At 43.5% G+C, this 144,179-nt stretch overlaps 3 protein-coding genes across 4 annotated transcripts; 2 read left to right on the forward strand and 1 right to left on the reverse strand.

Annotated features, from left to right (window-relative positions):
• Window positions 1-271: 271 nt before the first annotated feature.
• Window positions 272-70,445, forward strand: LOC100380745 (AP-2 complex subunit beta). 2 transcript variants are annotated; one of them, XM_082960338.1, is made up of 22 exons: window positions 272-447; window positions 1,013-1,064; window positions 1,350-1,455; window positions 1,963-2,098; window positions 2,379-2,624; window positions 4,426-4,616; window positions 18,680-18,901; window positions 21,114-21,234; window positions 22,383-22,478; window positions 22,652-22,767; window positions 22,944-23,109; window positions 23,646-23,744; window positions 23,970-24,229; window positions 24,899-25,094; window positions 40,172-40,213; window positions 40,767-40,913; window positions 41,683-41,828; window positions 45,874-46,003; window positions 53,935-54,019; window positions 54,189-54,275; window positions 63,132-63,286; window positions 68,434-70,445. In XM_082960338.1, exons 2-22 carry the CDS (start codon window positions 1,028-1,030, stop codon window positions 68,506-68,508), a joined length of 2,859 nt encoding a protein of 952 aa, XP_082816464.1. In that variant the 5' UTR covers window positions 272-447; window positions 1,013-1,027; the 3' UTR covers window positions 68,509-70,445. The 2 variants fall into 2 exon arrangements, with proteins under 2 accessions (XP_082816464.1, XP_082816465.1); XM_082960339.1 differs by lacking the exon at window positions 40,172-40,213.
• A 4,512-nt stretch (window positions 70,446-74,957) lies between these two features.
• On the forward strand, window positions 74,958-92,748 carry LOC106567739 (ras-like protein family member 10B). The gene is made up of 4 exons (XM_014137403.3): window positions 74,958-75,107; window positions 76,505-76,899; window positions 82,538-82,662; window positions 91,873-92,748. The coding sequence occupies exons 2-4, from the start codon at window positions 76,678-76,680 to the stop codon at window positions 92,141-92,143; spliced, it is 618 nt and encodes a 205-aa protein (XP_013992878.1). The 5' UTR covers window positions 74,958-75,107; window positions 76,505-76,677; the 3' UTR covers window positions 92,144-92,748.
• A 39,430-nt stretch (window positions 92,749-132,178) lies between these two features.
• On the reverse strand, window positions 132,179-139,518 carry LOC100194641 (malate dehydrogenase 2-2, NAD (mitochondrial)). Its single transcript, NM_001139726.1, has 9 exons — window positions 139,391-139,518; window positions 137,900-138,068; window positions 137,715-137,798; window positions 137,499-137,608; window positions 136,990-137,115; window positions 136,657-136,734; window positions 134,507-134,606; window positions 133,469-133,620; window positions 132,179-132,678 (listed from the first exon to the last, which is right to left on the reverse strand). The coding sequence occupies exons 1-9, from the start codon at window positions 139,454-139,456 to the stop codon at window positions 132,547-132,549; spliced, it is 1,017 nt and encodes a 338-aa protein (NP_001133198.1). The 5' UTR covers window positions 139,457-139,518; the 3' UTR covers window positions 132,179-132,546.
• Window positions 139,519-144,179: the final 4,661 nt, after the last annotated feature.

Here is a 144,179-nt window from a genome sequence, read left to right on the forward strand (position 1 = left end):
AGTAGCTAAATGCTGTTTGAAAAAAACGTTGCTAAATCTAGCAACAAAATTGCTAAGTTGGCATCACTGCCTGCCTCTCTCTCACTGGACAGTTCCGGTCCCCAGCAACATGGGCATCCCTACAGTTGACACACAACTTTATCCACCGAAACTACACAGGCATAGCTAGTTATCGCCAATTATTTAATTAAAACGTCTGTGTGACCTACTCCGTGTCCCTCTGTAAACATAGTCCGGCTATTTCCGGTCGAAATGAACTGTTTTCCGGTGTTACGCCTTTCTGGCTCCGATACCCTTCACTCATTTTGTTTTTCCGGGAGTGCTCCATCTTTCCACGGCTAGCTATCGCTCTGCGGCAATCAAGGAGCAAAAACATCTTTCCAGATCTGGAATAGCTTCACTCACCCTAGCGACGCAGTTTCTTATTGAAATTACCTCTCAAAACAAGTTTGTACCTTTCAATTTGTAATGATGATTTGTTGTGGTTTTAACGTTAATGTTATCTAGCTAGCGCTAGTTAGCTGGAAGTACAGAGGCCTTACAATCATCCCTAGTCAGCTAACGTTAGCTAGCTTAGTAGGACAGATATTTTCCCTACTCCACGGGCCTGGGGTCACACCCAAGACAATAATTGCCTTGTAATTGGAAACACTTGGCTCTGTTGTGAGCTTTTAGCTAGCTAACTACATATGTAATAACAACTAGTCTGTTTACAAACCTCTTTTCCCAATGTAACGTTATTATAAAAGGAAGTAAACTGCCTTACAGACTAGCAAACTAGCTAACGTTAACTACCGACATTAGCCAGTGAAAGTGCTGCTGTTGTGACGTACAACTGATGTCTCGTAGTGGCATGGGATGCTGTTATAGTTCTGCTTAGCTTGTTCCCTTGCATTCAACTATATAAAACATATTTAGAAGCCAAGAGTAAAGATGTAGCTATAATTATTTGTATCATAGGCCAATGATGTGTCCTTTCTATCCTCTAATGCTGGATGTTTCCCTGTAACAGATTTGAAGAACAACAATGACTGACTCAAAATATTTTACAACAAATAAAAAAGGTGAGTCTTAAAACGTTTATTGGCATTGTCTTCTTCAATGACACATTGTCCCCTTGATCATAAGTGCATGCCTACCATTAGGAAAGTGCAACATAACTCTTAATGGAAATAGATTGGCTCCTACTCTCCTCACAGAAACAGGATGCATGAAATTACCACTAAGGCTGAACTGTTCATGCCAAAGCTGACAACTGAGCTGACGGTTCAACCAGTGTTGCTGAATGAGAGCATCATACTGTTGTCACACTGGACTCTTGCTAATGCTGCATCTGTGTCCTGTTACAGGGGAGATATTTGAGCTGAAGGCAGAGCTTAACAATGAGAAGAAAGAGAAGAGGAAGGAGGCGGTGAAGAAGGTCATTGCGGCTATGACTGTGGGCAAGGATGTCAGGTACCGTACAGCTGATTGCTTCCTGTGACACTTCTGTGTGTTGACCATTCATCCCTCTGACATTATCTAATGACCTTGGAATTGTTAGATTACTTGTTAGATATTGCTGCACTGTTGGAACTAGAAGCACAAACATTTCGCTTCACTCGCAATAACATCTGCTAACCATGTGTATGTGACCAATACGATTGATTTGATTTGACCTGCCTGCAGCTTCTGCTCTCCAAACACTTCTCAGCAATTATTTTTACTTTAATGTAAAAGGGATTGCCTACTTGTCTATAATTAGCAAGTTATGTATTATAATCTCTATTATTTACGTTATACTCCCTGATATGGCCTTAATGCACAACGTAAACAGCATTGTGGGTCAATTTCCGCAATAATTGAAGTGTTGAAGCGCGAAGCTAAACTTCTCTGTTTTGGTCCCATTGCTACCACGTTGTAACAGCGTGAAGTAAACCCGTGCACATGCGCAGTTATGACCTAAAATTGTCTGTCCTTTAGCTCTCTCTTCCCAGACGTGGTGAACTGCATGCAGACAGACAACCTGGAGCTGAAAAAGCTGGTCTACCTGTACCTGATGAACTATGCTAAGAGCCAGCCTGACATGGCCATCATGGCTGTCAACAGCTTTGTCAAGGCAAGGCCTTTTCTTTTTAAATATGTTTTTAAAGGTATTTTATGAGAGAGAGATATCAAAGGGTAGTAGGTTGGATTCAAACCTACGTTGGCACTAGACATGTGTGCCAGAGGCTGCAGCATTACCTACAGACCAGCCGGGAGGCAAGGCATTTTATTTGACATAAAAATACACATTTACATGGTTTTCCACTTACTTTGGCTGTTAACATATTACACAGCCTAGCCATTGCAATACTGCACTTCCCCAACCATAGATATCTCACCTCTCTCTCCCTCAGGACTGTGAGGACCCTAACCCCCTGATCCGGGCCCTGGCCGTGCGCACCATGGGCTGCATCCGCGTGGACAAGATCACAGAGTACCTGTGTGAGCCGCTGAGGAAGTGTCTAAAGGACGAGGACCCATACGTGAGGAAGACGGCAGCGGTGTGTGTGGCAAAGCTCCATGACATCAACGCCCAGATGGTGGAGGACCAGGGCTTCCTGGATTCCCTCAGGGACCTCATCGCCGACTCCAACCCCATGGTAGGATAGGCTGGCAGTAGGCCCCTAGGCACAGCCCAGACTATGTACACTACCGGTCAAAAGTTTGAGAACACTCAAGGGTTTTTCTTTATTTTGACTATTTTCTACGTTGTAGAGTAATAGTGAAGACATCAAAACTATGAAATCACACATATGGAATCATGTAGTAACCAAAAAAGTGTTAAACAAATCAAAATATATTTTATATTTGAGATTCTTCAAATAGCCACCCTTTGCCTTGATGACAGCTTTGTACACTCTTGGCATTCTCTCAACCAGCTTCACCTGGAATGCTTTTCCAACAGTCTTGAAGTAGTTCCAACATATGCTGAGCACTTTTTAGCTCCTTTTCCTTCACTCTGTGGTCCGACTCATCCCAAACCATCTCAATTTGGTTGAGGTCGGGGGATTGTGGAGGCCAGGTCATCTGATGCAGAACTCCATCACTCTCCTTCTTGTTAAAATAGCCCTTACACAGCCTGGAGGTGTGTTGGGTCATTGTCCTGTTGAAAAACAAATGATAGTCCCACTAAGCCCAAACCAAATGGGATGGCGTATCGCTGCAGAATGCTGTGGTAGCCATGCTGGTTAAGTGTGCCTTGAATTCTAAATAAATCACACAGTGTCACCAGCAAAGCACCCCCACACCATAACACCACCTCCATGCTTTACGGTGGGAAATACACATGTGGAGATCATCCGTTCACCCACACCGCGTCTCACAAAGGGACTGCGGTTGAAACCAAACATCTCCGATTTGGATTCCAGACCAAAGGACAAATTTCCACCTGTCTAATGTCCAGTGCTTGTGTTTCTTGGCCAAAGCAAGTCTCTTCTTATTAGTGTCCTTTTTAGTAGTGGTTTATTTGCTGCAATTCGACCATGAAGGCCTGATTCACGCAGTCTCCTCTGAACAGTTGATGTTGAGAAGTGTCTGTTACTTGAACTCTGTGAAGCATTTATTTGGGCTGCAATTTCTGAGGCTGGTAACTCCAATGAACTTATCTCTCTGCAGCAGAGGTAACTCTGGGTCTTCCATTCCTGTGTCGGTCCTCATGAGAGCCAGTTTCATCATAGCACTTGATGGTTTTTGTGACTGCACTTGAAGAAACGTTCAAGGTTCTTGAAATGTTCCATATCGACTTAACTTCATGTCTTAAAGTAATGACGGACTGTTGGTTCTCTTGCTTATTTGAGCTGTTCTTGTCATAATATGGACTTGGTCTTCTACCAAATAGGGCTATCTACTGTATTCCACCCCTACCTTGTCACAACACAACTGATTGGCTCAAACACATTAAGAAGGAAAGAAATTAACTTTTATGAAGGCACACCTGTTAATTAAAATGCGTTCCAGGTGACTACCTCATGAAGCTGGTTGAGAGAATGCCAAGAGTGTGCAAAGCTGTTTAAGGCAAATGGTGGCTATTTGAAGGATCTCAAATATAAAATATATTTTGATTTAACACTTTGGTTACTACATGATTCCATATGTGTTATTTCATAGTTTTGATGTCTTCACTATTATTCTACAATGTAGAAAATAGTAAAACATAAAGAAAAACCCTTGAATGAGTAGGTGTTCTAAAACTTTTAACTGGTAGTGTAGATGTCAGGTGAATTTCTCAGACTTTGTTTACTTTTCTTGTATACTTCGGGGGCCTGGGGTAATTTAAAAACAGCCTGTAAGGGTGTTGTTCCAGGACCTGTTTTAACAGTTTCTCATGATTGACCCTATTTCCCTGATGAAAGTCCATTGGCAGACAAGACAGACCACTGATCACTGTATCTGAACCTCCAGGTGGTGGCCAACGCGGTGGCAGCTCTGTCTGAGATCAGTGAGTCCCACCCCAACAGCAACCTGCTGGACCTCAACCCCCAGAACATCAACAAGCTTCTGACGGCCCTCAATGAGTGCACTGAGTGGGGCCAGATCTTCATCTTGGACTGCCTGTCCAACTACAACCCCAAAGATGAGCGCGAGGCCCAGAGGTACGCACACATCTTTTGTCGTCACCTCAAACAAAGTAGATTCATTGAGTTCTGTTATAATTCTGAAAACCTTTTTCCCGGTTTATATAGAAACTGCACTAAAACCTGATTTAGTTGTCAGAGTAACATATAATACTCATCTAAGTTTTTTTCTTGTGGGCCATATTTTGTATGTTAGTTTGCAAACTTCTAAATCTTGCTGCATGGTACTATGCTGCCCAAAAAGCTGTCTTGTGAAATTACATTTTCGTCTACTTTGTGCTTGCCATCCAAGAAATGTCTCATCTTGGACACACGAGTGACACATGCATACAAGGGAAACACACCGACATTGCTGTGCACCACTGTTTATTTACCCTCGCAGTGTATTTACATGTGGTTACAGAGTATCACGTCAATCATTCCAAATAGGTTATAGAAATGCACCAAATTTCATATATACATCCCAATATGTTTATACGCATACATACACTATATGACCAAATGTACAGTGGCTTGCGAAAGTATTGACCCCCTTGGCATTTTTCCTTTTTTGTTGCCTTACAACCTGGGATTAAAATACATTTTGGGGGGGTTTGTATCATTTGATTTACACAACATGCCTACCACTTTGAAGATGCTAAATATTTTTTGTGAAACAAACAAGAAATAAGACAAGAAAAACTGAACTTGAGCGTGCATAACTATTCACCCCACCAATGTCAATACCTTGTAGAGCCACCTTTTGCAGCAATTACAGCTGCAAGTCTCTTGGGGTATGTCTCTATAAGCTTGGCACATCTGGCCATTCTTGCCCATTCTTCAAGGCAAAACTGCTCCAGCTCCTTCAAGTTGGATGGGTTCTGCTGGTGTACAGCAATCTTCAAGTCATACCACAGATTCTCAATTGGATTGAGGTCTGGGCATTGACTAGGCCATTCCAAGACATTTAAATGTTTCCCTTTAAACCACTCGAGTGTTGCTTTAGCAGTATGCTTAGGGTCATTGTCCTGCTGGAAGGTGAACCTCCGTCCCAGTCTCAAATCTCTGGAAGACTGAAACAGATTTCCCTCAAGAATGTCCCTGTATTTAGCGCCATCTATCATTCCTTAAATTCTGACCAGTTTCAAAGTCCCTGCCGATGGGGGAAAACATCCCCACAGCATGATGCTGCCACCACCATGCTTCACTGTGGGGATGGTGTTCTCGGGGTGATGAGAGGTGTTGGGTTTACGCCAGACATAGTGTTTTCCTTGATGGCCAAAAAGCTAAATCTGAACAGAGTACCTTCTTCTTTTGGCGAACACCAAATGTGTTTGCTTCTTTTTTTCTTTAAGCGCTGGATTTTTTTCTGGCCACTCTCCCGTAAAGCCCGGTTCTGTGGAGTGTACGGGTTAAAGTGGTCTTATAGACAATTGCTCCAATCTCCGCTGTGGAGCTTTGCAGTTCCTTCAGGGTTATCTTTGGTCTCTTTGTTGCCTCTCTGAATAATGCCCTCCTTGCCTGGTCCGTGAGTTTTGGTGGGCAGCCCTCTCTTGGCAGGTTTATTGTGGTGCCATATTCTTTCCATTTTTTTAATAATGGATTTAATGGTGCTCCGTGGGATGTTCAAAGTTTGATATTTTTTTTAACCCAACCTTGATCTGTACTTCTCCACAACTTTGTCCCTGACCTGTTTGGAGAGCTCCTTGGTCTTCATGGTGCCGCTTGCTTGGTGGTGCCCCTTGCTTAGTGGTGTTGCACACTCTGGGGCCTTTCAGTGTCATGACTCGTGTTTTGTCCTTAATTTTATTTTAAATCAAATGACCACAGGTCATAAACCTGAAATAAAACAAACAAATAATGACAATATATTATTAAGATATAATATATAATATATTATTCAAGTAATATAATAATAATGTAAATAATAAATCAAATAAGCCTGCAACACCATCAAAGATGTGGCAGATCTGGTTTAAAACAGCACCGACTACATCACCCAGAATGCCCAGCGCCAGAGGAGCATGCGCACAGTGACTCTGCCGTCACAGGTTGTTATGGACGCTGTCACAGGACACAGAACCCATGCCACCACATGCCTCGTCCAAAGGATTTACACACGCACAAACGCAACAAAATGCGGCACTCCACCATGGATCACCGAAGCAAACCACCGCTATCGCCACCAGAAACCAGCAGAGTGCTCTGAACAATCAGCACAATTCAAATGGCTGATAATAATAGCCTAATGCTATATAGCATCTGGGTCGCTGAGCTACCGCACCCAGCGAGCTACAAGTTACTCCCGGCCAACTAACACTGACACAGTGAGGTAAACGTTCAGTGCACAAACATATAAGTGACTTAAACATTAACGCTAGACTGAGTAGTTCGCAGTTACATACCAACGGGCTGTGTGCTCCTGATGATTGTCTGCGGTCAAGTGATTACCAGGTGCTGTAGTTTAAGTCTCTAGTGAAGCTGCGCATGCGCACATAACGTAACATATCTGAGCATCTGAGAAACTTAAAGAAATCACTCGTTCCCCATTTAATTGAACACATCAGACGAATTTGCTCCTCTTTTATCTATATATATATATATATATATATATATATATGTATTATTTTATTTCTTTTCCTGAGTGAGCTAGAAGTCTCAACAACGTGTGTGTGTGTGTGTATATATACTGAGATCATGTCACAAATCATGTGACACTTAGATTGTACATAGGAGGACTTTATTGAACTAATTATGTGACTTCTGAAGGTAATTGGTTGCGCCAAATCTTATTTAGGGGCTTCATAGCAAAGGGGGTGAATACATATGCATCCACTACTTTTCCATTTTTTTTTTTTAGAATTCTTTAGATTATTATTATTTATTTTTTCATTTCTCTTCACCAATTTTGACTTTTGTGTATGTCCATTACATGAAATCCAAATTAAAATCAATTTAAATTACAGGTTGTAATGCAACAAAAAAGGGAAAACGCCAAGTGGGATGAATACTTTTGTGGACACCTGCTCGTCGAACATCTCATTCCAAAATCATGGGCATTAATTTGGAGTTGGTCCTGCCTTTGCTGTTATAACAGCCTCCACTCTTCTGGGAAGGCTTTCCACTAGATGTTGGAACATTGCTGCGGGGACTTGCTTCCATTCAGCAACGAGCATTAGTGATGTTGGGTGATTAGGCCAGACTCGCAGTTGGCGTTCAATTCATCCCCAAGGTGTTCGATGGGTTTGAGGTCAATGCTCTGTGCAGGCCAGTCAAGTTCTTCCACACCAATCTCGACAAACCATGTCTGTATGGACCTCACTTTGTGCACAGGAGTATTGTCATGTTGAAACAGGAAAGGGCCTTCCCCAAACTGTTGCCGCAAATTTGGAAGCACAGAATCTTCTACAATGTCACTGTATGCTGTAGCATTAAGATTTCCCTTCACTGGAACTAAGGGTCCTAGCCTGAACCATGAAAACAGACCCAGACCATTATTCCTCCTCCACCAAACTTTACAGTTGGCTCTATGTGTTCGGGCAGGTAGCGTTTTCTTGGCATCCGCCAAACCCAGATTCGTCCGTCGGACTGCCAGATGGTGAAGAGTGATTCATCACTCCAGAGAACGCATTTCCACTGCTCTAGAGTCCAATGGAGTCAAGCTTGACACCACTCCAGCCGACACTTGGCATTGCGCACAGTGATCTTAGGCTTGTGTGGGGATGCTCGGCCATGGAAACCCATTTCATGAAGCTCCCGACGAACAGTTCTTGTACTGACGTTGCTTCCAGAGTCAGTTTGGAACTTTGTAGTAAGTGTTGCAACCACAGACAGATGATTTTTACACGCTTCAGCACTTGATGGTTCCGTTCTGTGAGCTTTTCAAATGAGATCAAATTTTACATTTACATTTTATATTTTAGTCATTTAGCAGACGCTCTTATCCAGAGCGACTTACAGCATACATTTCATACATTTTTTTTCTTCTTTTTTTCCCCCATACTGGTCCCCCGTGGGAATCGAACCCACAACCCTGGCGTTGCAAACACCATGCTCTACCAACTGAGCCACACGGGACCTCCTCCATTTTATTGGTCACATACACATGGTTAGCAGATGTTAATGTGAGTGTAGTGAAATGCTTGTGCTTCTAGTTCCGACCATGCAGTAATATCTAACAAATAATCTCACAACAACTACCTTATACACACGTGTAAAGGAATGAATAAGAATATGTTCATATAAATATATGGATGAGCGATGGCCGAACGGCATAGGCAAGATGCAGTATATGGTATAGAGTACTCATCTCATATGTGTATACTGTAATGTAGGGTATGTAAACATTATATAAAGTGGCATTGTTTAAAGTGACTAGTGATACATTTATTACATCCAATTTAATTATTAAAGTGGCTAGAGATTTGAGTCAGTATGTTGGCAACAGCCACTCAATGTTAGTGATGGCTGTTTAACAGTCTGATGGCCTTGAGATAGAAGCTGTTTTTCAGTCTCGGTCCCAGCTTTGATACACCTGTACTGACCTCGCCTTCTGTATGATAGCGGGGTGAACAGGCAATGGCTCGGGTGGTTGTTGTCCTTGATGATCTTTTTGGCCTTCCTGTGACATCGGGTGGTGTAGGTGTCCTGGAGGGCAGGTAGTTTGCCCCCGGTGATGCGTTGTGCAGACCTCACTACCCTCTGGAGAGCCTTACGGTTGTGGGCGGAGCAGTTGCCGTACCAGGCAGTGATACAGCCCGACAGGATCCTCTCGATTGTGCATCTGTAAAAGTTTGAGTGTTTTTGGTGACAAGCCAAATTTCTTCAGCCTCCTGAGGTTGAAGAGGCGCTGTTGCGCCTTCTTCACCACGCTGTCTGTGTGGGTGGACCATTTCAGTTTGTCCGTGATGTGTACGCCGAGGAACTTAAAACTTTCCACCTTCTCCACTACTGTCCCGTTGATGTGGATAGGGGGGTGCTCCCTCTGCTGTTTCCTGAAGTCCACGATCATCTCCTTTGTTTTGTTGACGTTGAGTGTGAGGTTGTTTTCCTGACATCACACTCCGTGGGCCCTCACCTCCTCCCTGTAGGGCTTCGTCTTTGTCTTCGTCCTCCTCCAAGAGGCGGAGGACATGATAACAGAATTAGCAGAGGTCCTGCTTTTCTGAACAGTATGGTCTTGAGTTGTCCCTTAAAGGAGGACAGAGACTTTGCAGCCCTATTAGTGTCTGGAAGTGCGTTCCGGGGCCGCGCAACTGAAAGCCCTGTCACCGATAGTTTTTAGTTTGCTGCGGGGCTGCCGAAGGGAGACGAACCTGGAGGAGTGAAGGGTGCGTGTGGGGCAGGAGAGTAAAACGAGGTCAGACCGGTACTTGGGTCCAGAGTTGTGGATAGCTTGGTAGGATTGAACCAGGATTTTGTAGTCGATACGTGGGCATATTCGGAGCCAGTGGAGGTTGAACAGCACTGGAGTGAGGTGCTTGTGGGAGGAGGTGTGGGTGAGGACACGTGCATCACAGTTCTGGAGATATTGTTGCCTGATTAGGCACTTGGCATATGCGCCACCAAAAAGGCCATTACAATAGTCCAGACGGGATGAAATAAAGGTGCTCCAGTTTGTGATGGCATAGGTCGTAACCTGTCAATGTTCTGTTGATGGAAAAATTTGACTTTGGTCATACTGTTGATGTGGGCCTCAAACGAGAGGTGACTGTCAAATATCACACCCAGGTTGTGAACCTCACTGGAGGGGGGGACCTTGACACCAGCAATATTGAGGCTGTAGCTGCTGATGTTTATAATTGTGCCTGTGCCAGTCAGGACGTCCCCACTCTTTTTGCAGTTTAACTTTGGGAAACTTCACTGCATCCACGCTTTGATGTCCTGCAGGCTGCTGACCAGGAGTGCAGTGGCATTGTCAGTGTTTGTGGAGACGTACAGCTGAGTGGCGTTAGCATAAAAGTGAAACCCCAGTCCGTGTTTCCTCAAGATCTTTCCCAGTGGCAGCATGCCGATACAAATCAGTAGTGGCCCCAGGACCGAGTCTTGAGGGACCCCTGTCAGACCACAACTGTGTCTGCCCTACTAGGACAGATGGCTACAAACTGGTAGCGATCAGTGAGATAGTCCCAGACAGTGTCTGACAGGCCCAGGAGCTTCTCCATGCGATCCAGTAGGATGGCATGGCTGACCGTGTAATGCTGCACTGAGGTCCAGCAGTATGAGGATGCTGGCAGCACCAGAGTCAGCATTCATGAGGTCGTCATTGGTGACTTTTTTTATCAGGGCAGTCTTGGCACTGTGTCTAGCTCTGAAACCTGACTGGAAGGGCTCAAGTAGGTTAGTTATGTATCTCTTTTTTCCAAGATGGCGTAGCAGTTCAGACGTCCTCTACCCTCCTCTTGTCGTGTCCCGTGTATATATATATTTACATATTTTTTTTCTTCACTTATCTTTTTATATATATATATATATATATATATATATATATTTTTTAATTCTAAAAACTCAACCTCAAAGCACTCTCCTGCAACCCGCCTCACCAATTTAAAAAAGAAAGTATTATTTACCTCATCTGAATTCCACAACAGAAGCTAGCAAGTGTTTAGCCATTTTCACTGGCTAACGTTGAAGTTCAGCTAGCCACGGTTAGCTGTCCTCAGCTATCCATTAGCTCGAAAAGCTATCGCCAGTTTTTGTACAGCGCGACTCAGACCAGAGCATACCGGACCTATTCTCTCTCCTTTCCCCGATTTCTACCGCAGGCTCTGGACATTTACACCTGGATCTTGCAGCTAACTAGCTGCTACCTGAGTGACTATTGGCAACGTCGGTCACGGAATTAACACACATTATTACGGAGCTAGCCAGCTAGCCAGCTGAAGAGTTCCGTCAGCCACTCCTGGGCTATTCCTGAGCTAGCCAGCTGAAGTGTCTCCTGGGCTACAACTCACCTATCCTGACCCGTTTTACTGCCGATGCGGAGCCCCATCGGGTCTTCACGACTGGACCACCGACGTTATCTGCCCGAGGGAGTTATCCAACTGGCCCCTCCGTCGCGACGTAACCTGATCGCCCATCTGCGGCCCGCTAATCGTTAGCTGTCTTTTCGGCTGCGATCTGAATAGGTCTATCGGACACTTTTCTTGGGCCACTATAACTAACTATTTTGCCAACTTGGACTGGTCCCCCCTTCCACACGGAACCCCACTAACCCACAGACGGAAACGCACGAGGTGGCTAAAAACAGACCTCCCTCCCATCTTCCACCAGCTTGCTACCTATGGCCCGGCTAGCTGTCTGAATCTCACTGGACCCTTTGATCACTCGGCTAAGCATGCCTCTCCTTAATGTCAATATGCCTTCTCCATTGCTGTTCTGGTTAGTGTTTATTGGCTTATTTCACTGTAGAGCCTCTAGCCCTGCTCATTATACCTTATCCAACCTCTCAGTTCCTCCACCCACACATGCTATGACATCTTCTGGTTTCAATGATGTTTCTAGAGACAATATCTCTCTCATAATCACTAAATGCCTAGGTTTACCTCCTCTGTACTCACATCCCACCATACCTTTGTCTGTACATTATACCTTGAAGCTATTTTATCGCCCCCAGAAACCTGCTCCTTTTTCTCTCTATTCTGGACGTCACAGACGACCAATTCTTATAGCTTTTAGCCGTACCCTCATACTTATTCTTCTCTGCTCCTCTGGGGATGTAGAGGTGAATCCAGGCCCTGCAGTGCCTGGCTCCACTCCTACTCCCCAGGCGCTCTCTTTTGATGACTTCTGTAACCGTAATAACCTTGGTTTCATGCATGTTAACATTAGAAGCCTCCTCCCTAAGTTTGTTTTATTCACTGCTTTAGCACACTCTGCCAACCCGGATGTCCTAGCTGTGTCTGAATCTTGGCTTAGGAAGTCCACCAAAAACTCTGAAATCTTCATCCCTAACTACAACGTTTTCAGACAAGATAGAACGACCAAAGGGGGCGGTGTTGCAATCTACTGCAGAGATAGCCTGCAGAGTTCTGTCCTGCTATCCAGGTCTGTACCCAAACAATTTGAACTTCTACTTTTAAAAATCCACCTCTCCAAAAACAAGTCTCTCACCGTTGCCGCCTGCTATAGACCCCCCTCGGCCCCTAGTTGTGCTCTGGACACCATATGTGAACTGATTGCCCCCCATCTATCTTCAGAGCTCGTGCTACTAGGTGACCTAAACTGGGACATGCTTAACACCCCAGCCATCCTACAATCCAAGCTTGATGCCCTCAATCTCACACAAATTATTAATGAACCCACCAGGTACAACCCCAAAGCCGCAAACACTGGCACCCTCATAGATATCATCCTAACCAACGTGCCCTCTAAATACACCTCTGCTGTTTTCAACCAAGATCTCAGCGATCACTGCCTCATTGCCTGCACCCGTAATGGGTCAGCGGTCAAACGACCTCCACTCATCACTGTCAAACGCTCCCTGAAACATTTCAACGAGCAAGCCTTTCTATTTGACCTGGCCCTGGTATCCTGGAAGGATATTGACCTCATCCCGTCAGTACAGGATGCCTGGTTATTTTTTTTAAATGCCTTCCTCTCCATCTTAAATAAGCATGCCCCTTTCAAGAAATTTAGAACCAGGAACAGATATACCCCTTGGTTCTCCCCAGACCTGACTGCCCTTAACCAACACAAAAATATCCTGTGGCGTTCTGCATTAGCATCGAACTGCCCCCGCGATATGCAACTTTTTAGGGAAGTTAGAAACCAATACACACAGGCAGTTAGAAACGCCAAGGCTAGCTTTTTCAAGCAGAAATTCGCTTCGTGCAACTCCAACTCTAAAAAGTTCTGGGACATTGTAAAGTCCATGGAGAATAAGAACACCTCCTCCCAACTGCCCACTGCACTGAGGATAGGAAACTCTGTCACCACCGATAAGCCCACTATAATTGAGAATTTCAATAAGCATTTTTCTACGGCTGGCCATGCTTTCCACCTAACTACCCCTACTGCATTCAACAGCACTGCACCCCCCACAGCTACTCGCCCAAGCCTCCCCCATTTCTCCTTCTCCCAAATCCATTCAGCTGATGTTCTGAAAGAGCTGCAAAATCTGGACCCCTACAAATCAGCTGGGCTTGACAATCTGGACCCTTTCTTTCTAAAATTATCTGCCGAAATTATTGCAACCCCTATTACTAGCCTGTTCAACCTCTCTTTCGTGTCGTCTGAGATTCCCATAGATTGGAAAGCAGCTGCTGTCATCCCCCTCTTCAAAGGAGGTGACACTCTTGACCCAAATTGCTACAGACCTATATCCATCCTACCCTGCCTTTCTAAGGTCTTCGAAAGCCAAGTCAACAAACAGATTACGACCATTTCGAATCCCACCGCACCCTCTCCGCTATGCAATCTGGTTTCAGAGCTGGTCATGGGTGCACCTCAGCCACGCTCAAGGTCCTAAACGACATCGTAACCGCCATCGATAAGAAACAATACTGTGCTGCCGTATTCATTGACCTGGCCAAAGCTTTTGACTCTGTTAATCACCACATCCTCATCGGCAGACTCAGTAGCCTTGGTTTCTCAAACGATTGCGTCGCCTGGTTCACCAACTACTTCTCTGACAGAGTTCAGTGTGTCAAATCGGAGGGCCTACTGTCTGGACCTCTGGCAGTCTCTATGGGGGTACCACAGGGTTCAATTCTTGGGCCAACTCTTTTCTCTGTATACATAAATGATGTCGCTCTTGCTGCTGGTGAATCTCTGATCCACCTCTACGCAGACGACACCATTCTGTACACTTCTGGCCCTTCTTTGGACACTGTGTTAACAACCCTCCAGACGAGCTTCAATGCCATTCAACTCTCCTTCCGTGGTCTCCAACTGCTCCTAAACACAAGTAAAACTAAATGCATGCTCTTCAACCGATCGCTGCCTGCACCTGCCCGCCTGTCCAGCATCACTTCTCTGGACGGTTCTAACTTAGAATTTGTGGACAACTACAAATACCTAGGTGTCTGGTTAGACTGTAAACTCTCCTTCCAGACTCACATCAATCATCTCCAATCCAAAGTGAAATCTCGAATTGGCTTCCTATTTCGCAACAAAGCATCCTTCACTCATGCTGCCAAACATACCCTCGTAAAACTGACCATCCTACCAATCCTCGACTTCGGCGATGTCATTTACAAAATAGCTTCCAATACCCTACTCAACAAGCTGGATGCAGTCTATCACAGTGCCATCCGTTTTGTCACCAAAGCCCCATATACTACCCACCACTGCGACCTGTACGCTCTCGTTGGCTGGCCTTCGCTTCATAATCGTCGCCAAACACATTGGCTCCAGGTCATCTACAAGACCCTGCTAGGTAAAGTCCCCCCTTATCTCCGCTCACTGGTCACCATAGCAGCACCCACCTGTAGCACGCGCTCCAGCAGGTATATCTCTCTGGTCACCCCTAAAGCCAACTCCTCCTTTGGTCGTCTCTCCTTCCAGTTCTCTGCTGCCAATGACTGGAACGAACTACAAAAATCTCTGAAACTGGAAACACTTATCTCCCTCACTAGCTTTAAGCACCAGCTGTCAGAGCAGCTCACAGATCACTGCACCTGTACATAGCCCATCTATAATTTAGCCCAAACTACTACCTCTTCCCCTACTGTATTTATTTATTTTATTTATTTTGCTCCTTTGCACCATATTATTTATATTTTATCTCTGAACTTTCTTCAAACTACAAATCTACCATTCCAGTGTTTTTCTTGCTATACTTTATTTATTTTGCCACCATGGCATTTTTTTGCCTTTACCTCCCTTATCTCACATCATTTGCTCACATTGTATATAGTCTTATTTTTTAATTTTTTTTCTTCTACTGCATCATTGATTGTATGTTGTTTTACTCCATGTGTAACTCTGTGTTTTTGTATGTTGTCGAACTGCTTTGCTTTATCTTGGCCAGGTCGCAATTGTAAATGAGAACTTGTTCTCAACTTGCCTACCTGGTTAAATAAAGGTGAAATAAATAAAATAAATAAAGGTTGTGAGTGGCCAGATGGTTTTTGAGTTAGAAACAGTATATCTGAGGAGCTTGGAAATAGGCCTTTAGTTCTTGAGGTTGTCAGGGTCAGATCCAGGCTTTTTAAGTACTGGTCTGACTGTGGCCAGTTTGAGCTGAGGAGGGACACATCCAGTGATGAGGTACTTGATCATTTCTGTGAAGAAATGCTCCAGAGCAGGTAAGCAGGTGGGGAGCAAGTGGTGGGCCTCATTGTCCTAACTAGCTTGGTTACATCAGCTGCAGTGACTGTGGTGAAGGTGGAGAACCTTGACTCAGGGAGCGTAGGACTGGATAGCTTAACTACTGGGGCTGGAGAGGACAGTATGGTGTTATTGATGTTTTCAATTTTGCTTTGGAAGATGCACAGGTATTGATTGCACCTTGGGGAGGCTGGGGTAGCAGAATTCACTATAGGTTGGAGGAGCTTGCTCACAGTAGAAAACAGGGCGTTACCAATGCCGTTGCTGATCAGTTAGGACCAGTAGGATGCCCGAGGTGCATTTAAGGCCTGTTTGTATTCTTGCTGATCTTGCTCATACGTCTACGCATGTACAGTTAGACCCAGTTTTCTTATACTGTTGCTCTAGACGACGGCCAGTTGCTTTCAAAGAGCGTTGCTCTGCTCCTCAGTGTACCAGGGAGAAGATTTGGAGAAAGACACCATTCGGGTTTCCGAAGGATCAACTTTATCCATTATGGAGGCCAATGCAGTGTTGTGTTGAGCCACTAGTCAGTAACTTGCATGTAGGAGATGGATTCAGTAAGCTGGCCAGTGTTTGTTTTTAGACTCCTGAACTGAATGGAGCGTTTCTTTGGCCGAGTGGGTAGAGGAATAGCTAGGGTGAAGATGATGAGTTTATGATCGGACATCCCTGACACGTTTCCTTCCAATTTGGCGAATTCCACGCCTGTAGTACAGACCAGGTCTAGTGCATGGCCTTTGTTGTGGCTGGCAAAGTCCACGTGCTGTTGGAGTCCAAAGATGTCCAGGACATCAGCCAGGCCGGTAGAGAGTCTGCAGTCGACATGTATGTTGAAATGACCAAGCACTAGCATAGCAGGGCACAAGGGGCTCAGGAGTGTTAGTAGCTCAGATAGTTCCGCAAGAAAGTCAGAGTTGAGCTTAGGAGGTCGATAAATCAGCACAGCCAGTACTGATACAGAGCCAGTGCTCTTGAAAGCCATGCATTCAAAACATGAGACAGCTGGTACTGGAGTAGACTTCACAGTGCCGTCAGTCCTGCAGATTACATCCAATCCGCCACCATGTCCAGATGTGTGAGAACAGTCCAGGTAGGTGTAGCCAGATGGAGTGCATTGTTTGAGGGATATGTACTCATTGGGCTGATGCCAAGTCTTAGTGAGGCAGAGAAAGTATAGACCTCTATCAGTGATGTCATTCAGTAGTAACCCTTTGTTGTTTATGGATCTTGCATTTAAAAGGCCCAGTTGAATAACTTTGGAAGTTGCTGAATATTTCTGATTCAAAAGAGAGACTTTTAGATTTCTTCAAAACAATCAAACTTTATTATTAATTATTGCAATAACGGAGTGGTCAACGACCACCCTTAAGTGATTGCTGAGAGCCCAACGAGCAGATTTGGGTTACAGCTCTTTATAGCAAAGTACATCCTCCTGAATGTTCATGACAAACCACAGATGTATAGAATTATACAAAGGTACATTGTGATATCAAGCAACAGACAGCAAGATTTACATGGTGCCAAATGTCTGTCTCTAGGTCATTTACTACATGTTTATACAGAAATACTAATGCAACATAGGACACTAGGTCCTTCCCTCAAATTATGAAGACAAGTGTTTATCTGCAATGCGGGAGAAATAAACTGGAAGGAGGGTTTGCCTAGCACTGGCAGACAGGCCAACATTTCACACAGACACTAATCATGGAATGGAATGCAGTCTAGGTTTTATCACCAAGGCATTGTAAATCGTTAAGCCTCAGAGGCTCCTCTCAGAAGAACAGACAAACTGTGAAAGTACTAATACAAGAATACATTCTAATATAAAGTAATGTGAATAACATAATGTTGTAATTTCCACCACAGGATTCCATATTGCATAAGGCTGTTCTTTATCTCCCTGCACAGGGTTATTTTAACATGTCAAAAACTTCTGAGGAATCTTTGGGTGTAGTGAGTGATAGTTTCTGCCATTTCTGTATCTTTTGGTCCAGCCTTTGATCCAATAAATGGGAGATGAGATGAGGATCTTGGAGGATCTGAGCTGGTATTTGAATCCAAACAATTAGCTGTTTGGTTGGAGAAGTAGTCAAATATGTTAACTAATTTAATGCTGTTGAGGGGGAAAAAATACACTACTTGAGTAGCTATATAAAAAAATAAGTTGAGAAAAACAATGCACAAACACCGAAAACAAATTATTAAGGATAAGTTTGCAGGAGTGAACTACCAAGGTAATTCAGTATAGCATTGAGATCGATACAGGTAATTGCCAAAATAAAGGAACCACCAACATATATTGTCTTTATAGGGCATTGGGCCACCACAGCTTCAATGTGCCTTGGCATAGATTCTACAGGTGTCTGGAACTCTATTGAAGGGTTGCGACACCGTTCTTCCATGTGAAATTCCATCATTTGGTGTTTTGTTGATGGTGGTAGAAAACACTGTCTCAGGCTCCGCTCCAGAATCTCCCATAAGTGTTCAATTGGGTTGAGATCTGGTGACACACACACGCACACACTTTAAACCCCCCCATTCTCCTTTGAGACCCATCTTTCAAAGTCACTGAGTTCTCTTCTAGCCATGGTAGCCTAAATAAAAAATATCTGAGCTATTTGTTATGTACCAATTAGTTATGTCCTTTAAAGGGAGTTGTGATAAATCTCCACAATAAGTCCTGTGTACTAAATCTCTACCAGACGTTTATTGCATCTAAAGTAAACTGCTGCGTTTGTGCACTAAAATCACTTATGGTGTTGTCAACTTTTAAATCCTTTGTAATATAGATTGCACTAATAAATCCACCTGTTCTCTTTCTTTTCCAGCATCTGCGAGCGGGTCACTCCCCGTCTCTCCCATGCCAACTCGGCGGTGGTGCTGTCGGCCGTTAAGGTGCTGATGAAGTTCCTGGAGCTTCTGCCCAAGGAGTCGGACTACTACAACACACTGCTGAAGAAGCTGTCCCCACCGCTGGTCACCCTGCTCTCTGGGGAGCCAGAGGTCCAGTATGTGGCCCTCAGGAACATCAACCTCATCGTCCAGAAAAGGTCAGTGGGAAATTTACACTCAACATTAATGCAAGGTTATTGCTAGCCTCCAAGGGATCAGGGCTGGAACAGAGCAATCCATCAAAATGTGTTTAGTTCATCACTTTCTAAATGAATCCTCAGTGATGTGGAATGTTTGGTGTTGGATAAGGCCCAGTGAAGTAAAAAATATGATTTTTCTGTGTTTTATATACACAGTGCAAGTTTTCAGACCCCATTGACTTTTTCCACATTTTGTTAGGTTGCAGCCTTATTGTAAAATGAATTAAATTGTTTTTTTTCTCTTCTCATCAATCAAATTTTTATTCCAAACTCATAGTGTGGTAATATTTGTATTTATTTATTTAACCTTTATTTAACTAGGCAAGTCAGTTAAGAACAAATTGGCCCAGTGTCATCCGGGTTAGGTTTTGGCTGGGGTAGGCCGTCATTGTAAATAAGAATTTGTTCTTAACTGATTTGCATAGTTAACTTCTCAGGGCTACGTGGGACACTAGCATCCCACCTGCGGGACACAGCCAGTGAAATATCAGGGCGGCAAATTAAAAAACAACAAAATGTCATAATTCAACTTTCTCAAACATACGACTATTTTACACCATTTTAAAGATACACTTCTCCTTGATGTAACCACATTGTCCAATTTCAAAAAGGCTTTACAGCGAAAGCAAAACATTAGATTATGTTAGGAGAGTACATAGACAAAAATAATCACACAGCCATTTTCCAAGCAAGGACATGTGTCAATAAAACCCAAAACACAGCGAAATGAAGCACTAACCTTTGACGATCTTCATCAGATGACACTCCTAGGACATTATTTTACACAATACATGTATGTTTTGTTCGATAAAGTTCATATTTATATCCAAAAACAGCATTTTACATTGGCGCGTGATATTCAGAAAATGTATTCCCACCAAAACGTCCAGTGAATGTGCACATCAATTTACAAAAATACTCATCGTAAACATTGACAAAATACATAACAATTATTTTAAGAATTATAGATAGACTACTCCTTTATGCAACCGCTGTGTCAGATTTTAAAATAGCTTTACGGAGAAAGCACATTTTTCAATATTCTGAGTACATAGCTCAGCCATCACGGCGAGCTATTCAGACACCCGCCAAATTCGGGGTAACCTAAACTCAGAATTAGTATTAGAAATATTTTATTACCTTTGCTGATCTTCGTCAGAATGCACTCCCAGGACTGCTACTTCAACAACAAATGTTGTTTTTGTTCCAAATAATCCATATTTATGTCCAAATACCTCCGATTTAATTTCTTCAGAAGGGGTTTCACCATAGTAGTTTTGAGTGCAGTGGGAAAAGTGCCTGTGAACAGGGAGTGGTTAACAATAGCTGGCACTTCAGATATGCAATTAAAAACAGTTTTGAAAAAGGTGGTGGGGATAGGATCTAGAAGGCTTGTGTTATCACTTTCCTGAGCATGTTGGTGTCAACAATGGAAAATAAATCCATAGTGCCTTTGCGTGGTATGCTAAGGCACATATCATCAAACTTCTCATCAGGTCTTGCTTAACCCAGCCTAGTGTTTGTTATCTTGTCTCTGAAATATGCCGCAAACTCATCACGTTTGGAAAGTTCACATAGGTTTGCGGGGGTAGGATTTATCAGGCCATCAATGGTGGAGAAGAGCACTCTTGAATTATTCTGATTATTAGTGATCAATTTAGAAAAATGAGCCCGTCTGGCATTTCTAATTGCCTTGTTATATATGCTAAGTTGCTCTCTCAGAACATCATAATGGACCTGCAACTTTGACTTAATAGACCAATAACCAAGTTAGTTCCAAACTTCTCTGCCAATAACAGCAAGTTATTGGTTTTCCCCTCCCACTCAGACCACTCCCAGACAGTCCTAGCAAAATTCTTGCTTGCTCTATGCTAAGAAGCACTTTGTATAGCTTTTTTTACAAATGTATTTAAGGCAGTCACAGTAAGTTACTTAATTTTTTACAGAGAAATTATTTGATGTTGAGATAAAAGCGGCTGCATTGGACCATTTTATGTCTTGGCACCATGTTTTCGTTTTGTGTCCTCCTCACTTCCTAGCCACTAGATGACAGCATTTCTCTTCCTATGTACCTTTCCCATCTCTCAGCTCTGTGGGTTCAGATCAGGACTCTTATAGATAGACATATAGTTGTTCTGTTCCCATTATAAATGTCATCTCTATTATTTAGGCCTGAGATCCTGAAGCAGGAGATCAAGGTGTTCTTTGTCAAGTACAACGACCCCATCTACGTCAAATTGGAGAAACTGGATATCATGATTCGCCTGGCCTCCCAGGCCAACATAGCCCAGGTACTGCTCATGGAACCCCATACCTCAGTGAATGGAAGTCTATATTAGGGTGTTCATTTCTTATGATTTGCTGTACATCATTTTATACTTAGTCACTCTACACAGAAAACCATCTTTGGGGAAGATAGCTCCGTACTGTATATGTTTTGTTTGTTTTTCATACTGTATCCGTTTGACTTATAATAATGTTATTGGCCCACAAAAATATACAGTTTTGTTAACATAAGAACATGGCCCTTAGAAAACAACAGGGGCTAGCCCAGATTTGCATTCATCTGTTCAGCTGCACCAAAACACTGAGTATACCAAACATTAGGTACACCTTCCTAATATTAAGTCCCCCCGTCCCCGTCTGGGCATGGACTCTACAAGGTGTCAAAAGCGTTTCAAAGAGATGCTGGCCCATGTTGACTCCAATGCTTCCCACAGTTCTGTCAAGTTGGCTGGATGTCCTTTGGGTGGTGGACCATTCTTGATACACCCAGGAAACCGTTAAGCGTGTAAAACCCAGCAGAGCTGCAGTTGTTGACACAAACCGGTGCGCCTGGCACCTACTACCATACACTGTTTAAAGGCACTTACATTTTTTTGTCTTGCCCATTCACCCTCTGAATGGCACAAATATACAGTCCATGTCTCACTTGTCTCAAGGCTTAAAAATCCTTATTTAACCTGTCTCCTCCATTTACACTGAAGTGGATTTAACAAGTGACATCAATAAGGGATCATAGCTTTCACCTCGATTCACCTGGTCAGTCTATGTCATGGAAAGAGAAGGTGTTCTTAACGTTTTATACTTAGTGTATATTGAAGACTTATTTCGACAGACTTATTTCGACAGACATGTTCACATCCCAATGCGTCACTCCTAATCAGTCTTAGCTGGTACTCTGACAGGCATGCTGTCAGATGATGCCTTAATGAACACACATTTTGGACAGTGGATGTGCTTCCTTCCTTTGCTGTTAAAAGACGAGCTTTGCCTTGGGTAGTTTAGCCTTGGATGCATGCATAATTCACCAACCTTAACCATGTCTCCTCAAATCATTCTCTTACAATGTCAATACGCTTGCTTGTCCTCCCACTGTGACTGTGTGTGTAAATGTGTGTGTCATGTTTTTCACTCATATGCCCTGCTCTCTCCCCAGGTGTTGGCTGAGCTGAAGGAGTACGCCACCGAGGTGGATGTTGACTTTGTGCGTAAGGCAGTGAGAGCCATCGGACGCTGTGCCATCAAAGTAGAGGTAGGAATCTGAGACCCCATCATAGATGGACACAGCGAGGGTCTCTGATCAGATTTGATAGCTGTTCCATAAAAGTGCCATCCAATCCTATGAAGTTGTTTGAAGGAGTTTAAACGAGGTACTTTGGCCACTTTGGGTCAGTGTTGACTTTGTTCCTGTTGTCTCTCTGTTAGCAATCTGCTGAGCGCTGTGTGAGCACCCTGCTGGACCTCATCCAGACCAAAGTCAACTATGTGGTGCAGGAGGCCATCGTGGTCATCAGGGACATCTTCCGCAAATACCCCAACAAGTAGGTGTCCTTTTCCCTCCATCCCCGATAATTATCAATGAAGATGGAGATTTATTTTCCTCAATAGGACCTATACCGCCACTGTCTGTGTATATACATGACCTGTGTATAGCCCAAGGCCCAGACAGACACTAGTATATTCCCTGACCCTTTGTGTTCTCTCTCTATCTCCTCAGGTATGAGAGCATCATCGCCACGCTGTGTGAGAACCTGGACTCTCTGGATGAGCCGGATGCTCGCGCTGCCATGATCTGGATTGTGGGCGAGTACGCTGAGAGGATCGACAACGCTGACGAGTTGCTGGAGAGCTTCCTGGAGGGCTTCCACGACGAGAGCACCCAGGTCAGTTGTCCCAGAGCAGAGCACCCAGGTCAGTTGTCCCAGAGCAGAGCACCCAGGTCAGTTGTCCCAGAGCAGAGCACCCAGGTCAGTTGTCCCAGAGCAGAGCACCCAGGTCAGTTGTCCCAGAGCAGAGCACCCAGGTCAGTTGTCCCAGAGCAGAGCACCCAGGTCAGTTGTCCCAGAGCAGAGCACCCAGGTCAGTTGAGGTCTGCAATTTATAATCTAATTCTACCCCGCAAGACCATTAATATAAATCTGAAAAGATTGGATCAATGTTTCACCTTGTTGGTTTCATTTGACAACCTTAATGTCAGATGGCCTCGTTGTTGCCTTTGGGACTATTACGCCCTGCTTGGAAATGAAACTAGGGCAAATATTGAATTGAATATGGTAAGAGCTCCACCTTGCCCTCATCTGTAATTTCTGCTATATTGTTTTCATTAAAGCCATCCTTTCAGATCTACACGTGCCTTGTGGCTAGGAGTTGATTTGGCCATTCAGACCATTCACAGTCTTTGGGGTGTGTTGTGTTTCAGGTCCAGCTCACTCTTCTGACGGCCATCGTCAAACTATTCCTGAAGAAACCCTCTGAGACTCAGGAGCTGGTGCAGCAGGTCCTTAGTCTGGCCACACAGGTGACATTCTCACACACACACACACACACACACACACACACACACACACACACACACACACACACACACACACACACACACACACACACACACACACACACAGAGAGAGACACACAAACAGACACACACACCAATATATCTCCCTCTTTTGCTTCAAACTGTCTCAAACTTCAACTCAACGCTGTCTATTCACCACTGTGATTCCTTCCCCTTGTGTCCTCCTAGGACTCCGACAACCCTGACCTACGTGACAGGGGTTACATCTACTGGCGCCTGCTGTCCACCGATCCGGTGACTGCCAAGGAGGTGGTCTTGTCTGAGAAGCCCCTGATCTCGGAGGAGACGGACCTGATTGAGCCCACCCTGCTGGATGAACTCATCTGCCACATTGGCTCCCTGGCCTCCGTCTACCACAAGCCCCCCAACGCCTTCGTGGAGGGTAGCCACGGCATCCACCGCAAGCACCTGCCCATCCAGCACGGCAGGTAAGACACAGTTATGAGGAAGTTACTCGGTTACCTAAGTCCCAGGAAGACAGACACTCACCTAACCCCCAAATAAAGCTTCCCTCCCACTCTAGCACAACACAAAGGCTTTCATTGCTTACACACAAATACCAACATCTGTTCTCCCATAGTGGGTGTGGCAATGGGGCTGTCTCCGACCTAAATTTAGAGGCCCTCCTCTTGGATGCAGATACATAATGTTTCTGTTTTAAAGCCAATTTCCTGCAATTCTTCACGTTTTGCCATGGGGCGGAGAGAAAATTAGTTTAAAGCTAGTTTCCTACAATTCTACACATTTCGACGTAGGGCCGAGAGAACATTTATGCCGTCTTCTTATGCTTTCTGAGTGACTCAAACATAACAAAATCAACGGGGGCCCCATGCTATGACATTTTTTACATTTTAGATTCTCCCTGACGGTCTAGTTTTTATTTTGGTGATTGTTAGTTCTAAAAAAATCTTATTAAAGCATGTATATCTCCAGTATATTTTCTCCTATACTTTATATCTGGTTTGAGTCGTTCCCCGGGGGTGTGTATCATATTTCTGGGGGTGGCGGCAACTATTTAGAAGTGCTGCTAAATGAATATAGGGGAAACACTGACATGCATGCATCTCTCTGTGTCCTCCTCTCTTCCCACCTCTCAGCATTGATACAGGCGAGAGCCCGGTGAGCGCAGGGCCAGCGGCCCCCATTGAACAGGCCCAGTCAGTCATCCCCTCCCAGGGAGACCTGCTGGGAGACCTGCTCAACCTGGACCTGGGTCCCCCCGTCAACGTGCCCCAGCAGTCCTCCATGCAGATGGGCGCCGTCGACCTGCTGGGCGGAGGCCTCGACAGCCTGGTGAGTGACGGACACTCACACACAATTGCAAACAACTTCATCCCAAGGATGAACCAAACTTGTGGAGGTCTACAAACAAATTCTGAGGTCTTGGCTGATTTCCTTTGATTTTCCCATGATGTCAAGCAAAGAGGCACTGAGTTTGAAGGTAGGCCTTGAATACATCCACAGGTACACCTCCAATTCACTCAAATTATGTAAATTAGCGTATCAGAAGCTTTAAAGCATTTTCTGGAATTTTCCAAGCTGTTTAAAGGCACAGTCAACTTAGTGTATGTAAACTTCTGGCCCACTGGAATTGTGATACAGTGAGTTATAAGTGAAATAATCTGTCTGTAAACAATTGTTGGAAAAATTACTTGTCATGCACAAAGTAGATGTCCTAACCGACTTGCCAAAACTATAGTTTGTTCACAAGAAATTTGTGGAGTGGTTGAAAAATGTGTTTAATGACTCCAACCTAAGTGTATGTAAACTTCCGACTTCAACTGTATGTTCACTCAGGTTCCCTTTATCTAATATTAGGTTTTAGTTGAAGATCTGATAACATTCAGTATAAAAAATATGCAAAAGTAGAAGAAATTAGAAAGAGGGTAAATATTTTTTCACAGCACTGTATGACTGATTTAGTATCTTCATGTATGGTGCAAGGGAACTCTGATTAGCTTTTTGACAAAGTATCTGCTAAATTTGGAAGCTAAGTTTATTACATTGTCAGGATAGCTATGTTATCATCATATCCACATTAAACATATTGGCTTATCGATTCAGCTCTTGTCATACTGTATGCATCAACAGTTCAAATAGTGTACGCACATTCTGGCTGACACATCAAGGGTGATGTATGCTGGGCTGCGGCAACAGAGAGACACTCTGTCTGTCAGTGAGAAGCCTGCCTCCCTGTCCCTGATTTCATCTGCCAGACACTAGTACAAAGAGGCATGCAGGCCAGGGATGTCACGATGTGGCTTCACTCTGAAATCTCAATACAGAAGAGACACGAGGCGGAGGCTTGGCATGCCATGGTGGCTCTGGCACACACACAGGACCCCGAAGTTTGATCCTAATGGTGGACGGTGGATACTGATAGCGTCTTATCAGGTTGTTTGCTGCTAATATTATTGCACTGTCAAGATTGTTTTAGTCTTCATGCAGATGAGTTGTTTTGTTTGACAAGACGGTGCATACTAATTAACATTTCAGTTTTGCATCTAAAACGTCCTAGTTAGCTAGCTCTACACAGCACATTTGAATCTCTAGTGTAACAATGTGATAATGAAGGCTCATTTGCTCATAGGTCTTGTTGTTTTGTGGCTGCTCATCTGGATAACCATTATAGTCCGTGCTTAGCACGTGAAATGAGCAGCAGCTTTATCTTATGTTATCTTATGTTTTAGGGAGACTTTCTCCTCTTGACAGACAGTAATAATAACTTTTTAATGATACAGTGCATTCGGAAAGTATTCAGACCCCTTGACTTTTTCCACATTACAGTACTATTCTAAAATTTATTAAATCATAATCATCCCCCTCCTCAATCTGCACACAATACCCAGTAATGGCAAAGCAAAAACAGTTTTTTTGACATTTTTGCAAATTTCTTAAAATGAAAAATGGAAACATCACATTTCCATAAGTTTGCAGATCCTTTACTTAGTACTTTGTTGAAGTACCTTTGGCAGCGATTACAGCCTCGAGTCTTCTTGGGTATGACGCTACAAGCTTGGCACACCTGTATTTGGGAAGTTTCTCCCATTCTTCTCTGCAGATCATTTTAAGCTCTGTCAGGTTGGATGGGGAGCGTGTCTGCATAGCTATTTTCAGGTCTTTCCAGCGATTTTCTATCAGGTTCAAGTCCGGGCCCTGGCTGGGCCACTCAAGGACATTCAGATACTTATCCCGGAGCCGCTCCTGCGTTGTCTTGGCTGTGTGCTTAGGGTTGTTGTCCTGTTGGAAGGTGAACCTTCGCCCCAGTCTGAGGTCCTAAGCACTCTGGAGCAGGTTTTCATCAAGGATCTCTCTGTACTTTGCACCATTTGTCATTCTCTCAATCCTGACTAGTCTCCCAGTCCCTGCTGTTGAAAAACATCCCCACAGCATGATGCTGCCACCACTGTGCTTCACCGTAGGGATGGTGCCATGTTTCCTCCAGACGTGACACTTGGCATTCCGGCCAAAGAGTTCAATCTTGGTTTCATCACACCAGAGAATCTTGTTTCTCATGGTCTGAAATTCCTTTAACCTGTTTAGGATAGGGGGCAGTATTGACACGGCTGGATAAAAAACGTACCCGATTTAATCTGGTTACCACTCCTACCCAGTAACTAGAATATGCATATACTTATTACATATGGATAGAAAACACCCTAAAGTTTCTAAAACTGTTTGAATGGTGTCTGTGAGTATAACAGAACTCATTTGGCAGGCAAAAACCTGACAAGGTTTCAGGCAGGAAGTGGCCTGTCTGACAAGGTGTCGTTCTTCTTGTCTCTGTTTATTGAAGAGTGAGGATCTTAGCTGTCCCGTGACACTTCCTACGGCTGCCATAGGGTCTCAGAAGGCGGCAAAAAGCTGAATCGTGGCTTTGCAGGCTCTGGCTGAAACAAAGTAGCGCGTTTGGGTAGTGGCTGGTTACAGTACTGTGAGACTCAGGCGCGTGCCCTCGTCGACCGAAAGCTTTGTTTACTTTCCTCAGTTTAGCTAAATGGACATTCCTGGTCGGAATATTATCGCTTTTTTACGAGAAAAATGGCATTAAAATGGATTTTAAACAGCGGTTGACATGCCTCGAAGTACGGTAATGGAATATTTAGATTTTTTTTGTCACGAATTGCGCGCCCCTGATTGCGCGACCCTGATTTACCATTTCGGATAGTTTCTAGAACGCACGAACAAAACGCCGCTATTCGGATATAACGATGGATTATTTTGGACCAAACCAACATTTGTTATTGAAGTAGCAGTCCTGGGAGTGCATTCTGACGAAGACAACAAAAGGTAATCAAACTTTTATAATAGTAAATATGATTATGGTGACTGCTAAACTTGCCGGGTGTCTAAATAGCTAGCCCGTGATGCCTGGGCTATGTACTTAGAATATTGCAAAATGTGCTTTCACCAAAAAGCTATTTTAAAATCGGACATATCGAGTGCATAGAGGAGGTCTGTATCTATAATTCTTAAAATAATTGTTATGCTTTTTGTGAACGTTTATCGTGAGTAATTTAGTAAAATGTTAGCGAATTCCTCCGGAAGTTTGCGGGGGGTATGCTAGTTCTGAACGTCACATGCTAATGTAAAAAGCTGTTTTTTGATATAAATATGAACTTGATTGAACAAAACATGCATGTATTGTATAACATAATGTCCTAGGGTTGTCATCTGATGAAGATCATCAAAGGTTAGTACTGCATTTAGCTGTCTTCTGGGTTTATGTGACATTATATGCTAGCTTGAAAAATGGGTGTCTGATTATTTCTGGCTGGGTACTCTGCTGACATAATCTAATGTTTTGCTTTCGTTGTAAAGCCTTTTTGAAATCGGACAGTGTGGTTAGATTAACGAGAGTCTTGTCTTTAAATAGCTGTAAAATAGTCATATGTTTGAGAAATTGAAGTAATAGGATTTTTAAGGTTTTGAAAATCGCGCCACAGGCTTCAAGTGGCTGTTACGTAGGTGGGACGAATTCGTCCCGCCTAGCCCATAGAGGTTAAGTGCCTTTTGGCAAACTCCAAGCGGGCTGTCATGTGCCTTTTACTGAGGAGTGGCTTCCGTCTGGCCACTCTACCATAAAGGCCTGATTAGTGGAGTGTTGTCGAGATGGTTGTCTTGGATCGTTCTCACATCTTCACAGAGGGACTCTAGAGCTCTGTCAGTGACCATCGGGTTCTTGGTCACCTCCCTGACCAAGGCCCTTCTCCCCCGATTGCTCAGTTTGGCCGGGCGGCCAGCTCTAGGAAGAGTCTTGTTAGTTCCAAACTTCTTCCATTTAAGAATGATGGCGGCCACTGTGTTCTTGGGGACCTTCAATGCTGCAGACATTTTTTGGTATTCTTCCCCAGATCTGTGCCTCGACACAATCCTGTCTCGGAGCTCTACGGACAATTCCTTAGATCTCATGGTTGGTTTTTGCTCTGACATGCACTGTCAGCACCACTATAAGGTCCCACGACCTTATATAGACAGGTTTGTGCCTTTCCAAATCATGTCCAATCAGTTGAATTTACCACAGGTGGACTCCAATCAAGTTGTAGAAACATCTCAAGGATGATTAATGGAAACAGGATACACCTGAGCTCAATTGAGTCTCATAGCAAAGTGTCTGAATACTTGTGTAAATAAGGTATTTCTGTTTTTTATTTTTAACACATTTGCAAACATAATAAACCTATTTCCGCTTTGTCATTATGGGGTATTGTGTGTAGATTGATGAGGAAAAAATGTAATTCAATCAATTTTAGAATAAGGCTGTACCGTAACAAAATGTGGAAAAAGGGAAGTGGTGTGAAGACTTTCTGAATATGCTGTATTAGCTGGTGATTGTGTTCTCAACTCTAGCCTGAAGGGACAGCCACAGCTGTTGTTCTACTATACTGATAGTGTTGTAGCTTGTAGTGTTGTAGGCACCATATGTGGTTAATAATAATAAGTCATAGAGTAAATGGACTACATCTTCAAGTAAATGGAGAGCTTGTGTGGAAGCACTTCATCTATTAGTTCATCCAACCCACCTTAGCCTATAATTAAATGTTCTGCTCTGCTTTAGTGAAGTGAACACTTGGGAGGCAGACTATCGTATAGTCATCAACCAATAATAATAATCATTGTATCTTACCACTATATCCTTTCTGCTAAGCAAGTCGCCTCGTCAGTGAGATGGGAGAGGAGAGCACCAGGGGCTAACTGGGTCCTGTACATGCCTGCTGCTGTTTACCATTCCACTACCTTACTAGTCCAGACACTATGCCACAGGAGAAGGAGGGTTGAGTTGGGAAGTCCCTGCCCCAGATGTTAATTTGATTTAATTTGTTAGGTGACATTTTCAAGAGACTACACCTTCGACTGAGTTAAAATGAAGTGTAATCTCAACCATGAGAGATCATATTGCCCTAGATACACCACCTCATTCCATAGCTTTTTCCAATGAACAGCACATTTGTCAATTGGTATTCTCCAGGCCAGGGCTTCTGAGGTTGGGGCGGGGAGTTCAGTGTAGCGAATTAGGGGTTGTGTCTTGTCGGCCGTGTAGAGCGTGGCCTCCTTGTGATAAGTGTTATTCCGACTGTCTCGATGTGCTCCTCGTCCCTTTTTGGTTGGCGCTCCCAGATTATAAAATGCTTTAATCAAATCTTAATTAGGCGGTCATTAAAACTACAGTGACTCCAATCCAAGTCGGAGAGTCCAATCGAGGACATCTTACCGTTGTGCTGCTACACAGAATGTTTAAACAGATCTGCTGAGTAATTACAGTGGGGAGTGAAAGCTACTTTCTTACCAATTATGATCAGCCATTCTGCAGGCCTACTTACTCTAAGCCCATTCGACCAATTAAAGGAATCGATATGGGTTTTAATGAAAGGCAAAGAGCCGTGAACTGAAACAGCCCTCAGTCGGTAGTAACAGTTTAGCACTGATAAATTCTAAGGGTACCCTGACCTTCTCGCAGTCTGGGTTCAAATACTACTGATATTGTGGCTCCTCCAGATTGAACACAGAGAGCAATGCTAGTTTTATTTGCTATATATTACTAAAATAAAAAGCAGGCCTAAGCTTAATGTTGGGAGACCAAGATTTAACGTTGTTATAGCCTTTGATGATAATGGAATATGACATTTGAGTGCGGAGTCTGTCTGCACTGAATTCTCCTCTGGGCTTGTTCCTCAAAATATACCATTTGTAAATCACCATCAAGAGATTATGTGGAAATACTCATCCAGAAATTGTATTGCAATGTAAAATTAGTAGTCTTTCATTTAGACTCTAATCGTTTTCCCTGTGTATTTACTAACCGGTTGTCATCCACCTTCAGAAACTGGGAGAGTGAGTAAGATGCCGATATTCTGAAGTAATTGGATATAGGATCCCACTGCTGGGCACTTCTGGGGAATGGAAGGCTGCCCTCGTTGGGGAAGTAGAATGGTATCAGGGAACTGCCTAGGCTTCTGTTCACACCTGAACCCAGGAGGACTTCGTTAGTGAGAGACTCGAGAGTCATCATGGCTTTAGATATTTCTACTTGGACCCTTGTAAAGGGCTATAAAGTGTGACCAATTTGGTATTTATTTTGACACCAGGAGTTTTATTTTGGGAGCAGATAACTGTTCTAATGAAAAGGCTTCTGATTGCCCTAGAGAAAAAGGTGAGTCAATAGCATCATGGTTGCACCATTACTACAGCGAAAACGGCTTGCTTCTAGCGCAACCAAGTCAAAAGATCTGACCCATTATTACCGGAGCAACATTTGTATCTTCCTATAGGGGATCACCGGACCGCATTTTACATTCATAAATCATGTCGTGGGCAGTTTTAAAACTGCTCAGTGGTGTAAAGTACTAAAGTAAAAGTACTTGAAAGTACTACTTAAGTAGTTTTTTGGGGTATCTGTACTTTACTATTTATATTTTTTCCAACTTTTACTTATACTCCACTACATTCCTAAACAAAATAATGTACTTTCTACTCCTTACATTTTCCCTGACACCCAAAAGTACTACTTACATTTTGAATGCTTAGCTGTCTAATTCACGCACTTATCAAGAGAACATCCCCGGTCTTCCCTACTGCCTCTGATCTGGCAGACTCACTAAACACAAATGCTTCGTTTGTAATTGACGTCTGAGTGTTGAAGTGTGCCCCTGGCTATCCGTTAATTAAAAAATCGAGAACATTGTGCGATCTGGTTTGCTTCTATGGGCTAGGTGGGATGTGACCGTCCCACCTGCTGGACACACTATTCAACAGCCAGTGAAATAGCTTGGCGCAAAATACAAAACAGCAAAAATCTCAATTTCATTTTCTCAAACAATCAACTATTTTACACCATTTTAAAGATAAACTTCTCGTTAATCTAACCACATTGTCCGAAAGCATAAAATTAGATTATGTTAGGACATAAACTCCACAAGAAAAACCACACAGCCATTTTCCAAGCAAGGACATGCATCACAAAAACCAAAAATACAGCTAACATATTCACTAACCTTTGATGATCTTCATCAGATGGCACTCATAGGACTTCATGTTACACAATACATGTATGTTTTGCTCGATAAAGTTCATATTTATATCCAAAAACCCCATTTTACATTGGCGCGTGATGTTCAGAAAATGTATTCCCACCAAAACTTCCTGTGAATGTGCACATCAATTTACAAAAATACTCATAAACGTTAATAAAATTTACAACAGTTATTGAAAGAATTATAGATATACTTCTTCTTAATGCAACCGCTGTGTCAGATTTTAAAATAGCTTTACGGAGAAAGCACATTTTTCAATATTCTGAGTACATAGCTCAACCATCAAAGCAAGCTATACAGATACCCGCCAAGTTCTGGGGTCAACTAAACTCAGAATTAGTATTATAAATATTCTCTTACCTTTGTTGATCTTAGTCAGAATGCACTACTAGGACTCCTACTTCCACAAGAAATGTTATTTTTGTTGGAAATACTCCATATTTATGTCCAAATACCTCCGTTTTGTTCGTGCGTTCAGATCACTATCCAAAGGCATAACACGCAAGCGTATATCCAGACACGAAAAGTCAAATCGTTCCATTACCGTTCGTAGAAACATGTCAAACGTTGTTTACAATCAATCCTTATGGTATTTTTAACATAAAACGTTGATAATATTCCAACCGGACAATAGCGTATTCATTCAAGAAGAAAAAGGAGGGGCGCGCGCGCTGGCGGGCTCGCGCATCACCAAGTCCTTTGTCCTCAGGCAGTCCACTCATTGACTGAGCCCCTATTTTCTGCCCAGTAACAGGAGAAGGATGAAACACGTTTCTAAAGGCTGTTGACAGCCAATGGAAGCCTTAGAAAGTGCAACATGACCCCACAGACACTGTAGTTTCGGTACGGATTCAAAAGAACTACAATTCTCAGATTTCCCACTTCCTGGTTGGATTTTTCTCAGGTTTTTGCCTGCCATATGAGTTCTGTTATACTCACAGACATCATTTAAACAGTTTTAGAAACTTCAGAGTGTTTTCTATCCAAATCTACTAATAATATGCAAATATTTGACTCTGGGCCCGAGTATTAGGCAGTTTACTCTGGGCACGCTTTTAATCCGAAAATGAAAATACTGCCCCCTATACCTTAAGTTAATATAAGGAATTTGAAATTATTTATACTTTTACTTTTGATACTGAAGTATATTTTAGCGATTACATTTACTTTTGATACTTAAGTACATTTAAAACCAAATACTTTTAGACTTTTACTCAAGTAGTATTTTACTGAGTGACTTTTACTTGAGTAATTTTCTTTTAAGGTATCTTTACATTTACTCAAATATGACAATTGGGTACTTTTTCCACTACAGAAACTGCTTGGGCGTCATTAACCATTTGTTTACATTTGTTCGGTAATGTTACATCATTGGCTAGCTAGCTAACTTTACCAGTATATCCAAACATTTGAGGGCACATAAAGAAAATAATAGCTTCTTCGGGAGATCAATGATCATAGCATAGCAATGAAGGAATGACAGCTCGCTTGCACGTCATCATATATTTCACATTTTTAAAGCGATGGTGTACAATTTTCAGTGTAATGCACCAGATAACTAGCCTGTTCATCCTCATGTCATTCCGTATTACAGCTTTCTGGGCCACTGTAAAAGGAGCTCAGCCAGTTGATTTAACATATAAGCTGCTTCACAGGACATTGCCTTTGTCCACCGTCTTAACAGTGTTAATGAAGTGTAAACTACTCAATTCACACCATCCAAGCAAGGGTTGGGATTATGCCAGGTAAAGCACCCTGCCTTTTAAGTGTACTTGCCCAATGTCCATAGAAATAGAATCGCATTGATTCTAGTTCTATGTCCCATACCTTGGAACATGCTCCCAGACACCCTGCAGAGAGACAGTGTTGCTGGAGGTTTGAGGCTGCATCACCAGATCAGATAGACAATGACCTGCTGTCATCAGAAGGGCAAAATCTGTGAATGATTAATGCAATAGAAAGGGCTGAGTCAGCGCCCCAAAACTGAATATTAAAGCTGACCTTCTAGATGAGGAGGCCGAGCCAAGTTAACCTGACCAAGCTGTCAAAGCTCTGTGTGCTAGCCATTTTTCAATGCAAATAGACTGGGTTCTTCTCTTAAACCTGCCAATAGCAGACCGCTCTAAAACTGAATGACATATTGGGTCAGGCTTTATTTCTCATTGGTCATAGTCATTCACTCATCTATATGGATGGAATTTTGAACACTCGCTGAAATTGCGAAGGACTCTACGTCCGTCTCCCAATAAAAATATAATGTGACCGTTAACTGCCCCATTAAGGTTTTATTATTGAAGAGCCTGAAACTTCCCTCTCCAGCAGTATGTAAATGAGCTGTCCTGTTTATATTTTGCATTCCTGAAAGGCCCTTGTATCATCAGTATAAAACTTTGGCAGTATTTCCAGACACTTCCCTCCCACTTTAAGACTTCTCCAACTTTGTGACTTGCATCTCTTGCCGCTGGTCAAAAGCTGGTACTTCAACCCTGTGTAAATATCAAGAATATTCATATGCTTGAAGAAGAAAAATGTTCCGCTAGCGGAACACCGCTCCAATATCCAATGATAGGGCGTGGCGCGAAATACAAATACCTCAAAAATGCTATAACTTCAATTTCTCAAACATATGACTATTTTACACCATTTTAAAGACAAGACTCTCGTTAATCTAACCACACTGTCCAATTTCGAAATATGCCATTACCGTACTTAGAAGCATGGCAAACGCTGTTTAAAATAAATTTTTATGCTATTTTTCTCGTAAAATAGAGCTAATATTCCAACTGGACAACGTTGTATTCATTCAAAGAGGGAAAGAAAAAAAATGGTGAGGTCTCGTGAACGCGCATCTCCAGTCTCACTGTCCCCAGGCAGACCACTTACAAACTCTGCTCCTGTTATCTGCCCAGAGACAGGAGACGCGTCATTCCGCTTTCTGAAGGCTTTAGAGAGCCAATGGAAGCCTTAGAAAGTGTCACGTAACAGCACAGATACTGTAATTTCGATAGAGATGCAACAGAAGGACTACAAATTGTCAGACAGGCCACTTCCTGCTTGTAATTTTCTCAGGTTTTTGCCTGCCATATGAGTTCTGTTATACTCACAGACACCATTCAAACAGTTTTAGAAACTTCAGTGTTTTCTATCCAAATCTACTAATAATATGCATATTCTCGTTTCTGGGCAAGAGTAGTAACCAGTTTAAATCGGGTACGTTTTTTTATCCGGCCGTGAAAATACTGCCCCCTATCCCAGACAGGTTAATAACTTCTTTGGAATAGGTGGGACATTAGCGTCCCACCTGGCCAACATCCGGTGAAATTGCAGAGCGCAAAATTCAAGTTAAATTACTATAAATATTAAACTTTCATGAAATCACAAGTGCAATACATCAAAATATAGCTTAGCTTGTTGTTAATCCAGCCAAGGTGTCAGATTTCAAAAAGGCTTTACGGCGAAAGCAAACCATGCGATTATCTGAGGACCGCGTCCAGCACACAAATGCATAACAGATCATTTTCAACCAGGGAGTTGCGACACGAAAGTCAGAAATAGCCATATAATATATGCCTTACCTTTGAAGATCTTCTTCTGTTGGGACTCCAAAATGTCCCAGAAACATCACAAATGGTCCTTTTGTTCGATAATGTCCTTTTTTATGTCCCAAAAATGTCCATTTATTTGGCGCGTTTAATTCAGAAATACAACGGTTTCAACTCGCCCAACATGCCTACAAAGTATCTAAGTTACATGTAAACTTGGTCCAAACATTTCAAACAACGTTCCTAATCCTTCCTCAGGTATCCTACAACGTAAATAATCGATAAAATTTAAGACGGGATAATCTGTTTTCAATACCGACGAAAAATACCACGCAGTGCGCTCCTGTGTACGCGCAATAAAATACTTCAGCCCTTCACAGTGACACGAACAATTTACAGCCGTACTTCTTCATTCCTCAAAAGAAAAACATCAACCAATTTCTAAAGACTATTGACATCTAGTGGAAGCCATAGGAACTGCAACCAGGGCCCATATAAATCAGGATTCCCAATGAAAATTAGTGGAAAACACAATGAGCTCCAAAAATGTTTGCCCTGGATGGATTGTGCTCGGGGTTTCGCCTGCCAAATCAGTTCTGTTATACTCACAGACATTATTCTAACAGTTTTAGAAACTTCAGTGTTTTCTATCCAAATCTACTAATTACATGCATATCCTAGCTTCTGGGCCTGAGAAACAGGCAGTTTACTTTGGGCACGCTTTTCATCTGGATGGGAAAATACCGCCCCTATCCCAAAGAATCTCTTAACATAACACTGTGAAAAGGCCACAGCATTCAGCCATTTTGTTCTGAGTGGCTCACCTTCAAAATAAACCACATCATCAAGGGAGGGCGGAACACAATGCACTTTTGTGCAAGCTCGCAAAACTAGGTATATCTTGTGGTAAACACTATCGAACAGTTCTATCAAAGTTTGTCAAACCTAAGCATTATTGACCTGTGGTACATGAGTGGCACAGCGGTCTAAGGCACCGCACCACTTCTGCAAGAGGCGGCACTACAGTCCCTCGTTCGAATCCAGGCTGAATCACATCCGGCCGTGATTGGGGGTCCCATAGGGCGGCTCACAATTGGCCCAGGGTCGTCTGGGATAGGTCGTCATTGTAAATAAGAATTTGTTCTTAACCTCCCTGGGCAAGGCGGGACGCTTGCATCCCACCTAGTCAACAGCCAGTGGAATCGTGTGGCGCAAAATACAAATACCTCATAAATGCTACAACTTCAATTTCTCAAACATATGACTATTTTACACCATTTTAAAGACAAGACTCTCGTTAATCTAACCACACTGTCCAATTTCAAAAAGGCTTTACAGCGAAAGCAAAACATTAGATTATGTCAGGAGAGTACCCTGCCAAAAATAATCACACAGCCATTTTCAAAGCATGCATATATGTCACAAAAACCAAAACCACAGCTAAATGCAGCACTAACCTTTTGATGATCTTCATCAGATGACACTCCTAGGACATTATGTTATACAATACTTGCATGTTTTGTTCAATCAAGTTCATATTTATATCAAAAACCAGCTTTTTACATTAGCATGTTTTGTTCAGAACTAGCATACTTCCGGTGAATTTACTAAATTACTCACGATAAACGTTTACAAAAAACATTACAATTATTTTAAGAATTATAGATACAGAAATCCTTTATGCAATCGCGGTGTCAGATTTTAAAATAGCATTTCGGCGAAAGCACATTTTGCAATATTCTGAGTAGATAGCCTGGCCATCACGGCTAGCTAATTTGACACCCACCAAGTTTGGCCCTCACCAAACTCAGATTTACTATAAGAAAAATGTGATTACCTTTGCTGTTCTTCGTCAGAATGCACTCCCAGGACTTCTACTTCAACAACAAATGTTGTTTTGGTTCGAAATAATCCATAGTTATATTGAAATAGCTCTGTTTTGTTCATGCGTTCAGGTAACTATCCGAAGGGTGACGCCCGGGCGCATTTCGTGACAAAAAATGTCAAAATATTCCATTAGCGTACTTCGACGCATGTCAAACGCTGTTTAAAATAAATGTTTATGCTATTTTTCTCGTAAAATAGCGATAATATTCCAACCGGGCGACTTTGTATTCGTTCAAAGACTAAAAGAACAAAATGAAGAATTCCCCAGGCAGGCCAGTAAGAAACAGAGCTGCTGTACTTAGCCCAGAGACTGCAGAGCTCTCATTCCACTTTCTGGTGCCTTCTGAGAGCCAATGGAAGCCTTAGAAAATGTCACGTTACAGCAGAGATAACCTAGAAAAGGACAACAAATTGTCAGACAGGGCACTTCCTGCATGAAATCTTCTCAGGTTTTGGCCTGCCATATGAGTTCTGTTATACTCACAGACACCATTCAAACAGTTTTAGAAACTTTAGAGTGTTTTCTATCCAAATCTACTAATTATATGCATATTTTAGTTTCTGGGCAGGAGTAGTAACCAGATTAAATCAGGTACGTTTTTTATCCGGCCGTGCAAATACTGCCCCCTAGCCCTAATAGGTTACTGACTTGCCTAGTTTTAAATTAAGGTAAAATAAAAAAATAAATGTTGGGTTCAAACATTAAGACAGCTAATTGATTACACTTCATTACAATGATAGATATACAGTGCCTTCAGAAAGTATTCAAACCTCTTGACTTTTTCCACATTTTGTTGTTTTAGATCCTGAATAAAAAATGTATTACATTTATTTTTTTGTCACCGTCCTACACACAATTGCCCATAATGTCAAAGTGGTATTAGGTTTTACATTTTTTATTACAAATTCATTACAAATGAAAGGCTGAAATGTCTTGAGTCAGTAAGTATTCAACCCCTTTGTTAATCCTAAATAAGTTCAGGAGTAAAAATGTGTTTAACAAGTCACATAATAAGTTGCATGGACTCTGTGTGCAATAATGGTGTATAATAATAATAATGTAACATGATTTTTGAATGAGTACCTTATCTCTCTACCCTGTGCGATACATTCACCTTTCAGCAGGACAATAACCTAAAACACAAGGCCAAATATACACTGGAGTTGCTTACCAAGACGACATTGAAAGTTTGCAAAAATGACTGTTTCATAATGATCAACAATCAACTTGACAGAACTTGAAGAATTTAAAAAAGAATAATGGGCAAATATTGTACAATCCAAGTGTGCCAAGCTCTTAGAGACTTACCCGGAAAGATTCAGCTGTAATCGCTGCCAAAGGTGATTCTAACATGTATTGACTCGGGTGTGAATAGTTATGTAAATTAGATATTTCTGTTTTAAATTTTCGATAGATTAGCAAAAAATCCTGAAAACATGTTTTCACTTTGTTATTGTGGGGTATTGTGTATAGATGGTTGAGTGGAAAAAAAATGTAATTCATTTTGAATTCAGGTTGTAACACAACACAATGTGGAATAAGGGTATGAATACTTTCTGAAGGCACTGTATGTTTGAAAGTAAGAGAATTTGATACATTTAAATTCCCCAAGGTCAAATATCCTCAAGATGTCTTGAACATTGCTTCTAACGTTGCTTGCGCCAATGCTTTTCTATCTGCCTTTTAACAGCCAAATACGAGCGTGTGATTTGTGCCTTGCTGGGTCTTAGGCTATAAAATAGTTTTATGTTATTCCAGTCTCACTAAGTGGCTGTCAAGGTGACTTCGCACTTCTCACAGTCACAATGCATTTAACTAAGAGTGCCAGGTCTCAAAGGAAGTTTTGTCCTGAATATCACAATGGTTATCATTACATACATAATTACATTTTTTCATCCAGCCTCTGAGATGGATATTTTGCATCTCAAATACAAAATGCTTTTAGAGATTCTAATGAGGATGCGTCTTTGAATCTTTTGTGTAGACCTAGACTTGATTTCTTTAATTACTTTATCTTCCCCTTACACCCCTGTAAAAATTCAACTGGAGAGATGAAAGGAGCCCAATACATTTAAAGCTATTATAGTATCATTTTTGTGAATTCTCAAATAGGTGTATCGAATGAATTTCGCAATGAGCTATTCTTCCATCTCAATGTTTGTTTTGGCAAGGTTTTCTGGTCTCCTGACTGACTGACGCTTCTTCCTGGTAACCATTTCACTGTCAAATTGACTATCTTCATAATAACCTTTGCCATTTTCTAGGCAGTATATGGGTTGTATTGCTTTTGGGGGGGTTGGGGATGGGTTGCTATTGCTAAGTACCTCTGTCTCTCTAACTCTCTCTCTCTGTCTATCTGTTGTTTGGATGCGGGTGCTGGATATGGGTCCTCTCTTCTCTCACCTGTAGTTGGGGGGAGACCTGGGAGGAGGTGTTGGGGGAAGTCCAGCAGTAAGTGAGCCCTTCCGTTTCTCCATCTGCCTGCCCCCATCTGCATGCTGCATGCTCTTAGAGGTTCCAGCTGGGGTCAAAACTTCACTGCCACACAGTTCAAAGCTGGACAAACTATTTTTTTCCCCGCACACTCACGCCTCACCTTTTGACCTTGCTTGCCACTGATGGGGAAAAAATATCACGTATTCCAGTGGAGGATTGCTCAAATTGCGAAATCATAGGCTGAAATTCTGACTGAAGATATACTAACTAGTTTCGACCTATGCAAATCAGAGCATTAGAGAATGTATTTCTCGTGTCAGGATTTCAGCTTTAGTGAATGTACGAAATCACATTTGTCGATCATGACATTGTCTTTAAAAATAAATCATTAGAAGGTGCCACCATTGTTATTTGAAACCCACTCTGAGCACTTGTCAACAAAAATGAGTTTGGAACCTGTCTCTTCATCGAAGGTTGCTAGAGAACCGTCGATGATGTACATTCTGGATTCATAGTTGTGCTGATGTCCTGTATGATGTTTTTGTGTGTGCATGTGTGTGTGACTCAGGTGGGACAGAACTTTATCCCCTCGTCAGTTCCCAACACATTCGCCCCATCGCCCACTCCTGCAGTGCTCAGCAGTGGCCTCAACGACCTGTTTGAGCTCTCCACAGGCATGGCCATCACCACAGGAGGCTATGTCACCCCAAAGTCTGTGAGTACCCACAGCTCGATGCTTATGTTGATGTTCAATGCTAATGCTATCCAGAGCTTAATGTTAATGTTAGCACTGTGTTGGGATAAAGTCGATGTTCATTGCTGAGTTAGCACACCAGCAAGGGCAGAGAATAAAGCTCAGATAATGCTAACTCATTAGGACCTAGCAAGCAGTGAAATGCATAATGAAAGGGGAAAGGGGGATAGCTAGTCAGTTGTACAACTGAATGCCTTCAACTGAAATGTGTCTTCCGCATTTAACCCAAACCCTCTGAATCAGAACCTTGAGCCCTGCAGCAAAGTCATTCTTCATGTCGGACAGTGCATAAATATAGTTATGACATTGTTTGGCAGGGGCGGAAGGAGGGGTGTGTTAAGTCCATGTTGGCATCAACAGGCTCCACCCTAGATTCCTGTTCAAAATGGTTAATTTAGATGTATCATACAGTTGAGTCATGCAGAAGAGGCTCACAAAGTCCTGTGTGCTGTTGATTGGTACGTGTTGCTATGTAGCAGCAGGACATAGCATCCTGTCCTAGGCATCCATCTTAATTTACAGGTTCCATTCTCCATCTCCCTTTGTGTCTGACTCAATCAAATGAGTGGGCTACACAGCACAGACACGTAGTTCAGCACTTGTTGTGCAAATCCTGTATGACTCAGGTTGCCATTTTCAAATTACCTTGTGTGCTCTCTCTGCTCCCAGGTATTGGTGAAGTAGTTTGCATGTTCATATTTCTTTATTTACTGTCTATCTCTTCCCCCAGATATGGCTGCCTGCAGTGAAAGCTAAAGGGCTAGAGATCTCGGGCACATTCTCCCGCCGACAGGGCCAAATGTACATGGACATGACCTTCACCAACAAGGCCCTGCAGCACATGACTGACTTTGCTATCCAGTTCAACAAGAACAGGTGAGAGAGGGTGCAACTGGTATCAAATCCTATATACCATCTCTTGCTATTGTGCCCTTAGTCACAGTGCGGTCTAAGAGGTTGACACAGTGTCTCAGGGTCTTACAATAACTCATCTGTACCAGCATTCAAGGTCCTCTGTGGCCTCACTGTAAAACACTTCTCTCTGCCTTTTGTTCACACCAACCTTGTATTTAGTTGCTCATCGCGACTCTCCATTCACTATAATCATGGCCATTCACTAAACACATTGTTAATAGATAATAGGTTAGTTCTCAGAAACTATCCACTGAGTGAAAGGGATATGGCTATTTATTGTCATGTACTTCACAAAAATGGTACAATGAGTGTAAATGTGAGTCTTAGTCCCTGGGCATACATGGAAAGGTATGTACAGTTGAAGTCTGAAGTTTACATACACTTAGGTTGGAGTCATTAAAACTCGTTTTTCAACCACTCCACAAATGTCTTGTTAACAAACTACAGTTTTGGCAAGTTTGTGCATGACACAAGTAATTTTTCCAACAATTGTTTACAGACAGATTATTTCACTTATAATTCACTGTATCACAATTCCAGTGGTTCAGAGGTTAACATACAGTAAATTGACTGTGCCTTTAACCTCTCTAGGGTAGGTGGCACCAAATCGTCCCACCTACGCAACAGCCAGTCTAATCCCGTGGCGCGATATTCAAATACCTTAAAAATGCTATTACTTCAATTTCTCAAACATATAACTATTTTACACCATTTTAAAGACAAGACTCTCCTTTATCTAACCACACTGTCCGATTTCAAAAAGGCTTTACAACGAAAGCAAAACATTAGATTATGTCAGCAGAGTACCCAGCCAGAAATAATCAGACACCCATTTTTCAAGCTAGCATATAATGTCACATAAACCCAAACCACAGCTAAATGCAGCACTAACCTTTGATGATCTTCATCAGATGACAACCCTAGGACATTATGTTATACAATACATGCATGTTTTGTTCAATCAAGTTCAAAGGCGATAATGTGTTTCAGCCTGGGGCTGGAATGACGACATTCAGCTTTTTCCTGGGCGCTGAGAGCCTATGGGAGCCGTGGGAAGTGTCACGTTACCGCAGAGATCCTTTGTTTTGGAAAGAGATGTCAAAGAAAGCCAATAAATGGTCAGACAGGCCACTTCCTGTAAAGGAATCTCTCAGGTTTTTGCCTGCCATATGAGTTCTGTTATACTCACAGACACCATTCAAACAGTTTTAGAAACTTTAGAGTGTTTTCTATCCATATCTAATAAGTATATGCATATTCTAGTTACTGGGTAGGCGTAGTAACCAGATTAAATCGGGTACGTTTTTTATCCGGCGGTGTAAATACTGCCCCCTAGCCCTAAGAGGTTAAACAGCTTGGAAAATTCCAGAAATGATGTCATGTCTTTAGAAGCTTCTGATAGGCTAATTGACATCATTTGAGTCAATTGGAGGTGTTCCTGTGCCTACCTTCAAACTTTGTGTGACATCAGAAAAAAAAATTGTAGATCTCCAGAAGTCTTGTTCATCCTTGGGAGCAATTTCCAAATGCCTGAAGGTACCACGTTCATCTGTACAAACGATAGTACGCAAGTACAAACACCATGGGACCACGCAGCTGTCATACCGATCAGGAATGAGACGCGTTCTGTCTCCTAGAGATGAACATACTTTGGTGCGAAAAGTGCAAATCAATCCCAGAACAACAGCAAAGGACCTTGTGAAGATGCTGGAGGAAACAGGTACAAAAGTATCTATACCCACAGTGAAACGAGTCCTATCGACATAACCTGAAAGGCTGCTCAGCAAGGAAGACGCCACTGCTCCAAAACCGCCATTAAAAAAAACACTACTTTGCAACTGCACATGAGGACAATGATCGTACTTTTTGGAGAAATGTCCTCTGGTTTGATGAAACAAAAATAGAACTGTTTGGCCATAATGACCATCGTTATGTTTGGAGGAAAAAGGGGGAGGCTTGCAAGCCAAAGAACACCATCCCAACCGTGAAGCATGGGAGTGGCAGCATCATGTTGTGGGGGTGCTTTGCTGCGGAAGGGACTCGTGCACTTCACAAAATAGATTGCTATTTGAGGAAGGAAAATGATGTGGATATATTGAAGCAACATCTCAAGACATCAGCCAGGAAGTTAAAGCTTGGTCGCAAATGGGTCTTCCAAATGGACAATGACCCCAAGCATACTGCCAATGTTGTGGCAAAATGGCTTAAGGACTACAAAGTTAAGGTATTGGAGTGGCCATCACAAAGCACTGACCTCAATCCCATAGAAAATATGTGGGCAGAACTGAAAAAGTGTGTGCGAGCAAGGCCTACAATCCTGACTCAGTTACACCAGCTCAGTTTAGGAGGAATGGGCCAAAATTCACCCAACTTAATTGTGGGAAGCTTGTGGAAGGCTACCTGAAATGTTTGACCCAAGTTAAACAATTTAAAGACAATGCTACCAAATACTAATTGAGTGTATGTAAACTTCTGACCCACTGGGAATGTGATGAAAGAAATAAAAGCTGAAATAAATCATTCTCTCTACTATTATTCTGACATTTCACATTCTTAAAATAAAGTGGTGACCCTAACTGACCTAAGACAGGGAATTTTTACTAGGATTAAATGTCAGGAATTGTGAACCTGAGTTTAATTGTATTTGGCTAAGGTGTATGTAAACTTCCGACTTCAACTGTATGTTATGTGCACTCGACTCCTTATGTTGGTACAGTATGGGAGCATACTGTATGATAACTAAACACGACCACTACTCTGGAATACAAGGAATTGTGAAGAACAGACTTATACACTGTATATACAAAAGTATGTGGACACCCCTTCAAATTAGTCGATTCAGCTATTTCAGCCACACCCATTGTTGACAAGGCCATGCAATCTCCATAGACAACGATTGGCAGTAGAATGGCTTTACTGAAGAGCTCAGTAACTTTCAACGTGGCACCGTCATAGGATGTGCTACTATTCCAACAAGTCAGTTCGTCAAATTTCTGCCCTGCTAGCGCTGCTCCGGTCAAGTGTAAGTGCTGTTATTGTGAAATCAAAAAGTGAAAGTGGTAGGTCACACAAGCTCACAGAATGGGACCGCTGAAGCACTTAGCACGTAGTAAGTCATCTGTTCTCTGTTGCAACACTCACTACTGAGTTCCAAACTGCCTCTGGAAGCAACATCAGCACAAGGAACTGTTCGTCAGGAGCAAGATGAAATGTGTTTCCATGGCCTCACACAAGCCTAAGATCACAATGCCAATCGTCGGCTGGAGTTGTGTAAAGCTCGCCGCCTTTGGACTTTAGAGCAGTGCAAATGCATTCTCTGGAGTGATGAATCATGCTTCACCATCTGGCAGTCCCACGGATGAATCTGGGTTTGGCTGATGCCAGGAGAATGCTACCTGCCCCAATACATAGTGCCAACTGTAAAGTTTGGTGGAGGAGGAATAATGGTCTGGGGCTGTTTGTCATGGTTCGGGCTAGGCCCCTTAGCTCCAACGAAGGGTAATCTTATTTCTACAGCATACAATGGCATTCTAGATGATTCTGTGCTTCCAACTTTGTGGCAACAGTTTGGGGAAGGCCCTTTCCTGTTTCAACATGACAATACTCCTGTGCACAAAGTGAGGTCCATCTAGAAATGGTTTGTCGAGATCGGTGTAGAAGAACTTGACTGGCCTGCACAGTGCCCTGACCTCAACCCCATCGAACACCTTTGAATCTTAACGCCGACTGCAGGCCTAATCGCCCAACATCAGTGCCGACCTCACTAATGCTCTTGTGGCTGAATGGAAGCAAGTCCTTGCAGCAATATTCTAACATCTAGTGGAAAGCATTCCCAGAAGAGTGGAGGCTGTTATAGCAGCAAAGGGGGGACCAACTCCATATTAATGCCCATGATTTTGGAATGAGATGTTCAACGAGCAGATGTTCATACTTTTTCTCATGTGGTGTATTTAGCTCCAGTCACCTGAAGCACTTAAGACCCTGTTATGCAATTTATGTTGTCTAGTTTCGGAGTGATCCCCACCACCCCTCTGCCCATCCACACTCCACTGATGCCCAGCCAGAGTATCGAAGTTTCCCTGCCTCTCAACACCATTGGGCCAGTCATGAAGATGGACCCACTGAACAACCTACAGGTAAACTCCTACATGTATTTTCTGGTTAAGTAAAGCATGCTAGGCAACAGCAGCCTACCTGGTCTACAAAAGATATCATGATTAAACACTCTCAGGGATATTTCTGCCATTTTAATCCTTGGGTTGGGCAGCCAAAGCTTTTTTCGGATTACCGAAGTCCAAACCGTGTACATTTATTTCAATACATTTTCTGGATTGGAAAAACACTTTCAGTGTAAACTTAAACCAGATGTAAAGTAAGTAGAAAAGATAATGGGCCTACAGTGCCTTCAGAAAGTATTCACAGCCCTTGACTTATTCCACATTTTGTTGTTACAGCCTGAATTCAAAATGGATTACATTTTTTTGTCACCCATTTACACACAATACCCCATAATGACAAAGTGAAAACATGTTTCTATATTTTTTAGCAAATGTATTTATATAAGGATTTACACCCCTGAGTCAATACTTTGTAGAAGCACCCTTGGCAGTGATACCAGCTGTGAGTCTTTCTGTGTAAGTCTCTAAGAGTTTTCCACACCTGGATTGTGCAACATTTGCCCATTATTCTTTTCAAATGTCTTCAAGCTTTGTCAAGTTGGTTGTTGATAATTGCTAGACAACCATTTTCAAGTCTTTCCATATATTTTCAAGTAGCTTAAAGTTAAAACTGTAACTCTGCCACTCTGGAACATTCACTGTTTTCTTGGTAAGCAACTCCAGTGTTTTAGGTCATTGTCCTGCTGAAAGGTGAATTCATCTCCCAGTGTCTGGTGGAAAGCAGACTGAACCAAATTTTCCTCTAGGATTTTGCTTGTGCTTAGCTCTATTCCGTAAAAAAATGTATCTTGAAAAACTCCCCAGTCCTTAACGATTACAAGCATACCCAAAACATGATGCAGCCACCGCTATGCTTGAAAATATGGAGAGTGTTACTCCGTAATGTGTTGTGTTGGATTTGCCCCAAACATAACACTTTGTACTCGGGACAAAAAGCGAATTGCTTTGCCACATTTTCTTGCAGTATTATATTACTAATTTCACCAATGAACCAATGATTGACAAGTACGAAAGGAACGAACCCTAACACGTGTCAATACTGATAGGATTGAAAGAAAGGCTGTGCTGCTCTCGGATCAGCTTTCTCAATTCAAATCTTACCTTAACATTATAATTATTTCACAATACTGACGACGGATCAGCTCCTAGAGATATATTACCACTTACGGATGCAAATATTGAGGCATCTTATTCTAACGCTTACCCAATAAATCAGATTGTGGCACGTTAGGCTACACATCATGAAATATATTGAGACAAATTACATATGCCTACAGTATAGAAGTAGTGAATTAGAACTACATTTATTGAACATGAAATGTATTTCAATATGATTTGATATAGGCCTATATAGCCTACAGTGTTTATATTTTAATGCAGTCATCTGAGTTTTCATTTAAAGCATATTTTTATAGGTAGCTAGCTTGTTTGTATCAATTGCAAAGACATTTGTATTTGCATTTGTATTTATTGTGAATCCCCAGCAGCTACTCTTCCAGGAGTCCAGCAAAATTAAGGCAGTTTATACAATTTTAAAAACAGTACAATACATTCACAGATTACACAACACACTGTGTGCCCTCAGGCCCCTACTCCATCACTACCGCATATCTACAGTACTAAATCCATGTGTATGTATAGTGCGTATGTTATCGTGTGTGTGTGTGTGTATGCATGTGTCTGTGACAATGTTTGTGTTGCTTCACAGTCCCCACTGTTCCATAAGGTGTTTTTTAATCTGTTTTTTTTTTGTATCTAATTTTACTGCTTGCGTCAGTTACTTGATGTGGAATAGAGTTCCATGTACTCATGGCTCTATGTAGTACTGTGTCCATCCCATAGTCTGTTCTGGACTTGGGGACTGTGAAGAGACCTCTTGTGGCATGTCTTGTGGGTTATGCAGTGGTGTCCGAGCTGTGTGCCAGTAGTTTAAACAGACAGCTCGGTGCATTCAACATGTTAATACCTCTCATAAATAAAAGTAGTGATGATGTCAATCTGTCCTCCACTTTCAGCCAGGAGAGATTGACATTAATATTAGCTCTCTGTGTACATCCAAGGGCCAGCCGTGCTGCCCTGTTCTGAGCCAATTGCAATTTTCCTAAGTCCTTTTTTGTGGCACCTGACCACACGACTGAACAGTAATCAAGGTGTGACAAAACTAGGGCCTGTAGGACCTGCCTTGTTGATAGTGTTGTTAATAACCTCTTACATCTACATGTTCGGAACACCGCTCCAATATCCAATGATAGGGCGTGGTGCGAATTACAAATTCCTCAAAAATCCCAAAACTTCCATTTTTCAAACATATTACTATTTTACACCATTTTAAAGACAAGACTCTCCTTTATCTAACCAGTTTGTCTGATTTAAAAAAAGGCTTTACAACGAAAGCAAAACATTAGATTATGTCAGGAGAGTACCCAGCCAGAAATAATCACACACCCATTTTTCAAGCTAGCATATAATGTCACAAAAACCAAAACCACAGCTAAATGCAGCACTAACCTTTGATGATCTTCATCAGATGACACTCCTAGGACATTATGTTATACAATACATGCATGTTTTGTTCAATCAAGTTTATATTTATATAAAAAAACAGCTTTTTACATTAGCATGTGACGTTCAGAACTAGCATACCCACCGAACACTTCCGGTGAATTTACTAAATTACTCACGATAAACGTTCACAAAAAACATAACAATTATTTAAAGAATTATAGATACAGAACTCCTTTATGCAATCGCGGTGTCCGATTTTAAAATAGCTTTTCGGTGAAAGCACATTTTGCAATATTCTGAGTAGATAGCTAGCCTGTGATGGCCGGGCTATTTTGACACCCACCAAGTTTGGCACTCACCAAACTCAGATTTACTATAAGAAAAATTGGATTACCTTTGCTGTTCTTCGTCAGAATTCACTCCCAGGACTTCTACTTCCACGCCAATGTTGTTTTTGTTCCAAATAATCCATAGTTATATCCAAATAGCGGCGTTTTGTTCTTGCGTTCAAGACACTATCCGAAGGGTGACGCGCCGGCGCGTATCGTGACAAAAAATGTCAAAATATTCCATTACCGTACTTCGAAGCATGTCAAACGCTGTTTAAAATAAATTTGTATGCAATTTTTCTCGGAAAATAGCGATAATATTCCGACCGGGAGACGTCGTTTTCGTTCAAAGACTGAAAATGTAAAATGGACTCTTCACGCGTGCGCCCGTTTCATTGTTCTCAGATCGACCACTATCCAAATGCGCTACTGTTTTTCGCCCAGGGACTGCAGAGTCATCATTCCCCGTTCTGGCGCCTTCTGAGAGCCTATGGGAGCCTTAGAAAGTGTCACGTTACAGCAGAGATCCTCTGTTTTCGATAAAGATGCCCTAGAAGGCCAAGAAATGGTCAGAGAGGGCACTTCCTGTATGCAATCGTCTCAGGTTTTGGCCTGCCATATAAGTTCTGTTATACTCACAGACACCATTCAAACAGTTTTAGAAACTTTATGGTGTTTTCTATCCAAATCAAACAATTATATGCATATTCTAGTTTCTGGGCAGGAGTAATAACCAGATTAAATCGGGTACGTTTTTTTATCCGGCCGTGAAAATACTGCCCCCTATCCTAAACAGGTTAAGAAGGCAGAGCATCGCTTTATTATAGATAGACTTCTCCCCATCATAGCTACTACTCCCTCAATGTTTTGACCATGACAGTTTACAATCTAGGCTTACTCCAAGCAGTTTAGCAATCTCAACTTGCTCAATTTCCACATTATTTATTACAAGATTTAGTTGAGGTTTAGGGTTTAGTGAGTGTTTTGTTCCAAACAATGCTTTTCATTTTAGAAATATTTAGTGCTAACTTGTTCCTTGCCACCCACTCTGAAACTAACTGCAGCTCTTTGTTGAGTGTTGCAGTCATTTCAGTTGCTGTAGTAGCTGACGTGTATAGTGTTGAGTCATCCTCATACATAGACACTCTGGCTTAACTTAAAGTCAGTGGCTTGTCATTAGTAAAATGTTAAAAAGCAAGGGGCCTAAACAGCTACCCTGGGGAATTCCTGATTCTAACGGGATTATATTTGAGAGGCTTCCATTAAAGAACACCCTCTGTGTTCTGTTAGACAAGTAACTCTTTATCCACATTATAACAGGGGGTGTAAAGCCATAACACATACGTTTTTCCAGCAGCAGATCATGATCGATAATGTCAAAAGCTGCACTGAAGTCTAACAAGACAGCCCCCACAATAATTTTATCATCAATTTCTCTCAGCCAGTCATCAGTCATTTTTGTAAGTGATGTGCTTGTTGAGTGTCCTTCCCTATAAGCATGCTGAAATTCTGTTGTTAATTTTACTGTGGAATAGCATTGGATCTGGTCAAACACCATTTTTTCCAGAAGTTTACTAAAGGTTGGTAACAGGCTGATTGGTTGGCTATTTGTGTCAGTAAAGGGGGCTTTAATATTCTTGGGTAGCGGAATGACTTTAGCTTCCCTCCAGGCCTGAGGGAACACACTTTCTAGTAGGCTTACATTTAAGATGTGGCAATATCGTCTGTTTGGATACTCTTGGCATTCTCTCAACCAGCTTCATGAGGTAGTCACCTGGAATACATGTCATTTAACAGGTGTGTCTTGTTAAAAGTTAATTTGTGGAATTTCTTTCCTTTATGAGTTTGAGCCAATCAGTTGTGTTGTGACAAGGTAGGGGTGGTATACAGAAGATATCCCTATTTGGTAAAAGACCAAGTCCATATTATGGCAAGAACAGCTCAAATAAGCAAAGGGAAACGCAGTCCATCATTACTTTAAGTCATGAAGGTCAGTCAATTCAGAAAATTTCAAGAACTTTGAAACTTTCTTCAAGTACAGTCGCAAAAACCATCAATCGTTATGATGAAACTGGCTCTCTTGAGGCAGAGAGCCAGTTTGACCAAGAAGGAGAGTGATGGAGTGCTGCATCAAATGACCTGGCCTCCACAATCACCTGACGTCAACCCAATTGAGATGGTTTGGGATGAGTTGGACCGCAGAGTGAAGGAAAAGCAGTCAACAAGTGCTCAGCATATATGGGAACTCCGTCAAGACTGTTGGAAAAGCATTCCAGGTAATGCTGGTTGAGAGAATGCCAAGAGTGTGCAAAGCTGTCAAGGGAAATGGTGGCTACTTTGAAGAATCTAAAATATATTTTGATTTGTTTAACACTTTTTTGGTTACTACATGATTCCATATGTGTTTTTTTATTTATAGTTTTGATGTCTTCACTATTATTCTACAATGTAGAAAATAGTAAAAATAAAGAAAGTCTTGAATGAGTGGCACTGTAGTTTTTTCCCTCCTGGAACAACGTACGGTGTGCAAACTCCTCTTCCAAGCCCGAGACCTATTACAATGGAAAACAAAAAAACAAGATATATGCATTTTATAATATAAATTAATTTCAAACTTCAAGATATCCTCAATGTATGTCATTTGTTTATATGCTTTTGAGCCTGTCTTTTTTACGGCCTCGTTGAAGCGTATGTAAAACTAGAGAAAGCAGCATTCTAAATGCTGTTTATGAAACTATAATCTACAGAATTGGGTGCTTCTGTCTTGCGTCCAAATAGATTTCAATTCTTGCCTCTCTGAATCAATATTTGTTGATGCTGAGATTCTGATGGAAGGGGTTAGGTCTAACCGAGAGATGAGCTGGAGGGTTCGGTCTTCAGCCCACACATGGCTGTCAAGTCGAGGACAGTAAAGCGTGTTAGTAGTTTGAGCCCACAGTGTTGGATCTAATGTGCTCCACCACCACAGGACAGCCACCAACTGGACAATGGACTCCAGCTTTCAGTGCCCCCGCACAAACTCTCATTTCATAAGCTCACATTTTTATGGAGGTAAGGCAATTCACTGGAATAGCTTTCTGTAAATCCAGTCTCAGAAATTGAATACATAGCCCTTTTTTAAAGCTCTGTATATTCTTTGGTAATATGCATAAGAGCACATAGGCCTATATAATGGCAATAAATAACAGCTACTCAGCTATCCTGGAAAGCAGCCCATCCATCAGCAGACTTTATTAGTTCCAGTCATCTCATTTTCACTGTTCAGTGGCTGAGAGAGATGGCACTGGAAACTATTCAGCCAAAATAACACTACTTTACAGGGCTCTCCAGCTGAGACGGCTACTTTCTTTGTGCCTATATCCCAGGCTAGCCTCCATCCTATAATGATTCCTCCTTTTCTGTTCTTGCCTTCCCGGCATGGGTATTGTGTGTGCGCGGGAAAATATCTGTCTGTCTGAAGGCCCGGTGGTAAGCAGACCACCTTTAGCGTGTTTGAGCTCACCACACCACAGCTGTTCATCTGGGTTGGATCCACTCACTGCTCAAATGAACACTGCTCATATAGTATCTACTTACTCATAAATGCAGAATGACATTCAATAGTGAATATTCAACCGCTTGTGTCCGTTTATTCAGAAGACTTGCTCATGGGGCTCCCGAGTGGCGCAGCATCTCAGTGCTAGAGGCGTCACTACAGACCCTGGTTCGCTTTCAGGCTGTATCACAACCGGCTGTGATTGGGAGTCCGTAAGGCGGTGCACAATTGGCATAGCGTCGTCTGTGTTAGGGTTCGGCCGGTAGGCCGTCATTGGAAATAAGAATTTGTTCTTAACTGACTTGCCTAGTTAAATAAAAAAAATGTTTGGCGCCTGTAGTGACACATTTTGTTAATCACATTTGTCCTTAGGCCATTCTATAAGAAAACAGCAGATTGAGTAATTGATAATAATGACTATAAATATCTACCAATCCCACCATTCAGCAGCTTCTATTCCTAGCTGCTGGAAGGGACACTACTGACCCTGATTCACCTAAGTGTTCATTCTAATAATTACCTCAGAGACCCTAAGTTGTAATGAAGACTTCTAAGTACTAACAAAGATAATAGTTATTGGCAGCTTTGGTACTTAATCACAACACAGCCTAGGGATATTTACCATGTGATTCCGACACCTCTCCCACACTCCCCATTGTGATGCGTCTTGTGTGTTGATATACTTTATTGGTATGTCTATGACTCCGATCATGTGACACTAAACAAATCAAAAGGCCTCTGTAATGAGCTTGGGTGTTTTATCATGGGGATTTTTTGAAGCCCAGACAGGACGTCAGTTTGGTTCAGATGTGTAGGTGGAGACGATTGTCCTTTTGTGGATTAATAGATTTTCTGACAGGGCTCTAATTCCATGTTGTGTCACGATGCGAGTTGCGTCGTGAGCTAATGAGGGAAAGTTTTTCCACGGAATCGACAACTCCGTCATACTAGATGAGGTTTGTGTGTTTTTGTATTTATGTCTCTCTGTGTGCGTGTCCTCGGTGCTTAGCATTGCGCAACTTTCACACAGTGTTCCTGTCAAGTACAGGTGAGGCCGGGCCAGGGTCTGGTCTTCTGATAATGTCTATTTGTGAACAGAGTAAGGACAGGACTGCCTGCCGGAGGGTCACTCCATGAAGCCAGAAATATTAATAAAGTTCAGAGAGAGAGCTCAGAGTGCCCATGAGGGCTGTATACTGCATTAGTTGCAGAGTCCAACAGACCACACACTCAGCTTTAAGCCCTCGCCACCCACACTCACAAATAAACACCGCTCCAGTCTCACTTCTGTCTAGCCATGACAGACACTGCATGGACATTTTCAAGAGCACTTTTTCTTATTTAGAGCAATTCTATATTTACAGTTGTCTGCCTCATCTTTCTCATGCTCCTAAGTGCTCAGAAGTGTTTGAGGACTTATTTGAATTCTATATGTCTAAATCAGCCACCTCTAGTGCATGGCACTAAGGCACTGACTGATGTCATATTAACTTTGTGTTGATATTGTCTTTTGTCCACAGGTGGCTGTGAAGAACAACATTGACGTTTTCTACTTCAGCGGGCTTATCCCACTCAACATTTTCTTTGTGGAGGATGGTAAAATGGGTACGTGTGTCTGGAAGCAACACTCAATATCCAGCTCATTACCATAGCAGTAGAGTCATTATCACCAAAGAGTTTGAAGAGTTTATTTTATACCAAAACGAGGACCTTTGTAGCTCCCTGCTCAGTTCAGGTGTCATTCTCATTTCCCCCCCTTCTTCACCTGCCTCAGAGCGACAGGTGTTCCTGGCAACCTGGAAAGACATCCCCAATGAGAACGAGCTGCAGTACCAGATCAAGGAGTGCCACTTAAACGCAGGTAGGCTTCTTTACCTCTATGGATGAAAGCTATATGTACCTTTGAACACTAACTTATGTTTTATGCACCATGTGAAAAAAAAAAAAAACATTTCTGACCATGATATGTACTCTAAGGGCTGTCGCTATTTTTATCTGTGGGTTTTCCTCCTTCTACTGCTCAATGGTATAAAAGCACTAATACAGATCTAGAATGAAAATGTACACTGTTTGTGTTGGAGAGGGTCATCTTTCACCCTCCTAACCCTGACTGTACTGAAACCCAGCCAATCGAGAAACACAAGGCTTTCAAGCAGTACAGCTCAAATGTCCATCATCGGAGCTGTTCACGCTATGCTTTAAAAATATAACCTTGCGTGATTCAGTCTTAAAGCGTGAGGACATGACAGCCGATCCACAATTCTGCTAATATTTATGGATGAAATACACACCACATAGTCATCTACAGTAACCAGGCACAAACACAAATGATAAAAAGGCAATTGAGTCTCATCAACAATCTAGCTTCCTGTATTCCTCTATCTTTTTTATGTCAGAGGACCTTTGTTAGGTGATGTTGAAATTGCAGCTTAGTGTGGTTTTGAACACTTCATTGTGTTTAAGTTACCAAGAGTACAATGGGATAAGATCTTTGTCCTTTTTTTTTTTTTACTGCTTCGAGCACAAGTGAAGGACGGTGTCACTTCGAGTTGGCATTGTTTCCTATCGATTGAGTGCTGGTGATTCAGTGGAAGGAGATGTAATTTGATGAGGAGAAAGCATGCAGAGAAGGATGAAATGCATGAAGAGCGCTCTGTGCATCTGTCTAGCTGTCAAAAGTTCAACTTATTTCAACATTTGACGCATGTAAAATGGACAAATGACATCCATTAACCTATGAGGCCAATAGAAAAACCTTTTGCTCATGATATGCTCAGTCAGTTTTGGAAAGATATGACATCTCTGGGTGTGCTTGTGTTTGGTGACTTGTTGGTGTTTTTGTCATCCTAAAATATGATTTGGTAATATATCAGGCCTATTGTCCTCACAGAGCTCATGTCTGAATCACACTTACTACTACCCTCTCCTTTCACAGATCTAACACGTTGAGCCAACTACAGGGCAGATAGGGGGCCGTCCTTGTTTTGGGAAAGTTATATTGGAGGGAAGGAGCTTTAGTTATTGTTTAGTCTATATGCAGGGTTTAATTTACCAACCTGGACGGTGGTACCGCAGTTGACCTTTTGAAACCATCAAACCACAGTCATCAAATCCTTTCCTCACTTGTGTTCACCAGACTGAAGCCAGTTAAGCACTGGGAGCTGAGGGCATTGGTTTAAAAGAGATGCTACAGATTAACTGGAGAACTAGATAACATGAATGGGGGTTTAAAGTGGTAACATTTAAATGGTGGAATTGGCCTTTTCCTCTAACCCTCTGGCTTTGTTGCAGTGACACAACATCACAGCCTTAGGTTCCAGCGTTACACACCTGCCTGCAATTCATGTGCAGATGTCTTCCCACACACACCTACAGGAACACACGTGCACACAGACAGTACAGATTCATACACACGACACTGTCATAGTCCATGTGGAGTCAAACGACATTAGGACGGCTAGCTCAGGAACTGCTGAAAATGTGATTTTAAAGAACTGATTTTAGCTCTGGAAGATTCCAAAAAGCGGTACCATCGCTGGGCCACGGCTGTGAAAGATTCATCAGGCTACTGGCATTACACACCTGGCTAAAAGACTACTGTAGCTCTGTTGGCATACATTGTATAGATAACTTTTACACCTTTTGGAAACAGAGGATGCTCTACATGATTGACGGAGTCCATCCAAATCTTCTTTGCTCCTGAACCCTGTCCACGCATTTCAAGGCTGTGTTGAGACAATGATTTATCAGGGACTCAGAAAATCCCTACCATTGTCGCTGAGTTGTGATAGTGCTGCTGCAAATGTACAGTACCAGTCAAAAGTTCGGACATACAGTTGAAGTCGGAAGTTTACATACACCTTAGCCAAATACATTTAAACTCAGTTTTTCATAATTCCTGACATTTAATCCTAGTAAAAATTCCCTGTCTTAGGTCAGTTAGGATCACCATTTTATTTTAAGAATGTGAAATGTCAGAATAATAGTAGAGAGAATGATTTATTTTATATTTTATTTATTTCACTTTCCCAGTGGGTCAGTCATTTACATACACTCAATTAGTATTTGGTAGAATTGCCTTTAAATTGTTTAAGTTGAGTCAAAAGTTTTGGGTAGCCTTCCACAAGCGTCCCACAATAAGTTGGGTGAATTTTTGACCATTCCTCCTGACAGAGCTGGTGTAACTGAGTCAGGTTTGTAGGCCTCCTTGCTCGCACATGCTTTTTCAGTTCTGCTCATAAATTTTCTATAGAATTGAGGTCCGTGCGTTGTGCCACGCCAATACCTTGACGTTGTTGTCTTTAAGACGTTTTGCCACAACTTTGGAAGTATTTATTTCATCAGACCAGAGGACATTTCTCCTAAATGTACGATCTTTGTCTCCATGTGCAGTTGCAAACCGTAGTCTGGCTTTTTTATGGCGGTTTGGAGCAGTCGATATAGGACTCGTTTTACTGTGGTTATAGATACTTTTGTACCTGTTTCCTCCAGCATCTTCACAAGGTCCTTTGCTGCTGTTCTGGGATTGATTTGCGCTTTTCGCACCAAAGTACATTCATCTCTAGGAGACAGAATGCGTCTCCTTCCTGTGCGGTATGACGGCTGCGTGGTCCCATGGTGTTTATACTTGCGTACTATTGTTTGTACAGATGAACGTGGTACCTTCAGGTGTTTAGAAATTGCACCCAAGGATGAACCAGACTTGTGGAGGTCTACACATTTTTTTCTGAGGTCTTGGCTGATTTCCTTTGATTTTCCCATGATGTCAAGCAAAGAGGCACTGAGTTTGAAGGTAGTCCTTGAAATACATCCACAGGTACCCCTCCAATTGACTCAAATGATGTCAATTAGCCTATCAGAAGCTTCTAAAGTCATGACATAATTTTCTGGAATTTTCCAAGCTGTTTAAAGGCACACTCAACTTAGTGCATGTAAACATCTGACCCACTGGAATTGTGATACAGTGAATTATAAGTGAAATAATCATTTTTTTATTTTTTATTATTATTTAAATTATTATTATTTTATTTTTTTTACCAGGTAGGCCAGTTGAGAACAAGTTCTCATTTACAAATGCGACCTGGCCATGATAAAGCAAAGCAGTGTGATAAAAAACAATAACACAGAGTTACACGTGGGATAAACAAACCGTCAATAGCACTATAGAAAAGTCTATATACAGTGTGTGCAAATGGAGTAAGGAGGTAAGGCAATAAATAGGCCAAAGTAGCGAAGTAATTACAATTTAGCAAATTAATACTGGAGTGATAGATGTGAAATAAAATAAATAAAAAATCTGTCTGTAAACATTTGTTGGAAAAATTACTTGTGTCATGCACAAAATAGAAGTCCTAACCGACTTTCCAAAACTATAGTTTGTTAACAAGAGATTTGTGGAGTGGTTGAAAAACAAGTTTTAATGACTCCAACCTAGGTGTATTTAAACTTCTGACTTCAACTTTACCTACTCATTCAAGGGTTTTTCTTTATTTTCACTATTTTCTACATTGTAAAATAATAGTGAAGACATTAAAAATATGAAATAACACATATGGAATCATAGTAAACAAAAAAGTGTTAAACAAATCAAAATATATTTTAGGTTCTTCAAAGTAGCCACCCATTGCCTTGATGACAGCGTTGCACACTCTTGGACTTCTCTCAACCAGCTTCTGCTTTTCCAACAGTCTTGAAGGAGTTCCAACATATGCAGTCCTACTCATCCCAAAACCATCTCAATTGGGTTGAGGTTGGATGATTGTGGAGGCCAGGTCATCTGATGCAGCACTCCTTCACTCTTCTTCTTGGTCAAATAGCCCTTACACAGCCTGGAGTTGTGTTGGGTCATTGTCCTGTTGAAAAACAAAATGCTTCACGGTGGGAACAAAATATATTTTAGATTCTTCAAAGTAGCCACCATTTGCCTTGACAGCTTTGCACACTCTTGGCATTCTCTCAATCAGCTTTACCTGGAATGCTTTTCCAACAGTCTTGACGGAGTTCCCATATATGCTGAGCACTTGTTGGCTGCTTTTCCTTCACTCAGCGGTCCAACTCATCCCAAACCATCTCAATTGGATTGATGCCGGGTGATTGTGGAGGCCAGGTCATTTGATGCAGCACTCCATCACTCTCCTTCTTGGTCAAATAGCCCTTACACAGCCTGGAGGTGTGTTGGGTCATTGTCCTGTTGAAAAACAAATGATAGTCCCACTAAGCGCAAACCAGATGGTATGGCTTATCACTGCAGAATGCTGTGGTAGCCATGCTGGTTAAGTGTACCTTGAAATCTAAATAAATCACACAGTGTCACCAAAAAAGCAGACCCACACCATCACACCTCCTCCTCCATTCTTCACGGTGGGAACCACACATGTGGAGATCATCTGTTCACCTACTCTGCGTCTCACAAAGACACGGTGGTTGGAACCAAAAATCTCAAATCTGGACTCACCAGACCAAAGAACAGATTTCCACTGATCTAATGTCCATTGCTCGTGTTTCTTGGCCCAAGCAAGTCTCTTCTTCTTATTGGTGTCCTTTAGTAGTGGTTTCTTTGTAGCAATTCTACCATGAAGGCCTGATTCACGCAGTCTCTTCTGAACAGTTGATGTTAAGATGTGTCTTTTACTTGAACTCAGTGAAGCATTTATTTGGGCTGCAATCTGAGGTGCAGTAAACTCTAATAAACGTATCCTCTGCAGCAGAGTTAACTCTGGGTCTTTCTTTCCTGTGGCGGCCTCATGAGAGACAATTTCATCATAGTGCTTGATGATTTTTGCGACTGCACTTGAAGAAACTTTCAAAGATCTTGAAGTAATGATGGACTATTGTTTCTCTTTGCTTATTTGAGCTGTTCTTGCCATAATATGGACTTGGTCTTTTCCCAAATAGGGCTATCTTCTGTATACCAGCCCTACCTTGTCACCACACAACTGATTGGCTCAAACGCATTAAGAAGGAAAGAAATTCCACAAATTAATTTTTAAGAAGGCACACCTGTTAATTGAAATGCATTTCAGGTGACTACCTCATGAAAGTGGTTGAGAGAATGTCAAGAGTGTGCAAAGCTGTTTTCAAGGCAAATGGTGGCTACTTTGAAGAATCTCAAATATAAAATATTTTGTTATTTGTTTGCTTGCTACATGATTCCATATGTGTGATTTCATAGTTTTGATGTCTTCACTATTATTCTACAATGTAGAAAATAGTAAAAAAAATTATAATATTTAAAACACCCCTGAATGAGTACGTGTCCAAACTTTTGACTGGTACTATATATATATAAATATATATATATATATATATATATATATATATATATATATATATATATATTTATATATTTATATATATATTTATATATATATATATATATATATATATATATATATATAAATATATATATATATATATATATATATATATAAATATATATATAAATAAATAAATAAATAAATAAATAAATAATCTGGTTAAAGATTTACGTTTGACGTCTGTTCATGTACTCAATTACTCATGCCCATCCCTATGAAGCTCCGGGCCAAACTCCCACACTGTTTTGGGCTCTAGCAGCGTGAAGCAGATACTGTGTGGGAGTGAAGACTTGCATCTCGCTCATCGCAATAGCTGCGGTGCTGCTCAAGGCAACGTAATTTCGCTGAATCTACTTTTAATTGAAAATTGTGAGTTTGTTGATTTTAGATGCTTTTTTCATTTATTAGGCTTTTTTCCTCTGTTCAGTGTCTGTTCTTTTGTCCATCTTAATCTTTTATTTTTATTGGCCAGTCTGAGACATGGCTTTTTCTTTGCAACTCTGCCTAGAAGACCAGCATCCTCGAGTCGCCTCTTCACTGTTAATGTTGAGACTGGTGTTTTGCGGGTACTATTTAATGAAGCTGCCAGTTGAGGACTTGTGAGGCATTTGTTTCTCAAACTAGAGACACTAATGTACTTGTCCTCTTGCTCAGTTCTGCACCGGGGCCTCCCACTCCTCTTTCTATTCTGGCTAGAGCCAGTTTGTGCTGTTCTGAGAAGGGAGTAGTACACAGCGTTGTATGAGATCTTCAGTTTCTTGGCAATTTCTCACATGGAATAGCCTTAATTTTTCAGAACAAGAATAAACTGATGAGTTTCAGAAGAAAGTTCTTTGTTTCTGGCCATTTTGAGCCTGTAATCGAACCCACAAATGCTGATGCTCCAGATACTCAACTAGTCTAAAGAACGCCAGTTTTATTGCTTCTTTAATCAGCACAACCATTTTCAGCTGTGCTAACATAATTGCAAAAGGGTTTTCTAATGATCAATTAGCCTTTTCAAATTATAAACTTGAATAACTAACACAACGTGCCATTGGAACACAGGAGTGATGGTTGCCGATAATTAATGGGCCTCTGTACACCTATGTAGATATTCCATTAAAAATCAGCAGTTTCCAGCTACAATAGCCATTTACAACATTGACAACGTCTACACTGTATTTCTGATCAATTTTATGTTGTTTAATGGACAAAAAATATGCTTTTCTTTCAAAAACAAGGACATTTCTAAGTGACCCTAAACTTTTGAACGGTAGTGTACATTTTTGGAAGATGATATCTCTGGAAGATGTGTATTTATGATAATGAAAATGTATTTTCTTTTGCTGCCTACATTTTCCCTCAGTCAAATATGGAGATTCTTATTATGTTACCACCTCTGTTTTTAGATGCTTTCTTTGTAGCGTGACAAGCAATACTCCAGTAGCCTAATTTAAAACAAGGCTCTTTCGACAGCCACAGTAGAGCCATGAGTCATGCAAGCGAGAATAATAGCATAGCAAATACAAAATGTTTGCCACCAAGTAGGCAACATACTAGCTAGCTAATTAAGGTAATCTTTCAACATATTAAATGGTCTTGAATCCTACTTTTCATTTAATGGATATAACATTTTCCCAGTAATCAATGTTTGTTTCCCTTGTTCATCTGAGGACATAGAATGTCATTGTGATAAAGTGGTTGGATGGTTTCAAAGGCTGTTATTAAAACACAACTGACATCCTTTCTGCCCTGAAAAAGACAAAACGACAATTCACTTTTTGCCCTGAAAATTACAAGGCACCGATTGGCCACACAAAAATACAAACACCACTTAAGTTGCGTCTCACATTCAAACAAAGTAGGGTAACAAAAAGCAGCCATTTGCCATCTATGACTGACAAGTGTTGCTCAAAGGTAAATGGTTAGAGCAGTATGGAGTTGGGAGCCTTGACCACTAGAAGCTTCCCTGCAGACTGTAACATAATAGAGACTAGTCATACAGGAAGCTGTTCCACTGCGCTTTCGGAGCGATGAAATTAATTCCCCCACTGTCACTTGTCCTGCTTCTTTCTTTTTTTGACACTTCTCCTTCTCTCCATCTACCACCTACCTTTCAGGACTCCTTTCAAGGCATTTCGCCTCCCCCCTCTTTCCCTGAAGGAGACTTCACACAACCTCTTTAATGATAACCCACACCATGCCTGGTTGCCCCAGACAACAGAGTGACTGAGGGCTGAGGGCAGTGGTACTGACGAGTGCTCAGGGCAGGACCTACAATGGGACATGGGCCTCAGGGTCAGAGTTTATGGTAGTGGTAGTTTGTCTATTGACCTATGGTTTTAAGCCCGTTAGACATAGTGTCTATAGTGACATCCCCACCTCTAGATGTGAGATCTGGAAGTTGTAGTAGCTACTCCCTGTAGTGACAGTCCACATAAGAGTGCAGCTTACAGGCTAGGTTACATCCATGACGTTCAATGTATTGCTTCAACGTTCACAGCACTGTTAGAAGTTACCCTAGCTCTGTTCCTCTTCCTCAAAGTCTGACTTGGATCAGGATACATTTTTTTTCACTTAGAGGCACAAAGGAGGGACTAAGCTCCAGCAGTTGTTTCAAGAAGCTAATGTAGATATATATTATCTGAGCTGCTCCCCACTGCCAGTAGTTAGCCAGGCTCACATAGAAACCATTAGAGTTGCCTTAAGGGTACAGATTGACTGGGACAGAGGAATAGGCAGCTGATGTAGGTCATGGAAATGGAATGATTTATCAGGCCATGTGTGTAGTCTAATATGACTCAGAAAGCAGCTAATGGCCTAGTTGTTGGTTTTTCACATACTGTTATTATGAATTTTGTCTTACATGAAATCAATCTCCTTCTCTCTTGTTGTATTGAGTACCTCAGTCCTTTTTTTATATGACGCTGCAAATCAACAATGGAAACTGTAGAAACCACTGCATATATAGCCCAATACCTATTAATAAAGCAAAAACCTCATGTTCCTAGACTAGAGAATGCAGTTCCCAAAAATGAAGCTACTACTGTACAATACAATGCCTTAGTCTATAGATAACTCCCCTCTCAGATGTGTATGTCTGAATGAGTACTGTCAGTAAAAAAAATATTAATTACAACTGCTGAACTGCACTACAATGGAGAATGCACTTATCCAATGTGCACTTATCAGTAGTCGACCGTAGAATAGCCTACAGCCCATGAGGCTGAGCTTTGCCTGTGTAGCGCTGATCTCCACATAAAGTTGTGTTGAAAAATTCCTGAAATCTTCCCAAAATTCCCATTTTAAGTATTCCCTCGCAGCCTATTCCCGCATGACTCCAGAAATCCTGAAAAAACTGAGAATTTATATCCACACTTCTAGTATATACCTTACTCATATGTAATGTGACCTTGCAGACACTGTGTCGGGGAAGCTGCAGAACGACAACATTTACACCATTGCCAAGAGGAACGTGGAGGGCCAGGACATGCTCTACCAGTCACTCAAGCTCACCAATGGCATCTGGATCCTGGCTGAGCTCCGCATCCAACCCGGCAACCCCAACTACACGGTAAAACACCCGCCTAACCTCAACTCTCCTAATTCTGAACTCAGAAGTCACTCATTGTTTTTGTCAGTAGAAGTCTGAAGTGCCAAGCAGAAGGCTCTTTATATTTCCACCCTACCCTCACTAGAGTACCAGGCAAATAAACACTTTTGTGTTTTGTAAACACTGTAGTCATTGCATGACCTTCATGAGTAGACTTAGTCTTTAATGGAATGTTTGAACCCAGGAAATAATTGATAGCCCTTCTCACTGAGACAGCACCTTCGCTACACTCCCCTATAATGAAGTGCATGTTACATCCAGGAAGTGGTACCTAGAGATGGTTTATGGAAGTAATACAAGTTATCAACCTTCTTTGTTTTATACACACCCAGCTATATCCTGTTCCCTTATCATATGTTTGAAGGAACCTGTTCATCATTGAGGACTCATTGGGAATGACATGTCCTCTGGCAGAGTAATGGGTGACATCGGCAGCAGACCTGCTGCTTGGTTAACTTTTGCTCCTCTAGATTGGCCATGAACAAGGTCAAAAGACCCATATAGCACTGCAAAATAGCTCCTAAATACAGGCATGGTCAGGTCTAGGTCTGTTGCATTGACCGTATTACCGCCATACTGGCGGTCACGAGTCATGAAGGCAGTAAAATTCCAGGTCACCATTTAGTCACAGTAAAAGTCTGAAGGGAAATTGCTATTTAGGATATGTAAAGACAAGATTAAAGCAAGAATAGTCTGATGGGTGACAATATTAGCCTATAACTTGTGAATTATATATTATCACTTGTGAATGATGCCCAGCATTAGAAACAATGCCAATACTGATTAATCGGCCACATTTTTTTTTTTTTTTTTGTCTTTCTTTTTTATATATATATATATTTTATATATATATATATATATATATATATATATATATATATATATATGAGAGAGAGAGAGAGAGAGAGAGAGAGAGAGAGAGAGAGAGAGAGAGAGAGAGAGAGAGAGAGAGAGAGAGAGAGAGAGAGAGAGAGAGAGAGAGAGAGAGAGAGAGAGAGAGAGAGAGAGAGAGAGAGAGAGAGAGAGAGAGAGAGAGAGAGAGAGAGAGAGAGAGAGAGAGAGAGAGAGAGAGAGAGAGAGAGAGAGAGAGAGAGAGAGATCGATCTATATATGACAATTACAACAATACTGAATGAACGCTTTTTTATTTTAACTTAATATAATACATCAATCAAATCAATTGTGTATGTTGACCTGTTTAAAGGTCTTACTCATGTCGGCTACGGAGAGCGTGATCACATAGTCGTCCGGAACAGCTGATACTTCATACTATAAAATAATGCCATAGAATTCTAAGCAAATCTTGTCTGCTGAATGAACTAGTGTAGCCCACAGCCATAGCCAGATCAGGACCTAACATAAGGACAACTCAGTATGCTATTCTGTTCTTCGGAAATAGACTATATTTTCTTCATATCATGCTTCTTTAGACCCGTCTAAAATAAATAATGGCTTGTGTTAGCCCATCAAAGCCGTTGAGAACAAACACTTATCCTATGACATCAGGGGCAGTGGAAGACTGTTAATATAAAGTGAGCTATGGGGATGGCTATGGCTATTGTTTTTTGTGTGTGCTCCATAGACAATGCCCAGGGGTTATTTCATTTGACCCTTGCACAATAACTGTGGTAGTACAGTTCAGGTAACAACAGTTCATATCAACCTTTCAAAATGGTCAAGGGCAGCTGTGTAGGGGCCAATTTATTGGCAGAAGCATCTCAGACAAATACCTTTTGGGCAACATCATGGCCTGTCATGGAACAGGTAGAACATATGGACCAGGCCATAATAACAGGAGAGTGTACAGTTTATTAGGTACACCCATCTATTACCGGGTTGGAACCCCCTTTGCCTCCAGAACAGCCTGAATTCATTGGGGCATGGAAACGTTGCTCAGTTGGTATCAAGGGACCTAACATGTGTCAAGACAACATTCCCCACACCATTACACCACTGCCACCAGCCTGTACTGTTGACACCAGGCAGGAAGGGGCCATGGTTTAATGCTTCTTACGCCAAAACCTGATGCTACAGGAACAGGGATTCGTCGGACCAGGCAATGTTTTTCCACTCCTCAATTGTCCAATGTTGGTGATTGCGTGCCCACTTGAACCATATCTTGTTGTTTTTAGCTAATAGGAGTGGAACTTGGTGTGGTCGTCTGCTGCAATAGCCCATCCGTGACAAGAACTGACAAGATGTGCGTTCCGAGATGCTGTTCTGCACACCAATGTTGTACTGCGCCGTTATTGGCTATTTTTGGCCCACCTGATAGCTCGCATAATTAATGCCATTCTCCTTCGATCTCTCATCAACAAACTAATTTCACCCACAGGACTGCCCCCTACTGCATGTTTTTTGTTTGTCGCACCCATTCTCGGTAAACCCTAGACACTGTTGTGCGTGAAAAGCCCAGGAGGCCGGCCGTTTCTGAGATACTGGAACCGGCGCGCCTGGCACCGACGATCATACTACGTTCAAGTTCACTTAGGTCACTCGTTTTGCCCATTCCTAACGTTCAATCGAACAGTAACTGAATGCCTCGATGCCTGTCTGCCTGCTTTATATAGCAAGCCACGTCCACATGACCACTGTCTGTTGGCGTGAACCCTTTTCGTGAAAAAGGGATGGTGTATCTAATAAACTGGTCACTGAGTCGACATGCTAGTACGCATTAATGTTGTAGAGTTTTTAAAGCGGTAGTATGGATGTACCCCCGCACATTGACTCGGTACCGGTACCCCCTGTATATAGCCTCATTATTCTTATTGTTTTATTTTTTTTTTTACTTATTTAGTAAATATTTTCTAAACGCTTTTTCTTGAACTGCTTTGTTGGTTAAGGGCTAAAATGTGATTTGATAGAAAGTGAGACTTAAAAAAAACATCTGTGGAAGACAAAAAAAAGAAGTAAGTAGTGGCGTTGAGATTTTTTAATTAGTCTGAGACCTAATTAGGCCACTGGGTCGTTCCATTTGATTTCAATCACTTTTGACCACTACCATTTTGATTTGAAAGAAGCTTTCCATACATATTTGCCCATGGTAGAAGTGGTCAGAAAGTTACTTTTTGGACCTGAATTACAAAACATTTAGAAGATACAGGTGCTCATAGTTGACCCATTTTGCAAACCCCACCCTACCATGAGACATCCATTTCTTCATCGCTGGAAAATATAAACAGTTGAATTTGATATCATTTTAAAAGCTTACAAACACGGTTGTCAAATGATTTGATAATTTGTCTTTTTTTTTTACGTCAATGATCTAAAAATGCATAAACTCAGATTTTTTTGGGGACATTTTTGCATACAGTATGTAATAGCTCAGGCCCTATTTTACATGTTAGGGTTGGACGGTATCCAAATTTCCATACCTTCATACCGTTCCTGTACAATACCAGTATATGCTATTACTGGCAGTGCACACAAGGGACGCTATTTCTTTCTATTTCTATTTATTTCCAAACTGTATTTTTATTTTTAAACAAGGTATGCTAACAAAATACTAGGGAATTCCCATAGCAGACGCTAACTAAATGCTAAAAAGAGCAAGCGAACATAAACTAAATGCAAGGGCAGATAACCCAGCTCATAAAGTTATACAACTTCTACAAATCTCAAAAGGCTACTCACACTTGATCCAGAAGGGGATTGGTTGCCTCTGTTGTAACCAAGAAGCTATTATTAAAACATGGACAGAATATGGCACCACAACAAACCTGCCAAAAAAAAGAGGGCCGCCCACCAAAACTCACGGACCAGGCAAGGAGGGCATTAATCAGAGAGGCAAAAAAGAGACCAAAGATAACCCTGAAGGAGCTGCAAAGCTCCACAGCGGAGATTGAAGTATCTATCCATAGGACCACTTTAAGCCATATACTCCACAGAGCTGGGCTTTACAGAAGAGTGGCCAGAAAAAAGACACTGCTTAAAGAAAAAATAAGCAAACATGTTTGGTGTTCGCCAAAAGGCATGTGGGAGACTCCCCAAACATATGGAAGAAGGTACTCTGGTCAGATGAGACTAAAATGGAGCTTTTTGGCCATCAAGGAAAACGCTGTCTGGCGCAAACCCAACACCTTTCATCACCCTGAGAACACCACAGTGAAGCATGGTGGTGGCAGCATCATGCCGTGGGGGATGTTTTTCATCAGCAGGGACTGGGAAACTGGTCAGAATTGAAGGAATGATGGATGACGCTAAATACAGGTAAATTCTTGAGGGAAACCTGTGAACGGAGGTTCACCTTCCAGCAGGACAATGACCCTAAGCATACTGCTAAAGCAACACTCGAGTGGTTTAAGGGGAAACATTTAAATGTCTTGGAATGGCCTAGTCAAAACCCAGACCTCAGTCCAATTGAGAACCTGTGTTATGACTTAAAGATTGCTGTACACCAGCGGAACCCATCCAACTTGAAGGCGCTGGAGCAGTTTTGCCTTGAAGAATGGGCAAAAATCCCAGTGGCTAGATGTGCCAAGCTTATAGAGACATACCCCAAGAGACTTGCAGCTGTAATTGTTGCAAAAGGTGGCTATACAAAGTATTGACTTTGGTGGGGTGAATAGTTATGCACGCTCAAGTTCTGTTTTTCTTGTCTTATTTCTTATTTTGCTTCGTGTTATGTTATTTCTTATTTTGCATTGTGTAAATCAAATGATACAAACCCCCAAAAATCAATTTTAATTCCAGGTTGTAAGGCAACAAAATAGGAAAAATGCCAAGGGTGGTGAATACTTTCGCAAGCCACTGTATAGTGTATGTATAGAATGTTTTGTTCAAATCAAAAGGGGTGGGTCAAAAAGTGATTGAAATCAAATGGAACGACCCCACTGTGAATAGAAACTGATCAATGCTGTTGTTAAATCCGGTCGAAGGAAAATGTATAATACTGAGATGGATGAATTGAATATAATATGCTTTGTAGGGATACTCAATAACGCTATCATATATTATGGTCTTCACAATAATTGTTAGAATCAAAAGAGTGGCGAAAAGCAATTCAACTGTTGTGCAGTAGAGAAGGTGAAATGTACTCAGACTTATTGAGCTGTAATGTAACCTATAGTTATACCTGAATCAATAGTTTTTCCTATCCTCTCTTCCAGCTGTCCTTGAAGTGCCGGGCTCCTGAGGTGACCCAGTATGTCTACCAGGTGTACGACTCAGTCCTGAAGAACTGAACCTTCCGTCCGTCCACTCACCACCCTCCACTCCACACCTCGCCCCAAGAACAAACAGCAGCTGTTAGCGTTATAGTCATGTATTATTCCTTTCCCTCATTCCTCTCCACCATCTTTACCTCCATGGGAGAATGCGACATCCCCAGTCCATCCTAAACTAAATGTCTTAATGTCGTAAAACGTGGTTGAAGGTGAAGCTCTCCAAAAAGAAGAAGAAATCTTTCATATTCACTAAGCCATTGGTCCCACCTCTTTGTACTGTATTGCCAATATTGGAAAGTGTAATATCATATGTTTTGTCTATTTTTTATGCTTGTTCTGCTTCCGTGGTACTTTTCCTACTGTCCCAACCGTTCCACAAGAGATACTCGATTTGGTGCCATCTTCCAGGCCTTACTGGGGCGGACGTTTCCAGTTGAACCAGTTGCTACAGTATGTCTCCATGATGCAACAAGTACCATTCTGGGCCAAGATGGCAGTAGTGAGAGGCAAGCGCAGGAACAGGGAACATGAAATTGTCAGGCTGCCATGATTTTAATGCATTAGTGGACGTCATTCTCTACTCATTTTAGTAACCACTATGCTGACCACTATTTATGATGGCTATTATTACTTGTTTGCTCCAGTCTGTGCCATTGTTCTTTTTTATTGATACTTGCAGGCAGCTGATAATTTCAAGCTTCTCAATGCTTTTCTGATTGCTCGACCTGCAGCAGCCATCAAACACAGTTATATTCATTCCTAGATGTCCAATAATTCATGCCCCTTTGCTGATTTTGTGTTGCAGTATTAATTATTATGCCAATTGTGAGTGTGGCATGAGTTGTCCATTCTGTTATACTGTAATCATCTTATGTTGATTCCAATGAGATATTATGCGTTATTCTTTATATGTAAGATTGTTATTGATATTCCATTTGCAGCTGTTCCTCCAAACAAAACTAAACCCTAAACCTTGGGTCAAACCCAAAGCCAGGGTCAATATCAGTTGCTATTTTCATAGTAGATAACAACCCCATACTGTCATCAATTACATGCCTAGTGTACGTGTTTGTGGTGTTCTGCAGTTAAAATCACCTCCCTGGCATTGCTTTATCCTAAACATGGAGGCTATGTAGTGCTTGCAGGCCACCTAATGACCAGGGTCCCCCCTCTATGATTATACTGTGCAGTGATGTGGTGTAGTTTGTAGACCTAAAGTTCTGTACGACTAATGAAAGATGATTATTATATTACTACCTTGTAACCCAGAATTAGTGTGCTTGTATTCCATAACAGAAAAACGTTGGCGCTATATTCCAGTTATGTACCAAGTCCTCGTGGAAGTTGTATTAATAAATGTATACAAACTGATGTGATTTTAATATGCCATATCTCTATGACTAACCATGCTTGCTAGACCTCTGGTAGTTGAGCTCAAACATTGCTAATCATTTTATTAATTATTTTATTGAAGCCAATGTAAAGTGCAGTCTGAAGGGTACCAATTGTGTTTGTGACTTCAGCTTTCTAATTTTATTGTTGCCACATGCTGATGTGCCTGTAAACCTGCATGGAAGCGGTGTCCATTGTTCCCCCAAAAATCTTTGCTGTCTGTTTTCCTCATTCTCAAAACAACACTTGGCTACAGGGGATGGTCTTATCTTTGCCCAGAATTTGACTGCATGTATCCCAAGCAAGATGTTATGAAGGTGTATTTGGGTGTAACTTTCCCATCCAGAACTTGTTTGAGAAAAAAGATTTAATGTACTTATAAGCCCAGCAACCAGGAATAGGCCTACAGAACGGCTGTAGTAAGAAGTAATATGAAAACTGAAATGTCCATTTTTTTTTTTGCTTCTTCTCCTCAAGCTAACCTATTGATACTGCATCACTCCTCGTCATCAAGGTGGCACTGTATCTTCTATTATTTCAATAAAATGTCCGGTATAAACGTATGCGGTGCCTGATGTTTAACTCATTTGTTCACAATCCATAATCAGACCAGAGGTAATATGACCAGTGTGTGACGCACAGCCAAAGGCCAGCCACAGCAGTGTGTAGTCCACAGATGCTCAGAATACAGAGTGACTCGCTCAGAATCAAAGCTTATTTCCCTTGAGATGCTACTGATGTTTTAGGTGTTTTTTCCTTTGGAGGGTAGGCATTTTCACACTGACAAGGTCAGTCTGAATCAGCATGTTGGTTTTGTTACAGTTGTGTGTCTGGGAGAAATGCAAGCACAATGGAAGTTACACAGTCTAGAGACCAGCGATATCAGTGTTGGAAAAAGGGTTTCACACTGGACTGCCAACTCTTTACATGATCTGCATTGTGGGGATCGGGAAGAAGTCTGACTTAAACTAAAGGAATTAGCAGAGCTATAGGCCTAGAGAATCTAGCTCTGATAATTAGTTGCTCTATTTATCTTCACAATATACAATATACAGTATCTCACAAAAGTGAGTACACCTCTCACATTTTTGTAAATATTTGAGTATATCTTTTCATGTGACAACACTGAAGAAATGACACTTTGCTACAATGTAAAGTAGTGAGTGTACAGCTTGTATAACAGTGTAAATTTGCTGTCCCCTCAAAATAACTCAACACACAGCCATTAATGTCTAACCCGCTGACAACAACAGTGAGTACACCCCTAAGTGAAAATGTCAATTGTTAGAGTGGTCACTTGACTATCTTGTCAATATAATAGACGATCTTTGGTTCACATTAACTGGCTGGCTACATCACATGAAATTGCACCTGCGTGCGCACTGCGTAATGTGGTGTGGAGTCGACTCCTTACCCGTGGACTCGGAATCGACTCCTAAGGTTCAGTATTTCTGCAACTGAGGAAACTATTTTCCGTAGTCTACTTGGAGACCACAAACTGTCGCATCTTTCACAGCAAATAAAGAGCGAGCTAGCGAGGGATAGAGAGAGAGAGATGGGAGGAGCACAGCAAGGCATGTCGGCCACCAGACAGGCACTCAGAACTGTGCATCGGTAATCAAAATATATAGGCTATAGGCTATCGCAATTTATTGGCTTGCAATGTCTAGCGCCAGTTCACTAAAGTAGGGGCTATCAGTGAGTAGGCTGAGCTATTCAACACAACAGACCGAAGCCCAAACACACACAAGCGTTTTTCATAGCGAAGAGAAAGAGGAGCAGGAGAGGGAGAGAGAGGATCGGGGCAGGCAGAGAGACAGTCAACCGTGCGCATAGGCAATATATTGGTCATCTGTATCTAGCAATGCCTCGTACATTCACCAAAAGTATATTAAAGTATATATTAGGTTATCAATGAGTATGGCTAAGCTCTTCTTCATAGTGCCAGTGAATTGACCTTGAACATCGCCAAATGCATCAGTTTAATTAGGCCTAAATGTGCATTGTCAAAGTATTGCCTATAGCTTATTTAATGGGTGGCTGTTGATGGCCTAGGTCAGAACTCTCCTACCCTGTTCCCAGAGAGCTACCTTCCTGTAGGTTCTCTCTTCAACCCCAGTTGTAACTAACCTGATTCAGTTTATCAACCAGCTAATTGTTGAATCAGATACGCTAGATTAGGGTTGGAGTGAAAACCTACATGATGGTTGATCTCCGCGAACAGGGTGGGAGAGCCCTGTCCTAGGCAATAGATCATCCCCACTAAACTTTTTGGAAATGGCAAATTCACTTTCTCATCCATAAACACAGTCAAGTTCAGCAGCTCAAATCAGCAGGATGAGGGGCATTGTTATTAGGAATGACGTCTAACATGGATGGATCGCTAAAATAATGATTAAGATCACTCTTCATCCATTTAACTATTATGGGGAGACCTAAGCATTTGGCAGCCAAGCACGAGTTATCAGTGTAGCCTATTATTCTGTATACCTCTGGCCCTTATTTGGACACTGTGTTAACTAACCTCCAGACGAGCTTCAATGCCATACAACTCTCCTTGCGTGGCCTCCAACTGCTCTTAAATACAAGTAAAACTAAATGCATGCTCTTCAACCGATCGCTGCCCACATCTGCCCGCCCATCCAGCATCACCACTCTGGACGGTTCTGACTTAGAATATGTTGACAACTACAAATACCTAGGTGTCTGGTTAGACTGTAAACTCTCCTTCCAGACTCACATGAAATATCTCCAATCCAAAATTACATCTAGAATCGGCTTCCTATTTCGCAACAAAACATCCTTCTCTCATGCTGCCAAACACACCCTCGTAAAACTGACCATCCTACTGATCCTCGACTTCGGCGATGTCATTTACAAAATAGCCTCCAACACTCTACTCAACAAAATTGGATGCAGTCTATCACAGTGCCATCCGTTTTGTCACCAACGTCCCATATACTACCCACCACTGCGACCTGTATGATCTCGTTGGCTGGCCCTCGCTTCACACTAGTCGCCAAACCCACTGGCTCCAGGTCATCTACAAGTCTCTGCTAGGTAAAGCCCAGCCTTATCTCAGCACACTGGTCACCATAGCAACACTTACCCGTAGCACATGCTCCAGCAGGTATATTTTACTGGTCACTCCCAAAGCCAATTCTTCCTTTGGCCGCCTTTCCTTCCAGTTCTCTGCTGCCAATGACTGGAACGAACTGCAAAAATCTCTTAAGCTGGAGACTTACCTCCCTCACTAGCTTTAAGCACCAGCTGTCAGAGCAGCTCACAGATCACTGCACCTGTACTTAGCTCATCTGTAAATAGACCATCCAATCTACCTCATCCCCATACTGTATTTATTTATTTATCTTGCTCCTTTGCACCCCAGTATCTCAACTTGCACATTCATCTTCTGCACATCTACCATTCCAGTGTTTAATTGCTATATTGTAATTACTTCGCCACCATGGCCTATTTATTGCCTTACCTCTCTTATCCTACCTCATTTGCTCATACTGTATTTAGATTTTTCTACTGTATTATTGATTGTATGTTTGTTTATTCCATGTGTAACTCTGTGTTGTTGTATGTGTCGAACTGCTTTGCTTATTCTTGGCCAGGTCGCAGTTGCAAATGAGAACTTGTTCTCAACTAGCCTACCTGGTTAAATAAAGGTGAAATGAAAAAAATATCACCTAGACATTACGTTGAAATATCTTCAGGCCTACAAAAACCTCCAGGCTTCCGTAATTTAAAAAAATAATTACAGGGGGCAGTTTGGAAAAACGAATCCTGTTTCAATCGTCTCTGGAATAATGAACATGCTTGATAATAGTTAGGCTACAAAACCCTAATACCCGTCCGAATAGGGCTAAAACATGGCAAAGAATAGGGTTATCAGCGTAGAGTGCACGGCATCATCCCATGGAATATGTCAAGGCTGCACACAGCCGAAATATCACTGAAATATTATAGTACCTACACATCACCTTCTATATTCAAACAAAGTAGACATTTTATAGACAAATGGGCAGCATCATGCGCATGTCAGCCCTCTAGAACGTAAATGTAGTCTTCCTAGTCGGACTGCAATAATGAGGTGGAGTGTATGTGTGCGCGCATCCGTTTTAGGAATCGAGCAAGAGTCGACTCATATGACTCCCACCACAGGAGTCTGAGTCGAGCAAGAGTCGACTTTTTTCGACTCCAAAATCCAGGAGTTGTGCACCACTAAGTAAAAGATTGTGAAAGGTGACTTGGGCCAGACAGGTATGTGGCACGTGGTTACTTAGCAACAATGTCAAAATATACTGTTGCTAAGAAACAGCCTCCTTACTGCCCATCGGGTTCACATGTTTCTCAACACACTTGAGTCAATACTAAGTTAGTCTAGTGGTTAGAGCGTTGGGCCAGTAACCATAAAGCTTGCTAGATCGAATCCCTGAGCTGACAAGGTAAAAATCTGTCGTTCTGCCCCTGGACAAGACAGTTAACGCACTGTTCCTAGGCGGTCATTGTAAATAAGAATTTGTTCTTAACTGACTTGCCTAGTTAAATAAAAAAAAAATACTTTAGATCAAAGACCTAGGCTATTCAGATGGAAAATCAATGCATGTCGGCAACTTCTGATGTAAGAACACCAGGCACTGTGTAGAAACCACATGGATATTTTTAATAGTCAAAAAGCAAAGCGCGCTGGTTTAGGTGCGTCGCACGCACAGGGTCACTAAAAATTCCTCAAAACTCCCAAGTGTTCTGGAAATGTTAACAAGAGATAGGACTATAACTCAAATTTCAGTTAGCCGACCTTTATCTGACACATCTCTGGCAGTGGCAACCCTTTTCATTCTCGTGCGGACCGACCTTTCCCTAAAAGGCTAGATTATCCACTACATGTCGGCTGTCGGTTGTTAACACCTCATCTGACTATTAAGCTACAGCAGACGTGATGTGATAGCCCTACATTAGCCTATACACTTTAAGGTCTCACCCCTTTTTGCTGCCTGCAATATCTGACAGGCGTTTAGACCGCGTGCCGCCTCTCCACTATCGAGAGAGGAGGTTTTATCTTTAGGACTCTTCACTGTATCCACCTGAGCCACTTATCTTTCAGTGGGAAGCCAACGAATGAGGTTATACACACATCAGCATCACCGCAGGTGTATCCGCAGCAGCACTTTGGAATCTACACATTTCACCGCATCGGCACCATACTTGTGCGCACGGTAAGATTGTAGTAGCCTATAATTTCTAATCATTTTTACGGATATGGAGTTGTTTAGAGATGCAGCTAAGGTGGTCTATTTAGATACATTTTATCCTTAATTTTTACAGATCTACTTCCTTTTATTCTCACAAAGTTGGGATGTAATTATGATGCCTAAATGTATTTTTGCATTTCATGAAAACCTATTAGCTAACCATAAAGCCTATCAAAAGATGGTGTCAACATGTTTTTGTTTTTTAATTTGTGATTGTGCTATTTTGCCTGATCAAATAGCATACCAGGCTACTGGAATTCTTTCACCCAATATTTATTCATTTTGTGCATTTAGTTTCTACGTTGGTGAGTATGTCTTTGCGCAGTTACTCATGTCGGTTCCGTGTAGTTTTTGGATGATAGTGTTATTAGATATGAGTCTACTAATTCGGGTAGGCCTATATATTTGGGTTCTGATGGTGTAAGACAGTTGAACTAAGCTCGTGAGGCATACAGTATACTAAGTGTTATTCTTCAAGAATCAATGCTTATATATCATTAATAAAAAAATCTTAGAATGGATGTAGCAACTGCAGATTCTCCATTTAATTTGTTGGAATTGTTTGGATGGTGATTGTTGTCTTCTAAAGAATTAAGTTAATGATGATGGTGCAGCTTCAGATATAGTATTGGTGGGAATTGTATGAAGCATTGAGAGATTATTGTAGTTGTGTTAGTTTCCTAAATTATTCATTCAACGTTTTTTCAAGTGGTAATGATGTGATGCTTTATTAATACTGCATCTGTCCTTAATAGGATCAGTGCATGTAGCTGTTCTAAAATAAATCTTAGTCTCTTAACACTCTACTGGCTCCAAAACTACAAGGGAGAGTTGTAGCATCTCCAATAAACCACCTGGAAGACAATACACTGATTTAAGTGTCAAAATAAATATTTTGTCGCATTTCATTCGAGTTTACAGTTTAGTCAATCTCATTTAGACTGCACAGTGACGTCTTTGGTTTTCATTGAATATCTTATTTAATCTTCCCAGAGTGTCCTTGTGTATAGGATTTCTATTTTTAGTTGGTTGCTTAGCAGCATAGTGCTTTTGTTTCCCTTTTGTAGATGAATGAAAGGCATGCAGTGGTAAAAATAATGCACTTTCCAAAATAACCTCTACTTTCATGTACAAGTACAGAGTGATCCAGGAAATGGCAGAGCGATTTCTGCATAGTGCATCTTTAAGCTCCAAATAACCCATACCTGTTTGGTGTGTTCCCCTTTTCTGTCTTCCTCCTACTCTCTCTCTCTCCAATCTCGCTCTTCCAATCTCTTCAATCCTGCTACCTCCCCCTCGCTCTCTTTACCTCTCACTCCCCAATTCCCTTTTCTACCCTCTCTCCTCCCCCGATCCTCTAGTGTGATAGGGGGTGTTGGTGGCCTATGAATGGGGCTGAGCGTGCCCCCCACCACCACACCTGCCTCTGCACCCGTGGGGACTATGCATTGCACAACCCTGAATGCACTAGCCGGTGGTTTGCGAGAACAGGGAAGGGGGCGGAACGTCGGCAGGGGGTCAAGGGGGGTGCAGCATGCCCCCTCCCTTCCGCATCGCTGTGCTGGGGGCGCAGGGCGTGGGCAAGACTGCCATCGTGCAGCGCTTCCTCCACGATGACTACAGCGAGGCGCCTGTCCAGGGAACCAGCCGTGCCCGCCAGGTCCACCTGTCGGCTGCCGTGCTCAATGGCCACGTGCACAACTTGCAGATCACCGACTATCCTGCAATCACCAGCTTCCCCTGCAGCTCACTGCAGGTACTGTCCCATTGAAGCACAATAGTGATGGGAACTGATGTGTTTGCCAGGTTAGACATTGTAGCAAGGTGAAAGGTCCAGTTTAATGTCAAGACATGAGGAGATGAGGAGAGGAAGCCACTGTCAGTGGGTTCATCTTAATAGAGTGGTTTCCTTCTGCTTTGATGCTATCTGTGCCCTGCTATCTAAATGTATCTACATTTGCATAACATACACACACACACATAGATCTGACAGGGGTAGATAAGAGGACAACCTGCTCTCTGTATTCACCTGGAATGTCATTTCTCCTCAAGTTTAAATACACTATATATACAACAGTATGTGGACACCTCTTTCAATTAGTGGATTCGGCTATTTCAGCCACACCCGTTGCTGACATGTGTATAAAATCAAGCACACAGCCATGCAATCTCCATAGACAAACATTGGCAGTAGAATGGCCTTACTGAAGAGCTCAGTGACTTTCAATGTGGCACGGTCATAGGATGCCACCTTTCCAACAAGTCAGTTCGTCAAATTTCTGCCCTGCTAGAGCTGCCCCGGTCAACTGTAAGTGCTGTTATTGTGAAGTGGAAATGTCTAGGCGCAACAGCGGCTCAGCCGCGAAGTGATAGGCCACAAAAGCTCACAGAATGGGACGGCCAAGTGCTGAAGCATGTAGCCCATAAAAATCACCTGTCCTTGGTTGCAACACTTACTACCGAGTTCCAATCTACCTCTGGAAGCAACGTCAGCACAATAACTGTTTGTTCAGAGCTTCATGAAATTAGTTTCCATGGCCAAACAGCCTTACATAAGCCTAAGATCACCATGCACAATGCCACGCCTCGGCTGGAGTGGTGTAAAGCTTTCCGCCATTGGACTCTGGAGCAGTGGAAAGGTGTTCTCTGGAGTGATGAATCACACTTCACCATCTGGCAGTCCCACGGATGAATCTGGTTGTTTGGTGACACCCTGTACACAGAGGTTGGGCAAAAAACCAACCCTGGATGTCTCTCATCCTCAGATGGCGAAGAGGTACTACTGAGATAATGGATGCCATCAACCCCAGCACTCGGAGGCATGTCTTGAACGTGACCGAGCGCCTCCTGTTGAACAAGGAGAGGCACTATCAGAAGGGCGTGATGCAGTCCTCCGAGGGTGTTCGAGAGAGAATCCATCATTATGCCTTGGTACTATCTCTGTTGGCAACAAAAGCTCCTTTTCTGATAGATCTTGAACCATACGTCGTGTTTGGTACCACTTGCAAAGTAGGTAATCATCTGTATAGGACTCTCAGCCCCTTGATTCTCAGTGGTGTGAATGTTGCCTCTGCACACTTTCTGAACGTTCAGGGAGCTAGCACAAGCCCAAATGGTATTCATAGACTGTGCCTTCAAAACAAAACCTTAATATCCTCCTGTCCTGCAGGTCGACTGAGGTGAACCAGTCACCTCGTTGAAAAGACAGAGACAGCATGTTGAATGTAAGCATACGCAACGTTGTCAGATAGCTGTTTAACACCCATTGGTCCAGAATTGAGGCAAACCATTTCCATTTTTTGTGAACAAGGAAGTACCGGGTGTAGAAGCCAAGGCGGCTCTCTGCCGCTTGTATAGCCCGATCGTTTCTTTGCATAATTAAGGGGAGATTTTCTGCTTTAGTATGTGTGCCGAATCGCCAGTCGCTGCTAAGTCCAAAATTCTGCTTGAACTTGTGCCGGGGGGAGAGCCGTGGCATGGTGGGCACTCGGGGGTAGAGTAGATTCCCTCCGTCTTCCTTGAGAGTGAACGCATTAGAATGGGTTGCGGCACAAAGGGAAGGGTTCTACCCGACATTCTGTGCTCTGCCCGAGAGGTGGCAGGCCAGAACTTGGGGTGAACTGTTGGCTGCCCCTCTCTGCATCAAGGGGCATACCCCTAGGTCCGGCACCCCTTCTTCCCTGTAGGGGAATCAAATAGGCGGGACCTCGATGTGGCTGCAGAAAAGGACTGTTTTCCCCATCGGCGGTGCCTGTTTGGGAATCCGAACTGTGGGGTCGGTGCATGCTGTGTCGCTGGAAGCCTCCTGCGGAAAGCCCTGGTGCCAGCGAATTGGTCTGGGTTAGGCTTGCTGATAGCTAGGAGATTATGCATCTCTAGCATCAAATCGGCCTGATAAACCAGCAGTATGGATGTAACATTCAACTCCCATATAGGACGTACGGCAGACATGTAAACCTTTTGGTAGATGGACATGGAGAAGTGTTCCGTCTTACCAGAGAGAAGTGCCTGTAGTGACAAGGAACTGTGTTTGAGGTGGTTGGCCAGTGATGGCTTGCCGAGGCCCAGCTCCTCCATGTCCTTGACATTCATGCTGGCAAAAAGTCTGGTTTGGACCTTGTCGGTCGAGGGTTTGTCCCAAGCGTTTGGCTTCCGCCATGCAAGCTGGGATAGCTGGGAGGAGTTGCTTGCTTGGGGCGGTGCGAGAGGGGAGTTTCCGTCCATCGTACCAGTCCATCTCTGCGCTGCCACTCTCCATGGGTTCGGGCCACTGAGTCTGGTCGCTGCCTGTTTGCAGACATCAAGGAGCGAATATCTATCATCCGCCATCGATGCCCTGCTAAGGGTGAAATAGGGACTAGAGGTAACAGCTTGCACCTCCTCGTGCTCTTCTTCCTCTGCTGCTTAGAGGAGGTCGGTCATGCCCTCGCCATCGCCGTGGGTCTGTGAAGTAGTCTCCCTGCTTGAAGGCAGTGTGTGAGATGAGCCACATAGGGCTGCTCAGCACACTCTCCGGCAGCAAAAAAACTGCCTGAGAGTGTTAGCGGCAAAAAAAAAACTATGGATGCATGACTGGGGATTATTGAACACTGCTTCTGCGTGTTCGAGACCTAGGCAGAAGACACACAGGGGTGAGTGTCCTTGCCAGATATGGTTGCTCCGTATGGGCACGGTTGTGCTGGGGCAGGGGCCGGGTCCTTGCTCGGTACCCATTGGGCTGAGCTAGCAGGTTCCATGGCTCCAAAAAACGTCTATCAAAGGGAAACGTAGAACAAAGGGAAACGTAACTCACGTTCGCCACTTGGGCTAGTAGCATAGCTAATTACCATAGTGCTAACCAGATAACCTAATTCTTTAAAGGGATACTTCAGGATTTTGTCACTAAAGCCCTTGATCTACTTCCCCAGACTCAGATGAACTTGTGGATTCCATGTTTATGTCTCTGCATCCAGTATAAAGGAAGTTAGCGATAGTTTCACACACCAATGCCAACTAGTGTTAGCGTAATGATTGGAAATCTACAGGAACAGCTAGCATTCCCACAAGCTTCCAGTTATTGCGCTAATGATAGTTAGCAACTTGCTTTAAACTGCACACAGACATACATTTTTTGATCCACGAGTTCATCTGACTCTGTGGAAGTAGATAAAATCATTGCCAAAATTACAAAGTATTCCTTTTACAATGTGAATGTAGCTAGCTTTCGCCTCGTGTTAGCCAAAGAAAGCTAGCTCTATGTTGATCTTGAGACGAATAAAACATGTCTCTCATTCGGTAAGCAGAGAGCGAGCTAGTAATTCTACCCTTCCAGGTAAAAAAGCTAGTCGGTAGGCTAGCTATCCAGGTTAGCTAAGCCCTGCAGCTAAGTTAGCCAAGTCTCAGCAACTAGCTGTGTGATGCTACAGTAGCTACCTAAGGAGACAAAGGAAGAAAAATCAACAAAGCTAATGGTTACCCGAAGTGAAAACTTTCCTTTCTGTAAAGTCACCCAACACAGAAGAGGAGAGCTAGCTAGAGTATAACTCTTCTGTGAGGAGAGAATGATCAGAGGGCGGGCGAGTGGCTCTTTAGTATTAGGGGAGGAGCTCCCTCATTTGCCACTTGACCTGTTTGGGTCAGACAGATGTGTATGATTGGTTCTTCCAGCTACTTAGAGTTTCTGGTGAATCCCACTGTGAGATATTGAAACAAATAATTCAAAGAGAACCACTGTTTGGGGTAAAACTTCAATCACTTCACATTTCACACTACTGATAATTTATACAACCTGGTCTCAGAGCATTTTGCATTATTCTGTATGTAAATCTGATACACTCCATTTACAGTGAACAAAAATATAAACGTAGTACATCCAACAAGCCTCACAATTGCAGACCACGTGTAACTACGCCATCCAGGTCCTCCACGTCCGGCTTCTTCACCTGCGGGATCGTCTGAGACTAGCCACCCAGACAGATGATGAAACTGTGGATTTTCACGACCAAAGAATCTCTGCACAAACTGACTGCAGTTTGACATCGTAACCGACTTCAGTGGGCAAATACTCACCTTCAATGGCCACTGGTATGCTGGCGAAGTGTGCTCTTCACCGATGAATCCCGGTTTCAACTGTACCGGGCAGATGGCAGACAGCGTGTATGGAGTCGTGTGGGCGAGCAAACAGAGTGCCCGTTGTTGGCGGTGGGGTTATGGTATGGGCAGACATAAGCTACGGACAATGAACACAATTGCATTTTATCGATGGCAATTTGAATGCCCAGATATACCGTGATGAGATCCTGAGGCACACTGTCGTGCCATTCATCCACCATCACCACCTCATATTTCAGCATGATAATGCACGGCCCCATGTCACAATGATCTGTACACAATTCCTGAAAGCGTAAAATGCCTCAGTTCTTCCATAGCCTGCATACTCACTAGACATGTCACCCATTGAGCATGTTTGGGATGCTCTGGATTGACATGTATGATGTCGTGTTCCAGTTCCCGCCAATATCCAGCAACTTTGCACAGCCATTGATGAGGAGTGGGACAACATTCCACAGGCCACAATCAACAGCCTGATCAACACACACACACAGCTAACATTAGCAAGCTAGCTAACGTTAGTCACATAGCTATAATTTGTAACATCTCATATGTTTAGCACATTTGTTACAGATTGTATGTTTTGCAAATTCGTCAAATTCGTAACTTATAACACATTTTGAAAATGTGTAACTTATTGTATGTTTTGCAATTTCGTAACATATAATATGAATTGTAATTCGTAAACATATCATACAAAATGGAGTGTCTTGGATTTACGTACAGAATAATACGATATGCTCTGAGACCAGGTTGATTTATATAGTAATCAGTGTTTCATTTGCACTGTGGAGGTGCTTTAGGTGTTTTTGAAAACCTATCCAAGGCAAGCCCTAACTTGCAAACAATATTTCTCACAGCGAGGAGCCAATTATAAAGCAGAAATTAAATTACAAAAAGTTTGAATTCAATAAGAGAGCAGATTGTGTTCTGGTCATATTGATCAGACAGTAAGCTATGTTGCAAGTCATTTAAACAAATGAACTAGACTAATATCGTTCTCAAAAGCTGTGTGTGTGTGTGCGTGCATGAGTGTGTACAGAATAGGTGAAAACTATTGGTCTCCATGCATCTATTTAAAATAAAATTCTCTGCCAAATTAAACATTTATAAAACAGTGCTATCAGAGTTTTACCGGACAAAAGGAAGGTTCATTTGTGTTGCTTCTTAATGAGAGATCTCCCTATGTCTTCTCTCCTCCCTCCTGTCTCCTTTCCTCCCCTTTCTATTCTTGCTAAAATGTTATTTTAGCAATTTTTCTTCTCCTTTCTTCACTTTTCTATCTTCTTCCCTCCCTCCTCCAGGAGTGGACAGACACCTGCTGCAGAGGAATCCGCAGCGCTCACGTCTACATCCTGGTCTATGACATCTGCTGCTTCGACAGCTTCGAATACGTCAAGACTATGCGCCAGCAGATCCTAGAGACCAGGTGAGGACACGGCCTGCATGACAAATAGGGACCAGCTCCAGCTGGCACCGGTTCTTTGAACAGACGTAATTACGGCTCGCTATGCAATCAGGAGCCCCCACCGCCACACGCACAGAGAACATTTGTTTAACATTTGGACTGAAATCAACATGAGTGGCTCAGACTGCCATGGTCAAGTGTCTTCATAATCACTTTGGTTTCTCTTCACAATTCCTCTATTGTCTTTCCGTTCTTTTGTGTGTTCTTTTGAATTCGGTATCCTATGGATGTTGCTGGAAGCGAATGGCAGTGTGGAGTGGTGTGATGAAAACAGTTTTAACAACACCCACTCTACAGACACTCACAATATACACTAGACACTCAGCAGACATTCACTCACTTGTTACAACAATAGTCTTTCACAGTGGTTATCTTACCATAATAAAATAAGTTGAGTCACAGTCTGAAAGAACCATTTTATTTCACCTTTATTTAACCAGGTAGGCTAGTTGAGAACAAGTTCTCATTTACAACTATGACCTAAAGCAAAGCAGTGCGACACAGACAACAACACAGAGTTACTCATGGAATAAACAAACATACAGTCAATAATACAATAGAAAAAGCCTATATACAGTGTGTGCAAATGAGGTAGGATAAGGAAGGTAATAGTGGCGAAATAATTACAATATAGCAATTAAACACTGGAGTGATAGCTGTGCATAAGATGAGTGTGCAAGTAGAGATACTGGGGTGCAAAGGAGCAAAATAAATAACACTATGGGGATGAGGTAGTTGGATGGACTATTTACAGATGGGCTATGTACAGGTACAGTGATCTGTGAGCTGCCCTGACAGCTGGTGCTTAAAGTTAGTGAGGGAGATATGAGTCTCCAGCTTCAGAGATTTTTGCAGGTCGTTCCAGTCATTGGCAGCAGAGAACTGGAAGGAAAGGCGGCCAAAGTAGGAATTGGCTTTGGGGGTGACCAGTGAAATATACCTGCTGGAGCGCGTGCTACGGCTGGGTGCTGCTATGGTGACCAGTGAGCTGAGATAAGGCGTGGCATTACCCAGCAAAGACTTATAGATAACCTGGAGCCAGTGGGTTTGGCGACGAATATGAAGCGAGGGCCAGCCAACGAGAGCATACAGGTCGCAGTGGTGGGTAGTATATGGGGCTTTGGTGACAAAACGGATGGCACTGTGATAGACTGCATCCAATTTGCTGAGTAGAGTGTTAGAGGCTGTTTTGTAAATTACATCGCCGAAGTCGAGGATCGGTAGGATAGTCAGTTTTCCGAGGGTATGTTTGGCAGCATGAGTGAAGGATGCTTTGTTGCAAAATAGGAAGCCGATTCTAGATTGAATTTTGGATTGGAGATGCTTAATGTGAGTCTGGAAGGAGAGTTTACAGTCTAACCAGACCCCTAGGTATTTGTAGATGTTCCGGATAGCGTCGAACAACAACATTGATGTATACGATGATTCGGTGAGCGAGTTTATTAGCAAGTGCTTCGGTGATGTTGTACCCACAGCGACAATTTAAACCTTCACCAACTAGAAACTGTGGATTGATGGCAGCATTTGTGCAAAACTGAAAGCGCGAACCACTGCTTTTAATCAGGGCAAGGGGACCGGAAACATGACCGAATACAAACAGTGTAGCTATTCCCTCCGCAAGGCAATCAAACAAGCTAAGTGTCAGTATAGAGACAAAGTAGAGTCGCAGTTAAACGGCTCAGACATGAGAGGTATGTGGCAGGGTCTACAGTCAATCACAGACTACAAAAAGAAAACCAGCCTCGTTGTGGACCCCGATGTCTTGCTCCCAGACAAACTAAACAACATCTTTGCTCGCTTTGAGGACAATACAGTGCCACCGACACAGCCCGCTACCAAAACCTGCGGACTCTCCTTCACCGCAGCCAATGTGAGTAAAACATTTAAACGTGTTAAGCCTCGCAAGGCTGCCGGCCCAGACGGCATCCCTAGCCGAGTCCTCAGAGCATGCGCAGACCAGCTGGCTGGTGTGTTTACGGACATATTCGATCAATCCCTATCCCAGTCTGCTGTTCCCACATGCTTCAAGAGGGCCACCATTGTTCCTGTTCCCAAGAAGCTAAGGTAAATGAGCTAAAGGACTTTCGCCCTGTAGCACTCACTTCCGTCATCATGAAGTGCTTTGAGAGACTAGTTAAGGATCATATCACCTCCACCCTACCTGACACCCTAGACCCACTCCAATTTGCTTACCGCCCCAATAGGTCAACAGACGATGCAATCACATTGCACACTGCCCTAACCCATCTGGACAAGAGGAATACCTATATAAGAATGCTGTTCATTGACTACAGCTCAGCATTTAACACCATAGTACCCTCCAAACTCGTCATTAAGCTCGAGACCCTGGGTCTCGACCCCGCCCTGTGCAACTGGGTTCTGGATTTTCTGACGGGCCTCCCCCAGGTGGTGAGGGTAGGAAACAACATCTCCACCCGCTGATCCTCAACACTGGGGCCCATCAAGGGTGAGGGCCCTCGGAGTGTGGTGTCAGGAAAATAACCTCACACTCAACGTCAACAAAACAAAGGAGATGATCGTGGACTTCAGGAAACAGCAGAGGGAGCACCTCCCTATCCACATCGTCGGGACAGTAGTGGAGAAGGTGGAAAGTTTGAAGTACCTCGGCGTACACATCACGGACAAACTGAAAGGGTCCACCCACACAGACAGCATGGTGAAGAAGGCGCAACAGCGCCTCTTCAACCTCAGGAAGCTGAAGAAATGTGTCTTGTCACCAAAAACACTCACAAACTTTTACAGATGCACAATCGAGAGCATCCTGTCGGGCTGTATCACCGCCTGGTATGGCAACTGCTCCGCCTACAACTGCAAGGCTCTCCAGAGGGTAGTGAGGTCTGCACAACGCATCACCGGGGGCAAATTACCTGCCCTCCAGGACACCTACACCACCCGATGTCACAGGAAGGCCAAAAAGATCATCAAGAACAACAACCACCCGAGCCACTGCCTGTTCACCCCGATATCATCCAGAAGGTGAGGTCAGTACAGGTGCATCAAAGCTGGGACCGAGGGACTGGCCTTCTATCTCAAGGCCATCAGACCGTTAAACAGCCATCACTAACAATGAGTGGCTGCTGCCAACCTACTGACTCAAATTTCTAGCCACTTTAATTATTAAAAATTGGATGTAATAAATGTATCACTAGTCACTTTAAACAATGCCACTTTATATAATGTTTACATACCCTACATTACTCATTTCATATTTATATACTGTACTCTATACCATCTACTGCATCTTGCCTATGCCGTTCGGCCATCGCTCATCCATACATTTATATGTACATATTCTTATTCATTCCTTTACACTTGTGTGTGTAAGGTAGTTGTTGTGAAATTGTTAGAATGCTTGTTAGATATTACTGCATGGTCGGAACTAGAAGCACAAGCATTTTGCTACACTCGCATTAACATCTGCTAACCATGTGTATGTGACTAATAAAATTTGATTTGATGTCCACATATTCTAAGTCAAAACCGTCCAGAGTAGTGATGCTGGATGGGCGGGCAGGTGCTGGTAGCGATCAGTTGAAGAGCATGCATTTAGTTTTACTTGCATTTGAAGCTCGTCTGGAGGTTAGTTAACACAGTGTCCAAAGAAGGGCCAGAAGTATACAGAATGTTGACGTCTGCGTAGAGGTGGATCAGAGAATCACCAGCAGCAAGAGCGACATCATTGATGTATACAGAGAAGAGTCGGCCCGAGAATTTAACCTTGTGGCACCCCCATGGAGACTGCCAGAGGTCCGGACAACAGGCCCTCCGATTTGACACACTGAACTCTATCTGAGAAGTAGTTGGTGAACCAGGCGAGGCAGTCAATTGAGAAACCAAGGCTTGACAGAGTTGAAAGCCTTGGCCCGGTCTATAAATACGGCTGCACAGTATTGTCTCTTATCGATGGAGGTTATGATATTATTTAAGACCTTGAGCGTGGCTGAGGTGCACCCATGACCAGCACAGAACCAGATTGCATAGCGGAGAAGGTACGGTGGGATTCGAAATGGTTGGTGATCTGTTTGTTAACTTGGCTTTCGAAGACCTTAGAAAGGCAGGGTAGAATAGATATAGGTCTGTAGCAGTTTGGGTCTAGAGTGTCTCCCCCTTTGAAGAGGGGGATGACCGTGGCAGCTTTCCAATCTTTGGGAATCTCAGACGATACGAAAGAGAGGTTGAACAGGCTAGTAATAGGGGTTGCAACAATTTCGGCATATCATTTTAGAAAGAGAGGGTCCAGATTGTCTAGCCCGGCTGATTTGTAGGGATCCAGAATTTGCAGCTCTTTCAGAACATCAGCTATTTGGATTTGGGTGAAGGAGAAATAGTGGAGGCTTGGGCAAGTTGCAGTGGGAGGGTGCAGTGCTGTTGACCAGGGTAGGGGTGGCCAGGTGGGAAGCATGGCCAGTCGTAGAAAAATGCTTATTGACATTCTCAATTATTGTGGATTTATCAGTGGTGACAGTGTTTCCTAGCCTCAGTGCATTGGTCAGCTGGGAGGAGGTGCTCTTATTCTCCATGGATTTTACAGTGTCCCAGAACTTTTTGGAGTTTGTGCTGCGGGATGCAAATTTCTATTTGAAAAAGCTCGCCTTTGCTTTCCTAACTGCCTGTGTATATTGGTTCCTAACTTCCCTGAAAAGTTGCATATCACGGGGGCTATTCAATACTAATGCAGTACGCCACAGGATATTTTTGTGCTGGTCAAGGGCAGTCAGGTCTGGAGTCAACTACTGGCTATATCTGTTCCTGGTTCTACATTTTTTGAATGGGGCATGCTTATTTAGATTGTGAGGAAAGTACTTTTAAAGAATAACCAGGCATCTTCTACTGACGGAATGAGGTCAATATCCTTCCAGGTTACCTGGGCCAGGTCGATTAGAAAGGCCTGCTCGCTGAAGTGTTTTAGGGAGCGTTTGTGTCACGACTTCCGCCGAAGTCGGTTCCTCTTCTTGTTCGAGCGGCGCTCGGCGGTCGGCGTCGCCGGTCTTCTAGCCATCATCGATCCACTTTTCATTTTCCATTTGTTTTGTCTTGTCTTCTCACACACCTGGTCTCAATTATAGGTTACAGCTTCCCCCCGATTACCGTATTAACCCCTCGTTCCATGTGTCTCTCCTCAGGCCGGTGGCTGGCCCGATCCAGGAGTCTGAGGTGCGGGAGGTTCCTCTGCCCCCTCTAGACATCGAGGGGGCCCCGGCGTACTCCGTTCGCTCAATCCTGGATTCGAGGCGTCGGGCGAGGGGCCTTCAGTACCTCGTGGAGTGGGAGGGGTACGGTCCGTAGGAGAGGTGCTGGGTTCCGGTCGAGGACGCGTTGGACCCTTCAATGCTGCAGGAGTTTCAGCGTCTCCGTCCGGATCGCCCTGCACCTCGCCCTCCGGGTCTTCCCCAAGGCCGGTGTCGGCGCACTACTGGAGCCGCGCGTCATGGGGGTGTACTGTCACGACTTCCGCCGAAATCGGTTCCTCTCCTTGTTCGGGCGGCGCTCGGCGGTCGGCGTCGCCGGACTTCTAGCCATCATCGATCCACTTTTCATTTTCCATTTGTTTTGTCTTGTCTTCTCACACACCTGGTCTGAATTTCCCTCATTACATGTTGTGTATTTAACCCTCTGTTCCCCCCATGTCTTTGTGCGGAATTGTTTATTGTAAGTGCATGTGCACGTTTTCTCTGGTGCGCGACGGGTTTTGTACCTATTTGTTTGTGGTTCTGGTTACCGGTGGTTTTATGAATAAAGCTGCTCCGTTGATTACCAAGTTTTGCTCTCGTGCGCCTGACTTCCCTGCCGCCAGTTACGCACTCCCTTACAGTTTGACAGTGATGAGGGGTGGTCGTTTGACAGCAGACCCATTATGGATGCAAGCAATGATGCAGTGATCGCTGAGATCCTGGTTGAAGACAGCAGAGGTGTATTTGGAGGGCAGGTTGGTTAGGATGATATCTATGAGGTTGCCTGTGTTTACAGATTTGGGGTTGTACCTGGTAGGTTCATTGATAATTTGTGTGAGATCGAGGGCATCAAGCTTAGATTGTAGGATGGCCGGGATGTTAAGCATGTCCCAGTTTAGGTCACCTAACAGCACAAACTTTGAAGGTAGATGGGCGGCAATCAAGTCACATATGGTGTCCAGGGCACAGCTGGGGGCAGAATGTGGTCTATAGCACGCGGTAATGGTGAGAGACTTGTTTCTGGAAAGGTGGATTTTTAAAAGTAGAAGCTCAAATTGTTTGGGCACAGACCTGGATAATAAGACAGAACTCTGCAGGCTATCTCTGCAGTAGATTGCAACTGCGCCCACTTTGGCAGTTCTATCTTGTCGGAAAATGTTATAGTTAGAGATGGAAATTTCAGTGTTTTTGGTGGCCTTCCTAAGCCAGGATTCAGACACGTCTAAGACACCCAGGTTGGCAGGGTGTGCTAAAGCAGTGAATAAAACAAACTTAGGAAGGAGGCTTTTAATGTTAACATGCATGAAACCAAGGCTTTTACGGTTACAGAAGTCAACAAATGAGAGCACTTGGGGAATGGGAGTGGAGCTAGGCACTGCAGGGCCTGGATTAACCTCCACATCATCAGAGGATCAGAGGAGGAGTAGGATACGGCTAAACGCTATAAGAACTGGTCGTCTAGTATGTTCGGAACAGAGAGTAAAAGGAGCAGGTTTCTGGGCGCGGTAGAATAGATTCAATGCATAATGTACAGACAAAGGTATGGTAGGATGTGAATACAGTGGAGGTAAACCTAGGCATTGAGTAACGTCAATAAACCAGGTGAGGTCACCGCATGTGTGGGAGGTGGGACAAGAGGGTTAACTGAGGCATATTGAGCAGGGCTGGAGACTCTACAGTGAAATATGACAATAATCTCTAACCAAAACAGCAATGGACAAGGCATGTTGACATTAGGGAGAGGCATGTGTTGCCGATTGATCATAGGGTCCAGTGAGTAGCTGGGCGGGCTGGAGACACGGCGATTCAGACAGCTAGCGGGCCGGGGCTAGCAGAAGGGCCTTAGAGGGACGTCGCGATGGAAGAAGTCTGTTGTAGCCCCCTCGTGTGGTTATGTCGGCAGACCAGTCGTGATGGATAAGCAGGGGTCCGTGTAGTAAAAGGGTCCAGGCCAATTGGAAAAATAGGTATAGTAGCCCAAGAAATTGGCTGATGAACCTCTTCAGCAAACAGTCCGGTATGCTCTAGATAGCTAGCGGGCCGCGGCTAGCAGGCTAGCAGATTCAGGGGACGTCGTGACCGAGGAACCTGTTGAAAAAAACCCTCGGGCGGATAACGTCGGTAGTCCAGTCGTGATGGATCGGCGGGGCTCCATATCGGCAATAAAAGGGGTCCAGGCCAATTGGCAAAATAGGTATTGTAGCTAGTTAGCTGGCTAGCTTCTGTTGGGGGTTCTGGTTCTGAAGTAAAGAAAATAGCAGAACCATACCACATTGGGTGAGGCGGGTTGCAGGAGAGTATGTTGAAGTTGGGGTTAAGAAAAACATAAAAAATGTATGCGAAGAAAAAAAGATATATAAAGATATATACACGGGACACGACAAGACGAAAACAAAGACGCCTGACTGCTACGCCATCTTGGATTTTAAACTGCTATTGTAATAAAGACCTTGTAATATCTAACGTAGTATAAATTAGTTGTAATTCTTCATAACACACCATGGTGAAAATGTATCAAGGCATATGAGTTATTGTAGATTTGACCTAACCAATCCTCTCAGCCTCAGTTATTGGAAAGTCAATAACGCTTCCTTTTGAATTTGCAAATCGTGTCACCTTCGTGGCACTGGGATGTCAAAGTGGACGTCACAGCTGTTCCAGAGGTGACCGTAGGGTCAGGGTGACGGTTACCTGTCATTGGCAGCAGTGATGGATGTGAGGTGTAGTTGTCCCATCAGCCTTGTTGGCTGCTGTCACATGGTGTGTGAGCATGAGGCCTTCAGTTAGCCCCCACTCTGACAGTGCCACGTTGCCAAGGCTACACAGAGGCTAATGGTGTCAGTGACAGCTCCTGTCACAGCCATTCATCTCCCAGTCATCCATTTATTTTGTGTGGGCTCACCCAGTTATTATTATTATTACGCACAAATCATTTGATTTGTTCGATTTTTGTACTTAAAGGTTATAGCAGTGCATGCTTGTAAAATCAACGTTTGGAGCAGTAGGCTATATTCTTTTGAAATCAATACGAGAAGCAGAGTGGACAATCTCCCTCTATTGTCCTTTGCACATATTGTTGTCCCACACCCTCTTGTTGTTCATAGTGTTAAAATTGTGCCATTTGCTTTTAAGGAACTGACAGCTTAGGAAAAGGTATTTATTTCCTAGAAAAGAGGGAACTATCATCATACGGAAGAGATAAAAGCTGAATGCAAAGGCTTAGGGATAGGGAGAGGAGAGTGACACCCTGGGTTTTACTCACGTTTATCTGACGAGGAGTCCCGGGATAGCAGGGAGAGCCCGGTGACAGCTTGTCAGTAAGATTCCAGACAAAGCCAGGCGCTATAGACAGAACAAATGCATTAACCAAGCCCAGTGGAGCAGTGAAGGAGAGACGGGGAATTATAGTCAGCCACAACAGAGACTAGAGAAAAAAACACATAATTTACACTCACCTCAGAAACCCAAGGTTTCAAACTTGCTCTGTAGGAGCTACCAGCATATTACTTTGACAAGATGGGGATCTGTGGGATTTTAAACCTTCCCTCGACTATAACTCAAGGTTTCTGTCAAGGTGTACTTTTGTTAGTAGTGCGGAGTTAAGAAAAGCCCTTGTTGAAAATGTCTGGGTTTTTGGTCATGAATATGTCCAAACAGAAACAGCTCTCCTTACGAAGAGTCCATTTTGCCCAGGGTTAACAGGGCAGGGGATTTGATAACTCTGCTTTAATAGCATCAACTATAACATCATAAAAACCCCTCAGGATATTTTTCTCATATTTCTCTAGACTGGGTGTGAAGGTTAAAATCTTGGGGTACAAACCTGTGTCAGTCATAGCTAAGCCTTGCTTTTATGTTATGCTGTGTTTCTGTTTAAATGACTACAGAAAAGGAACCAGTGTGTGTGCCTGGCATTAGCTGACCACAGGTGTCTAACCTCTCATTCTCACTGTTTTTGTCTCTCTTTTCCTTTCTCCAGGGTGGTGGGCACAGGTGACACGCCCATCCTGATTGTGGGAAACAAGCGGGACCTGCAGTGGGGGCGTGTCATCCCCCGCCATAACGTGTCCGACCTGGTTAGGAAGAACTGGAAGTGCGGCTACGTGGAGTGTTCAGCTAAGTACAACTGGCACGTGCTGCTGCTGTTCGGGGAGGCTATGCGCAGTGTGGTCTGTGCCCGCTGCAAACACGTCCATGCCACCATTCGCTTTCAACGGGCACTGAGGAACGAACGCTGCGCCCTCATGTGATTTACTCAGTGACGGTGGATGGGCACCGGAGTGGCATTGAGGGCCATTGGTACAGTAAACCTCCTTAGGAACAGCTGAGAACTATTGATGATCACTGTGACTGACTACCATGACTGACCACGTTTCTGCCCCATGTGAAACTACAATATTAAACACCCCTATGTTTTGCTGCTGATATATGACATACTTGATCAGATGGAGAGTACTACCCTATCCATTTTTGTAAAGTGTCTTTGATCTTTTCTTGACTTGGAGGCAGTTAAACCAACCAAAACCCGTAGCTGTACAATTATGAACTCATCCAAGTGCACTAAAGAAACTTTCCAGCATCTGTTGTTTGACTAGCCTGGGCGTTGATCAATGTATGACATTGCTAATGTCAAAGCCCCCTTTGGATTGGGACTGAGGCTGGCATCTGCTGATGCAGGGGCAGGCAGATGGATCCTTCCGTTCCTGGGGCTCAGTGCGTTCTCTTTCTCTGCTCTGATATGTCTTGAAGGTGCACACTTGAGTGTAAAATCCTTAAAGGTAGCATAACGAATTCCATACCCAACCACTCAAACAAAACAAGCACAAATAAAAAACCCAACTGTCATTCAATTTAAGCCAATCGCAAAAGACCCTCTCCTTCACACCTTCTGGAACCAAAACAAACAACCATAGGGACACAGTGTCCCACACAGTGTTTAATCTCCTAATAGCTTACAAAACACTGACCATCCTTACCAGACAACTGTCTGTTTCATTTACTGAGGACACATCACTTTTTACCTCACGGTTTCTAGTCCTTGGCGAAGGTTTAAACAAGCCTAGTGAATTTGAAAGAGGATGGTGAAATTATGATATTTGGAGTAATATCACCAAATCCAATCTGACCTTTACACTCCAACCGCAAACACAACCTTTTACATCGTAAATCTACAATTGTAGATGCACATGATAAGGGTTTTTAACACAATCTAATGTGACAAAATACTTTTGCAAGGCACTGGATGTATTGTATATAAAGTGATATTAATTGTTTTGTCAACAATCTACACAACATACTCTATTGCCAAAGTGGAAGAAGATAAAGATAAATAAAAATGTATAACGAAAATATAGTCATTGCATAAGTATTCAGCCCCTTTGTTTAGGCAAGCCTAAACTATTTCAGGAGTAACATTTGGCTTAACAAATCACATAAGAAGTTACATGGACTCACTCTGTGTGAAATAATAGGGGTTGACATGATTTTTTAATGACTAACCATTTGTCTGTCCTCCATATATACAACATCTGTAAGGTCCCTCAGTCAAATGGGTAACAATAACAAATCAGACATTGAATATCTCGTTAAGCATGGTCAAGTTAATAATTATGCTGTGGATTATGTATTAAACCACCCAGACTCATCAAAGACACAGTTATCCTTCTGAACTGAGCCACAGGACAGGAATGAAACTGCTCAGGGATGTCACCATGAGGCCATTGGGGATTTTAAAACAGCTACAGAGATCAATGGCTGTCATGGGAGAACACTAAGGATGGATCAACAACAATATGACCTAAATGACAGTGAAAAGAAGAATTCAAATATACAGAATAAAAATATTCCAAAACATGCATTTTGTATGCAACAAGGCACTAAAGCAATACTGCAAAAAAACAGGAAAGGAATACACTTTTTGCCCTAAATGCAAAGCTTTATGTTTGGGTCAAATCCATCACAACACATCACTAAGTAACTCCCTTCTTATTTTCAAGCATGGTGATGGCTGCAACATGGTATGGGTATGCTTAACATCAGCAAATACTGGGGAGTTTTTCAGGATAAAAAGAAATGGGATGGAGTGTGTTTGCACAGGCAAAATCCTAGACAAAAACCTGCTTCAGGGCCTCCCGAGTGGCGCAGCGGTCTAAGGCACTGCATTGCAGTGTTGCGGCGTCACCACAGCCTGGGGTTCGATCGCGCTCTAGCGACCCCTTGTGGTGGGCCAGGCGCCTGCAGACTGACTTCGGTCGTCAGTTGAACGGTGTTTCCTCCGACACATTGGTGCAGCTGGCTTTGGGTTAAGCAAGCGGATGTTATGAAGTGCGGCTTGGTGGATCATGTTCCGGAGGACGCATGACTCAACCTTCGCCTCTCCCGAGCCCGTTGGGGAGTTGACGCGATGAGACAAGATCACCATCACGAAATTGGTAGAAATTACAAAAACAAAAAAGAGAGAAAAATAATTCTACCTGCTTCAGTCTGCTTTACACCAGACATTAGGAGAGGAATTCCCCTTTCAGTGGGACAATAACCTACAACACAGGGCCAAATCTACACTGGAGTTGCTTACCAAGAAGACAGTGAATATTCCTGAGTGACCAAGTTCCAGTTTTAACTTAGGGCCTAGATTCAATCAGATCAAGCCTTAACCGGTGATAGCAGACACCTGCATAGCGGATGTTTTGGCGATGTCAGAGGTGGAACTACTTTGGAGCCTTCAAATCTGACTAGCTGCTCTTGCAATCATTGTCACTGAAGACACATCCTCCGAGAAAGTGTAGGCTATATAGACATTTTTATGATCAAATTGAAAAATCATTAAACAAAATAATGAGGATTAATATTATCCTAATTGAGGTGTAGATTGCATCTCACATACCAGTGTTCCAACTTGTAAACAAGGCTGCATGGGACTTCTGTTAATGCCACTCCATGCAGCCAATGGCAATGTCCGCTTTAGGTATAATGCAGAGAGCCACTTGTGGATCTGACATCTCTAACGCAGTTCCACCACCAACACTGTCAAAACAACCGCTATGTGGATGTTGGCTAAAGGGGATCTGATTGAATAGAACCCTAAATCTACTTGAAAATCTATGGCAAAACTTGAAAATTGCTGTCTAGACAGAATTTTAAAAAAAGAATAATGGGCAAATATTGCATAATCCAGGTGTGCAAAGCTCTTATAGACTTACCCAAGAAGACTCACAGCTGTAATCGATGCCAAAGGTGTTTCTAACATGTAATGAATCAGGGAGTTGAATACTTATGCAACGACTATATTTTAGTTATTCCATTTTTATAAATCAATTTTAATGCCACTTTTAATGTCACTTTTCTGAACTGCTAAATACAGCAATAAATAAACATTCCCTGCTTGAATCCTGGCAACCTTTGCTAGAACAGTAAGCTAGAATTTGTTTTGGAATAAGGGGGAAATATAGGATACAATTGTTCCTAGAAGGTTGCATTCAATGAAAGGAGAATACTGTTATGAAGAATACAATGCAGATACTAGCCTACCTGACTAGAACCACTTGTGTATAAGACAGAGAGCGTTTGAGTGGAACAAGATTTGTGTAACACTATAAGAAGATTGCTTCATGATATTGACAAACTGCCAGTTGCAGGTGGCATAAGTGTTTGATCTGTGTCTGAGCAATCACATTGCATAAGGAGCAGCCCTCGAAATCAGAACAGCACTGAACTACTGTCATGTCCTGTGATTTTAACGATCCTCTTCCTAAATATAAAATGACTTTATATACTGTATGATGATGAGGTACCTGACTGTGTATGATTACAAAGATGAATGTGAAATAGCACTGTGTCGATGTGAAGCTATAATTACGAAGTGCACAGACATCCTATTCGCTGGTCTGTTTCATGATTATGTCATAATAATTTGATACTCCACAGGTAGGTCTGTCTGTGTAACAACTGTCTTCAAAAATGGACCAAGGCGCAGCAGGTATGTGGATACTCATATTTTAATTCCAAAAAGGAGTAAAGCATCCACCGGACAAAAACAATACACCAGACAGGAACAGTCTTGCAGGCGGACAAAACACAATGCAAGAACAACTACCCACAACCCCAAAGAAAAACACACACTACTATATAGGACTCCCAATCAAAGGCAACTCAACACACCTGCCTTCAATTGGGAGTCCAATCACCCACACAACATTTAACACACACAAACCCCTGCCACATCCTGACCAAAACAAACACAATTACGCCCTCTGCTGGTCAGGACGTGACAGTCTGGTTTATAATACATGCTAGAGAAACTCAACCGACTCTATAAGAGTCTCATAAAGACCACTGCCTTGAATTTACCCCACAGGTCATATTGACTTAGATACCTTTCCCTCCTCCACTGCCTGTATCATATCTTACCGTTTCAATAAAATAATTTATTTTCAGGATACCTGTTGAATTTCCCAAGGTCTCAATGAATGCCCCTTCCCATGAGAACCATTATGCTGGTATTGTGAGGTGTCTAAAATATCCGTATTTTTATTTAATCTTTATTTAATTAACTAGGTCAGTAATTTCTTATTTACAATGACGGCCTATGGGACTCCCAATCATGGCCGGTTGTGATACAACCTGGAGTCAAACCAGGGTCTGTAGTGACGCCTCTACCACTGAGATGCAGTGCCTTAGAACGCTGCACCACTAGGGAGCCCTGGAGTATTGTGATCTACTGGAGGGGTATATTGAACCTGGGGGTGTCACAAGGAAATAACCAGTAGTTGGGAATTAGAGGATGTTTTAATGGTGTTTTCAAATTAATCAATTGTTCAACAAACTCAACACGTGCCTGTTTTGAGAAATTAAGTTGCTGAAAAAACGACTGCATTTGAGTTCAAGGATACTGGATGCTGATCCCTGGTATGTCCCAGTATGTATTGTTCTTCCTTAGTACAGTTCATCCCAGTGTGTGTGTGTCTCGCTGGCCGGCCCCACAGACAGTGGCGGTAATTGAAGGAGTATTCCTAGTCGACTCAGAGCGAGGAGCGTGACGCGAGAGCGAGCGGATGAGGAACAAGCACAGCTGCTGTAGTGCGACGTGCTGCAGCTTTTGTTCAAATATTTTTTATTGAACACACAACAATGGTGTATAGGTATAAAAGACAAGTATACAATTCTTATCTAAACATAAAAGAGCAGACAGGAACAACGACCCAGAGTTCTGGGTACAAAACAAATATTACAAAACAAGACATACAGAACAAGGACAGGTAGAAAGAGGGTAGATGTCACCCCCCCACTGATTCCCCCCCTTATTCCCCCCTATTCCCCTCCCGACTGCTCAGGTGGCGGAGCCAGCACATGCTGCCCAAAGGTGGATTACAATATTACAATTGAGAGTGCGTTAAAAAGTACAAATTCACAGCGCCGACTGGTCCAAGTAAGAAAGGCTGCCAGATTTGATCAAATGTTGATAATTTATTGTTCAGAATATATCTAATTCTTTCTAAGTGTACAGTGTTTGCCAATTCGCTGAACAATAATTTGGTAGAGGGCGCTTCCCTCCTTTTCCAAAACAACAAGATTCATTTTTTTGCCGAAATGAGACTGTAAGAGATTAGTTGTTTTTGGGAGTTGGTTAATCCATTTAGGGAATCAGACACTCCCAGGATTATCAGAAGCGGGTCTGGGTTTATTGAAGTCTCCAGAACTTCAGAGATTATCCTAAAAATTCCACACCAATAACCATACAAGCTAGAGCATAGGGCAAAGCAGTGGAGTAGTGTACCCTGCTCAGCCTGACATTTATCACACATAGGGGATGTATCAGGAAATATCCTATGCAGTTTGGTTTTGGAATAGTGTAATCTGTGTAATACCTTGAATTGTATGAGACGATGTCTGGAGTTAATGGAGCATGTGTGGATATACTCCAAGCTATCTTCCCAGTCTGCCACAGAAATGTCAGTCCCTAGTTCTTCCTCCCATTTTGCCTTAATGGCATCTGTAGAAGGTGCGCTAACAGATTGAAAAGCGTCATATAGACAAGATATCAGTTTGTCTGAGGTGGGGCATATTTTTATGCATCCGTCAAACATGGAAGGTTTAGCATTCCCAAACGTTGGGAGGTGTTTTCTAACATAGTCTCTAATTTGTAGGTATCTGAAAAAGTTACTTCTGGGAAGATTATAAGTTTCCCTCAGCAACTCAAAGGAAGCAAAGGTCCCTTCTATATACACTGCTCAAAAAAATAAAGGGAACACTAAAATAACACATCCTAGATCTGAATGAATGAAATAATCTTGTTAAATACTTTTTTTCTTTACATAGTTGAATGTGCTGACAACAAAATTACACAAAAATAATCAATGGAAATCCAATTTATCAACCCATGGAGGTCTGGATTTGGAGTCACACTCAAAATTAAAGTGGAAAACCACACTACAGGCTGATCCAACTTTGATGTAATGTCCTTAAAACAAGTCAAAATGAGGCTCAGTAGTGTGTGTGGCCTCCACGTGCCTGTATGACCTCCCTACAACGCCTGGGCATGCTCCTGATGAGGTGGCGGATGGTCTCCTGAGGGATCTCCTCACAGACCTGGACTAAAGCATCCGCCAACTCCTGGACAGTCTGTGGTGCAACGTGGCGTTGGTGGATGGAGCGAGACATGATGTCCCAGATGTGCTCAATTGGATTCAGGTCTGGGGAACGGGCGGGCCAGTCCATAGCATCAATGCCTTCCTCTTGCAGGAACTGCTGACACACTCCAGCCACATGAGGTCTAGCATTGTCTTGCATTAGGAGGAACCCAGGGCCAACCGCACCAGCATATGGTCTCACAAGGGGTCTGAGGATCTCATCTCGGTACCTAATGGCAGTCAGGCTACCTCTGGCGAGCACATGGAGGGCTGTGCGGCCCCCAAAGAAATGCCACCCCACACCATGACTGACCCACCACCAAACCGGTCATGCTGGAGGATGTTGCAGGCAACAGAACGTTCTCCACGGCGTCTCCAGACTCTGTCACGTCTGTCACATGTGCTCAGTGTGAACCTGCTTTCATCTGTGAAGAGCACAGGGCGCCAGTGGCGAATTTGCCAAGCTTGGTGTTCTCTGGCAAATGCCAAACGTCCTGCACGGTGTTGGGCTGTAAGCACAACCCCCACATGTGGACGTCGGCCCTCATACCACCCTCATGGAGTCTGTTTCTGACCGTTTGAGCAGACACATGCACATTTGTGGCCTGCTGGAAGTCATTTTGCAGGGCTCTGGCAGTGCTCCTCCTGCTCCTCCATGCACAAAGGCGGAGGTAGCGGTCCTGCTGCTGGGTTGTTGCCCTCCTATGGCCTCCTTCACGTCTCCTGATGTACTGGCCTGTCTCCTGGTAGCGCATCCATGCTCTGGACACTACGCTGACAGACACAGCAAACCTTCTTGCCACAGCTCGCATTGATGTGCCATCCTGGATGAGCTGCACTACCTGAGCCACTTGTGTGGGTTGTAGACTCCGTCTCATGCTACCACTAGAGTGAAAGCACCGCCAGCATTCAAAAGTGACCAAAACATTAGCCAGGAAGCATAGGAACTGAGAAGTGGTCTGTGGTCCCCACCTGCAGAACCACTCCTTTATTGGGGGTGTCTTGCTAATTGCCTATAATTTCCACCTGTTGTCTATTCCATTTGCACAACAGCATGTGAAATGTATTGTCAATCAGTGTTGCTTCCTAAGTGGACAGTTTGATTTCACAGAAGTGTGATTGACTTGGAGTTACATTGTGTTGTTTAAGTGTTCCCTTTATTTTTTTGAGCAGTATATAAATCCCCTATGGTACTTATCCCCAACTCTCCCCATCGCTCAAAGGTGTTATCAAGGTTAGAGGGGGCAAAGGAGGGATTCCTGGCAACAGGGAGCATGAATGACCTCCACTCATCACTGTCAAACGCTCCCTGAAACACTTCTGCGAGCAGGCCTTTCTAATCGACCTGGCCCGGGTATCCTGGAAGGATATTGACCTCATCCCGTCAGTAGAAGATGCCTGGTTATTTTCTTTTAAATGCCTTCCTCACCATCTTAAATAAGCATGCCCCATTCAAGAAATTTAGTATCAGGAACAGATATAGCCCTTGGTTCTCTCCAGACCTGACTGCCCTTAACCAACACAAAAACATCCTGTGCGTTCTGCATTAGCATCGAACAGCCCCCTTGATATACAACTTTTCAGGGAAGTTAGAAACCAACATACACAGGCAGTTAGAAAAGCCAAGGCTAGCTTTTTCAAGCAGAAATTTGCTTCCTGCAACACAAACTCAAAAAAGTTCTGGGACACTGTAAAGTCCATGGAGAATAAGAGCACCTCCTCCCAGCTACCCACTGCACTGAGGATAGGAAACTCTGTCACCACCGATAAATCCACTATAATTAAGAATTTCAACAAGCATTTTTCTACGGCTGGTCATGCTTTCCACCTGGCCATCCCTACCCCGGTCAACAGCACTGCACCCCCCACAGCAACTCGCCCAAGCCTTCCCCATTTCTCCTTCTCCCAAATGTAGTCAGCTGATGTTCTGAAAGAGCTGCAAAATCTGGACCCTACAAATCAGCCGGGCTAGACAATCTGGACCCTGTCTTTCTAAAATTATATGCCAAAATTGTTGCAACCCCTATTACTAGCCTGTTCAACCTCTCTTTCGTGTCGTCTGAGATTCCCAAAGACTGGAAAGCAGCTGCGGTCATCCCCCTCTTCAAAGGGGGGGGACACTCTTGACCCAAACTGCTACAGACCTATATCCATCCTACCCTGCCTTTCTAAGGTTTTCGAAAGCCAAGTCAACAAACAGATTACCGACCATTTCGAATCCCACCGCACCTTCTCAGCTATGCAATCTGGTTTCAGAGCTGGTCATGGGTGCACCTCAGCCACGCTCAAGGTCCTAAACGATATCTTAACCGCCATCGATAAGAAACAATACTGTGCAGCCGTATTCATTGACCTGGCCAAGGCTTTCGACTCTGTCAATCACCACATCCTCATCGGCAGACTCAATAGCCTTGGTTTCTCAAATGATTGCCTCGCCTGGTTCACCAACTACTTCTCTGATAGAGTTCAGTGTGTCAAATCGGAGGGCCTGTTGTCCGGACCTCTGGCAGTCTCTATGGGGGTGCCACAGGGTTCAATTCTTGGGCCGACTCTCTTCTCTGTATACATCAATGATGTCGCTCTTGCTGCTGGTGAGTCTCTGATCCACCTCTACGCAGACGACACCATTCTGTATACTTCTGGCCCTTCTTTGGACACTGTGTTAACAACCCTCCAGACGAGCTTCAATGCCATACAACTCTCCTTCTGTGGCCTCCTACTGCTTTTAAATACAATTAAAACTAAATGCATGCTCTTCAACCGATCGCTGCCTGCACCTGCCCGCCCGTCCAGCATCACTACTCTGGACGATTCTGACTTAGAATATGTAGACAACTACAAATACCTAGGTGTCTGGTTAGACTGTAAACTCTCCTTCCAGACTCGACGATAACGGGCTGCAGCTTTGACAGGGATATTAATAGCTCCATACTTGATCTTCCGAGCAGCATTTCACTAGAGGGTTACTTATAAGTCTGCAGCCACAAAACTCAATACACACAAGGTGACGAGGACAGCATCTGAGGTGAAGTTGTGTCACGCCCTGACCTTAGAGAGACTTTTTATTTCTCTATTTGGTTAGGTCAGGGTGTGATTTGGGTGGGCATTCTAGTTTTTCTATTTCTTTGTTTGCCGGGTATGGTTCCCATTCAGAGGCAGCTGTCTATCGTTGTCTCTGATTGGGGATCATACTTAGGCAGCCTTTTTCCCCACCTTAGTTTGTGGGATCTTGTTTTTGGTACTGTGCTGTTAGCCCTACTGAACGTTACGTTTCATTTGTATTTGTTTTGTTTTCGGTCCAATCCTTCCATCGACGAATGTAACAAGTGGGGCAATCAGAGGATGCTAAAGTAGCGACCCGCAGAACTGTTTAAGGAGAGGGTCACTCCTGGGAGGCAGAGGTCAATTAAAAAAAGAATGCCTTGAACGTTGATCCAAAAACAATTACATATTCAAAAATCTATTCAAAGTTAATTATCTGTGATTCAGCTCTTAAGACACACATACATCATGAATCTAAAACATTCAAATCTTGCATAAAAAATACATTAGCAAAAGAGTTTGTGGCTTCACCCACCATACAGTGGGGGGAAAAAGTATTTGATCCCCTGCTGATTTTGTACGTTTGCCCACTGACAAAGAAATGATCAGTCTATAATTTTAATAGTAGGTTTATTTGAACAGTGAGAGACAGGATAACAACAAAAAAATCCAGAAAAAAAGCATGTCAAAAATGTTATAAAATGATTTGTATTTTAATGAGGGAAATAAGTATTTGACCCCCTCTCAATGAGAAAGATTTCTGGCTCCCAGGTGTCTTTTATACAGGTAACGAGCTGAGATTAGGAGCACACTATTAAAGGGAGTGCTCCTTGTTACCTGTAAAAAAGACACCTGTCCACAGAAGCAATCAATCAATCAGATTCCAAACTCTCCACCATGGCCAAGACCAAAGAGCTCTCCAAGGATGTCAGGGACAAGATTGTAGACCTACACAAGGCTGGAATGGGCTACAAGACCATCGCCAAGCAGCTTGGTGAGAAGGTGACAACATTTGGTGTGATTATTCGCAAATGGAAGAAACACAAAAGAACTGTCAATATCCCTCGGCCTGGGGCTCCATGCAAGATTTCACCTCGTGGGGTTGCAATGATCATGAGAACGGTGAGGAATCAGCCCAGAACTACACGGGAGGATCTTGTCAATGATCTCAAGGCAGCTGGGACCATAGTCACCAAGAAAACAATTGGTAACACACTACGCCGTGAAGGACTGAAATCCTGCAGCGCCCACAAGGTCCCCCTGCTCAAGAATACATATACATGCCCGTCTAAAGTTTGCCGATGAACATCTGAATGATTCAGAGGACAACTGGTGAAAGTGTTGTGGTCAGATGAGACCAAAATGGAGCTCTTTGGGATCAACTCAACTCGCCGTGTTTGGAAGAGGAGGAATGCTGCCTATGACCCCAAGAACACAATCTCCACCTTCAAACATGGAGGTGGAAACATTATGCTTTGGGGGTGTTTTTCTGCTAAGGGACAACTTCACCGCATCATTTGACAGGGCCATGTACTGTCAAATCTTGGGTGAGAACCTCCTTCCCTCAGCCAGGGCATTGAAAATTGGTCGTGGATGGGTATTCCAGCATGACAATGACCCAAAACACACAGCCAAGGCAACAAAGGAGTGGCTCAAGAAGAAGCACATTAAGGTCATGGAGCACATGGAGTGGCCTAGCCAGTCTCCAGACCTTAATCCCATAGAAAATCTGTGGAGGGAGCTGAAGGTTCGAGTTGCCAAACGTCAGCCTCGAAACCTTAATGACTTGAAGAAGATCTGCAAAGAGGAGTGAGACAAAATCCCTCCTGAGATGTGTGCAAACCTGGTGGCCCACTACAAGAAACGTTTGACCTCTGTGATTGCCAACAAGGGTTTTGCCACCAAGTACTAAGTCATGTTTTGCAGAGGGGTCAAATAATTATTTCCCTCATTAAAATGCAAATCATTTTATAACATTTTTGACATGCGTTTTTCTGGATTTCTTTGTTGTTATTCTGTCTCTCACTGTTCAAATAAACCTACCATTAAAAGTATAGACTGATCATTTCTTTGTAAGTGGGCAAACGTACAAAATCAGCAGGGGATCAAATACTTTTTTCCCCCACTGTAGGTGTCCGATCTCATGCTGCGTGACTGTGTGCAAGGGTGTTAATGTCTATCTGTGTTTTTTAGAATGTGTGTGGATGTGTGTTTTCAGCCTTGTATCAATACTGGGTCTGTGGGTCTTGGTGAGATTCTCTGCTTATCTTCTGTGCTCTGATAGAACGGGTCCTGGAGTAATGCGGGCAGCAGCTGTGAGACTCCCGACTGTGTCTGCCCGCTGCCTCTGTTTGTGTTCCTCTGTGAGCGGAGAGCTACTGGGAGTCAACATTGAAGTGGAAATCTGACCTCCAAATTTCCCTTACATACAAAATCACAGGGAATTTAATACATTCAGCTTTCGGAGAATGGTGGGGGATAATTGCTATTTTCTTTTGGAATAAAGGCAAATATGATTACCAGAGCATTGAAGAAATATCAAATCAAATAAAAGTTTATTTGTCACGTGCGCCGAATACAACAGGTGTAGACCTTACAGTGAAACGCTTACTTACAGGCTCTAACCAATAGTGTGAAAAAAGGTGTGTGTGTGTGTGTGTGTGTGTGTAGGTAAGTAAAGAAATAAAACAGTAAAAATACATTTGAAAAATAAGAGTAGCAAGGCTATATACAGACACCGGTTAGTCAGGCTTATTGAGGTAGTATGTACATGTAGGTATGACTATGCATATATGATGAACAGAGAGTAGCAGTAGCGTAAAAAGAGGGGTTGGCGGGTGGTGGGACACAATGCAGATAGCCCGGTTAGCCAATGTGCGGGAGTGCTGGTTGGTCGGGCCAATTGAGGTAGTATGTACATGAATGTATAGTTAAAGTGACTATGCATATATGATAAACAGAGAGTAGCAGCAGCGTAAAAAGAGGGGTTGGGGGGGGCACACAATGCAAATAGTCCGGGTAACCATTTGGTTACCTGTTCAGGAGTCTTATAGCTTGGGGGTAAAAACTGTTGAGAAGCCTTTTTGTCCTAGACTTGGCACTCCGGTACCGCTTGCCATGCGGTAGTAGAGAGAACAGTCTATGACTGGGGTGGCTAGGGTCTTTGACAATTTTTAGGGCCTTCCTCTGACACCGCCTGGTGTAGAGGTCCTGGATGGCAGGCAGCTTTTCCCCAGTGATGGACTGGGCCGTACGCACTACTCTCTGAAGTGCCTTGCGGTCGGAGGCCAAGCAATTGCCGTACCAGGCAGTGATGCAACCAGTCAGGATGCTCTCGATGTTGCAGCTGTAGAACCTTTTGAGGATCTCAGGACCCATGCCAAATCTTTTTTATTTCCTGAGGGGGGAATAGGCTTTGTCGTGCCCTCTTCACGACTGTCTTGGTGTGTTTGGACCATTCTAGTTTGTTGTTGATGTGGACACCAAGGAATTTGAAGCTCTCAACCTGCTCCACTACAGCCCTGTCGATGAGAATGGGGACGTGCTCGGTACTCCTTTTCCTGTAGTCCACAATCATCTCCTTATTCTTGGTTACGTTGAGGGACAGGTTGTTATTCTGGCACCACCCGGCCAGGTCTCTGACCTCCTCCCTATAGGCTGTCTCGTCATTGTTGGTAATCAGGCCTACCACTGTTGTGTCGTCAGCAAACTTAATGATGGTGTTGGAGTCGTGCCTAGCCATGCAGTCGTGGGTGAACAGGGAGTACAGGAGGGGACTGAGCACGCACCCCTGGGGAGCTCCAGTGTTGAGGATCAGCGTGGCAGATGTGTTGCTACCTTCCCTCACCACCTGGGGGCGGCCCGTCAGGAAGTCCAGGATCCAGTTGCAGAGGGAGGTGTTTAGTCCCAGGTTCCTTAGCTTAGTGATGAGCTTTGAGGGTACTATGGTGTTGAACGCTGAGCTGTAGTCAATGAATAGCATTCTCACATAAGTGTTCCTTTTGTCCAGGTGGGAAAGGGCAGTGTGGAGTGCAATAGAGATTGCATCATCTGTGGATCTGTTTAGTGTTGAGTTTTGGGTTAAATTATTTTTATCACGCAATGGAGTGCAGTGCACACAAAACATTTCTATTTGTTGAGGTGAATGCTCCACTGAATGCTGATAACCTTTCACCACCACTCTGTGTGATCTGATGCATCAAAAATGATGAAGTATACTATAGTACCTGAGCATTACCATCCAAAACAAGTCATTTTCCCTTGAGTATTGCAATTGGCTATGGAAGTAAAATGTAAGGGGTTAGACCCAGGGCTCCTGCTCCGGGTCCACTGCTGTCTCCTGTTTAGGCATTTGGCACTGCCTTAGCCTCACTGTGGCCTCGTAGCCATGCTGCTTGTAGCTCTGATACCTTTCTGTGGAGCCCTGTCTGTCTGCCTGCAGTGGTGAGATGTGTGTGTTGCTTGTCTATGGGTGTGTCCCTTCTGGACCCTCTGTAGGAGATTGGGGTGGGGATCCACGTGGGCTTCCTGCCTAGTCTGTAGTTGTGCCTGGGATGGACTCAGGGCCGAAGCTTCAGCTTGTAGATGGAGGGCACCCTCTCTGGTTTCTTCAAGGTCCTGTTCTGCCTGAAATAGCCTGTTGAAACCAAAGAAAGGGTATCTGAGCCTGTTGCGATAGTGGCTCTGGAGTTCCTTGCAGGTGAAGTGGCTTCTGTCAACCTGCGCCTGCTGCTAATGCTAACTCCATTCCCAGAGTCAGGAGAGGTTGTAGAAATGGTGGACAGTGCTTTGGTCTCTACACTGGAGCCTAGAGAAGACCAGGAGCTGGTCACACAAGCTTTTGCCCACCACCTCTGCGTTGCTGCATGTCTCTCTACTGACTCTAGGGCTGCCACAGTGTTCACCCAGCTCTCCATACACACCTTCTCCAGCAGCCTCTTCCCTTTGGAGAGTTCAGCGATGACTACATCGAAGCTGGCCTCACCTGGATGTGTGACATTAGAGGCTGAGGTATGTGGAGATGGTTTGGACCCAGCTGGAACAGTAGCGAATCTACCATGGTCACTCTCAGGGACATTCTGAGTAGGTTCGTATTGACCGTTTTCCTCGCTGTCGTCTGGGAGGTTGTGGCTGTATTCTGAGTCGACGCTGAGCTGATCTCGTGCTCCAGACACTGGTACAGACTGGCTTCCCGGGATGATGGGGGAGGGGGGAAGAGGTAAACCCTGTCTACCGCGCCATCTCCTGCCCTAAAGATTTTGCCACATAGTTATGGATACTCAGGCTCTTCAAGGTTTGCCTCGGTGCTTTTGTGAGAAGCCTTGACTGGAAATGCATTCGGTCTCATCAGGTTCTGTATTCTCTTGTGGTTGAAGTTGCCGTTTATAGAGCTGTGTGAAGGGTTGGTTGTGAAGTTATAAGGGGTGGGTTTCTTATTTTGATCCCTCCTCAAGTTTCCCCCAATGGGTGTGAAGGACCTGACTGGGTTCCCCAGAGGATTGTTCACAGCATGTTTTGACTGGACAGAATGTGCAAATTATATCTGAGCTCTTTTGAGGAATATCACTTTCTTCAGGCTGCTGGATAGTGATGGTGGGTTGTTTGGGGCCGACGAGTACATCTGGTGGGCTGTAGCCTCTGACGGGTGTAGCGACCCTTGCCGTGTTGGGTCCTCCATGCATCTGGGGGGCAGAACTGGTTGGGGGTTCTGTGCTGTTGCCGCCCAATGTGGAGCTCTACCTGACCTTAGAGGAAAACTGAGACTATGTCCAGGTTGGAGTAAGCCTGTTTTCCGGTCTGGGCTGGGGCAGGGAGGATTTCTGCCCAAGGAGCCTATGGAAGACCAGGGTGTTTTTAGGCCTCTGAACATGGGGCTTAGACTTGGGCTGGGGTTGAGGTGTGGAAGAGCGCTGGATGGACCAAGGCAGGCTGAAGGTGAGGCAGGGGGGCTGGGGATGACCGTGTGACCCCTCTGCCTGTCCTTGTGGAAGAGTTGAGTGCTGAGTCATCCTTACTCTCAGACTGGTGATGGCGCTGGAGAGTGGGTGTGGAGGCACTCTGTCACAGTCTGAAATAGCACAATAACAAATCACACACACATACTGTCAAGTTATGATATGCATCTGGTTATCGGACCTCTCCAAGGTGACCTAGCTAGCTACATAACTTTACAATTATTGATTTGTTATTGCAAGTTTGCTCATGAACAAGTACTGAACGCAAATGGTTTCCAGGCTTCTCTACAATGTACCAAATCCACGATTGGGTAATCACAATCAAAAACAAAGACTGCACAATCTAAAGCTGCTTAACCCTTTACACTCGTGGGAATTGGCCTTTATGGATAGGGCTAAATTGAAATGTTTAATACAGAAGAAATATGAAATGCATAAGCATGGTAGCAAGGAACAGTTTGAGATTATGGGGAAATTATTAGACCAAAGTTGAAGACACAACAGTTCACCTGACAAAACTGAATCCAAACATTTACTGTACTTTTCACCGCATTTGTTGATTACGAAATCTGAAAATACTCTGGATACGTTCAGTAACATGAGAAGAATATTCCTGGAAAATGTGGGGAAGGTGAATGTCACGACTTCCGCCGAAGTTGGTCCCTCTCCTTGTTCGGGCGGCTTTCGGCAGTCGACGTTGCCGGTTTTCTAGCCGCCACCGATCCACTTTTCATTTTCCATTTGTTTTGTCTTCATTGTACACACCTGGTTTCCATTCCCATAATTATGTTCCTTATTTAACTCTCTGGTTCCCCCATGGTTTTGTGCGTGTTTGTTCATTGTAAGTGGGTCTGTATTTGTGAGCTTGATTATTTTCCTAATTATTATTCTTAATATTTGTTGTTTTGAGTAAAGTTACGTGAATTACTCATCTCTGTGTCCTGCGACTGACTCCGCCTTACCTAGACGCCTTACAGAAACACGCACCACGAAATGGAGTCAGCAGGTGCGCACACAGCCCTCCTTTGCTAGTAGAGGAGCGCGTCCAGCAGCACGCGACCATGTTGCAAAGTCCCGGCACAGCCATGGATCACGTGCTGCAAACAATGGAGCGATGGGAGAGAGGAGGTTGTCCAGCGCCCCCATCATCATCACAACAACCCACACCGCTGTCCACCCCTCCTTCACCTGGTCCCAGTGGGATTCGGCTTGCGCTCCCGAGGGAATATGATGGGATGGCTGCCGGGTGCCAGGGGTTCCTACTCCAGCTGGAGCTCTACCTGGCGACCGTCCACCCGCCTCCTTCGGAACGCTAGAGCGTGTCCTCCCTCATCTCCTGTCTATCCGGGAAAGCCCTTGAGTGGGCCACTATGAGGATTTCACCCGCGCGCACAGGACTTTGCTTTGGACTTCCGAACCCTGGCCGCTGGCGCGGGATGGAATGACAGGGCCCTGATCGACCATTACCGGTGCAGTCTGCGCGAGGACGTCCGTCGGGAGCTGGCCTGCAGGGATACCACCCTTACATTTGACCAGCTGGTGGACCTGTCCATCCGGCTGGATAACCTGTTGGCCACCCGCGGACGTCCGGATCGGGGTCCGTCAGTTCCATCCCGCAGCACCTCCGCTCCGACACCTAAGAAGCTAGGAGGTGCTGCTCTTAGGGTGACCGGAGGGGGGGCCATTCCCTGCACCATCTGTAGCCGCAGAAGGCACACTGCTGGTCGGTGCTGGGGAGGTTCCCCAGGGAGTCGAGGCAGCAGGCAGGGCACTGTCGTGTCACCCCAGGTGAGTAGGCACCAGACTCACCCAGAGCTCCCTGTTGCTCACATGTTTGTGTTTATAGAATTTCCTGAGTTTTCCCCACATTCCCAGCATAAGGCGCTAGTAGATTCAGGCACAGCTGGGAACTTTATTGACCGTTCATTTGCACATAGTTTAGGGATCCCATTGTTCCTGTTGATATGCCCTTCCCTGTGCACGCCTTAGATAGTCGACCATTAGGGTCAGGGCTGATTAGGGAGGCCACCGCTCCACTATGCATGGTTATGTAGGAGGGTCATGAGGAGAAAAATAGTCTCTCCCTTATTGATTCTCCTGCATTTCCCGTGGTGCTGGGCCCACCCTGGTTGGCCTATCATAACCCCACTATTTCGTGGCAACAGAGGGCTCTCAAGGGATGGTCACGTAAATGCTCAGGGAGGTGTGAAGGTGTTTCCATCGGTGCGACTATGGTGGAAAGTCCAGACCAGGTCTCCACCGTGCACATCCCCTCAGAATATGACGATTTGGCTCTCGCCTTCTGTAAGAAGAAGGCGACTCAACTACCACCCCATCGACGGGGAGATTGTGCGATAAATCTCCTGGTAGACGCAGCACTTCCCAGGAGTCACGTGTCTCCTCTGTCACAGGAGGAGACGGCGGCTATGGAAACATATGTCTCCGAATCTCTGGGGCAGGGATACATTCGGCCTTCCACTTCACCTGCCTCCTCAAGTTTATTTTTTGTGAAGAAGAAGGATGGAGGTCTGCGCCGTGTACTGACTATCGAGGTATCAATCAGATCACTGTGAGGTACAGCTACCAGCTGCCTCTCATAGCCAGTGCGATCGAGTCAATGCACGGGGCACGCTTCTTCACAAAATTGGATCTCAGGAGCGCTTACAATCTGGTGCATATCCGGGAGGGGGACGAGTGGAAGACGGCATTTAGCACCACCTCTGGGCACTATGAGTACCTCGTCATGCCGCACGGGTTGATGAATGCTCCATCAGTCTTCCAGGCATTTGTAGACGAGATTTTCTGGGACCTGCACGGGCAGGGTGTAGTGGTGTATATCGACGACATTCTGATATACTCCGCTGCACACGCCGAGCATGTGTCGTTGGTGCACAAGGTGCTTGGTCGACTGTTGGAGCATGACCTGTACATCAAGGCTGAGAAATGTCTGTTCTTCCAACAGTCCGTCTCCTTCTTAGGGTACCGCATTTCCACGTCAGGGGTGGAGATGGAAAGTGACCGTATTTCAGCCGTGCGTAATTGGCCGACTCCAACCACGGTAAAGGAGGTGCAGCGGTTCTTAGGGTTTGCCAACTACTACCGGAGGTTTATCCGGGGCTTTGGTCAGGTAGCGGCTCCCATTACCTCACTGCTGAAGGGGGGACCGGTGCGACTGCAGTGGTCAGCTGAGGCGGACAGGGCTTTTGGTCACCTGAGGGCTCTGTTTACCTCGGCTCCCGTGCTGGCTCATCCGGATCCCGCCTTGGCATTCATAGTGGAGGTGGACGTGTCTGAGGCTGGGATAGGAGCCGTGCTGTCTCAGCGCTCGGGTACGCCACCAAAGCTCCGCCCCTGTGCCTTGTTTTCGAAGAAGCTCAGCTCGGCGCAGCGAAACTATGATGTGGGGGACCGGGAGCTGTTGGCTGTCGTAAAGGCTCTGAAGGCTTGGAGGCATTGGCTTGAGGGGGCTAAACACCCTTTTCTCATCTGGACTGACCACCTCAATCTGGAGTACATCCGGGCGGCGAGGAGACTGAACCCTCGCCAGGCAAGGTGGGCCATGTTTTTCAACCGTTTTGTTTTCATCCTATCCTACAGCCCAGGTTCCCAAAATGCTAAGGCAGATGCACTGTCCCGGATGTATGACACAGAGGAGCGGCCCATGGATCCCACTCCCATACTTACTGGTGTAGTACTGGTGGTCCACCTTGGCTAAGGACATGAAGGTTTATGTTTCCTCCTGCTCGGTGTGCGCCCAGTGCAAGGCACCTAGACACCTGCCCAGAGGGAAATTACAACCCCTACCCGTTCCACAACGGCCGTGGTCACACCTGTCGGTGGATTTCTTGACGGATCTTCCTCCATCACAAGGAAACACCACGATCCTGGTCGTTGTGGATCGGTTTTCTAAGTCCTGCTGTCTCCTTCCTTTGCCCGGTCTCCTTACGGACTGCAGAGGCCCTGTTCACCCACGTCTTCCGGCACTACGGGGTACCTGAGGACATCGTTTCTGATCGGGGTCCCCAGTTCACGTCCAGGGTCTGGAGGGTGTTCATGGAACGTCTGGGGGTCTCGGTCAGCCTCACCTCAGGTTTTCCCCCCCGAGAGTAACGGGCAGGTGGAAAGAGTTAACCAGGATGTGGGTAGGTTTCTGCGGTCCTATTGCCAGGACCGGCCGGGGGAGTGGGCAGCTTTCATCCCCTGGGCAGAGATGGCCCAAAACTCACTCGGCCACTCCTCCACTAACCTATCTCCCTTCCAGTGTGTACTAGATTATCAGCCGGTTCTGGCACCATGGCATCAGAGCCAGATCGAGGCACCTGCGGTGGATGAATGGTTTTGGCGCTCAGAAGAGACCTGGAACGCCACCCATGTGCACCTGCAATGGGCCATAAGGCGGCAGAAGGCGGGCGCCGACCGCCACCGCAGTGAGGCCCCGGTGTTCGCACCGGGGGACCGGGTCTGGCTCTTGACCTGAAACCTGCCCCTCCGCCTGCCCTGCTGGAAGCTGGGTCTGCGGTTTGTGGGGCCATTTAAAGTCCTGAGGAGACTGAACGAGGTTTGTTATAATTAACCCCTCGTTCCATGTGTCTCTCCTCAGGCCGGTGGTGGCTGGTCCACTCCAGGAATCTGATGTGCGGCAGGTTCCTCCGCACCCTCTGGACATCGAGGGGGCCCCGGCGTATGCTGTTCGAGCCATCATGTACTCAAGGCGTCGGGCGAGAGGCCTTCAGTACCTCGTGGAGCGGGAGGGGTATGGTCCGGAGGAGAGATGCTGGGTGCCGGGGGAGGACATCCTGGACCCTTCGTTACTGCGGGAGTTTCATCGTCTCCACGCGGATCAACCTGCACCTCGTCCTCCGGGTCGTCCCCGAGGTCGGTGTCGGCGCGCTGCTGGAGCCGCGCGACAAGGGGGGAAGGGTACTGTCACGACTTCCGCCGAAGTTGGTTCTTCTCCTTGTTCGTTCGGCGGTCGACGTCGCCGGTTTTCTAGCCGCCACCGATCCACTTTTCATTTTCCATTTGTTTTGACTTCATTGTACACACCTGGTTTCCATTCCCATAATTATGTTTATTATTTAACCCTCTGGTTCCCCCATGGTTTTGTGCATGTTTATTCATTGTAAGTGGGTCTGTATTTGTGTGCTTGATTATTTTCCTTCTTGGAATATTTGTTGTTTTGAGTAAAATTACGTGATTTACTCATCTCTATGTCCTGGGCCTGACTCCGCTTTACCTGCTACACCTAGACTCCTTACAGTGAAACATAATACAAAAAAATACAAGGATTTGAGTGAAAGGACTTACTGGTGTCTCCAAGTGGCCACACAAGTGGCCACACCTCAAAGTCATGCACTTTTATGACTCAAATAATCTTCAACTATAAGGTGCATTTTTGAGCTCTCCTAGCATTATAAATCGCAATCTGGGTCGGGTGGGCATAATTTAAAAGCTTGTTCTATTGTCAACATGACTAGTAGTTAAGATACAAAAAACGATCTTACAGTGTTAGGCAATTCAGAGAAACAGATCATAATTTGAGTGCGCATAGAAAAGGAGTCATCCCACTAGGCACAAACTGGTTAAACCAATGTTGTTTCAACGTAATTTGTCAACATATTGTGATATGGACAAATAGTTAAATAGGACTAAATCAAAAAAATATATACAAAATCACCCGCGGACTGCCAGTTGGGGAACCCTGGTATCTGACATGAGTTTTATGATATGGAAATGTGAAGTGCACATTTGGACTCATGTATGTATGCCTTGGTTCTGCATGTTGATGTGATGTCATGCAATACAAAAATAGGAGCAGTGAAAATAAGATGTCTATGATATCACTGAAAATATGAGAATAGACAGACAGTCCGGACCGGATCAAATCTGAATCCATCATAAACATCTATTTTTGGGCCAAATTGAGGCAGGTACAGACCTCTGTGGATGTTGATATCAAGGCTGGTCCGAACCAAACCAAATTTGAACCAAATAGACATCTACAAGGTGGTCCGGAGGGGACCAGAAAATGACTTTTGTGGACATTGAAATTAAGGCCAGGGCAGACGGACAAAATTTCAAGATCCATGGACATTGGAGTTGGACGGTGCTCACTGGGTGTTATTGTGTTTTTCAGGCAATGGAAGATTTAACACAGGTCATGCATGATAGCGTACGTTGCTAACTATACAGCACAGATATAGAGGAAATAGATTGGACATGAAGGCTCAACAGAAGAAAAAAAAAAAATCACAGAGCTTAGTTATGGGCCCCTTGTACGATTGTGATATCTATGATAGTGACCGGGAGACCCATGAGTGTGCAGCTGGGCGTATTGTGAAGAGATTTGTTTTTGAATATGATGCGATATCCCCAGGTTGGGCCTGATCTGCTCTTGAGGAGACTGACTAATGGTGAGAGGAAACGTTAGGGATTTTTTCATTAGGAATTAGCAACTTGTTGACACGTCAATCAAATGTTATTTATAAAGCCCTTTTTACATCAGCCGATGTCACAAAGTGCTATACAGAAACCCAGCGTAAAACCCCAAACAGCAAGCAATGCAGATGTAGAAGCACGATGGCTAAAAAAACTCCCTAGAAAGGCAGGAACCTAGGAAGAAACCTATAGAGGAACCAGGCTCTGAGGGGTGGCCAGTCCTCTTCTGGCTGTGCTGGGTTGAGATTATAAGAGCACATGGCCAAGATGTTCAAATGTTCATAGATGACCAGCAGGGTCAAAAAATTATAATAATCACAGTGGTTCTAGAGGGTGTAACAGGTCAGCACCTCAGGAGTAAATGTCAGTTGGCTTTTCATAACCAAGCATTCAGAGTTAGAGACAGCAGTTGCGGTAGAGAGAGAGTCGAAAACAGCAGATCCAGGACAAGGTAGCACGTCCGGTGAACAGGTCAGGGTTCTATAGCCGCAGGCAGAACACTTGAAACTGGAGCAGCAGCACAACCAAGTGGACTGGGGACAGCAAGGAGTCATCATGCCAGGTAGTCCTGATGCATGGTCCCAGGGCTCAGGTCCTCCGGGAGGGGAGGGAGAGGGAGAGGGAGAGAGAATTAGAGGGAGCATACTTAAATTCCCACAGGACACCAGATAAGACAGTAGAAATAGCTCCCCGACAAACTATTGCAGCATAAATACTGAAGGCTGAGACAGGAGGGGTCAGGAGACACTGTGGCCCCATCCGACGATACAGGCAGGATATAACCCCACAGGGCCAACCAGGCAGGATATAACACCACCCACTTTGCCAAAGCCCGGCCCCCACACCACTAGAGGGATATCTTCAACCACCAACTTACTACCCTGAGACAAGGCTGAGTATAGCCCACTAAGATCTCCCCCATGGCACGAACCCGAGGTGGGGTTCGTGCCAAACCTGGACAGGAAGACTACATCAGTGACTCAACCCACTCAAGTGACGCACCCCTCCTAGGGACGGGATGGAAGAGTACCAGTAAGCCAGTGACTCAGCTCCCGTAATAGGGTTAGAGGCAGAAAATCCCGGTGGAGAGAGGGGAACCGGCCAGGCAAAGACAGCAAGGGCGGTTTGTTGCTCCAGTGCCTTTCCGTTCACCTTCACACCCCTGGGCCAGACTACACTCAATCATAGGACCTACTGAAGAGATGAGTCTTCAATAAAGACTTAAAGGTTCGAGACCGAGAACCATGTCCAGATAATGAGTACGAGGTGAAAAAGTTGAATGAAAAAAGTTGTTTGAGGGAAAAATTAAAATATAAAAACGGTTAGTAAATGTAGAAAGTAAAAACCGTAAAGTTTGCAGGTAGCAAAGTAGCAACAAACCACACATCATCACGTAAACAAGTCCACAAGTTGTGACCGGAAGTCACATGTCACGATGAGACCAACATCCACAGCTGAAATAAAGACAGTTGAATCAGTGGATACTGTTCCTATAGTAGGCTCACCAAACCCACATGCAGCTCTGTACGCCCTCTATCCACAAAATCAAAAGACAGTCATGTAGATTTGACTGGACATCTACCTCTGCACTTCTGGTTCTACAGAGCTGCCCATTGAACAGCTCCCTATTTCAAGATGTTCTAACCTCACCACAACCTGCTCACGATCTGCAGGCTTGGTGTGAACTCAATCCACATAATTAAAAGCCAGTCATGTAGATTTGGCTGAAGCTCTACCTCTGCCTGGCACTACTGTTCCTACAGAGTTGCCTGTTGAACATCTCCCCATTGTAAGATGTTCCATGGTAGATATGAGTGATGCTGTAGTTGTGGAATAATCTGGTAACAAAGTCAAAAAAGTTCTCTGTCATACACGACACCATTGTGAGAAGAGGAATAGCACAGCAGGAGGCAGGCAAGATTACCTCTGCTGAAATAAGATTGTAGAACCTCATCTCTGGAGGGAGCGTATGGCATTTGCACATGAGCTCACAGATAACGTCCTCCAGGGAATGGACATCAACTCCCAGTTTAAAGCTCCAGCTGACAGAGCAGCCTCTGACTCAGTTCTCCAGATGTTTGGATGCAGGCAAAATACATAGTGTAGAAAGGTCTGGTGAATTTGCCTCTGATCTGGTGTATTTCTATATGTAAGAGGCAGTGAAGTGCTTTCTGAAGGACCGGATGACAGACCAGTACCAAAATACAGTCACTGATTTTCCCTCTCTGAGCTCCTCCCCTGTCAACAAAGGCGATGCAGTGAACCTGTTCACCAGAGTTATGGTCACTCAGCTGGTTCAGGAGCAGGATGTTTCTAGCATTGGCCAGTTGACAGTGTCCCCCACTACTTCACCAACTGACAGCAAAGCTACTGGAGACACACCTAAGCCAAAAATCAGTTTCCTGAAGATCTGCGTTATGGTACAGTAGACTTTCAAATACAGACTAGATATTTCGCAGTATAACTTTATTACTAATGGGTTTGACAATCGTCAGTAGCTAAATATAGTACATGGACTTTCTCTTAATTGCGATGGTTGCTTAATTTGGAGGCTTTCTCACCAGGGACCTTTGATTTAAATCATGGTTAATTTTTTCAAATATTTTAGATTCCCAAGAGGAACAAAAGGAAGAAGCTCACCCAGCAACCCAGCCAAAGCAATGCTGCCAATAGCAGTGATCATCAGGGCTCCCGAGTGGGCTCCTGAGTGGCGCAGCGGTCTAAGGCACTGCATCTCAGTGCTTGAGGCGTTACTACAGACACCCTGGTTCAATTCCAGGCTGTATCACAACTGGCCATCATTGGGAGTCCCATAGGGCGGCGCACAATTGGCCCAGCATCGTCCAGGTTTGGCCGGTGTAGGCCGTCACTATAAATAAGAATTTGTTCTTAACTGACTTGCCTGGTTAAAAAAAAAATTAAATCAGAGTGAGTTAATCTACATTTACTAACTTTATTATACTGTAGTGGTTATAGTTCATGTAGATAATACATATGGATTGCAGAATTTCAGATTGTTCAGGCAATTCTCACATAGTAACTTCATTGACAGGAAGGGTGTTTAACAAGCTTTTTAAATTTGTATCACTAAACATTTTTTAGAAAATCATGATGAAAGTGGCCATTTTAGGCCCTTTTTATACCTATTCATGCCTCCTGTAAGACCCTATGATCTGTGAACAGTACATGATACAGACAACATCTTGGTGTCATTATACTCCTTATAGTGTGCTTTCAAATTTGGAGTATGTTTAGATTCTGAAATACACATTACTACATAAATGTACTCAACATTTAAATTTTTTTGATGAATATCTCAAAACTACTCTTTTTGATTTAGCTTATTTTTTTAACATTTTGTTTGGAACAATATAGTCTTCAAACACATCAAATTTCCAGAGTGGGCTTGAGGCGTCACTACAGAGCCGGGTTCGATCCCAGGCTGTCTCACAACCAGCTGTGACCGGGAGTCCCATAGGGCGGCGCACATTGGCCCAGCGTCGTCCGCTTTAGGGGAGGGTTTGGCCGGGGGGGCTTTACTTGGCTCATCGCGCTCTAGCGACCCCTTGTGGCGGGCCAGGCGCCTGCAGACTGACTTCGGTCGTCAGTTGAATGGTGTTTCCTTGAGACACATTGGTGGAGCTGGCTTCCGGGTTAAGCATTCGGGTGTTAAGAAGCGCGGTTTGGCAGGTCATGTTTCGGAGGATGCATGACTCGACCTTCGCCTCTTCCGAGCCCGTTGGGGAGTTGCAGCAATGAGAGAAGATCGCCATCACGAAATTGGTGAGAAAATGCGAGTAAAATACATAATAAAATGTTAAAAAGTAGTGACGGAGTCAGTCTTTCCTCAACTCTTAGCTGAAGGAGACTGGCATGCATAGTATTAATATTAGCCCTCTGATTACAATGAGCAAGATGCGCGACTCTGTTCTGGGCCAGCTAGAGCTGACTAGGTCTTTCTTTGCAGCACTTTACTATATGACTGGACAATAATCAAGACTAGATTAAACTAGAGCCTGCAGGACTTGCTTTGTGGAGAATTTCTTTATTATGGACAGACCTCTCCCCATCTTTACAACCATTGAATCTATATGTTTTGACCATGACAGTTTACAATCTAAGGTAACACCAAGTAATTTAGTCTCCTCAACTTGTTCAATAGCCACACCATTCATTACCAGATTCAGCTGAAGTCTAGAACTTAGAGAATGATTTGTACTAAATACAATGCTCAGGACCAGTTTATTACAGGCCATCCATTCCAAAACAGACTGCAATTCTTTGTTAAGGGTTTCAGCGACTTAATTAGCTGTGTTTGCTGATGTGTATATGGTTGAATCATCAGCATACATGGACACACACATGCTTTGTTTAATGCCAGTGGCAGGTTATTGGTAAAAATAGAAAAGAGTAGAGGGCCTAGAGAGCTACCCTGCAGTACACCACACCCTACATGTTGGACATTAGAGAAGCTTCCATTAAAGAAAACCCTCCGAGTTCTCTTAGATATCTCTGAATCCATGATATGGCACTGGTTGAAAAGCCATAACACATACGTTTTCTCATCAGGTTATGGTCAATAATGTAGGCCGTCATTGCCGGCCGTCATTGTAAAGAAGAATTTGTTATTAATTGACTTGCATAGCTAAATAAAAGGTTACATTTAAAAATAATAATAATAATATCAAAAACACTGAAATCTAAGAGTACAGAGTCCCACAATCTTTTTATTATCAATTTCTTTCAACCAAGCATCAGTCATTTGTGTCAGTGCAGTACATGTTGTACATGTTGAGTTTTAATGGTAGGTTTATTTGAACAGTGAGAGACAGAATAACAACAAAAAAATCCAGAAAAACGCATGTCAAAAATGTTATAAATTGATTTGCATTTTAATGAGGGAAATAAGTATTTGACCCCTCTGCAAAACATGACTTAGTACTTGGTGGCAAAACCCTTGTTGGCAATCACAGAGGTCAGACGTTTCTTGTAGTTGGCCACCAGGTTTGCACACATCTCAGGAGGGACTTTGTCCCACTCCTCTTTGCAGATCTTCTCCAAGTAATTAAGGTTTTAAGGCAGACGTTTGGCAACTCGAACCTTCAGCTCCCTCCACAGATTTTCTATGGGATTAAGGTCTGGAGACTGGCTAGGCCACTCCAGGACTGTAATGTGCTTCTTCTTGAGCCACTCCTTTGTTGCCTTGGCCATGTGTTTTGGGTCATTGTCATGCTTGAATACCCATCCACGACCCATTTTCAATGCCCTGGCTGAGGGAAGGAGGTTCTCACCCAAGATTTGACGGTACATGGCCCCGTCCATCGTCCCTTTGATGCTGTGAAGTTGTCCTGTCCCTTTAGCAGAAAAACACCCCCAAAGCATAATGTTTCCACCTCCATGTTTGACGGTGGGGATGGTGTTCTTGGGGTCATAGGCAGCATTCCTCCTCCTCCAAACACGGCGAGTTGAGTTGATGCCAAAGAGCTCCATTTTGGTCTCATCTGACCACAACACGTTCACCCAGTTGTCCTCTGAATCATTCAGATGTTCATTGGCAAACTTCAGACGGACATGTATATGTGCTTTCTTGAGCAGGGGGACCTTGTGGGCGCTGCAGGATTTCAGTCCTTCACGGCGTAGTGTGTTACCAATTGTTTTCTTGGTGACTATGGTCCCAGCTGCCTTGAGATCATTGACAAGATCCTCCCGTGTAGTTCTGGGCTGATTCCTCACCGTTCTCATGATCATTGCAACTCCACGAGGTGAGGTCTTGCATGGAGCACCAAGCTGAGGGAGATTGACAGTTCTTTTGTGTTTCTTCCATTTGCGAATAATCGCACCAACTGTTGTCACCTTCTCACCAAGCTGCTTGGCGATGGTCTTGTAATCCATTCCAGCCTTGTGTAGGTCTACAATCTTGTCCCTGACATCCTTGGAGAGCTCTTTGGTCTTGGCCATAGTGGAGAGTTTGGAATCTGATTGATTGATTGCTTCTGTGGACAGGTGTCTTTTATAGAGGTAACAAACTGAGATTAGGAGAACTCCCTTTAAGAGTGTGCTCCTAATCTCAGCTCGTTACCTGTATAAAAGACACCTGGGAGCCAGAAATCTTTCTGATTGAGAGGGGGTCAAATACTTATTTCCCTCAATAAAATGCAAATCAATTTATAACATTTTTGACATGCGTTTTTCTGGATTTTTTTGTTGTTATCCTGTCTCTCACTGTTCAAATAAACCTACCATTAAAATTATATACTGATAATTTCTTTGTCAGTGGGCAAACGTACAAAATCAGCAGGGGATCAAATACTTTTTTCCCTCACTGTAAACATTATTAAAGTGACTAGTGTTCCATTATTAAAGTGGCCAGTGATTTACAAGTCTATGTATATAGGGCAGCAGCCTCTAATGTGCTAGTGATGGCTATTTAACAGTCTGATGGCCTTGGGATAGAAGCTGTTTTTCAGTCTCTCGGTCCCAGCTTTGGTTGTCCTTGATTATCTTTTTGGCCCTCCTGTGACATCGAGTGCTGTAGGTGTCCTGGAGGGCAGGTAGTTTGCCCCCGGTGATGTGTTGGGCAGACCGCACCACCCTCTGCAGAGCCTTGCAGTTGCGGGCGGTGCAGTTGCCATACCAGGCGGTGATACAGCCCGACAGGATGCTCTCAATTGTGCATCTGTAAAGGTTTGAGGGTTTTAGGTGCCAAGCAATCAACTCCTTTGTTTTGTTGATGTTGAGAGAGGTTATGTTCTTGGCACCACACTCCCAGGGCCCTCACCTCCTCCCTGTAGGCTGTCTCGTCATTGTTGGTAATCCGGCCTACTACTGTTGTGTCGTCAGCAAACTTGATGATTGAGTTGGAGGCGTGCGTGGCCACGCAGTCATGGGTGAACAGGGTGTATAGGAGGGGGCTAAGCACACACCCTTGTGGGGCCTTAGTGTTGAGGATCAGCGAAGTGGAGGTTTTGTTTCCTACCTTCACCACCTGTGGGCGGCCCGTCAGGAAATCCAGGACCCAGTTGCACAGGGCAGGGTTCAGACCCAAGGCCTCGAGCTTAATGATGAGCTTGGAGGGTACTATGGTGTTTAATGCTGAGCTATGAACAGCATTCTTACATAGGTATTCCTCTTGGCCAGATGGGATAGGGCAGTGTGCAGTGCGATGGCATTTCCATCATCTGTGGACCTATTTGGGTGGTAAGCAAATTGAAGTGAGTCTAGGATGTCAGGTAAGGTAGAGGTGATATGATCCTTGACTAGTCTCTCAAAGCACTTTATGATGACAGAAGTGAGTGCTACGGGGCGATATTCATTTAGTTCAGTTACCTTTGCTTTCTTGGGTACAGGAACAATGGTGGACATCTTGAAGCATGTGGCGACAGCAGACTGGGATATGGAGAGATTGAATATGTCCGTAAACACTCCAGCCAGCTGAACTGCTCATGCTCTGAGGATGGAAGCAAGACGTCGGTGTCTGCGACGTGGCTGGTTTTCCCTTTGTAATCCGTGATTGTCTGTAAACTCTGCCACAGACGTCTTGTGTCTGAGCCGTTGAATTGCGACTCCACTTTGTCTCTATATCGATGTTTTGCATGTTTGATTGCGTTACGGAGGGAATAACTACACTGTTTGTATTTGGCCATATTCCCAGTGACCTTGCCATGGTTAAATGCGGTGGTTTGCGCTTTCAGTTTTGCGCAAATGCTGCCATCTATTCACAGTTTCTGGTTAAGGTAGGTATTAATAGTTACAGTGGGTACAACATCTCCTATACACTTCCTGATAAACTCAGTCACCGTGTCAGTGTACTCGTCAATGTTATTCTCGGAGACTACCGGGAACATATCCCAATCCGCGTGATCAAAACAGTGTGGATTCCGATTGGTCAGACCAGCGTTGAATAGTCCTTAGCACAGGTACTTCCTGTTTGAGTTTCTGCCTATCGGAAGGGAGGAGCAAAATGGAGTCATGATCAGATTTGGTGAAGGGAGGGCGGGGAAGGGCCTTGCAGGCATCCCGGAAGTTGGAGTAGCACTGGTCGAGAGTTTTAGCAGCGCGAGTAATACAGTCGATGTGTTGATAGAACTTCGGTAGCATTTTCCTCAAATTTGCTTTGTTAAATCCCCAGCTACAATAAATGCGGCCTCAGGATATGTGGTTTCCAGTTTGCATAAAGTCCAGTGAAGTTCTTTGAGGGCCGTTGTGGTATTGGCTTGAGGGGGAATATACACGGCTGTGACTGTAACCAAAGTGAATTCTCTTAGGAGGTAATACAGTCGGCATTTGATTGTGAGGTGTTCTAGGTTGGGTGAACAAAAGGACTTGAGTATCTGTATGTTATCACAATCACACCATGAGTAGTTAATCATGAAACATACACCCTTGCACTTCTTCTTCCCGGAAAGATATTTATTCCCTTCTGCACAATGAACTGAGAACCCAACTGGCTGTACGGACTCAGACAGTATATCCAGAGAGAGCCATGTTTCTGTGAAACAGAGTATGTTACATTCCCTAATGTCTTTCTGGAAGGAATTCCTTGCCCTAAGCTCGTCAACTTCATTATCCAGAGACTCAGAAGCGGTGGGTGGTGTGCGTGCCTCCTGAGTCGGACTTGAAGTCCACTCCAATATATCTTCTCCGCCAGCGGTGTTTTGGATCAGTCTCTGGAATCAGTTCAATTGCCCTGGGGGGTACGAACAAACAAAGGATCCGATTCGGGAAAGTCGTATTCCTGATCGTAATGCTGGTGAGTTACCGCCGCTCTGATATCCAAAAGTTCTTCCGGGCAGTATGTATTAACACAAAAAAAAATTACTGGGCTAATAATGTAAAAGAAAACACACAAAACAAATAATGCAAATTTGCCTATGAGCTAGAAGTACGGCTGCCCTATCTTTTTTCTGATAAAAAACAGTCAATATTCAGGTCCCCAAGAAAGTAGACCTCGCTGTTTATATCACATGCACTATCAAGCATTTCACACATATTATTTAGATACTGACTGTTAGCCTATAGCAACACACCAAAATAAAAGGCTTTAGATGTGCCAAGTGAACCTGCAACCACAACCCTTCAATAACACTTGACATACAATATTCTCTAAGCATTACAGAGATATGGCTCTGAATATATACAGCAACACCTCCCCCATAAGCATTTCTGTATCTTTGATAGATGTAATATCCTTGTATTGCTACTGCTGTATCATCAAATTAATTAGAAATGGCTAATATATAAATGTTACCTGATGTTAGCAAGTTATTGATTTCATTAACCTTATTTCTAAGGCTACATATATTAATAGGGGCTATTTTCTGCCCTTTCCTGGGTTGTTTATCAGAGATAGACATAATATGGAAAAGAGCAAACAAAGCAAGAAAAAATATACATACATTCAGCAGTCCATTAATCAGTTAGTTTGTGGAAGTGTGTGTGTGTGATGCGGGGTTGAAGCTACAAACCCATAGGCTTGACTCTCTCATCCCTTCCAGGCTTTTGGGAGGGAGGGTGGACAAAGAGCCTGTCATAGCGGATGTAAGCAATGTCCCCACGCGCTCTGGCAGCTTTCATGGCTGGGATAAGTTCTTTACTTTCTGGTGCACAGCTTCAGGATAGTCCTCATTGAGGAAGATGTACGTTCCTCTCAAGTTCTTGGCTCTTTCCATAACATCTACCTTGTCCTTGAACCTCAGGAACTTGATTACTATCAGCCTGGGCCTGTCACCTGGGCCAGTGGTGGGTTTTCCAGTCCTGTGGGCGCGCTCCATCTCTATCTTCCTGTAGTCCATTTTCAGTTTCTCCAAGATCATTTCCCTCACTTTGTCCTCCGACTCTGTCCAGGTCTCATGTGGAGATTCTGCAATTCCGTCCACAACCATGTTGTTCCGCCTTGATTGTCCTTCGACATAATCTGATTTCTCTGTCATTGTTATCATGGATTCACATACAGAACTGATGGCCTCTCTCAATAACTTACAGATTGCTGTCATCTTGCCATTCTCCTGTTTATACTCATCGAGCTAACCCTAGGAGAACTGCAAACTGTTCTTCAGGTCCTGGACCTCTCTGGTCAGGTTGTCCATTCTTTTATTAGTTGACTACACCAGTATTTGGACACAACACTTGAAGCTATTTTCTGGTTATTGTAACAACTGCTTGTAGAACTATTTTTGTTAGTTTAAAAGATCATTCACCTGTGAAAGAGAGACAGCACTGTCCTCAATGGTACTCCCACCAGCTTTGGTCTTTGTCATGGTAGCAAAGCAGGTTATGCTGTTACTCCTCGCAGTTCCAGACAGGGCAGGTCACAGGGAAGATTGGAAAACAACAACAACAAACAGCAGGGATCTAGACAGCCACAATCCCGGGACAATCCGTGATCCCAGCCACGATGGCTAACTGCGTTGCGCCTGTGTTCAAGCCCTCAAGAAAACCCTGCTAGCTTGATAGGCTGCTAGGTAGCTCAGACCCAGCCTTGGTCGACAGGCCAGCCTTGGTCGACAGGATCACAAGACAGATAGTAGCGGTCCCAGCAACTGATGCCAAACCCGTTGCTGGATCCAAACTCAAAAGGTATCTAGCTAGTAACCAAACCTTTTCAATAGACTTCAAAAACTTTCCAAAACAATAAACGTTCCAAAACAACAGAGAGGCCATGTTCCGCGTTTAACAGGAAATTACGTGTTGTGCAGAGCGTTCAAGATGATTGTTTTCAACTTGTCTTTTATAGTATCATCATCTTTAATAGCATCATCATCAATATTACTAAAATCTTCATCAATACCATCACCATCATTCTTTCATTATCTTACCTGTTGGGAGAAGGAGTCTTCAAGACCCAGGGGGCCTGGATCAGGAGAGAGGGAGGATCTGATACTGCGGTTGGGGGAGAAAAAGCTCTGAGTCCTGGGTCTAGTGATAGGGAAACCCTGGTCCTGGCTGACTTTAGGCCCCTGGGGGAGGAAGTTGAGGTGGCTGTGGACAGGGTCCAGAGGACGGGCTGGAGGGGGGTCTGGGCGTGGCGACTCAGGAGCAGCGTGGTGGTCATGGTTGTACCCTGGCCATCTGGGCGCCCCGGCAACCTGCCTTTGATCTCGTGGACTGGCGTGCCCAGGCACTGGGCCAGCTTATGGGCTGAGAATGGATGGATGGAGGGATTAAAAACGTGAGAAGAAAACAAGGTCATCATCTGTCACCAGTGCTACAGCAAAGCTGTTAATATCCCAGTATCTGACCGAGGTGAAAATAAAATGGAAGGTACAATTGACAGGATTCAGCAGCACTCATTTAAATGTTAATCGTTACATAAAGCACTTAATTCCATTGTGGTGATCTTTTTAGGAATGAAGCACAATTTATATATACTGAACAAAAACATAAACGCAACATGTAAAGTTTTACTCCCATGTTTCATGAGCTGAAATAAAAGATCCCAGAAATCTTCCATATGCACAAAAAGTTAATTTCTCAAAAAATATTTGCACAAATTTGTTTACATCCCTGTTAGTGAGCATTTCTCCTTTGCCAAAATAATCCATCCCCCTGACAGGTGTGGCATATCAAGAGGCTGATTAAACAGCATGATCATTACACAGGTGCACCTTGTGCTGGGGACAATAATAGGTCACTCTAAAATGTGCAGTTCTTCACCTGCGTGATTGTCTGAGACCAGCCACCCGGACAGCTGATGAAACTGTGGGTTTGCACAACCAAAGAATTTATGCACAAACTGTCAGAAACCGTCTCATGGAAGCTCATCTGCATGCTCGTTGTCCTCACCAGGGTCTTGACCTGGCTGCAATTCGGAATCGTAACTGACTTCAGTGGGCAAATGCTCACCTTCGATGGCCACTGGCACGCTGAGAAGTGTGCTCTTCACAGATGAATCGTGGTTTCAACTGTATCGGGCAGATGGCAGACAGCATGTATGGTATTGTATGGGCAAGCGGTTTGCTGATGTTAACACTGTGAACAGAGTGCCCCATGGTGGCGGTCGGGTTATGTTATTGGCAGGCATAAGCTACGGACAACATACACAATTGCATTTTATCGATGGCAATTTGAATGCAGAGATACCGTGACGAGATCCTCATGTTTCATGTTGCACAGCCCCGTGTTGCAAGGATCTATGCACAATTCCTGGAAGCTGAAAATGGCCCAGTTCTACCATGGCCTGCATACTCACTAGACATGTCACCCATTGAGGATGTTTGGGATGCTCTTGATCAACATGTACAACTGCATATTCCAGTTCTTGCCAATATCCAACAACTTCACACATCGTGATCACACCAGATACTGACTGGTTTTCTGATACACCACTCCCCATACTTTTTTTTAAAGGTTTCTGTGACCAACAGGTACATATCTGTATTCCCAGTTGTAAAATCCATACATCAGGAACTATTTAATTTATTTCAATTGACTGATTTCCTCATATGAACTGTAACTCAGTAAAATCTTTGAAATTGTTAAATGTTGCATTTATATTTTTGTTCAGTGTAATTCATTTACCCACATCATTTTTAGCTGAAGTATTTAACATCTATGATAGATCTTATGAATAAATACCAATTAGGTTTATGCTTGCCATGTTAGTGCCTGTCACAATTCATATTCTTAGTCAACTTAAAAAAATAAAAAACATTGGGGAATGAATGATCATCTCTCATCAGCAGAAAGCATAGAGGTTATGCTAGGGGTTGCTCCCAATATAAATATGTGTCTCTATTCTATGACAAAACGACAACCACAGTCCACCGTTCTTCCTGTCCTTCCACTCTGTCCCTTTGGGACTTTATTGTATAAACCTGGTGAGCCAGGAGAGTGAGATGTTACATGCCTTTGGTTAGAAGCCATCCTTGGAGAGGACAGGCCAGCAATGATTCAGATACATAAGTCATTTATTACACCAGCATCTAGTGTGGAGCGGTGACGTAGGTGACAGAAGCTCTGTCACAGAGTGTGACTCAGCAGAGCAACGGGGACCAGCATGATCTATCCATTTTTCCTTTAGCAACACATTCTAGATCCGAATGAAATAAATAATCTTATTAAATACTTTTTTCTTTACATAGTTGAATGTGCTGACAACAAAATCACGCAAAAATAATCAATGGAAATCCAATTTATCAACCCATGGAGGTCTGGATTTGGAGTCACACTCAAAATTAAAGTGGAAAACCACACTACAGGCTGATCCAACTTTTATGTAATGTCCTTAAAACAAGTCAAAATGAGGCTCAGTAGTGTGTGTGGCCTCCACGTGCCTGTATGACCTCCCTACAACGCCTGGGCATGCTCCTGATGAGGTGGAGGATGGTCTCCTGAGGGATCTCCTCCCAGACCTGGACTAAAGCATCCGCCAACTCCTGGACAGTCTGTGGTGCAACGTGGCGTTGGTGGATGGAGCGAGACATGATGTCCCAAATGTGCTCAATTGGATTCAGGTCTGGGGAACGGGCGGTCCATAGCACCAATGCCTTCCTCTTGCAGGAACTGCTGACACTCCAGCCACATGAGGTCTAGCATTGTCTTGCATTAGGAGGAACCCAGGGCCAACCGCACCAGCATATGGTCTCACAAGGGGTCTGAGGATCTCATCTCGGTACCTAATGGCAATCAGGCTACCTCTGGCGAGCACATGGAGGGCTGTGCGGCCCCCCAAAGAAATGCCACCCCACACCATGACTGACCCACCGCCAAACCGGTCATGCTGGAGGATGTTGCAGGCAGCAGAACGTTCTCCACGGCGTCTCCAGACTCTGTCACGTCTGTCACGTGCTCAGTGTGAACCTGCTTTCATCTGTGAAGAGCACAGGGCGCCAGTGGCGAATTTGTCAATCTTGGTGTTCTCTGGCAAATGCCAAACGTCCTGCACGGTATTGGGCTGTAAGCACAACCCCCACCTGTGGACGTTGGGCCCTCATACCACCCTCATGGAGTCTGTTTCTGACCGTTTGAGCAGACACATGCACATTTGTGGCCTGCTGGAGGTCATTTTGCAGGGCTCTGGCAGTGCTCCTCCTGCTCCTCCTTGCACAAAGGCTGCTGGGTTGTTGCCCTCCTACGGCCTCCTCCACGTCTCCTGATGTACTGGCCTGTCTCCTGGTAGCACCTCCATGCTCTGGACACTACGCTGACAGACACAGCAAACCTTCTTGCCACAGCTCGCATTGATGTGACATCCTGGATGAGCTGCACTACCTGAGCCACTTGTGTGGGTTGTAGACTCCATCTCATGCTACCACTAGAGTGAAAGCACCGCCAGCATTCAAAAGTGACCAAAACATCAGCCAGGAAGCATAGGAACTGAGAAGTGGTCTGTGGTCCCCACCTGCAGAACCACTCCTTTATTGGGGGTGTCTTGCTAATTGCCTATAATTTCCACCTGTTGTCTATTCCATTTGCACAACAGCATGTGAAATGTATTGTCAATCAGTGTTGCTTCCTAAGTGGACAGTTTGATTTCACAGAAGTGTGATTGACTTGGGGTTACATTGTGTTGTTTAAGTGTTCCCTTTATTTTTTGGAGCAGTGTACTTTGTCAATGCACTGTAATACACAACGAGCAGCTCATTTGTCCAAACAAAACAAGTGTGCACTGCTGCCTAGTGTGCAGCATGCCCTATGCTGTATATGTCACGTCCTACCAGTATAAGGGGTTATTTGTCATTGTAGTTTGGTCAGGGCGTGGCAGGGGTGTTTGTTTTGTGTTGTCGGGGTTTTGTTCTATGTTTTGTATTTCTATGGTTTTTCTATGTTGTATATTTCTTTGTGTTGGCCTGGTATGGCTCTCAATAGGAACAGCTGTACATCGTTGTTGCTGATTGGGAGTCATACTTAGGTAGCTCTTTTTCACCTGTCGTTTGTGGGAAGTTGTTTTGCATTGCTGTGTGTAGCCTGCAAGACTGTTTGTCGTTCGTTTTCTTGTTATGTGTCTCAAATAAAAGTAAATATGAGCCCTCAACCCGCTGCACCTTGGTCTACTCCATACGACGGCCGTTACAGTATAGCAATATTGAGAATAGCTTTGAGTAATATTCCAGGTATTCCATTTCTTCTCCATCATACTGAAATAAAATAACACAAACATTAAATAGTATGTACTCGCTTGGATTCCTTCTAATCTAAATTGCCCCTGTGGGGGGTGGAACTCAATATTAGGAAGGTGTTCCTAATGTTTGGTATACTCAGTGTATATCTGTTTTCATCAACTGATTAAATTTGAGATGTTGTCCCGGGCAAGGACAGTGACAGGTTGGGCCAAACTTACAAACGTAACACCCATAGAGACACGAAAACCAGGTGACACCAGTTGTTGGCAACTGGACCCGTCACACCATCCCGTAATTCTCTGAATTAACTCTCCCACCCCTCGTTGTAAAATTATTGGCGTGGGAACAGAGAACTGTTCCAGTCTCGAGCGCATCCACATTGTTCAGTCAATAGCGTACAAGTCTCTCAACCATTCTGCTAAATCCTCCATCGCACACAGGTAGAAACCAATGCTGTACATAAACCCTGGATTGCTGATGCTATGTATTGGCCATAGAAAGGCTTTGAAGCCACAGGTCTTCATTATTAGCACTCCCCAGTAGGAGCAGTGCTCCATAGGAATTAATGGAATTCTCCAGTATTTCAATCAAATGTTTCAAAATTATATGAAGTATTTTTTCATAGTAGTGGGGACAGTAACATTAGTAATCAAAAAATTATACTTTAAGGAAAATGTTTGTATATATTTTTTCTTTGTTTAGCTCACATAATATAAAGTATGCATTAAGGTGTCTAATAGAATAAACGTGGCAAATACTAATGTAGACATTCATAAATGCATTTCTGTAGCTTCCCCTTTGTTCAGGCACACATTATTCCATTTATGTTAGTCACATGTCTGTGGAACTTGCTCAGTTTGTCTCAGTTGTTGAATCTTATGTTCCTACAAATATTTACACGTTAAGTTTGCTGAATATAAACGCAGTTGACAGTACGAGGACGTTTCTTTTTTTGCTGAGTTTATAACTCATTGACAGGTACTCGTCTTTGCTAGACTTGAAGGGCTTGATGCTTTGATTCTTGGCATGATAAATCCAGGTAGACATTATTTTGAGCAATAAACAATGGAGACTTCAAGCAGAGAAGTCATGATCAGGCAAAAGATACATTTTAAAGTATTACAGCAAATATCATATTTTGCCTCAGCCTGCACCTGGTTCCACTTATTTCATGTTGTTTAAGTAACATCACATGACAACGAACCTGCAATAAACACATACAGTTGAAGTCGGAAGTTTACATACACTTAGGTTGGAGTCATTAGAACTTGTTTTTCAACCACTCCATAAATTTGTTGTTGACAAACTATAGTTTTGGCAAGTCGGTTAGGACATCTACTTTGTGCATGACAAGTAATTTTTCCAACAACTGTTTACAGATTATTTCACTGTATCACAATTCCAGTGGGTCAGAAGTTCACATATACTAAATTGACTGTGCCTTTAAAAAGATTGGAGAATTCCAGAAAAATGTCATGGCTTTAGAAGCTTCTGATAGGCTAATTGACATAACTTGAGGTGTACCTGTGGATGTATTTCAAGGCCTACCTTCAAACTCAGTGCCTCTTTGCCTGACATCATGGGAAAATCAAAAGAAATCAGCCAAGACCTCAGAAACATCTGTACAAACAATAGTACGCAAGTATAAACACCATGGGTCCACGCAGCCGTCATACTGCTCAGGAAGGAGACGCTTTCTGTCTCCTAGAGATGAACGTACTTTGGTGCTAAAAGTGCAAATCAATCCCAGAACAGCAAAGGACCTTGTGAAGATGCTGGATGAAACAGGTACAAAAGTATATATCCACAGTAAAACAAGTCCTATATCGACATAACCTGAAAGGCTGCTCAGCAAGGAAGAAGCCACTGCTCCAAAACCGCCATAAAAAAGCCAGACTAAGGTTTGCAACTGCACATGAGGACAAAGATGGTACTTTTTGGAGAAATGTCCTCTGGTCTGATGAAACTAAAATAGAACTGTTTGGCCATAATGACCATCAATATGTTTCGAGGAAAAAGGGGGAGGCTTGCAAGCTGAAGAACACCATCCCAACCGTGAAGCACGGGATTGGCAGAGTCATGTTGTGGGTGCACTTCACAAAATAGATGACATCATGAGGTAGAAAAATTATGTGGATATATTGAAGCAACATCTCAAGACATCAGTCAGGAAGCTTGGCCGCAAATAGGTCTTCCAAATGGACAATGACCCCAAGCATACTTCCAAAGTTGTGGCAAAATGGCATAAGGACAACAAAGTCAAGGTATTGGAGTGGCCATCACAAAGCCCTGACCTCAATCCTATAGAAATTTTGTGGGCAGAACTGAGAAAGCGTGTGCGAACAAGGCCTACAAACCTGACTCAGTTACATCATTTCTGTCAGGAGGAATGGGCCAAAATTCACCCAACTTATTGTGGGAAGCTACACAAAATGTTTGACCCATGTTAAACAAATTAAAGGCAATGCTACCAAATACACTCAATTACTATGCAAACTTCTGACCCACTGGGAATGTGATTAAAGAAATAGAAGCTGAAATGAATCACTACTATTATTCTGACATATCACATTCTTAAAATAAAGTGGTGATCCTGACCTAAGACAGGGCATTTTTACTAGGATTAAATATCAGGAATTGTGAAAAACTGAGTTTAAATGTATTTGGCTAAGGTCTATGTAAACTTCCGACTTCAACTGTAGTCAGCTAGTTTAATTCTGTGTAAAATGCTTGAAAGGAAAAGGTATTGATCTCAGATGGTAATCAGCTACCGCCACCAACCATATATATGCAAAGGTTAGTCAATTTATCCGAAATATGTCTGCATATTTGATCTCTAGCTAGCAAGACAGTCTGTTTTGTAGTGCTATTTTGCTGTGGTACTCCTTGGTTACAAGGTAATGAGCTCATTCCAAATATTCCATTTCACGACCACACATTTTCCATAGCTCAACAGATCCAAATTAATTCTAAAACATGTTCAATGTCCTTCGACGTTTGAAACATTTTTGCAGCTGGATGCCACTTGTTACACATTTTGATGTCCAAATTAAAATGTATAACTGAATATCATTGACAGACTCAAGGTAATACATTTTGGAATACTGATTGATATTTCCATGGACTCCTTCCCCTAAAATATTAAAATACAAAACGCAAAATGTAAATGGGGTTGAGATTTCTTTATACATTTGAAAGAAGCCACAATAGTGGAGTTGATGGGCGAAGACAAAATACTACTATACACAATAAATAATTCCATGCATAGTTACGTGGAGCCTACTTTGATATTCCAAATTGCAAACATAAGTGCCATACAAAATATACTGTCGGTCATGATTCTCTCAGAGATCCCTCTCAAACCTACATTGATCCAGCTCAAGATGGTGAAGTCAACTGTTTGAGTAAATATTTCTGATGAGTAACAAACTATTGCTTTGTCAGGCATGATGAAACTTTGATTTTGGAGAGGCCTGGCACCATTTATGTGACTGGACAATATAAATAACCGCAGATTTAGAGATTCAAACCCTGCTCACTTCATATTAGCAACAAAATCCTCGCCCTTCTTGATGGAGCCCTTCAGCTCACCAATGGCATCAGCCACCAGATTCTCCTCAAAGGCTGACAGCTTGCCCAGTCCAAGGTTCTTCTCAATTCCGTGTTTCTAAAAGAATAAAAATATTCCTACTGGTTACAACTTCAGATTATGAACTGTATTCAAGAAAGAAGTGTCCGTCATTCAAAGAGGAACTTGAAAGGGGCAATGCAGTTAAAAACGTGATTTTCCATTAACAAATATATTTATTTCCACACTACGATGTCAAAATAATACAGAAATTGTGAAAATGCCAGGAATTTCTCCTGGTTCAGGTAGGATGGAACTTTTGACCCACATCATGATGCCATAATGTGATCTGATTATAATAGACTAATGTCTGTTCATCTGGGTAAGCGGGTGGGGTCTAGCCCATCCTAACAGCCAATCAGGGCGGTGTATGTAAATATCTTCAAATTTGTTTCCTAACGCCCACAATTTGTTTCCTAACGCCCACAATTTGTTTCCTAACGCCCACAATTTGTTTCCTAACGCCCACAATTTGTTTCCTAACGCCCACAATTTGTTTCCTAACGCCCACAATTTGTTTCCTAACGCCCACAATTTGTTTCCTAACGCCCACAATTTGTTTCCTAACGCCCACAATTTGTTTCCTAACGCCCACAATTTGTTTCCTAACGCCCACACGATCAGACTGAGCATTAAGGGCCAAAAGAGGTTCAGGGATATAAACCATTCAAAATATATGTTTTAATTATTGTCATTAAATAAAAGTGATTAGGCATTGATTTAAAATAAAATTACATATTATGGGGCTTTAAGTACAACATTAATAAGCAAAAGGTGAAATTTCTGTCTCCAAGTTATAAACCTGTTAATAAGGTGGTGCAGGACTTACCCCAAGGAGGAGAGGTGTGGAGAAGTATTTGCATTCGGTCTCTTCTGACCTTACATACGCACACTCTACGACTCCCTCCTTTCCGTTCATGGCGTCCAGGACAGAGAAGGTGAACCTAGCCCCAGCATAGGCCATGGACAATGTAGCAGAGCCTGAACACAAATAGGTTAGCCAGTTAGAGCTCAGAGTGGTTCAAACACAGGATCCCCCCCATTATAGTGAATGAAAAAAATGAAGGGTGCTCAATCTTCGTAAAAATATATTTTTATTATGGTACCAATAACGGCTTCTAATATGTCCCTGAACTGATCTTTTTTTATTTTATGAATCACACACAATTTAGATAATTTAGTTGCCAACGGCAGCCTGCAGTACCCCGGTCAGCCTTCAACTTCAGTTAAAGGCTCTGCATGGTCAATCCATTATGTGCAGTGGCTGTACAGCATTTACTGTGATACGGCCTCTGCAGAAGTCATGGAATTCATAGTTCCTGCACTTCGCAGAGCAGATCTGTTGTGAAGATAGTTGTCAAGGTGTGTGTTTATACAGGACCTCCCACCCCCACCTACCGTCAACCAATCATATCAATGCGGAGCTATACGGAGCCCTCCGCATTGTTACAAAATTTGGGAGGCGCACGGTGATGTGGTACATTGCTCATTTTGGCCTCCTAGAGGCTCCACAATGGTGTCTAACCCTCCGTACGGAGCCTCCGGATCACATTTCCGAAGCAAGAAGAAATTGTCATTTAATCAATGAGGGGGCAGCACTGAGCTAGCCTGCAACATCACTTCCTGGAGTAGCTCAAACTGCGCATGTTGTTTCCATGAGATGCCATCTTAACCGACTTCAATGCGCTATGGAGTCTTCAAATAGGAATGAATGGTGTCACATGATTGATGGCTTTGTTCATTCATATATAAATACACACACACACACACACACACACACACACACACACACACACACACACACACACACACACACACACACACACACACTCATTGGTCAGTCCTCAGGGTAACAAACACTGCCTACCTGCTCCAGCCTTGGCCTTCACAACCTCAGTGCCAGCATCCTGGATCCTAGCAGTCAGAGCAGACAGCTGGTCGGCTGGGAACTCCACTTTGGGTGTTGCCTACAGAGAGACGTGTGGATATGTTATAATAACTCTACCTACATGTACATATTACCTCAACTAACCGGTGCCCCCGCACATTGACTCGTACCGGTACCCCCTGTATATAGCCTCGCTAGTTATTTTACTGCTGCTCTTTAATTGTTACTTATATTTCATATTTTTGGGGGTATTTTTCTTAACTGCATTGTTGGTTAAGGGCTTGTAAGTAAGCATTTCACTGTAAGGTCTACACCTGTTGTATTCGGCACATGTGACAAATCAAATCAATACGGAGTTCAGTGTGTCAAATCAGAGGGCCTGTTGTCCGGACCTCTGGCAGTCTCTATAGGGGTGCCACAGGGTTCAATCCTCAGGCCGACTCTTTCCTCTGTATACATCAATGATGTCGCTCTTGCGGCTGGTGATTCTCTGATCCACCTCTACGCAGACGACACCATTCTGTATACTTCTGGCCCTTCTTTGGACACTGTGTTAACTAACCTCCAGACGAGCTTCAATGCCATACAACTCTCCTTCTGCAGCCTCCAACTGCTCTGAAATGCAAGTAAAACTAAATGTATGCTATTCAATCGATCACTGCCCACACCTACCCACCCATCCAGCATCACTACTCTGGACAGTTCTGACTTTGAATATGTGAACTACTACAAATACCTAGGTGTCTGGTTAGACTGTAAACTCTCCTTCCAGACTCACATTAAGCATCTCCGACCCAAAATTAAATCTAGAATCGGCTTCCTATTTCGCAACAAAGCATCCTTCACTCATGCTGCCAAACATACCCTCGTAAAACTGACTATCCTACCGATCCTTGACTTCGGCGATGTCATTTACAAAATAGCCTCCAACACTCTACTCAGACTGCATCCAATTTGCTATCACAGTGCCATCCGTTTTGTCACCAAAGCCCCATATACTACCCACCACTGCGACCTGTATGCTCTCGTTGGCTGGCCCTCGCTTCATATCCGTCGCCAAACCCACTGGCTCCAGGTCATCTATAAGTCTTTGCTAGGTAAAGCCCCGCCTTATCTCAGCTCACTGGTCACCATAGCAGCACCCACCCGCAGCACGCGCTCCAGCAGGTATATCTCACTGGTCACCCCCAAAGCCAATTCCTCCTCTGGCTGCCTTTCTTTCCAGTTCTCTGCTGCCAATGACTGGAACGAACTGCAAAAATCACTGAAGCTGGAGACTCATATCTCCCTCACTAGGTTTAAGCACCAGCTGTCAGAGCAGCGCACAGATCACTGCACCTGTACATAGCCAATCTGTAAATAGCCCATCCAACTACCTCATCACCATATTATTTATTTTGCTCCTTCGCACCCCAGTTTTGCTACTTGCACAGTCATCTTCTGGACAGCTATCACCCCAGTATTTAATTTGCCATACTGTAATAATTTCACCACTATGGCCCATTTATTGCCTCACCCCCCCTTATCCTACCTCATTTGCACACACTGTATATAAACGTTCTATATTGTATTATTGACTGTATGTTTGTTTATTCCAAACATGTGTAACTCGGTGTTGTTTGTGTCGCACTGCGTTGCTTTATCTTGGCCAGGTCGCAGTTGTAAATGAGAACTTGTTCTAACTTGTTTAGCCTACCTGGTTAAATAAAGGTGAAATAAATACAAAATGTGATACGTGAATAGTTATTCACAGGGAAAGCATTGTTCAGTGAGAACCTTACACTTTTGCTTTTCCAACTGAATTTTTAAATGACCATGAATGAGGAATTTCTTAAAGCCACTGACTAATGACAAATACCTAATCAAGGCCTCCTACTGTAGAACCCTCATTTACTAAAATGAGGGTTGTTACACACTAGAGGGAGCCATAAACACATTTGTCTCCAATAGGGGGGTGGCATATCTGATAGCTCAAATACCAACCGAATGAAATTACATGAAACAGTAGAGAATTGCAAAAGTGTGTCATCTTTGTAATTAGATTAAGATGTAGGCCTATTGATGTCATTGCGAGACAATCATTCAGGTACTGGATTTTTTATTTCTGTGAAAAGGCCCTTAATTCTTACCTGTGAGATGAGAGGAATAATAGTCTTTCCTGCATGACCTCCAATCACTGGTACGTTGACACGTGCTGGGTCAAGGCCCTGCAATAAAAAACACCAAATAGTCAGCCATCTTGCATTGCCAATCATTATACAATGAGTGGATACTAGCTGACTAGCATTTGCTGCTGAACAAAAAAACATCTGTAAGATACAAACAAAACAAGCATTGTTCCGTTCAGGGTGATATCCCTGTGAACTTTGAGATCACTCCTGATGTGTCAAAGGTATAGAGGGTGTGTATAGGGAGCATGAGGAGTGAGGTCCTCAATCCTCTGCAGCTTGAAGATGGATTACTTTCAGCTCTGCAACGAAAGCGTTGGCTCTGACGATGTCCAATGTTGTGACTCCAAACACTCTATTGGGGTTGTAGACTCCATACTTCTTCATGACCTCTGATGTGATGGGAATAGTGGAGTTGACCTATGGATTGGAAACAAAAAACTGTTCCTATGTACACAACCATTATACAATCAATGGCATATTTAAGAATTTACCATTTAACATGCATTCAAACAAGATATTGTATCATTAAAGGGTTAAAGGGCATATTGACTGAAGCATCGAAAGACATTCAGTGAACTAAACAGAGCTGGCATGGAAAATAAATTCCCTTCCAAATGAAAGCCTTGACCTCTATTCCTGAAAGTAAGTATTATCTTCTCTTTGGCAACAACACAAAATGGCTTTTCTCCAACACTAAGGCCTCTAACTCTAGACATCTGAGCTGCTCTAGAGTAATGTGAGTCGTCAGGAGGGTGAGTTAATTTGTGAGGTGTCTGGAGAGGAGGTAGTGGTGTATTTACAGGGTTGGCGATGATGCAGATCATGGCCTCGGGGCAGTTGCGGGCGACGGCATCGGCCAGTGTGGCCACGATGGTGGCATTGGTGTTGAACAGATCATCACGGGTCATGCCTGGAAGAAGTTCACTTTAAAATGTCATGTGCACTTCTCAATTGAAAGAAAAGCATTACATGATGTTCTTCAATATGAATCACATTGTCAACTTGGGTGAACTCACCAGGTTTTCTTGGGACACCAGCAGGGATGACAACAACATCACAGCCTTTCAGTGCAGCGTTCAACTGGTCTGGACCCATGTAACCTAGTGAAGGAATCATGATAGTTAAATGACATCAACCAAACAGACATTTTCACACTCATTTCACTATAGCGTAGCTGATGTCCAGCAGGAAGGTGTCGTACCAGTGACGTGGGCCCTGGTCTCGATGTGGCTGAGGTCAGCTGCCACTCCAGGTGTGTGGGCAATGTCAAAGAGAGACAGTTCACCCACCAGAGGACTGTTCTTTAGGAGTAGTGAGAGAGGCTGGCCAATACCGCCGGATGCACCCAGCACCGCCACCTTCGCATTGTTCTGAGGGGAGAGGAGACAATTTCACTGACTGTCTGTCTATCTATCTATCTATCTATGTTAATGATACTGTTCTGCACATTTTAGAAATCCTGGCTACTAACTGTATTTCTGACATAAAATCACACAGAACCAACATATCTTCTGTGTTTCTGAAGATTTCCAGCACAAACTGTTTTAGATTAGATGTGCATCTATTACCAGCAATAAGATTAAATGAGACAGACTCATTGGTGGTTTTGTAGGATGGGTTCCATTAGATCAAGGGTTATAGTCCAAATTCCATGTAGAACTTTGCAATGCATCTTTGCACAATAAATCCTTGTCATTTGCTGATATCAAACAGGGGACAGACGAACCATTCACCGGAAAATGACGTCTGTATTTTGTAGGCCATAAACCACTTAGACCCACTTCCCGAGAAGCCAGTATTTCAGAGTGGGCGATTCACGGCTCATTAAGCTGTAGAAAGAATGTAAGCCACCCTTATACTTAAGCTCACAGATAATGGTAACGGATTATATTCAAAAGGTTACTTCTTGATCAATGTAAAAGGTTCTGGAATTATACCATTGTGTCCTTTTCAATGCCAACCTTAAGGAACATATTTAACATTGAGTTTGTGTCAAGGATAAAATAAACACACGATTGATGAAACACCTTGCACAGTTTTGCTCAAACAGGTGTAGAAAGGAAACATGGCAATATTTTTAAAGCTATTGTATTGCATATTATCAGTGGTTTTAGTTTATAATCACCTGGGCTAACCATGACTTAAATACCAGGCTACTGTTGTACCTTGTGTGTGTTAAATATGGATACATTAGCTGAAACCTGAATTTGAAAAAAGGGCCTAACTAATCCTAATATCATTCATAAAAACTTGAAATGGGCCATCAGTGATGGTTCACTACCATCATGTCATGAAGGACAAACTCGAGATGATAACTGACAAAACACATGCCTTGCGGACCTTAAAAGTGAAGGAAACGTTTGTTGACCTTATACAGTGCACGCAGCTTTCAACCGTGTACACATCCTTGCCAACAAGCTATAGCTAACTTATACGATATGGCCGGCAACTATCACTCGTTTTAAACAATATGGACCATTCTGCGGTGGCTCAACTAGTACAGTGTGTATCTATGACATTGCAAGTTATAGATAGTTAGCTGGTTGTCTAAATAACTATTCTGACAAGCTAGATGGCATCCATGCTAGCTAGTAGGTAGCTAACTAATGACAACGTTAGTCACGTTACGCTAACTATCTCTCTGGCTGACAAAATTATTTATTTTGAAATTATATATATTATTATTAATTACCTGTGAGGTGGTGGTTAAGCTTCTGTTAGCAATGCAAAGTGTGGGTCGTGCAATGCGGGAAAACATGTTGTCTAACTTTATACCAAAAATAAATTTGCTTGTCCTCTCAGTGACTCCAACGTCCTCTACCTCGGTGCGCGGTCGAGACAGAAAGCTTTCAAAAGCGAGCTACCTACCATAACTATCGGGGACAGCCTACTTCCTGCTCCATATGCAGTTTGATTGGTTAAGATATGTAAAGGTAAATTTGTGATTGGGCAAAGCAATATCAGTCATGCGTCATGACGTGGAAGGTCAAAAGTGGTCCATTATCTTTAGTGCGGTATTTATTGGAGTGTATATTCAATCCTTTGCAAACAGACTTTATAGTATGTTGCCTGTAAAAAAAAATATTTGCCAATGTTTTTTAGAACCCAATACATACGGTCCCATCTTTACCACATTCTTGTCGGGATAAGTGTTTTATATCTCCGATGCACATGCCAGAAAGGTTAGGAGTGACAGATGTGAACTGATGTCAACTTTTTTTAAATCTCAAAGAAATCCATTATTAATTTGTTTTAGGCAGGTCCTAAACATTATAAGACTAATAAAATGTATTTTCAAAATAATATAATGGTTTAAGGTTTAATTATGTTACTGGTCTGTGCTGGCTATAGGCTGCCATGCACATGAAATCAATAGTTAGTTTGTTCATTAAAACAGAAAAAACACTTAGGCTACCCTGGTCACAGTCAAAACACATATTTTATAGTAGCCTATGAATATAATGAAATATAACCCACACAACTTGCGTCAAGGCAACTTGTGGATCCGCAGTCATAAAAAAAGTTACATTTTGAAACAGAGCCCAAAGCAAACCCATGCATTTTTGAGCCACGTTTCATCTCTTTCCTACCCTTACTCCGCATTGTTAGGGAGCAGGCGTAGAGTCTCAGATCTTCATCATGATACAGATAGAAAATAAAAGCAATCTATATTTTCAAAAGCATGAAAGTCTCATGTTCATATTTCACAACTTCCGCAGGATTTTGGAGTTGCCTGTACGCGATCGAGCAAAATAATAGGCCTACACTTGATTTAGGCTACATTATTGCATGCTACATTTTCTGATCAGTTATAGATGAGCAAACAAATATATGAGCTATACCACCTCCACTTATTTGCCCAGCGAGAGAATTAACCAAATATACAGATGGAGATTCAGTGAAACAAAATCACATTGATTGATTAAGACAAGGCACAGGCTTTTGGTCAGGAGTAGGCCTAGGCTACTAAACAACTGCGAGAGAAGAGCAAAATAAATCACATGTTAAGCTACATAACATGCTATCAAATGTTCTGATCAGTGCTAATAAATGAGCCAACTAGACAAGATGATCATTAGCAGCCCTCACCTCAGCTTAGCTAACTTTTCCACACCCTAATTGTAGCCTAACCAATATCCAAATGGAGATTCAGTGAAAACGAAATGGCGATGAACGATGACCACAAGCACGTAAGCTATTGCTTCAAATGTATTATAACAATTGGATGACTTTGGGAATTTCAGTAAGAAAATGTGATGCCTTCAATTGCATTAGCCTACTTTGTTCCAATATTTTCATCATTCAGTGATATTTATTCCCACAGTAATTCTTTAAGGATCCATCCAGTTATGGTTAAGAAAACAGGGCATGTGGTGGGCTATGCAAAGAGATGGGTAAAGTGACCTGCCTCACAAAGTTTAGAACTGCCAGGAGGATAGTAGTAACTGGGGATGCCTACCACAGCCAGGTCATTCAAGATTGATGTCGAAATTGGACGTCTATCCATTTCTGAAGTATGTCGGGAAATGCCTTCAAAACCGACCACTAGGGGGCAACAGTGAGCACTATTTCCATCAAGTAGGCTTGGGTTTTATTGATGTGGATGGTGGCTGGGCGTAATCCCATGACACTGGATCAGGCAAAGTGACTGGGAATATTGTTGAAAACAAACAGTGTAGTTATTCCCACGTAAGGTTATTCCCAAACAAGCAAAATGTCAGTACAGAGACAAAGTGGAGTCGCAATTCAACGGCTCAGACACGAGACATATGTGGCAGGGTCTACAGATAATCACGGATTACAAAGGGAAAACCAGCCATCTCGCGGACACCAATATCTTGCTCCCGGACAAGCTAAACACCTTCTTCACCCGCTTTGAGGATAACATAGTGCCAACGATGCAGCCTGCTCTCAAGTACTGTGGGCTCTCATACTCCGTGGCCAACGTGAGTAAGACATTTAAGGGTGTTAACCCTCGCAAGGCTACCGACCCAGACGGCATCCCAAGCCGCATCCTCAGAGCATGCGCAGACCAACTGGCTGGAGTGTTTACGGACATATTCAATCTCTCCCTATCCCAGTCTGTTGTCCCCACATGCTTTAAGATGGCTACCATTGTTCCTGTACCCAAGAAGACAAAGATAACTGAACTAAGTGACTACCGCCCCGTAGCACTCACTTCTGTCACAATGAAGTGCTTGGAGAGACTTGTCAAGAATCATATCACCTCCACCTTATCGGCCACTCTAGACCCACTTCAGTTTGCATAGCGTCCCAAGAGGTCCACAGACGACGCAATCGCCATCACACTCCACACTGCCCTATCCCATCTGGACAGAAGGAATACCTATGTTCATTGAGTACAGCTCAGCATTCAACACAATAATACCCTCCAAGCTCATTATCAAGCTGGAGGCCCTGGGTCTCAACCTAAACCAGGTGGTGGGAAACAACATTTACACTTCGCTGACCCTCAACACTGGGGCCCCACAAGGGTGCATGCTCAGCCCCCTCCTGTACTCCCTGTTCACCCACGACTGCAGACGACACAACAGTAGAGTGCTTGACTACCAACAACGACGAGACAGCCTACAAGGAGGAGGTGAGGTCACTCCGAGTGTGGTGTCAGGAAAACAACCTCACTCAACTTCAACAAAACAAAGGAGATGATTGTGGACTTCAGGAAACAGCAGAGGGAGCATCCCCCTATCCACATCGAAGGGACAGCAGTGCAGAAGGTGAAAAGCTTCAAGTTCCACGGCGTACACATCACAGACAAACTGAAATGTTCCACTCACACAGCCAGTGTGGTGAAGAAAGCGCAACAGCCTTCTTCAACAGCCTGCAGGAGGCTGAAGAAATGTGGCTTGTCACCAAAACCCCTGACAAACTTTTACAGATGTACAATCGAGAGCATCCTGTCGGACTGTATCACAGCCTGGTACGGCAACTGCACCGCCCTCAACCGCAAGGCTCTCCAGAAGGTGGTATGGTCTGCACAACACATCACCGGGGGCAAACTACCTGCCCTCCAGGACACCTACAGCACCCGATGTCACAGGAAGGCCAAAAAGATCATCAAGGACATCAACCACCCGAGCCACTGACTGTTCACACCGTTACCATCCAGAAGGCGAGGTCAGTACAGGTGCATCAAAGCTGGGACAGAGAGACAGGAGAACATCTTCTATCTCAAGGCCATCAGACTGCTAAAGAGCAATCACTAACTCAGAGAGGTTGCTGCCTACATTGAGAACCAATCACTGGCCACTTTAATAAATGGATCTCTAGTCACTTTATACAATGCACTCTAAATAATGCCACTTTAATCATGTTTACATATCTTACATTACTCATATCACATGTGTATACTGTATTTTATACCATCTATTGCACCTTGCCTATGCCGCTCGGCCATCTCTCATAGATATACTGACATGTACATATTCTCATTCACCCCTTTAGATTTGTGTGTATTATGTAGTTGTTGGGGAATTGTTAGATATTACTGCACTGTCGGAACTAGAAGCACAAGCATTTGCTACACTCGCATTAACATCTGCTAACCATGTGTATGTGACAAACAAAATGTGATTTGATGAGGTTGAAGCAATTGTCCGTAGAACTCAGAGACAGGATTATGTAGAGGAACAGATCTAGGGAAGGGTACCAAAAAATGTCTGCAGCATCGAAGGTTCCCTAGAACAAAGTGGCCACCATCATTCTTAAATGGAAGAAGTTTGGAGCTACCAAGACTCTTCCAAGAGCTGGCCGCCCGGCCAAACTGAGCAATCAGGGGAGAAGGGCCTTGGTCAGGGAGGTGACCAAGAACCCGATGGTCACTCTCACAGAGCTCCAGAGTTCCTCTGTGACTAGTCAGGATCGAGGGAGAGATGAATGGAGCAAAGTACAGAGAGATCCTTGATGAAAACCTGCTCCAGAGCGCTCAGGACCTCAGAATGGAGCCAAGGTTCACCTTCCAACAGGACAACAACCCTAAGCACACAGCCAAGACAATCCAGGAGTGGCTTCAGGACAAGTCTCTGAATGTCCTTGAGTGGCCCAGCCAGAGCCCGGACCTGAACCCGGTCGAACATCTCTGGAGAGACATGAAAATAGCTGTGCAGCGACACTCCCAATCCAACCTGACAGAGCTTGAGAGGATCTGCAGAGAAATATGGTAGAAACTCCACAAATACAGGTGTGCAAAGCTTGTCGCGTCATACCCAAGAAGATTGGGGCTGCCAAAGGTGCTTCAAGAAAGTACTGAGTAAAGGGTCTGAATACTTTTGTAAATGTGATATTTTAGGTTTAAAAAAGTGTCATTGTGGGGTATTGTGTGTAGATTGATGAGGGGGGAAAAAATTATAATACATTTTAAAATAAGGCTGTAACATAACAAAATGTGTAAAGTCAAGGGATCTGAATACTTTCTAAATGCACTGTATATGTTAGATGTTATTGAATTTCCAAAGCTAATC

This window comes from Salmo salar, chromosome 13, assembly GCF_965601325.2.
Source record: "Salmo salar chromosome 13, fSalSal1, whole genome shotgun sequence".
NCBI lineage: Eukaryota > Metazoa > Chordata > Actinopteri > Salmoniformes > Salmonidae > Salmo > Salmo salar.

Excerpts from the sequence above, each read along its gene's own strand:
- LOC100380745 (XM_082960338.1), top strand. The coding sequence starts at position 1,028 with ATGACTGACTCAAAATATTTTACAACAAATAAAAAAG. Across the intron at positions 22,479-22,651 it reads GCTGTGCCATCAAAGTAGAG|CAATCTGCTGAGCGCTGTGT; the intron begins GTAGGAATCTGA and ends TCTCTCTGTTAG. Across the intron at positions 46,004-53,934 it reads ACCCACTGAACAACCTACAG|GTGGCTGTGAAGAACAACAT; the intron begins GTAAACTCCTAC and ends TTTTGTCCACAG.
- LOC100194641 (NM_001139726.1), bottom strand. The coding sequence starts at position 139,456 with ATGTTTTCCCGCATTGCACGACCCACACTTTGCATTGCTAACAGAAGC. Across the intron at positions 138,069-139,390 it reads GCTTAACCACCACCTCACAG|AACAATGCGAAGGTGGCGGT; the intron begins GTAATTAATAAT and ends CTCTCCCCTCAG. Across the intron at positions 137,116-137,498 it reads TCTGCATCATCGCCAACCCT|GTCAACTCCACTATTCCCAT; the intron begins GTAAATACACCA and ends TCCAATCCATAG.
- LOC106567739 (XM_014137403.3), top strand. The coding sequence starts at position 76,678 with ATGCCCCCTCCCTTCCGCATCGCTGTGCTGGGGGCGCAGGGCGTGGGC. Across the intron at positions 76,900-82,537 it reads TCCCCTGCAGCTCACTGCAG|GAGTGGACAGACACCTGCTG; the intron begins GTACTGTCCCAT and ends TCCCTCCTCCAG. Across the intron at positions 82,663-91,872 it reads CAGCAGATCCTAGAGACCAG|GGTGGTGGGCACAGGTGACA; the intron begins GTGAGGACACGG and ends TCCTTTCTCCAG.